At 42.7% G+C, this 132,963-nt stretch overlaps 2 protein-coding genes across 2 annotated transcripts; both read left to right on the top strand.

Moving 5' to 3' along the window:
- Nucleotides 1–13,374: 13,374 nt before the first annotated feature.
- LOC311134902 (F-actin-monooxygenase mical2b-like) lies at nucleotides 13,375–59,048 on the top strand. Its single transcript, XM_084168668.1, is given in 38 exon segments — nucleotides 13,375–13,654; nucleotides 19,008–19,215; nucleotides 20,246–20,362; nucleotides 21,474–21,575; nucleotides 23,114–23,269; nucleotides 23,848–23,948; nucleotides 25,218–25,475; nucleotides 26,021–26,136; nucleotides 26,460–26,586; nucleotides 27,666–27,756; nucleotides 28,524–28,671; nucleotides 29,457–29,656; nucleotides 30,436–30,539; nucleotides 30,855–30,926; nucleotides 31,055–31,180; nucleotides 32,572–32,691; nucleotides 32,975–33,229; nucleotides 33,561–33,677; nucleotides 34,162–34,296; nucleotides 34,399–34,500; nucleotides 34,596–34,672; nucleotides 34,674–34,686; nucleotides 34,929–35,021; nucleotides 35,158–35,250; nucleotides 35,850–36,036; nucleotides 36,143–36,219; nucleotides 36,364–36,445; nucleotides 40,374–40,479; nucleotides 40,579–40,649; nucleotides 41,374–41,439; nucleotides 47,222–47,328; nucleotides 47,441–48,224; nucleotides 52,379–52,449; nucleotides 54,433–54,528; nucleotides 55,051–55,147; nucleotides 58,182–58,287; nucleotides 58,380–58,453; nucleotides 58,676–59,048. Coding segments are annotated over 38 exon segments (5,304 nt in total). The 5' UTR covers nucleotides 13,375–13,390; the 3' UTR covers nucleotides 58,861–59,048.
- Nucleotides 59,049–61,580: 2,532 nt separating this feature from the next.
- On the top strand, nucleotides 61,581–79,249 carry LOC311134618 (alpha-parvin-like). The gene is made up of 12 exons (XM_084168353.1): nucleotides 61,581–61,877; nucleotides 67,976–68,065; nucleotides 68,177–68,350; nucleotides 68,529–68,669; nucleotides 73,262–73,377; nucleotides 73,617–73,675; nucleotides 74,533–74,552; nucleotides 74,717–74,778; nucleotides 76,202–76,270; nucleotides 76,364–76,465; nucleotides 77,507–77,579; nucleotides 78,207–79,249. Exons 1-12 carry the CDS (start codon nucleotides 61,739–61,741, stop codon nucleotides 78,281–78,283), a joined length of 1,122 nt encoding a protein of 373 aa, XP_084024479.1. The 5' UTR covers nucleotides 61,581–61,738; the 3' UTR covers nucleotides 78,284–79,249.
- Nucleotides 79,250–132,963: the final 53,714 nt, after the last annotated feature.

The raw sequence follows: 132,963 nt of genomic DNA on the forward strand, positions 1-132,963 counted from the left end.
CTGTTGCTGACAGGTGTATAGAATTGAGCACACATCCATGCAATCTCCATAGACAAACATTGGCAGTAGAATGGCCATGCTGAAGAGCTCAGTGACCTTCAGCGTGGCACCGTCATAGGATGCCACCTTTCCAACAAGTCAGTTCGTCAAATTTCTGCCCTGCTAGAGCTGCCCCGGTCAACTGTAAGTTCTGTTATTGTGAAGTGGAAACGTCTAGGAGCAACAACGGCTTGGCTGCTAAGTGGTAGGTCACAAAAGCTCACAGAACATGACCACCGAGTGCTGAAGCGAGTAGCGCATAAAAATAATTTGTCCTCGGTTGCAACACTCACTACCGAGTTCCAAACTGCCTCTGGAAGCAACATCAGCACAAAAACTGTTAGTCTGGAGCTTCATGAAATGGGTTTCCATGGCCGAGCAGCCACACACAAGCCTAAGTTCACCATGCGCAATGCCAAACGTCGGCTAGAGTTGTGTAAAGCTCGCCGCCTTTGGACTCTGGAGCAGTGGAAACGTGTTTTCTGGAGTGATCAATCACGCTTCACCATCTGGCAGTCCGACGGACGAATCTGGGTTTGGCGGATGCCAGGAAAACGCAACCTACCCCGATGCATAGTGCCAACTGTAAAGTTTGGTGGAGGAGGAATAATGGTCTGGAGCTGTTTTTCATGGTTCGGGCTAGGCACCTTAGTTCCAGTGAAGGGAAATCTTAACACTACAGCATACAATGACATTCTAGACGATTCTATGCTTCCAACTTTGTGGCAACAGTTTGGGGAAGGCCCTTTCCTGTTTCAGCATGACAATGCCCCCGTGCACAAAGCGAGGTCCATGCAGAAAGGGTTTGTCGAGATCGTGTGGAAGAACTTGACTGGCCTGCACAGAGCCCTGACCTCAACCCCATCAAACACCTTTGGGATGAATTGGAAAGCCGACTGCGAGCCAGGCCTATTCGCTCAACATCAGTGCCCGACCTCACTAATGCTCTTGTGGCTGAATAGAAGCAACTCCCGCAGCAATGTTCCAACATCTAGTGGAAAGCCTTCCCAGAAGAGTGGAGGCTGTTATAGCAGAAACGGGGGGACCAACTCCATATTAATGCCCATGATTTTGGAATGAGATGTTTAACGAGCAGATGTCCCCATACTTTTGGTCATGTAGTGTATGTCTGTCCTGTCTATTGACAATGGGGCGTTTGAGTGGTAAGGCGAATGCAACCGACTGTAGACAAAAGTCGAGGAGTGAAGTCGGGGGAGGTGCATCTGCGACAGCCCGAATGTCGAACACTAATGCGGTTTTCCAACAGCAAGGCTCAGATCAGTGTTGCCATTATTTATAAAATAAATCTTTATAATGACGAAATAAACATGGCTCCAACCCCCATGTCACATGTGATATTTGAGAGAGCCTCAAATATCACATTAATTTGTATATAGGCCTACATGCAGTTGGTGCCTGTTTAAGTCATCTCTTTGGTCACATTCTTGTGGGGTGGGTCAAACAAAAATACCCTAATGATTGGTTGACAATAGAGCCTTCCACCATGCAGGCGATGGCTGCAGGATGAAGTTGGTGAAGAGCAACTGCAGTCGATTGCAGTCAAAACTTCATGACCTTTGGTCGCGTGATTTCTGTGAACTTCATGCAGTCAGACATGTAGGCGCAAATTGGACATTTTTTTATAATGCAACACACTTTAAAAGGCATTGGTCAACGACTTTACAAAGAGATCCGCTCGAACGCGCCCAATGGCTTCACTGTTTGGTTGGAGCTGCCTTGGGCATCTGTTGGTCGTGTTCCCCTGCTCAGACGTTGCGTGCATCAACCAATGGTTGCGTGCCATGTCATCGACTGCGCTATCATTTAGACAAATGTTGTATTTTTCTAAACGTCATTGTTAAAAGACTGAAAACTCAACTGTGCAAAAAACGGTTTGTATCCCTTGGGAAGTCCCTTGGCAATTCTATAGTCTATATTGGAAAAAGTTGCTGACAGTTGGTCCCAGGATTCGTCTGGCAATAATACTGTGTTCATAACCAAGTGGGAAGGTGTTAATTCACAGTTGTGAAGTCATGAATACCAGTTGGAGGCATTCAAGTGCTTTGAACTAGTTGAGAAACACAGATTGGCTAATGGCCAACAAGCTGCATCAACCATTAACCAACTAAATGTACAGCTATCATGCTTGTAAACAAATTCTAGTGTTAAAAAAACATGTTAATAGATTGCTTTTTATAAATAGTGTTTTGTTGTTACATTTAACTGCCAAAAATGCTGTTATCGAGTTAATTTCCTTAGTAGGTGACGTCAGAGGTCAGCATATTGGAGAAGTCGAAGCTCAGTGATGATAGACGAGTTTCACACTAGTAATTACGAGTTGGAGGGGCGTTCAAGTGGTATTTCCCAGTCTTATGTCACCTTCCCATTTTGTTACGAATGCTGCATTAATTTACGCTCCACGTTTCTTCAAGGACAGCTTCCCATTGGACGCCATTACACTATAGTACAGCATTTTAAAGATTTGTAGGGCGTTATCAAATAGGCATTATCCACAGCTCCCGTTTCAAGGATACAATGTGAGTACATTTTGATAGTCAACAGACTGAGCTAGAAGTTGGATACCTTGACGTTAATTGCTCGGTGGAAACGTTGTAACGCCTGGAGAAAAGTTTATTCTGGATAAAACAAGGCGTCTTTATTGGGGCAGCTGTCATTTTGAAGTTAGTTTCAATTGACACACAGATGTAAGTGACTGACAGCCTGTTTCTCATTTGAGCGTGAATGTAGGCTACGACTGACCGAATAACTGGAATGTTATCTAAAATTCCGTAGTATTCTGGTGAGCTTTTAACACTAAACAAATTGGCTGTATATTCTATTCAATTTTAGCACGTTTTCGGTTCAACGTGTGCCACTAAAATATTTATACATTTCTTAGGAGATGCTATCGGGTTCTGAATACTGTATAATAGTGTTTGGTTAGTGTTTGGTTACATGGTCCCAGTTAAAAGATCATGCTCCATATTTTACAACCCTGCACTGTTGCAAAGTCAACAAGTGTATTATATGGTACATATCGGATTATTTGAGACAATGAAAGACAATGAACTATTCAAAAAGCCTGCAGTCATCAATTTGCTCTGAAAAACGTATTCAACATAGCGTACATGAGTTACTGTAGCCTATTATCAAGTTGATCACGCTGTAACCAAGGCTGTCTGTTTTGAGGGATGACTTTGGCTCTGTCTGATTTGAATACCAGTATGTGTTTGTTATGGAAATAGTGGATGGAAAGGCCTACCTCCCATCAACAGATCAGAAGTGAGTGGAGCAGGTGCTTCGGGTCCTGTGACCTGTCATAGAATTCAGATGGATTTAACAAACTACAGCTAAACTCTGTCAGAATGAAGTTAGTGGCTTTGTCCCTTGAGGAAAAAGTTTGTATCAAGCCATTTTGAGCCGTTTGTGTTTATTCATGTGAACACGCACATATTTTGCGAGGGTGTTCATTTTTGGGTGAGGGTTCATTTCAGTAATGTACAGGTAACTGCCAAAATAAAGGAAACACCAATTTAGTGTCTTAATAGGGTTTTGGGCCATCACGAACCAGAACCGCTTCAATGCACCTTGGCATAGATTCTGCAACTACTGGCGGGATGCGATACCATTCTTCCACGCGAAAATCCATAATTTGGTGTTTTGTTGATGTGGCGGAAAACGCTGTCTCAGGTGCAGCTCCAGTATCTCCCATATGTGTTCAATTGGGTTGAGATCTGGTGACTGAGACGGCCATGGCATACATCGCTGTTCATGCTCATCAAAACATTCAGTGACCACTCGTGCCCTGTGGATGGAGGCATTGTCATCCTATTGGGGCATAGCCATGGTAGCCAAAAATAATGGCCTGCCCAGCATTTTTGTACATGACTATAAGCATGATGGGATGTTAATTGCTTCATTAGCTCAGGAACCACACCTGTGTGGAAGCCCCTGCTTTCAGTATACTTTGTAACCCTCATTTACGCAGGTGTTTCCATTATTTTGGCAGTTACCTGTATATTGGACTTGTCTGAACTGAAAAGCCACTTTCAAAACATGCATTATGGCGTTCTGTAGACGACCACTAGAAAAACAAATGGCACAAGGAGCTTAAAGGTGCAATATGCAGAAATTGCTCTGCCATTTCCTGGATGCTAAAATTCAAATAGTTTGCCTAATTTCAGTTTGTGACAAAACAAGCAATGTGTAGAGAATCATTGTATCACTGCAGTGAAATTGTTTTTTCTGTGAACAGTGAAACTGTTTGAAGCTGGTGTACAAAACCAAAAGTAAGAAGCAAAAACAACGCTTAAGAACGTGAAGCATAGCACAAGTAGAACAGCGCTACCACTTAGACTTGCTTTCGATGTGAATGACAGATCTATAACTAACATTTCTATGTGCATTTGTTGGGTCGCCCAAAAAGTTGCATATTGGAGCTAGAAGTATGAGTGAAGGTGCTTAGACAAATCCCTACCAAAACGGTTATTTTCTTTGGACTATTGCCAACTTAAAGGTGTATTGGTCCTCCTGGTCAACTGATACATCTTTGCACTACTTTTTCAATTCTAGCCTCTATAAAATGAATGTCTGTGAAACAACATTATATGAATGTATTTGTCACATTCGGGTCAATATTTCCTGGGAACATAGCCATTTATTGAAACCTGGCTCTGCCTGTACCAGTATGCCCCATCTTGTTTACCAAGTCCCTGGCTGTAGTTCCTGTCAATGTGACTTTAATCCCCAGCCCTCTCAATGGCCAAAGCATTTTTCTATAAGGGCCTCAATCCCATTGTTACGGCCGAGATGTTAATCTTTTAGCTTTTGATGTGAGCTTTCCATAATAATATCTTCCTTGTTGCCCATGTAAAAAAAAGTTACCCAAGCTCTGTCACTACTTCCTGGAATAAGTCAGCGACTTATAAGGGCTGGGCCTGCGTATCAGCCCAGAGGCAGGACAAAAATACACCGGGAGCTAGTGGTGTCACTCTCGAACCGGATGGGTTTCTGTCAGATGATTGAGGCCAATCTATTCTCTGTGAAGGTTGACTGAGATGGAAGTATCCACACAGACAGAAGCATGTGAGCGGGAGACATACTTTTTCCTTTTATAGTATTATCACTGTGATTGCTTGTTTATTAGGTGACTTTTGTAGGATTGTATTTTACAAAGCACTGCATTGTGCTCTTATTAGTAAACAACAGTCAGTTAGTTAGTAGATAAGACCACTTGTTGTAAATGTCCCTGTATGGATTTTCCTCCAAACTCCAGATATGATTGGCTTCCACCCTGAGTCTATTCCCTTATCTACCTGCTCATATACAGTACTTGCTTAATGACAGCTGGGCTTGCAGTCTCTGTCATGTTCCTGGGGTTCGCAGTTGCTTTGGTCTATCATTGGTATGTATGAATACACTGCAGAGCTCTTTGATGTGGTTTTAATAATGCAATATATCTACTATTGAGGTAATTGATGGTGTTCAGTGTATATTTAATTATTTATATATTCCAGTTGCATATTGTGGTGTGATGAAGCTACAGTGATGGTGAAGTTTTGGAGTGTGTTCAATTAGACGAGAGTGATGAAAGGAAGAACTGTGCAGATACAAAGTTTGGTATCAGAATAAAACTGAGGGAGATTCTACTGTCATTCTGTTACCAAACTTTGCACCTGCACAGTTTTTCCAGTAAATGTCTTTCTTTAATTTACTGTGTAAATTGTTCAAAGTAGTCATTGTGCATAGTTGTATGGTTTATAAAACTTTGAAATCAATGTTTTTGTTTGGCATACATTTTAAATGGAAAAATCTGAGTCTCAGCCTAATTCCGTTACTGTGGAATTGCCATAATCTGACAGCAAGAATCACTTCCTGGATGTCTTTGCACTGTGCAGTAATTACAAGGATAATGGGTCCTTCTCTACCAGCCCTCGCACTATTTCTCCCTTCACATATACTTCCTTTTCCTCCCTGGTGGTTGGTACAGGCGCTTGCGAAAGTATTTTCCTATTTTGTTGCCTTACAACCTGATTGATTGAATTATTTTTTTGGGGGTTTGTATCATTTGATTTACACAACATGCCTACCACTTTGAAGATGCAAAATATTTTTTTTGTGAAACAAACAAGAAATAAGTAAAAATAACAGAACTTGAGCATGCATAACTATTCACCCCCCCCCCCCCCCCCTCCCAAAGTCAATACTTTGTAGAGCCGCCTTTTGCAGCAATTACAGCTGCAAGTCTCTTGGGGTATGTGTCTATAAGCTTGGCACATCTAGCCACTGGGATTCTGCCCATTCTTCAAGGCAAAACTGCTCCAGCTCCTTCAAGTTGGATGGGTTCTGCTGGTGTACAGCAATCTTTAAGTCATACCACAGATTCTCAATTGGATTGAGGTCTGGGCTTTGACTAGGCGATTCCAAGACATTTAAATGTTTTCCCTTAAACCACTCGAGTGTTGCTTTAGCAGTATGCTTAGGGTCATTGTCCTGCTGGAAGGTGAACCTCCGTCCCAGTCTCAAATCTCTGGAAGACTGAAACAGGTTTCCCTTAAGAATTTCCCTGTATTTTTGCCAGACATAGTGTTTTCCTTGATGGCCAAAAGCTCAATTTTAGTCTCATCTGACCAGAGTGCCTTCTTCCATATGTTTGGGGAGTCTCCCACATGCCTTTTGGCAAACACCAAATGTGTTAGCTTGTTTTTTTCTTTAAGCAATGGCTTTTTTCTGGCCACTTTTCCATAAAGCCCAGCTCTGTGGAGTGTACGGCTTAAAATGGTCCTATGGACAGATACTCCAATCTCCGCTGTGGAGCTTTGCAGCTCCTTCAGGGTTATCTTTGGTCTCTTTGTTGCCTCTCTGATTAATGCCCTCCTTGCCTGGTCCGTGAATGTGTGGTCGGCCCTCTCTTGGCAGGTTTGTTGTGGTGCCATATTCTTTCAATTTTTTAATAATGGATTTAATGGTGCTCTGTGGGATGTTCATGGTGCTCTGTGGGAACCCAACCCTGATCTGTACTTCTCCACAACATTGTCCCTGACCTGTTTGGAGAGCTCCTTTGTCTTCATGGTGCTGCTTGCTTAGTGGTGTTGCAGACTCTGGGGCCTTTCAGAACAGGTGTGTGTATATATACTGAGATCATGTGACACTTAGATTGCACACAGGTGGACTTTAACTAATTATGTGACTTCAGAAGGTAATTGGTTGCACCAGATCTGATTTTAGGGGCTTCATAGCAAAGGGGGTGAATACATATGCACGCACGCACCACTTTTCTGCAATTTTTTTGAATTTTTTCAAACAAGTATTTTTTTCATTTCACATCACCAATTTGGACTTTTGTGTATATCCATAACATGAAATCCAAATAAAAATCAATTTAAATTACATGTTTTAACGCAACAAAATAGGAAAAATGCCTTCAGCACCCATTAATGCTTTGCCTAATTGCTTGAATGTGTAAAAGTCAATTTTATGCTTGATCCAGAAATGGTCGGAGGCTCCATATGGATGGTGTGACGCAATTGCGATGCCATCGGAGGCCAAATAGGGCTCCGTATAGCTCCACATTGACATGTTTGGTTGATGGTAGGTGGGGGCGGGAGGTCCTATATAAACACAAACTCACTTCCTTCACAACAGCTCTGCTCTGTGAAGCGCAAGAAGTATAAATGCCCTGACTTCTGCAGAGGCCGTATCGCAAGTAAATGCTGTACGGCCACTGCAGATGTCAGATTGACCATGCAGAGTCTTTAAGCCAAGGGAATAGCAAGTATGTGACTGATGGATCGCTGGCTTCTTATAGCTTATCCTGCCAAGGATGGGTGTGGGTGATATCTGGTTTGATGTGCATAGATTTGGTCTCTAGATGGTCCTCCAGAGATGTCATTACGACCTGTGTGGTAATGGTATGACCTACATACCCCGGTCATTAAGGCTAACGTATGAAACCGTCCATTGGGCAGACAGACTGGAGTTCATGTCAAGCAGGACGTTTTCTATGATGTGGAATCTGTAGTAAATGCTAATAAATTAGGAGTGTGACCATGATTTATTTAATGTTGAATCTAAGTTTGAATGTTATTAATTTGATTTCATATATGACTGGAATGCTCTTTTTCAAGTTAGGTTATGTCCCTCTTCTGATTGGAGGAAAGGAAGACCACTGACCTGACTAATATATATTTCATAAATGGCCTTCTCTGTTTGTTCCTTCTCTTTCTCCATGACAAACTGTGCTGTCTTTCCTGCAGCCGGTCTGTATTTCACATCTCTTGACATTCCTCCAGGGGATGTTTCCTGCCTGGGAGGAAACTGAGTGTGCTGGAGTTAATTAGCGTCATATTAAAACCTGCATGTCACCAGCCAACCGCTTTGAATTCCCTTTCACCACATCACCTCTCTGACACGCCTAAACACTTAACGCTTAGTGTGAGACCTTTGGATTTTCCCCTCAGAAAACGAATGCGCAATGATCTAGACTGTATTATGAAATTCCCATTTCCTGTACTGTAAAGAGGTCAGTTTATACAGGCTGTTGTGGTCTAGGGAGAATTATCTGAGTCTCTTTGATTGGTGCTCAGAGCCAGTGAGCCATGTCTTTTGAAGTGTGTTTTTTGAGGTGTTCCTGGCTCGGTCTGTCTGGCCAGGCACTTGTCAGCTCTTCATTGATTGATAGACAGATATAACGCAACAATTTCATAGATTTTACTCAGTTACAGTTCATATAAGGAAATCAGTCAATTGAAATTAATTCATTAGGCCCTAATCTACGCATTTCACATGACTGGGAATACAGATATGCATCTGTTGGTCACAGAAACCTAAAAAAAAGGTAGGGGCATGGATCAGAAAACCAGTCAGTATCTGGTGTGACCACCATTTTCCTCATGCAGCGTAACAGAGTTGATCAGGCTGTTGATTGTGGAATGTTGTCCCACTCTTCTTCAATAGCTGTGCGAAGTTGCTGGAAATTGGCGGGAACTGGAACACGCTGTCGATCCAGAGCATGCAGGCCATGGAAGAACTGGGACATTTTCAGTTTCCAGGAATTGTGTACAGATCCTTGCGACATGTGGCCGTGCATTATCATGCTGAAACATGAGGTGATGGCGGCGGATAAATGGCACGACAATGGGCCTCAGGATCTCATCACGGTATCTCTGTGCGTTCAAATTAAAATGCAATTGTGTTCGTTGTCCGTAGTTTATGCCTGCCTTTACCATAATCCCACCGCCACCATGAGGCACTCTGTTCACAACGTTGACATCAGCAAACCGGTCACCCACACGACGCCATGCACGTGGTCTGTGGTTGTGAAGAGGGTTGGACATACTGACAAATTCTCTAAAATGACGTTGGAGGCGGCTTATGGTAGAGAAATTAACATTACAGTCTCTGGCAACAGCTCTGGTGGACATTCCTGCAGTCAGCAAATCAATTGCACACTCCCTCAAAACTTGAGACATCTGTGGCATTGTGTTGTGTGACACAACTGCACATTTTAGTGGCCTTTTGTCCCCAGCACAAGGTGCACCTGTGTAATTATCATGCTGTTTCATCAGTTTATTGATATGCCACAACTGTCAGGTGGATGGATTATCTCTTGGCAAAGGAGAAATGCTCACGAACAGGGATGTAAACTAATTTTGTGCAAATGAAACATTTCTTGGACCTTTTATTTCAGCTCATGAAACATGGGACCAACACTCTACATGTTGTGTTTTTATATATTTGTTCAGTGTGTGTGTGCCATTTTAGTCATGCGTGCATACATTTTAAGTAAGGGTTGTCCCGGGAATCGAACCCACTATCTTGGCGTTGCCAGCACTATGCTCTACCAACTGAGCTACAGAGGAGGGAGGACCACCTTCTTTGATTCCTGTCTCACACTGAGAAGGCACGACTTTCCCTGTCTCATGCTGTGCTGCTGGACAGACTGTTCTGTTCTCTTGACATTAACACTATGTGCTCCAGCACTCCCAGTCTACTACCACAGTACTCAGTCCGCTGGTCCTCTGTAGCTCAGCTGGTAGAGCACGGCGCTTGTAACGCCAAGGTAGTGGGTTCGATCCCCGGGACCACCCATACACAAAAAAATAATAATGTATGCACGCATGACTAAGTCGCTTTGGATAAAAGCGTCTGCTAAATGGCATATTATATAACTAATAAGAAGCTTACTTCTACAGTAAACTCATTTTGTAGCGGAAATGTATGCAAAAGCGCAAACTTTTTTTAAAATCTGAAATATTTAGCTTTGTCAATGACCCTTGAATCAAGCATCCAATTTAAACTCTTAAGTTGAGAAAAAATTAGTTATGTTTGAGGAAATGTCTTACAGTATATGAAATTAATGTGCTTTTGTGGGTTAAAAACCTATGGAGTCAGAATTACCTAAACCTTTATCAGTGATCAAGCACACTTCCTTAAAAGGTCTCTTATGCAAGAGCGTATGTTGAATTTTACAGCCTTACTTTTTATTGTACGCTGACAGAGTTTTCACGAACACAGACGTATAACCCTTTCTCTTGTTCCAAATTGCCCGTGGCTACTCCAAATCTCAGGTGAGGCAAACGATGATAACAGATTTTAAAAGCAGGATAATTTTTAGATCATTATGTCTAATGTTAAGTTATAGCCTGGCTGTTGTAAAAACCAACCCCTTTCTTGCTGTTGTAACCGATACCCATGTCTTGTCTGTGCTTTGACACACTGACATTATACTCCTTGGTTAGCTCGACCTGTATACCAGTGGAGGCTGCTGAGGGGAGGACAGCTCATAGTAATGGCTGGAATGGTATCAACCCCATTGAAACCACATGTTTGAAACTATTCTATTGACTCTATTCCAGTCATTACTATGAGCCGTCCTCCCCTCAGCAGCCTCCACTGCTGTATACTCTTTCCTTACCTTTCTGAAGGTACTGAACATGGACATGGCCGCTAACATGGTTGTTGTGTACCTAGCTGTTGGTTTTTTCTAGGTGTGATGAAAAAGAATTTTTTTCCCATCAAACTCCCGCCATGTTCTTGAGTTTGTAGAAGTATGTTATGTTTTGCATATTGTCCCTTCCTCTGAAATATCAGTCCTTAATTCTTTCTCCCATTTTTGCTTTAATATAAAAGGTTGAATCTCTTTTTACAGGCAATTGGGCCATGAGTGTGAAGACATTTTATTGGATGTGCCTTGTTTATATGCATTTCGAATTACATGACAGGCCCATTTTGGTTTTGCAGAAGGTGCAATATTTTCGCTTTTTCTAAATAATCCCTTATCTGTAAATATCTGAAAAAATCTAGATAAAAAAAAAAAAAAAAAAAAAAGTTCATACCATTCTTCTCCTTCAAATTCTGAAAACTTAAAGAGCTCCATCCTCTACAATAGTATAACATTCTGTCATGCCTCTCTTAGCCCATATTATAAATACTTGGTTTACATTTCGGGTCAAAAGCAAACCATTTCAACATTCTGACTTCCTTTTTCAGCTTGTTGTTTCCCAATCCTAAACCAAAGGTCTAGTGTGAATGTTAACTTCTCATTAGTCTTTATCCCCAGCTATAGACTGGCTCGGACAACCTTTAACGACAGCCTCTCATTCCATACAGCGCTGTATTGCGAGTCACCCCAATGCAAATGGGCTTACGTAGTATTCCCTATGATTGGGTAGTGCCATTCTCCCTTTGTTGAATAGTGTGTTCTATTAACAAAATCATTTGGACAGTGTTTAGAATATATGAATGACGGAGGCAGTTTTATTTACCCTACATTTCCCTTATGTGCGTGTCTAAATACAAGGATTTCAGTGGAAATATAAATGTCTTGTTCCAGTTTTTCCTACTCTACTTAAAACTGTTTCTACAAATAGAGGCAGATTGTGAGTGCGATATAATGCCGAACACTTCCTGTGCAATTTCCCACAGCGCTTAAAGCGGTTAAATATAGATTAGGCCGTGAACTCTCCCATACCACACTGACTCCCTGGAAGTGTTTGAGTTACTGTGTGTCTTTAACCCCCCCTAGAGGAAGCTAAGTTGAAATGTGAGAATTCCCAATCACAAGTCATGTAATTTAAATTGTATTTCTCTCTTGACTGAGCTGAAACGTCCCATGAGTGGTTAACTCAGGTCAGAAAGAAGAGCAGTGTATCTTGGAGCAGAGCGCATCTGACTTTCAATGCCAGAGCCTCTGCTAGATGAGATGTTGCAATCTGCCAAACGTGATTAGGTATGAGAGATGTGATACCCCCTCTGGTCCACTAAAAGCGGTGGAGAGACGAGAGCTACCATAGACTGGCAGGCCTCTGCCACGACGGCCAGACTTCTCACTTGTTTGGGTTGCACACTCCTGCAGTCTGCACATAGCCATTCAACTGATCCAAATATCAATGGGGATCCTGTTTCAGGCCTCATGGAAACTGCATTTTTCCCTACTTTAGTACTTTGATGGTTCCTTTAACACATCCAGGTTTCCATTCCAATTGACATGAAGGGTAGAGTCATTGTTGAGAGAACGTATTATACACTGAATAACAGATTTGATTTCCTTGGATACATCATGAGCACATGCTCCTACAATATGCTGCTTGAAATTGGTGGAATGCTTACTTGAAGCGGATCAATTACTGAATGATGGCTAGTTGAATGGCGTCGCTTGTCCTATTATTTGGGCTGCAGACGGAGGCAGTGAAGTGTGTGTGTGTGTGTGTATATATAGGGTACACGGGTGTTGGAATGTGGAAAGATCTCTCTTCTCATCCCTGGGACTTTTTGGTTTGTTTCAGAGCTGATGAACATCTCCAGCTATGCAAATTAGGGGTATTTATTATGTTTTATGCAACAGCATCCTCATGCTTTAAACAGGCCGTACTATTTCAACATCTTCTGTGTTTCCCTGTGACTACTCAGTGGAAATGTTGGTTCACACTTTGAGAATCTTCTCTCAAGGATGCATGTTGTATAGTGTCTTTTGAGAACATGCTACAGATATTCCATACATTTGTAATGTGATATATCCTTGTTTAGATTTTTTAAAAATGTCCAGTAACATAATCAAGCTGAAGGGTGCAAATTACTCTTGTGTTGAATTTTTAAGAAAAGTAATTTGTGATGTTCTGTTTTATTAAGAGTGCTATTTATTACCACGTAACATTATTACTTGGGAGACCATATCACAGAGAATGTCTAGGTTATTTTTGTCCATAGTCTGAGTGCAGAGTGATGCTGTAATAATAAAATAAAATGTTCCTTTCCAGAACACGCTGAGATGGCAGTCGTATAATAGTCTAACTAAGCCAGTGAGCGGCTGGGGACGGCGCGAGGGAGTGACGGACACTCTCCAAAACAGAAGATGTGTGAAACAGAGGATGAGAGGAGTGCCCAGGCCGGGCAGCTCTTTGAGAACTTTGTCCAGGCGTCCACGTGTAAGGGCACTATGCAGGCCTTTAGTATCTTATGCAGGCAGATGGATCTGGACCCGCTGGACTACAGGAACTTCTACAGCAACCTCAAAGCCACAGTCACCAACTGGAAGGCCAAGGCCCTCTGGACCAAACTGGATAAGAGAGCCGGCCACAAGGAGTACAAGAAAGCCAAAGCCTGTGAGGGCACTAGGGTAAGAAGTCAGCCAAGCTTTCACACAGTGGAGGCTGCTGAGGGGAGGACTCCTCATAATAATGTCTGGAATGGAACAAATGGAATGGCATCAAACATATGGAAACCATGTATTTGATACTATTCCTCTCCAGGCATTACCACGAGCCCGTCCTCCCCAACTAGTGGTCCTCTGTAGCTCAATTGGTAGAGCATGGCGCTTATAACGCCAGGGTAGTGGGTTCGATCCCCGGGACCACCCATACGTAAAAATGTATGCACACATGACTAAGTCGCTTTGGATAAAAGCGTCTGCTAAATGGCATATTATTATATTATTATTTAAGGTACCACCAACCTCCTGTGATTTCACAGTGACGCTGACTCAGGCGCCGCTCCAGAATCTCCCATAAGTGTTCAAATGTGGGGAGGGGTAAAAGTTACTAGGCAATCAGGATATACTGTATAATAAACCGTGTGTGGCGTCAATATTTGTGTGTTGGATTGTCAGTGTAGTATGTGTGTGGGTAGAGTCTAGTGAGCGTGCATAAAGACAGTGCAAGGGAGTCAGTGCAAAACTATTAAAATAAAGAAATCAATAATAAAGGGGGTCAATGTAAATGAGGGCATAGCCATGGTAGCCAAAATAATGGCCTGCCCAGCATTTTTATACATGACCCTAAGCATGATGGGATGTTAATTGCTTAATTAACTCTGGAACAACGCCTGTGTGAAAGCACCTGCTTTCAATATACTTTGTATCCTTCATTTACTCAAGTTTTTCCATTATTTTGGCAGTTACCTGTAGATATAAGGAAGAAGCCTTAAATGAACAAACCCTGTATTTGCCTTTGGGCAAACCTTCCACATTGGGATTGAATAGATGATGATCTCCATGCTAATATCCTATATCTGCTTAGGGATTGATGATTCATACCTGGTTGGTTTTGATTTATAACTTCCCTGTGTCAGATGTAGCAAAGACTCTGGTCAACGTCTGTGACGGAATAGGCTACTTTTTATTAAATTCTTCACAATGAATCAGACTACAGTTTTATCAAATCGAAGCCCTGTGACATCAATTCACATTCACTCAAAACTCTTAATAGTTTACAACTTGATAAGTGGTTTTTACTTTTATAAAATGTTGGTCAAAGATTTGTATTTGTATTTATAATGGATCACCATTAGCTGCTGCCTTGGCAGAATTAAGGCAGTTATACAAAAGAGGTTAAAGTACTATTTAATGATATGGTTTACAGTATGTAAAGTACTAGTTGTACAGTAGGTTCATAATGTGACTTCTCTTTCATGGTAATGTTATAATGCATGACATACTTTTGCTGTGTATCTCTTACACTGTCTTGAGATATGATATCCCTGTACACCCAGCTGGTAGATGCTTCTTATGGGAGCAATACGGAGAAATGAACAGCTACGTTGCACACGTCCACGGGATCATGTCAAACAAAGAAAGCATGATAAACCAATTATTTGACAGGGCAAAATCAGCAAATCTATCACAACGCAATGGATTTTGGTAGGAACAAAAAATATTTTTTCTGCTCATTTAGGTCTACCTTTTCTAGAATGTTTAGCATACTGTTTGCATGACTTAATAACTCTCAGAGGAAAATATTAGAGGTTCTAAGGGAAGGAGGCCAGAGTTAGATAGGCCTAGACGATGGTGAGCGACTCCGGGTGGCGCTTGTCTGGTAGCCAAATTCCATGGACAACTATTTTCTTGCCTCCCATTTTAAAGTGGGTTTGTGGCTTTGTTTTACGTTGCTGTAGTGACCGGAATAGTTTTGGTTCTTATGCAAGGGCTTGTTTATGTATCAAATGTATATTAGCATATCCTATTCATTCAGAATGGTTCACTATGTACACAGTGATCTTGTAATATGCACTCACATTCCATATGGACGACTCACTTGAGAATGTCAGTTTATTAATTGTTGTATTGAAATGTTGACCCTCCAGACCTTTGGAAAGCATCGCCTGGAATGTGTACTCATGTGTACTTTTCTATATTTAATAAATTCAACATACAGTGGGGAGAACAAGTATTTGATACACTGTCGAATTTGCAGGTTTTCCTACTTACAAAGCATGTAGAGGTCTGTAATTTGTATCATAGGTACTCTTCAACTGTGAGAGACGGAATCTAAAACAAAAATCCAGAAAATCACATTTGTATGATTTTTAAGTAATTAATTTGCATTTTATTGCATGACATAAGTATTTGATCACCTACCAACCAGTAAGAATTCCGGCTCTCACAGACCTGTTAGTTTTTCTTTAAGAAGCCCTCCTGTTCTCCACTCATTACCTGTATTAACTGCACCTGTTTGAACTCGTTACCTGTAGAAAAGACACCTGTCCACACACTCAATCAAACAGACTCCAACCTCTCCACAATGGCCAAGACCAGAGAGCTGTGTAAGGACATCAGGGATAAAATTGTAGACCTGCACAAGGCTGGGATGGGCTACAGGACAATAGGCAAGCAGCTTGGTGAGAAGGCAACAACTGTTGGCGCAATTATTAGAAAATTGAAGAAGTTCAAGATGACGGTCAATCACCCTCGGTCTGGGGTACCATGCAAGATCTCACCTCGTGGGGCATCAATGATCATGAGGAAGGTGAGGGATCAGCCCAGAACTACACGGCAGGACCTGGTCAATGACCTGAAGAGAGCTGGGACCACAGTCTCAAAGAAAACCATTAGTAACACACTACGCCGTCATGGATTAAAATCCTGCAGCGCACGCAAGGTCCCCCTGCTCAAGTCAGCGCATGTCCAGGCCCGTCTGAAGTTTGCCAATGACCATCTGGATGATCCAGAGGAGGAATGGGAGAAGGTCATGTGGTCTGATGAGATAAAAATAGAGCTTTTTGGTCTAAACTCCACTCGCCGTGTTTGGAGGAAGAAGAAGGATGAGTACAACCCCAAGAACACCATCCCAACTGTGAAGCATGGAGGTGGAAACATCATTCTTTGGGGATGCTTTTCTGCAAAGGGGACAGGACGACTGCACCGTATTGAGGGGAGGATGGATGGGGCCATGTATCGCGAGATCTTGGCCAACAACCTCCTTCCCTCAGTAAGAGCATTGAAGATGGGTCGTGGCTGGGTCTTCCAGCATGACAACGACCCGAAACACACAGCCGGGGCAACTAAGGAGTGGCTCCGTAAGAAGCATCTCAAGGTCCTGGAGTGGCCTAGCCAGTCTCCAGACCTGAACACAATAGAACATCTTTTGGAGGGAGCTGAAAGTCTGTATTGCCCAGCGACAACCCCGAAACCTGAAGGATCTGGAGAAGGTCTGTATGGAGGAGTGGGCCAAAATCCCTGCTGCAGTGTGTGCAAACCTGGTCAAGACCTACAGGAAACGTATGATCTCTGTAATTGCAAACAGGTTTCTGTACCAAATATTAAGTTCTGCTTTTCTGATGTATCAAATACTTATGTCATGCAATTAAATGCAAATTAATTACTTAAATCATACAATGTGATTTTCTGGATTTTTGTTTTAGATTCCGTCTCTCACAGTTGAAGTGTACCTATGATAAAAAATTACAGACCTCTACATGCTTTGTAAGTAGAAAAACCTGCAAAATCGGCAGTGTATCAAATACTTGTTCTCCCCACTGTATATCATCAAATATTGCAGCAGTATTAAGGGATCTTGAATTTCCTGTGTGTGTCCAGACATGCATGAACCTAGGCACCCATGAACCTCCTCACCAATGAACCAATCAGGGTTGGGTTTTGTGTCTGAAAGTGATGAAATATCACCATAGGTTTACATTGTACAGATGTTAACAAACCATGTTCATTGTGAAACTATGCCTAGTCTTTTGAGCAATCCCTCATCGGGGCATCGTGTCTGAACCTGAATGGCACTGGACACACCTCTGTTCTATATAAGCACCAGTTTCACAAAGCTGCAGTTAAGTCAAACAATACTTTTCAGTAAACAGTAAAACTGGACCAATAAGGAAACGTGTATTTTACAAGACCTTTAAAAACACAGCGGTCACACGTGGGTAAACAGCTGAGTGTTGGCCCTGCCGTACTTGCAGGACTGAACTCATCATCCTTATTGTTGCGTCCAGTAAAAGTGACTCAATCGTTTTTCACCCTTGGTTGACCTCTTTTGGTGCAATCTGTGTACGGTTAATGACAAGCTCTGGAAACAGTACACAACAACGTGAGCGCTGACTCAGGCATTCTCTAAGAATAGCCCAAAACCCACAGTTCAACACAGAGCCAAATAACACTATCATCTCCATATCCCAGTGACAATCATTCACCTTGTACAGAGCCACATTAAGACCAATTAATTCCTTTCATTCCAACAGTTCATTGTCTCCTTTGTTTGGTCTAAATGGGCTTCAATTCTATTGAATATGCTATGTATGCTGAGATTTTACAAGCTGTGTGTAGTTGAAATACCACAGGTCAAGTCTCTAGTAATAACAACCTCATGAATGGCACATACAGTATCGCTTGAGGACTTAGTTTGACTGGAATCAGCTGAACCCTTTTCAGCAACGCTGTTTGTCTGGTGAGACAAATCCCCATAATGCATAGCAGACATCCATGTCCAAGTGAGATCAGTGGAGTGAGATAAGCCCATTCAAACCCACCACACTCAAGCCCAGTAACCTTCAAATACCTGACTGTGTCCAACGCTCTGTATCAGATGTTTGAGTCACAAACCATACAACTCTATACACGATTTGTGCCATCATTCTTACCAAACTTTGAATCTGCACTGTTCTTCATGTAAATGTGTTTTGTGTAAGATTTCCAGTGGAAATTGTTAAAAGTTGTCCTTGTGCGTAGAGTTATATGGTCTATTTAACTTTGCAATCATTGGTTTTTGTTTGGCATACATTTTAAAGTGAAGAATCTGAGTCTCAGCATCATTCCGTTACCGTGGAGTTGCCCATATGACAGGCCGACAACTACGGCAGAGGATAAGGTAATCTCCTTGCTCTCTCTGTAATGCCTTCAGTGAACACAGAGGTCAGTGGCTCACTCCAGTGAATGACTGAAGTGGTTCTGTTTTATTGTAGGATATGAAACCTGATGCATTATGGGGCCCTATATGCTCTTATATTGCTATGTTCCCCTTTCAGTTCCCCTTATGAGGCCTTGTTTTAATGTTTGATGCTTTATACTAGAGGTTGCAATACAATATAACTAATGTAGAAGAGGTGATCGCCTTTGATGTAGCTAATCGCAGTTTTCTTAATTTCACCCCTGCAACATTTTGTTGATTATGTGAGATGTGTTTCCTGGTTGTTTAACTACAGATTGTATTGTACACTGATGATGACGAAGTGTGTCTCTCTCTCTCAAGTGTCTGATCATCGGAGGGGGGCCCTGTGGCTTGCGTACGGCCATTGAGCTGGCTCTGCTGGGGGCCAAGGTGGTTGTGATTGAGAAGAGGGACACCTTTTCCAGGAACAACGTGCTGCATCTGTGGCCCTACACCATCCACGACCTCAGGGGCCTCGGGGCCAAGAAGTTCTACGGCAAATTCTGTGCTGGAGCCATAGACCACATCAGTAAGTATTGTACTGCTAATGTCATTCTTATCTCATATGAAAGTATGTTAAGTAATGTTATTCTTCCTTGTTTTGATGTTCTGCTGGGGAAAACTGACTGAGGAAGTTGAATGTGGCTGAAAGATTTATCAGATGGTAACATTGTTACATGATCTCTTCCTATCAGTCACTACGTTCTTCAGTTGGATTTTTTAAAATATATCTGGCTTGCTCTGCTGAGAAATCTGACGATTGTGTGTGTAAGAGTGTTATATCTCCCTGCAACTGCCGTGCCTTAGATAACAACATGCAAAGTAGAGGAGCCCATAAATACAAATACTGTGTGTGTTTCAAAACCACTGATGCCACAAACAGGCCTTCTTGTGTCCTTTATCAGAACATTTGGCAACTGGGTGGTTTTTCCAGTGAAATGTCCAGCTTGTTCCTATGAGGCTTATTCTGTCCCCATGTGGAAGATGCTGCCTTTCCTGACCCTCTCTGCTTTAGCCTTTCCTGACCCTCTCTGCTTTAGGAACAGAGTCAGAAATACTCGCTGAGATGAACAATGCTTCTCAGATTAACCTATGAAGTTGAAAATAGATTTACCAGCTGCTAGCTAGCTACACCTATACCTCAGAATGGATTATCAGTCACGTGGCAGTTCACTAACCATGTATCTGGAAGCCTAGTAATGCCACAGGTTATTGGAGACTAAGTGTATGTAGTTGGATATGTGTTGTAAATTATAAACTGTGTGGTTCGTGCCCTGAATGCTGATTGGCTGACAGCTGTGGTATGTCAGACCGTATACCATGGGTATGAAAACCATTTATTTTTACTGCTCTAATTATGTTGGTAACCAGTTTATAATAGCAATAAGGCACCTCTGGGGTTTGTGGTATATGGCCAATATACCATGGCTAAGGGCTGTCTCCAGGCACTCCGCGTTGCGTCGTGCATATGAACAGCCCTTAGTCATAGTATATTGGCTATATACTACACCCCCTCTGGCCTTATTGCTTAATTATACCTGGTCTGTATGTGTCTGAAGGTATTCGCCAGCTCCAGCTCATGCTGCTGAAGGTCTCCCTCATCGTGGGGGTGGAGGTCCATGTCAACGTGGAGTTTGTCAAACTGCTAGAGCCACCGGAGAACCAGGAGAATGAAGGTGACTCTCTTTCGGTTCAGTTAGAAAATACAGCGTTTCCCACCTCTGGACATGAACCGGTCATGTTTTTCTGTCTTTCAGTCGCCACACTTTTCAATCCAACACAGTGGTATCAGGTCCAGCATCAGTCTGTGAAAGCATGGCACTAAACAGCTGTGTTTACAACACTGTTTGTTTCATGCTTGAATGTTTGTTAGAAATCTGCTTTTTACATTTCTGTTCATTTGTTGTTCATATTGAGTTCGTATGATTAGCACTATTGCTGATGTTTCATTGGTTGGCTGCACCAGGTCTTTCTCTGCCTCAAGCCCTGGTACTTGATCAAAATGACATCACACACCACAGATGGATTGGCTACTTCTCAATCTTGTGTTCTTGATTTAGAAACCCGTGGCCGCATAATTCAATTTACGAGTAGAGGCTGCCTCTAGGTCTGCAGTGAAGCGCATGTGCTTTGTAGGTCAGTGTTGCTTGCCTAATTTTTAGTTGATGCCAAAAACAAGCCCAATGTATATTTCCGAAGCTGTATTTCAAAGTCCCTCAGAGTACCTCAACTGCTGTAACTGCCCCACTTGATTTTGAACATTTAATTTGAACAAACCTCCTGTTTTCTTTACCCCAGTTAGTTTATCAAGTAGCATACGGTTGTCCCTAGACTGATAAAGATGGAAGACTAGCCTAAATGTAGGGTTGCAATGTGTCCTCTGCAGCAGTGACTGGGTTCTTCAGGGGGTACCTCAGGAGAAAGTGCTGTGGGCATGGTGTGTTTCTGTGAGACTGTGTGGCAGGAGTGTTGAGCTAATATGGAGAGGGTCTCTGTTTCTCTCTGCGTCATTGCCACTCACCACGCTGCATTGTGAAAGATTACAAACCCTCAGCAAGACTTCAGCTATTTATAGTTGGAGACAACTTAGCTATGTATTTAACAGTGCCTTCACATTAATCAAAAAGCACAATGTAGTGACTTGTCATCAATAACAAACATGTCTCAAATGCAACCTTAACAGTCATGGAAAATAGAAAATGTTTACAATATATTCCTTGCTGTATTGATATGGCTTGCCACTGTCTCTGAACGCTTGTCTAATACTGTATGTTGTCCTTTTCCCAGGGCCTGGATGGAGAGCTGAGATCAGACCAGCAAACCACCCCCTTGCTGACTTTGACTTTGACGTGGTGATCGGTGCAGATGGACGCAGAAACACGCTAGACGGTGAGAAGAACACATGATGGGGATGTTATTTGCTCTACACACTATGTTTGACTGTGTAAACATTGACAGTAGTCTGTAAGACCCTTGGGCATGGCTAAAGTTGCACACATGAACAATATGAGCCTTGTCTTGGAAACATTTTCAACTAAAGAAGGGGCAAAAATGACAGACTTTGGCCCTTAGCTTGCCAGTCATAAACACTTTATGGTCATAAAATACTTCAAATGTCAGTCATATCTTAAAGGGAAGGTCCAATAGAACTGCACACAAGGTGTTCCAGTATGTGAGAGGAAACATGCCTGAGGGAATAAGTTGTGCTGAGCTATTAACCTACATTTTTGTTTTATTTATTCGGTTATTACACAACTAATTGACCGACATTTAGTTAATATTTTTTCCTTAGCCCAATGCTCCGTTTCTCTAGAGAGGAATCCAATCATTCACAAGAGAAATCAAGAAGTATGTGGGACGCTGGGCTGAAGGGAGTTGTAGTTTTCATTAAGCAAATAATCAACCTAGTTCAACACAAACTTGGTAATTAACTACAATGACCATAATCCATTGTGCCTGTTTTTTCCATCTCAGCCAGAGATGGATACACTTTTTTACGCCTGCTACGTTAGGTTCGATACACACAGACCGCATGAGAGAGGAATGTACACAACGGGGAGAGCGCGGGATAGACAGTTCGTGAAAGTATGTCTTATATACTTTGAAGAACTAGTAAAATGATTGTCAGACAGCTCTGCAGCATACTTAGGCAGGTTAGCCTAGCTAAGTGGGATGACTGAAGACTGCACAGAGATAATATTGTCTGTCTGGCTGGCTGCTACTGCCTGAGCAGAGATGTGAAGATGACTTTAAGGAATGAAAAATAATAATAATCAAATGAAGTAATATAACTTAAATATCTTATTTCAATAGAAAAAAGGAAATTACTATGACGTCTACAGTATGTGGATCTGACAGACAATGGAATATTTTCAATGTTTTGAATGTTCACTATTTTTGGCTTTGGAATTTTCATTAAAAAGCTCTAAAATCATATTTTTTGGGGTTTTGTTAATCGAAAACCGGGATAATTTTTTGGGACTACTCGTCTTCATCTGCAGTTAATTCTAGATAGTGCAGGGAACCTTTGACCTGTGTCAGAGCACATTACCCGGAAGTCCGCCTGAGAAGATGAACAGCTTGTATACGGATGGAACCTGGTCATGTGACATGGGTGAAAGTCAATTACAGTATTGGCATCGGTCTTGAGTGTAGTCTGTACCTAAAAAGGAAAATAAATGGGTTAGTTGTCACCCAGACAAGAGTATTGCTCAGAAAAAGTTCAAATGTAGTATTTTATAATGCCCCTAATGCTTGTGTTGTTTTATATCATTATTTGAACCTTATCAGCCTGTAGTTCCTTATAACACTAAAATGATTACTCTGTGATAAGTCAATCTGACCCAGTTTAATCGGGTATAAAATGATTAACTTCCAAGATGTTCTGTGTCAGCAGAACAATAATGATGCTTTGCCGTGTACTGTAGGTTTCGGGAGGAAAGAGTTCCGGGGCAAGCTGGCCATCGCCATCACAGCCAACTTCGTCAACAGGAATACCACAGCCGAGGCCAAGGTGGAGGAGATCAGCGGAGTGGCCTTCATCTTCAACCAGAAGTTCTTCCTGGATCTCAAAGAGGAGACCGGTGGGCCATCTCACAAACCTGACCCCACACACACCTACTGTACCCCTCTCCAGGGCATTGACCTCTAGCCAGGTCTTAGATCGGTTTGTGCGATCTTGCCAACTCTTATGGTCATTGATGTGCGACCAGGCTAATTTACTTCGAGAATGCTGTTTCCCCTAGGTGTCATCACATCAGTCCAGTGGGAACCGCAATATGTTTTAATCAATGAAACCAGTGTGGCTCCTACGAAGAAGGGAGTGTTTATGCTGAAGTACGAGCCTGTCGGGTAGATAAGAAATGCTTTCCCATGTTAACACACCTTGGAGGATCTAGTGCTGCTGATTCTAGCAGCCTGCTTAGCTTTGTGAGGTTCAGCAGCGTGAAGACAGGCCGGAATCCCCTCCCCTCCAATCCCCTCTTAATGAAAGGGTCGTGTCCCATCACTCACATTTTTATAAGATACACACTGGATTTGGAACATGATCCACTGAGCCAGTCCCTACTGTACGACCGGTTCAACCAATATGGTTGTACGGTCAACCTAGTCAACATGACTGACATAAAGTTGTTTATGAAGCTTTGTGTTGTGGTTGCAGGGATTGATCTGGAGAACATTGTGTACTACAGAGACAACACACACTACTTTGTGATGACCGCAAAGAAGCAGAGTCTGCTGGACAAAGGAGTCATCATTCATGTGAGTGTTTGTTTTGCTATTTTGTGTTCTCTTCCCCAATATGCCACTCCCCACAGCGCAGATATTTACAGCTGTGCCATTGTGCCCCATCTGCCAGAGGGGTGCCAAATCTTAGCCCTGGCATTAAACTGAGAATAAAAACACAAGACAAGATTATATTGGAGTGGAGTGAGTGGGGAAAATATATTGGAGTGGAGTGAGTGGGGAAGATATATTGGAGTGGAGTGAGTGGGGAAAAAGTGTTGCTGGGTGAGAAGGAATCTGGGCCATCTGGCAGTGTGTGTGGACGTGTTTAACTATACGTCTGTGTCTCAGTCAGGGCACCAGTGATTACCGCCCCATTTCATTAGTATCCCCAGGGAGGCCCATCACTCACAAACCCAGCATGCTTCTCAACATCACACAGAGGGAGAGAGGCGCAGAGAGTTGGCAGCGGCCTCATTTACATGAGTCATAACGATGAGTACTCTGTCTCTCTGCAGGATGCAATGTCCTCAGAGGATTAGGGGAATGAGTGGGGTTATTATTACAACAGTACACATTGTATCAGGAAGAGGTCTATTAACACATACAGCCCTCCCTGGCTTCATTTCCATAAGAGATGTTTTGTAGTGGTCTCTGAAGGCTCGTTTCCATTTCATACTCTCCCTTAGTGAAGACCGAGTCCTCATCCCTCCTGCTCTAATTGTGACCTCCGTGTGTAGAGTCTCAAAACTCTAATTATAGCACTGCTGCCTTGACTTGTTGGATTTGTCAGCAAGCTCTTGAATTGCATCTTAATTCCGACAATACGTTTTGATCAAATAATGTTGGTGATTACGGTATGATTTGCCTGTGAGAGAGCAGATCCGTAAGAATAATGGGGTAGACGTGTAGCCCCTGTAATTGCTTACTCCCTGAGGTGAGACCTGTTCCTTTGATGTTTCAGCAGCTGGTTAAAATAAACTGCCTTGTACTGTATAGTGTTTCCAGTCCTGCTTATGTGTTCAGAAATGTTGAACAAAACGGTCTAGGGCTACTGTAAAGTATTTGGGGCCTGTTGTCACCCCCTCAGTCTGATCTCTACAGGATCAAGAGCGATTAGATACAGTAGGTCGGGCCCTGATGTTCTGCTGACCATGTGACCTGACCAGGAAAATCTTAAGCCCCAGTTATAGGCTACAACCATCTCTAGGGCTACAACTAGGGCCTGGTAGAGGTTGAGCTCTGATCCTTTCGGAGCAATACCACTGATTTCCCATCAACCCTCCCTGTTTCTTGGTCCTGCAGGATTATATTGAAACAGAGAAGCTGCTGGGCCGGGACAACGTGAACCAGGAGGCTCTTCTCTCCTACGCCCGCGAGGCGGCCGACTTTGGCACCAACTACCAGTTGCCTTCTCTGGACTACGCCATCAACCACTGCAGCCAGCCCGACGTGGCCATGTTCGACTTCACCTGCATGTACGCCTCGGAGAACGCAGCTCTGGTCAGGGAGAAGTACGGACACCAGCTACTGGTGTCTCTGGTGGGGGACAGTCTACTGGAGGTGAGGGAGGGGTTGACTTCATACTAGATGTTGTACTGTTATGGGTGAAATGTATACACACAACTAGGTTGTATTCATTTGGACGCAACGTAGAAAAATGTAGCAAACATTTGCAGCAGAAAACAAAGACAAGCATTTCTTATTGGACAACTTCAGGTTTTTCCTCCGTTTCAGTCCGTTTTTCATCTGTTTGGTGCTTTAATAAATATGGTGCAGGTATAGATCACTGTTAATTTCATTCCTCACTATAGTGCCAGTCGATATTCAAAGCTATGCCTCTCAAGTCACAAGAGCCAACAGTAGATGTGTTGTATGTAAAAGCAAATCCTGTTTCAACTTGTTTGAAGAAACAAATGTGGGAATGGAAGGCTCCTTTTTTTTGTGGGGATTGTTTGCCTTTGGGATGGTTACAGTAGATCAGATGAGCATGGTTTTCCCCACACATATTCCCTATAGGCAGATTAAGAACATTTCTAGTTTGCTTATTGTTGCTGAGCTACTAGTGTGTGTGTCCTGAATGTAGTGTATGAGTTATCTTTCTCTAGCCCTTCTGGCCCATGGGGACTGGCTGTGCTAGAGGGTTCCTGGCTGCCTTTGACACAGTGTGGATGGTGAGGGGCTGGGCGCAGGGCAAGACCCCCCTGGAGATCCTGGCAGAAAGGTACTACAGTAGGCTGAGGGGCGGGGTGTCACTAAAGTCATGTTTACGTCCTTACACAGACCTAATGTAAATGGGATGAGTTTCTATTGACACTTACTTAATCCAAAAGATGAGAAACTGGTTTCAGTAACTGAAAATAGCTGTCAGGTGTCTTCATTCAAATTAGGATTAGATCCATATTACAGGTTAGTAAATGTTTGGTTATCCTATTAGTGGAAGTTATGGGTATTTTGTGATGTTTACTGTTCCGCAGTATGACAGGTCATCTGTTGTTCGGCTTTTAACAGAAAATGAATGATTTTCATCTCCTGTTACGTTTGTAGGGAGAGTCTCTACAGGCTATTACCCCAAACAACGACAGAGAACATCTCAAAGAACTTTGAGCAGTACACCATCGACCCGGTGACACGGTACCCCAACCTCAACTCCAGCTGTGTCAAGCCACATCAGGTCTGTCTGAGATGGAGAGTACCTCACACTTTAAACAGGTTGTGTTGTTTTATTTAGAACAGTTGACATTAACATGCTTGACATGTATTGACATTTGCATGTTAATTAAGGATCGGACACTTTTTTTCAATTTTCGTCTAAAATGACATACCCAAATGTAACTGCCTGTAGCTCAGGACCTGAAGCAAGGATATGCATATTCTTGATACCATTTGAAAGGAAACACTTTGAAGTTTGTGGAAATGTGAAATTAATGTAGGAGAATATAACACATTAGATCTGGTAAAAGATAATACAAACAAAAAAAACATGCATTTTCCATCTTTGAAATGCAAGAGAAAGGCCACAATATAATATTGCAGTTTAGGTGCAATTTAGATTTTGGCCACTAGATGGCAGCAGTGTGTGTGCAAAGTTTCAGATTGATCCAGTGACGCATTGCAATATTGGACTATTTTGTATCAAGTCTGCCCAAATATGCAGAATTGGTCAATTGATACATTTTCAAGTACATAACTATAGAGAACATACATTTTGTATTACCATATCATTTTTGTAAGTTTACACACTCCCAGGAATTTCATACATGTTGGATCATTAGCTTATACACTATCTTTCACACATCTAGATGGCCGGGTGGGGTGGGTGTGGAGCCATAGACAGCAGGGGTTCAAACTGTAGAACCCAGTTCCTACATTTGAATATAAAAATGGATTTTATCAAACAAAACTATGCTACATTTTATCTCTGGGACCCTTAGGATGACAAAAGTACATTATTTGCCTTCAGAGGTGAATGTATCAAACCAGTTGCCATGACACGTTTTTTGTTGCTGTGCACTCTAAAACAATAGCATGGTATTTTTTCACTGTAATAGCTACTGTAAATTGGACAGTGCCGTTAGAATAAAAATAATTTAAGCTTTCTGCCCATATAAGACATTTCTATGTCCTGGAAAGTTTGCTGTTACTTACTTACAACAGTCATGCTAATCACATTAGCGCACGTTAGCTCAACCGTCCCATATACGGGACACCGATCCCGTAGAGATTAAAGAAACTCATCTCTCTCTCTCTCAGGTGTGTCACCTGTTCATAGACGGGCAGCAGGACTCCTGTCCTCTGGAACGACGTGGACCCACGCATAGATCTGTCAGTCTCTCCAGACGAGGTGAGTCTTCACAAACACAGACTGACCACAGTCTGAGACCTGTCATCTCAATGACTAACCCATGTCTGAGTCATCCTCTAATCATATCAGACCGGCTCAGACCCACGTAGGCCAGGACAGAAATTACGCCTGCAGTTCCACTCATCATAGATTGTTGACTTGAATGGAAATGTCTGTTCTACAGGTAGCCTAGCAGTTAAGAGCGTTGGGCCAGTAACCGAAAGGTTGCTGGTTCGAATCCCCGAGCTGACTGTGAACAATCTGTCGATGTGACCTTGAGCAAGGCACTTAATGCTAATTGCTCCTGTAAGTCGCTCTGGATAGGAGCGTCTTCTAAATGACTAAAATGTAATTGTATTTCTATGGCCCAGGAGCTGACCGTGAGGATCCGTCATTAGGGCTTAATGGCTCCTTGTGATGTTCTATTGGTACTCTGATATGTGGTTCTCCAATAAACTTGCATCAGCTGAGAGTTAATAAAAGGAACAAAAGCTTATCACAGTTACAGGCCGTCACACCCACTTTAAACAATGACTGCTGTCACATTACACGAAACGGGGTCAGACATGCCCAACAAAAGCGTGTGCTGGCCTACACTCCCCTTCCCTTACCTCCTACTCCCTTTACCTTGAAGAGGTGTTATTACACCACTGTGATGTCTAGAAACTCTAGCCAGTGTAGCCAGGTGTGTTTATCGTTCTCTGTGGGTTTATTTGGAGGATGTCAGTGATTGGCTGACTGATTGGTGGACCCCTCTTCTCCCACAGAGTCGGACATCCAGCCAAGCCGCCTCCTCACCTGGTGTCAGAAGCAGACTCGGGGGTATAGAGGCGTGGACGTCACCAACCTCACCTCCTCCTGGAAGAGTGGCCTGGCGCTCTGTGCTCTTATACACCGCATCCGGCCTGACCTCATGTGAGAGAACACACGTGTATATACATTGTACACACACACACACACACACACACACACAGTCGTGGTCTTATCACCACAATCAAAGCACACACTGATTATCATCTTGTCTGTGGCCATGCACTGCCTTTGGTTCTGTCACATGTTATGCTGTTGAAAATGTGAACAGTGACATTGAACACTTCTGTTAAACTTAAGGTGTGGGACTCCAGAGTTAAACACTGTGCTATATGTCCTGAACTTTGTAGGCAACAGCAAGGTTTCTCTAAGTAGAAAAATTAGAAATGGCCTAAACCACACAAAGGAAAGAGCATTTTGGTTTTCATATTGCACTCCAAATGTTTATAAAGCATTTGAACTTACAGTATTAGATACTGACGGCACTTATGAGGAGCTCCACGCCTTTAAATGTTTCCAGTTGACCTGTGGGTGTATTATCCCTTACGCGGTCTTCTCAAACCATCTTTGTGTGAGAGGGCAGCCGTGATGACATCATCCCTCTGGCTCTAGCTCCACATTCAGTAATTCCCCCCCGCCCATGTGATTCCACAGTTCGTTCTGAATTGAACCATTTTATGGAAAGGAAACATGTTTATAACAGTACTATGGGCTGTTGCTAAGGGCCTTAGATGTCACATTTCAGTTCCCCTTTCATCACTCTGTTGGTGTGGAACGATTTATCAAATGCATCATTAAACCAACATTCTCACTTCATCAGGGAAACAACTTTATTAAGATCTTATAGGATGTAAACCTGATGCCTCTTATCTTTCTATCTTTCTTTTTAGTGACTTTGACTGCCTGAATGAGGAGGACTCTGCCAAGAACAACCAACTGGCCTTTGACATAGCAGAGCGTGAGTTTGGGATCCAGCCCATGACCACGGGGAAGGAGATGGCTCTGGACCAGGACCCAGACAAGCTGATGATGGTGCTGTACATCTCCAAGGTTTACGAGATGTTCCGCAACTCACCTGCAGCCATCACTGGTAGGCTGCTGTTCTGGGTCATTCTCTCACGCCTCATCTGATGCCTTACACAGGACAAAACACTTCCAGAAGTAGCTACTGCACACACGGCCCCTGCTCAAGAGCGTCTACTTCCTGAAGCCCCAGAAATGTAAATGTCATGCACAATGGTGACATAATAGGACCCTGAATTCCGATATGTTACCTACCATACTTCCTATTGAAAATAATGTTGCTATAATGCCTACTATTCTCCATGAATTACTCCATAACTGTGGGGTTTTACTACTCCTAAGGTTTGCTATATCTCAGTTACATGCAGTATTCTGAAGGTTAGATTGAGGTAAGCTTCAATCCATAATGAGGATGGTGTGTGACTGAGCGGTTATGACTTTGCGTCTGTCATGGTAGGATAGGATTGCATGTTACACAAAAGCATGTAGGCCCCAGTTCAGGTCACCTCACCCTCATGGTAATAATAATGCCTCTATGATCTATAGCGCTACCTTTATAGAATACAGTAGGCATTATGGGATGTCATTCAACAAGAATAATGATTTGGCCAGATAATTGGTTAATGGGGGAACTAATGGGTAATGCCCTCACAATAGTCTGACACTTGATTAATCATATTGAACCCATTTCCAACTGTGGATACTGTAGTCTTTTGTTTGTGATTTTATTTTCACATTTCTCTAATATCTGGTTACCCTCTTGATTTGGCCTGACCTGGTTTGGCTGGTTGAATAATATCACGTATCAAAATGCCCATTACAACACGCTGCTATGCTTTGTTACAGGTACAAGGGAAACGGATGAGAACAATGAGGACTCTTCATCAGAGTCTGCAAACTCAGTTTACAACTTAATGAACCAAACACAGCCAAGAAAGAGGATCCCAAAGGTACCATGAGCTCTCCCTCCCCCTCTTCCTCACCCATCTGCAGGCTTTAAAAGGAAAGCATTGCAACAACAAAGGCCTCCATGTAAATCAGATTTAGCCTACGTAAAGTGTTTGTGTCAACATAGGTGCATGTTAACTTTGCAGATAAAAGCAATTCCTCCGTGCCAATAGGAGTAGATAAGGTATGTGAACGAGAGATAATCTAGATCTTCCAAGGCATACTTTCTTATCAATAACCCTCAGACTCCATAACCTTTGACTGGGACGTGAATGAGGTGAATAAATGGTGTATTTTGTACTACCTTTTCCTCACAGGAGGACAAGAAGCTGGAGGAAAAGGACCCAATGAGCAAAAGACGACGAAAGGGCAGCAACTACTTAGAGGAGGTGTGTTGGTAGCATCAAGTATATCTCTATCAGCAGTATGGTCTTAGACAGCACCATTTGAATGTCGATAAGGGACTGATCATTCATTTGTGTCTTCTCTTCCTCTCCATGGCTGGTTGTGTCTCCAGTTGTCCTGTCAGAGTGCCCCCCCTGCAGGCGAGGGCGGGGAGCAGAATAAGGTGCGCTCCATGGCCACCCAGCTGCTGGCCAAGATTGAGGAGAATGGGGCACCCGGCGGTGCCCTGCGCAAGAAGGTGAGCAGCTCCAGCTGTAGTGTACTCTGACCAGAGGGGTTAATGGTTATGGTCCCTGTACACTGTGCTGTGTAGAGACAGTGACTAATATCCCAGTAAGGCAGGTAATGTGGATGGTTGCGTACTGACTACTCGATGCGCTCAGTGCTGATGGTTACTGTAAGACTCTTCAGTTCTAGACTGTATGTTGGCCCAACATCATACTACCTTTTAAGACTGAATGTTCATGTTGTCTGTACGTTTCTTCTGATGGCTATCTGGTTTTAGAATCAATCTGTACCACTGTACGACTGCATGCCGGCAGTCTTTTCAAATGTTTGCCTGTCGTTTTATGAAATTGTATTTTTAGGCCATACACAGACCGGTCTTGTCTTATGTTGAAGGATGGTACTGTGTGCTACAATGTGGTATTGTATGTCTGTGTATTCAGTTCTGGGAGAGATTAGAAAAGGACATTCATTTCATAGACCTGTTTTTACATTAGGGGAGAGCCCACATGCCCTTGTATCCAATTCTGCAGCGTTGCTGCTACCATAATCCTGTTTGAATACAGCCCATTGTGTTGGAAGACTGGAAAATGGGACAAATCCTCCACTCCTCCTCCCACTGCCCTTGGGTACACTGAAACTCCTGAGTGGCGCAGCGGTCAAAGGCACTGCATCTCAGTGCTAGAGGCGTCATTACAGACCCCCTGGTTAGATTCCAGGCTGTATCACAATCCGGCCGTGATTGGGAGTCCCATACGGCGACGCACAATTGGCCCAGCGTTGTCCAGTTTTGGCCGGGGTAGGCCGTCATTGTAAAATAAGAAATTGTTCTTAACTGACTTGCCTAGTTAAAAAAAAAACATTAATATATATATATATATATACAGTTTGAGGACAAATTCTAATTAAACTTTTCCTCTTTCTCCTTCCTATGTTTTTGTGAGGGGTAGCTTATTGGTAATGGTCAAGAAAGCTATGAAGAGATTGAAGATTATTTATTGTATTGTTTTACTTCCTACAATAACATACTTCTAATATATGGACCACTACATTAGTCACACAGTAAGATGATCTACTGCTGTCTAAGAAGAGGGAGGCTGTCCCTGGATTATAGGATTATAGAAGGTTGTGCATTTGAAACCTTGATACAGAAGTGAATACAGTTTGATCTGCCTGTGAAGCCCTAGGAAAGGACTGAGTGGCTCTGTTAGCAGGGTATCTGTTCAAATACTCTAACTAAATGCCTTGAAATATCTGATTATGGTGTTGAATGCCATGGTTATGGAACACATACAGTGTAATGGATGGCAGCAGTGTGTGGTTTTGAATGGTAGTACAGAAACCAATCATTCTGTACTGCTCCTCTGTCCCTTCCTGCATTCTCTGTGTCTGCTGCTCTGTCAGTCTGATTGGGACTCTGATTCAAGCCGTCCTTCATCTCCTTCTCTGGATATGACGGAGAACCCTCGCTTCGCTAAGCCCAAGGAACAGCCCCCTCCTCCACCCACACGCCCCAAGTGGCAGGTACAGTCAAATCACCCAAGCTGTGTGTTGAGACCAGGAAGGGTCAGCCACTGCATCATAAACCAAGTAATGTAGTTTAAAAATCCCCCACACCCTAACCTATAGCCTATGATAACAAAATAATCAATGGTTAAAAATCACCATAGTCTAGGACAAGAGTCTTTGAAAAGACACCCCTTTTACTCGACTCACTGTAGACAGTGATGACCCTGGAGGTTCGCCCTCTACTGGCTGGAGGTCAGTTCTGCTTTACACATTGCCATGTGTGTATGTCTGCTTTCAGCCATCCATCTATATGCGACTCTTAGAAGAGCCTGCAGCTGTGGCGCAACCCACTCCCCTGTACGTACCCACAAGGTCCTGGAGTCCTCCACAGGATGATCAAACACATGCCTCTCCGCGCGCAGAGTTCGTGCAGCAGAGAGTGTGGATTCCACGCACCGAAACCCCAGACGATGTAGATTACCCAGAACACCCCTCTCCTGACCCGACAGGGATGGGCCAGCACATAGAGAAGCTGGGGGACAAGATGAACCAGGTGACATGAGCCTGTGGTCTGTATGGACAGCATGTTAGCTCCATTCACAGCCATGCACTCACAGTAAAACAATGTTTGTGTGGATAATGGATTCAAGCCCATTCAACATGGTAAATCCAATTCTGCCTTAGCCACAAAAGTCTAGCAGATGGCACAACACGCCAACAAAAACACCATTGTTCGAAAGGTACAAAATTGCTAAATGGTGTTTATACCCCACATCAATTTAAATGTGGATTATAACTGCTGTTCAGTATTTATAGTTTTTACTTGCCTATTTCCTGCAGTTTGACTTTCACACTTTTTTCCTTTACCTGTTGCTGTTCTTCAGACAAAAGTGCAAACCGTAACGACTAGGGAGTTTAACAGAATGAGTATAAAGGAGAGGGCTGTGCTCCTGCGTTCTATGTTCCCTGGGTCCAAGACTCCTCAAGTGAAAGAGTATAAGGTGAAAGTGTTGTACCACCCCTCGCCTGCCTGTCTAACCCCATCTAAGGAAATGAGGCACAGTAATGTTTGTCCTTGTACACGAGTTCTGTTTGACTGTCTCACCCTGTTTGGAATAATAAAATGTCACCAGTCAAACCTACTCACATTTACTGAGAGTGGAGCATGTTTTTGAAGTCTGGTAACAGCTTGATAATCCATTTTAAATGAATTTAGTGGCAGAGGTTGTTTTCTTGCAGCATGTCTGGTTTCCATGGTGTTGCGGTTCTGAGAATTCCAGGTCAGGTGACCTCCCTCTGCATGATGAACGTTGTCTGTGATACTAATGAGGGAATGTTGATATAAAGGATGAGCTGTTGAATTTTTCTCTGACCAATAGTTTTTCTCCGACTTATATTAAGCTTACATCAGTATCATGGTGGGATGTGAAGGGTTAGATGTCTTGGAGATTTCTCTCATTTCTGATGTGAACAATTTTTCTACAGCCAGATCTATCAACCTCTGCTCAAGACCCCTCTGCCTCTGTCCCTAAAAGCACTTCAATCCAACCTGTCCCTGAACCCTCTGCTCTTTCCTACTTCTCTTCTCTTACCCCAACATCTCCTGTGCACCATGACAAGGTAAGGACGGCTGCCGCTAGCAGCTCCTTGTTGTGCTCCTCAGTGACCATCCAGAACTCCCAAAATATCAGTTTACTCTGACCATGTTTGGATTGATTTTAGTGCAGTGGAAGTGCTGCATCAAGTAGACTCATTCAAAAGCCAATCGAACGTTCTGTGAGTTATCAAGCTGAACCATTCAAGCCTGACAATTCTACCGAACAGGTACCAGTAATTTGAAATGCATTGGAAGTGTAAGAATAGAGGAACGACTCAACTCACTGAGTCGGCTCACTCTGACATGTTGTTATTGATGTTAGTGCAATGGGAGTGCTGCATCAGGTAGACTCATTCAAAAGCCAATCAATCGATCTGAGAGTTATGAAGCTGCCCCCATAGTCCACCGAACAGGTATCAGTAAACTTGTAAGAATAGAAGAGACTTGTCAGCTCACTCTGACCATGTTTTATTTAGCTTTTAGTGCAATGGGAATGCTGAGACTAGTAGAATAATTTGATCTGAGAGTTATGAAGCTGAACCCTTAGTCTGCCCAACTGGAATCAGTACAAATGTGAAATATAAGAATAGACAACAGATTCTTAGTGTAAGTCTATTAAATCAGCTCTCTCTTACCATGTTCTTATTGGTTTTAGTGCAATGAGAGTGCTGCACCAAGTAGAATGATTCAAAAAACAATTGTTCGATCTGAAAGCTGTCCAGCTGAGCCCTCTAATCCTGCCAGACAGGTATCAGTAACAACTGCATATCTTTTCATTGCTGAGTAGAAATATAAATTTCTCTATTTTCCTTGATCCTTACTTTTTCCCTTTCTTTGTCTGCCTCTGCTGCTGCCTCCCTTGACCTCTGACTGGGTTCTGTTAGCGGACAGTTGGGAAGGTATCCTCTCGCATAGGTGCTAGGGCTGAAACTCTAGCCATCCTCTATGAAACTGACCACAGGCCTAATGCCTCGCCGGTAAGCACAGTGTGATTAACAATTGCCCAGTGGGAATATACATCACAAGACACACACAAACAAACAAACAAACAAACGAGGGCTCTATATCTATTACCAACCCAAGGTCTCTACTACGAACTTCAGGAGTGTTGGTAACCATCTAAACAACAACCAAGTCATGCCTACTGCTTCAGGATACTACATCTGTTACTAGTAGAAAAGAGGGACTGTGTACTGTAAAACATTCTGACCTGAATCTTACGGTGAATTCTCCAGTCATGAGCCATGGTGTTTTGTGTAAAGGCCTGACTTGTTCCTCATGGCCTTATTACTAATTTGGTTAGTAGGTTGTATTGTACTTGGTGTTGATGTTACTCTTCAGTCTGGGTGGTTCTCTGATGGCATGCTCACTAGTTTAATACCACTGCCTGCCTTAGCATCCACAGTAGGGTTACATGTTAACTTATTAGGTGGTCACACCACCACCTAATACTGTACACTGCTAGAATAAATAGTGTTCTATACAACCAAAAAGGGTTCATTAGCTCCCTAAGCTAACAGCTTGCCTATTATGTTCTCTCCCTAACCTGCTGCTGTTGTCTGCTGTCTCCTGACAGTGTGTTGGAAGGAAGGAGTTCCCTCAGAACCTGGGAGGCAGTGACATGTGTCACTTCTGCTCCAAGCGTGTGTACGTGATGGAGCGTCTCAGCGCTGAGGGCCACTTCTTCCACAGGGAGTGTTTCCGCTGTGACATCTGCAGCTCCACACTACGCCTGGGAGGACACGCCTACAACTCCCAACAGGGTATGATCCTGACACACCCATATACCAGTCTCTCTTCCACCTGGGGGCAGAAGCCGTTTGTGGATTTATTTGATATTTAGTATGAGATTTGATGTGTTTGTTACAGGCAAGTTTTATTGCAAGCTTCACTATTCTCAGCGCCAACCCAGCCTTCAAAATTCAAGCAAGTTCCAGAGGAGAACGGTAAACAGCTTTCAGTAACAAACATAAACTGTCATTTTTACTTAGGATGTATTGTTATGTTATTCATTATTTTTTATAAATGTTTTATTCATTAGTCACTGCTTAGTCTGATTTTATATATTATGTTGTGCCTATCACACACAGGAGGACCAGGGACATCTGACCTCTTTGCCGGACGGGAGTGACCCCTACTCGGCCACGGGCAGCCTGCAGAGCCAGCCCTCAGGTACCCTGAGTTCCTTCCTTAGGAGAAGCCTGCGCTGGCCTCTGCACGCTGGCCAATCAGTGTGTGAGACGCCCCGCCGGCTGGCCTGCTGGGTGCATGGGGCAGTCGGCCAGGTGGGGCTCCACCTCAGGGAACGCTTAGAGGACTATGGTTTCCTGTACGAGCTGCTGAGTCTGGGCCTGCCACTACTGAGCATGCTGCACGAGCTCCTGGGCCAGATTTACATGGAGGCTGAGCAGCCTGAGCCTCGGCCCCAAGGCCCACTGCACTGGGCCCAGCAGCGTCTAGGCCTCAGGGCCACCTAGAGTCATGGACTTAATGCTGTACTGTGCTCTCTGACGCAAGTCCCTGAGCTACAGCAGTCTGCACAATGTAGAATTCTTTATGCAGATTCAAAAAATATGTTCAATTTCAAAAGTCTTTCTTCTATTCTTTTTGATTTTACGACAATAAACAATCTTTATGTTCATAAAAGTATTATTCCAAGTGCGATGCATGGTCCTTAAAGGGATACTTTGGGATTTTGGCAATGAAGCCCTTTATCTACTTCCCCAGAGTCCGATGAACTCATGGATACCATTTTATGTCTCTGCATCCAGTATGAAGGAAGTTGGAGGTAGTTTTGCGAGCCAATGCTCCACTAGCGTTAGCGCAATGACTGGAAGGCTATGGTATCTACTAGCATGCTAGCAGTTACCATAGACTTCCAGTCATTGCGCTAGTTAGCAATTGCACTAAAGCTAGTTAGTAACCTCCTTCAAAATACAGATACATAAAAATGGTATCCATTAGTTCATCTGACTCTGGGGAAGTAGATAAAGGGCCAAAGTCCTGAAGTATCCCTTTAACATTGCAAAACGTCATGAATCCTTTCAATTGCTTGACATTTTTTATTTCAGTATTGCTTTTTTTTTTTGTAATCCAAAAAGGGTCTACTAAAAGCACTGTACTTGACTTGGTGGGACTGCGAAGGCTGTGTGTAGTGCCTGGTGTGCTTGTGTTGTGTGGAGTCTGTTGAATGGAGTCCTGCTCTTTCTTGAACTGCACTGCTATATTGCACCTGTGAGGCGTGCAATGGAAATGCCAAACAGTTATTTTTTTGCATTTCACAAGCATTTTTCTAAGAGCCTATATCGTTGCTATATTTTTATGTGTATATTTTTGTTTTAGAATTTGCTTTCACATTATTATTTTTATAGATTTGTCTAGTGCAGTTTAATGGGACACGTTTGATTTTAGATTAATCTGATTGTAACTCCCGTTGTAAAATATTAGATGGGTCTGGAAACACTGAGAGGATCCTCATGTTTACCTCTTACACCAGGTACTGTAGCAAATTCTTCCAAAGAAACATTGTTTTTCTTTGAAATATTTAGTTATAGTTCTTTGCTTTTGTGCTGCTTGGATCACAAGCCTTGGATTTGACGCACATTTCTGCAAATATTCGAATATGCAAATGATCACAGGAATGTTTGTGCTGAATCAATAGCTTGGTCCGGTAGTACAGTGTTATGACTTATTTTTCAAAAGGATTGCTAAGTGTTCCAGTGATCTTGTGTTGCAACAAAGTTTGTTCTTTTATTTGTGATTCTTAGTATTTTTGTCATGTTTTCCCTTCCATATTTCTCAAATTTCATTCACACACACACACACAACAATCGTCGTGATGGCCTGAATCGTTGTGGCAGGAAGGTGATGGCCTGCTTAGGTCACATGATCAATATTGTTGCTTTGCATTCGCTTCCACCATAGCTCTTCTTGACCACTCATTAACCATTCATGTTGAGAACGCGGCATGGGTCCTATGTATGGCAACGGGTTCATTCAGTTAGCCACACATTGTTTGTTAATTACGTCACTAGGTGTATGACACGCATGTTTCAAAAGCCTTTAATTCTTCCAAGCTAACCCACTAACAGACGTTCTGTTTTCTTTCTAACACACAATGTGTTGAAGGGCTGAATGTCTGAGTTTTTGGCATGCAGTTTCTTCAAGTCTTTTTGGCTGCCCCATCTGATAGTAACTTCCGTCTCCACGTCTATGTCCCCCTGTGATTCTCTGTTGCAGAAGGCGCTTACCACTCAGAAACCTTCTCAAGGGCTCTCATGTTCCTCCTAATACAAAGCTGAGCTCATTGCTCATGACAAGATCCTAGTTTCTTTGGGGCACAATTCTGCAAGTCGGCTCCAGAATATGTTGTACATTTTTAGTTGTGTTTATAAGATTTGGTCTGCTACCTTGTATTTTTCCACAGTGAATAAACTGTTTGATTAATTTATGCTATTTAAAGCTGTAAGTATAAATAAATCTATTTCATTACATAAGTTACTTGCTTCCTCCCTTTTTGAATATTTTTTAAAACAATTTAGCCAAATTTACCAACTATTATCGATTTTATTTTGAAGCTGTCAATGGTTGTCATATAGCATATCATAGTGGATCCATTGCAATTATGACATTCTCACAGCTTTCAAATTAACAGCAGAATGAACAACTTAAATGTTAGACTTTGCAAGAAAGAAGCCTTTTTGCACCAGCACCCTCACATTAATAACCCTGTCACAAGCATAACCTCTGTTTACAAAAAACTTGTTTGACTGGCACATTCCCACGCACTTAACAACACCTGAATTTCCCTGGACAGTGTCGCTCAGCCCTGTTCATTCCCCAGTCGGTCATGTGTTTTTTGGGGGAACTGAGTGACACTTTTCTAGGGAGCGGTTACTTTTATTTTATTTCCCCAAATAGCATACATTAGACCCAATGCAAAAGTGTCTCAACTATGAACTGAATTCAAATAATAGTAACAGACCATTACACGCATCCTTTCACTTTATGGGTTTCTCTTTCAGGGTCTTTCTCATCTTTCTATTTGGGTCATCCTTGGGTCATCTCTGGGTCAAAGTTTTTGTTTGTTTGTTATTCTGTATTGGAATCCTAACACAATGTGACATCAACAGTATTGTTTGGTAAATTGCCCTAAACTAATTTTTCGGAATCAGCACCTCAAGTACCGGGAGACCCATGGGGCGGCGCGCACAATTGGCCCAGCGTCGTCCAGGGTAGGGGAGGGATTTGGCCGGCAGGGGATGTAGCTCAGTTGGTAGAGCATGGCGTTTGCAACGCTAGGGTTGTGGTTTCGATAAAAATAATGTATGCACTAACTGTAAGTCGCTCTGGATAAGAGCGTCTGCTAAATGACTAAAATGTAAATGTAAATGAAGTAGGATGTTGTTTATGTATGTTGAAGCTGTGTTGCCTCGACAATTAGACACACCCCCACATCCATAGTATACTACACAACCTAACCAACCCATTCAGTTACTGATTCAGATACAGAGCATGCCACACACATATACGTAGATGTCTAGATAATGTTTGTATAGGTTTTTCCTTTTCTTTATGGTTATGAAGTGTACTTGAACTAAATGGAGGCACCTCTCAAAATAATCTATGAAACAATGTTATCAACATGGCTTCAGTTTGGTTCTGTGAGTAATCACTAGCATGAATGTTCCCTTTAATGTTTCATATCACATGGTTGGTGTTTCTTAAATGGTTTTTATATTATATTTTAACACAACACTTTTCCAAAGTCTCAATTTATACCTGTGTGTCTACAGATAAATAAATACAAAATATATATATATGAGAGAGATAAGACTGTTTATTGCATGCTGACTAGTGCAAATATATAAAGTAAGGTAACATTTTTGTACTGTTATTACCATAGCAGTAATGCAGCCTGGTTGTGTGTACTAGACAGTTAAAGCCAGACACATTTGCACATAGCAAGTGCAGTAGCTTTGTAACCATCCTAGCTGTCCTAGTTTGTTGGAGTGCACTTTCTCATAAATAGCAATAATAATAATAATAATATGGAACAATGTAGTATGTGAATTTAGCCTAATAAGATGTACATTTTCAGGACGTCACTACAGATACACAGGCCTGATGAATGGACTGTACACCCGCACGGTGCCTGAGGTGGCCAAGGACGCAGTGGACCTGGACATGCCTGACTCCAACAAGACGTGAGTCCACTACTACAGAACAACCCTCAATGTGTCCTTATTCACATATGGATATTTGCCGTTGCTTATTGTTTGTGTGTTGTCCATGTCTTTTTGCAGTGCTGACTCTAAGAAACGGGACCACTCAGATACATCTCTCAAACCACAAGATTCTGCACAGGAGAAGAAAGGTGTGACGTCTCTGACATTCACCCACATGAGAAACACATTAGCCTGATGATTTCCCCTAGCTTCAGCCATAGCTATTTCCCTATTCTCGCCGTCCTCAGCCTTGACCTTGTAGCAGCCTAACTTCTCTCCCAGCATCATTACAGGCATCAGTCTGGATATCTAGAGCATGTAGGAAATAATTCAGACTGTTTAGTGATTATAGCCCTGGTACTGTGGGATATAGACTTTGTTTATTAGGGTCTGAGTGAGTGTGTTAGTAGCAGCCCACCGTGCTCTGTTTCCCCGTGTGTGAGATCCCACTCCTCCAGTTAAGGCTCTGAAATCTGGGGGGGGCAGACAAAGCCATTCTCCCACATTAAGTGAATATTTGTCTTGGCATGGGGAGCGCTGAGCACTGTGACTGGCTTGAACATTCTGTTCGGCTGCACAGATAGGGCTGTCTATAGGCCACAGTTGTTCTGTTCCCCACGCTACATTTGCTGGGCTCAGTTGAAAGGTTTGCGACGCCACCCCATGGCTGAAATGGATCACCCTCAAACTCTGTAAAGAGACCTCTCATTCGCTTACATACTTTGTAAATGTAGAACTATACTGTAGCATAGTTTATCATTGTTGTTTGACAGACATCCAGTTAAAATGTGTTGCCACAGTAGTGTTGGCACAGATCAATACTGTATGTGTTGTTGTGATACAGGTTACTTATTACGCCCACTCTCCCTGCAGAACATTCCAGTACCAAGTCATCCCTCCCATCTGGGAACAGCAGATGGAAGAGGATGATCCGTGCTAGTGAGTAGGCTACCTCTGCTGTTGACAATCTGACATGATCCTTATATCAGTCCTATCTAGATCACCTCCTTTCCTTATCCTCCTACAGGCATAATTTCACCCCTTCTTATTCCCTGCTGTGGCGTTACTAGCTCTGATATGTGTTTTGTAGAAGTGTTAGAGAATTTTCACTGCAATGCATAGCGAGCTTTTGCAGCTGGGGCCTGTGGTTCTCTGGTAATGTACTTCAGGGCTTTAATTAATAATCCCAATGAGAAAAAATTACAGTTCACTGACTGATGGTGTTGAAGTCTTGCGTGAGAATCAGAGTTAAATGAAAGATTTAAAAGCTGAAGTGAGAACTCACACGCACTAGAGGGAGTTGGTGTTCTTTGGGAAAAATAGTTTTAATTTTTGTTTTGGTCTGGAGTTGTCTATAATTTGAATTAGATTAGTGTTTGGAAGAGGTTACTTTTCGGGATAGACCGCATTATAACTGTGCTCTCTTGCTGATAAAACGTAATGATTCTGGTTTCTTCAACTCTTTAGAACTGTAAAGATTTTGCATACGTTATTTGAACATTTCAGACATGATTGGTTATTCATGCGTAATGATCCTTATATGATACACAATGACAACACCGGTTGGTTATGAATGTAGCATATGTGTGTTAATGAGCACGTATCTGAGTAGTGTGTTAAGTCTGATCTACCTATTTCAGTTTAATCCACCAGAAAAGACAGAACAAATATTAAAACAAATATTATCGTTAAACTCAAATATACTAATTGATTAAAAATATATATACAGTGAGGGAAAAAAGTATTTGATCCCCTGCTGATTTTGTACGTTTGCCCACTGACAAAGAAATGATCAGTCTATAATTTTAATGGTAGGTTTATTTGAACAGTGAGAGACAGAATAACAACAGAAAAATCCAGAAAAACGCATGTCAAAAATGTTAAATTGATTTGCATTTTAATGAGGGAAATAAGTATTTGACCCCTCTCAATCAGAAAGATTTCTGGCTCCCAGGTGTCTTTTTATACAGGTAACGAGCTGAGATTAGGAGCACACTCTTAAAGGGAGTGCTCCTAATCTCAGCTTGTTACCTGTATAAAAGACACCTGTCCACAGAAGCAATCAATCAGATTCCAAACTCTCCACCATGGCCAAGACCAAAGAGCTCTCCAAGGATGTCAGGGACAAGATTGTAGACCTACACAAGGCTGGAATGGGCTACAAGACCATCGCCAAGCAGCTTGGTAAGAAGGTGACAACAGTTGGTGCGATTAATCGCAAATGGAAGAAACACGAAAGACCTGTCAATCTCCCTCAGCCTGGGGCTCCATGCAAGATCTCACCTCGTGGAGTTGCAATGATCATGAGAACGGTGAGGAATCAGCCCAGAACTACACGGGAGGATCTTGTCAATTATCTCAAGGCAGCTGGGACCATAGTCACCAAGAAAACAATTGGTAACACATTACGCTGTGAAGGACTGAAATCCTGCAGTGCCCGCAAGGTCCCCCTGCTCAAGAAAGCACATATACAGGGCCGTCTGAAGTTTGCCAATGAACATCTGAATGATTCAGAGGAGAACTGGGTGAAAGTGTTGTGGTCAGATGAGACCAAAATGGAGCTCTTTGGCATCAACTCAACTCGCCGTGTTTGGAGGAGGAGGAATGCTGCCTATGACCCCAAGAACACCATCCCCACCGTCAAACATGGAGGTGGAAACATTATGCTTTGGGGGTGTTTTTCTGCTAAGGGGACAGGACAACTTCACTGCATCAAAGGCACGATGGACGGGGCCATGTACCGTCAAATCTTGGGTGAGAACCTCCTTCCCTCAGTCAGGGCATTGAAAATGGGTCGTGGATGGGTATTCCAGCATGACAATGACCCAAAACACACGGCCAAGGCAACAAAGGAGTGGCTCAAGAAGAAGCACATTAAGGTCCTGGAGTGGCCTAGCCAGTCTCCAGACCTTAATCCCATAGAAAATCTGTGGAGGGAGCTGAAGGTTTGAGTTGCCAAACGTCAGCCTCGAAACCTTAATGACTTGGAGAAGATCTGCAAAGAGGAGTGAATCCCTCCTGAGATGTGTGCAAACCTGTTGGCCAACTACAAGAAATGTCTGACCTCTGTGATTGCCAACAAGGGTTTTGCCACCAAGTACTAAGTTTTTTCTGTTTTTTTTTGTTGTTATTCTGTCTCTCACTGCTCAAATAAACCTACCATTAAAATTATAGACTGATCATGTCTTTGTCAGTGGGCAGACGTACAAAATCAGCAGGGGATCAAATACCTTTTTCCCTCACTGTATCTTTGGAAAAAATGTTTAAAAACGGTATAGTCTTTTTAAATAGGACTGGTGGAGTTACAGTACATTCGGAAAGTATTCAGACCCCTTGACTTTTTCCACATTTTGTTAGGTTACAGCCTTATTCTAAAATTGATTAAAAAAAAATATTCTCATCAATCTACACACAATATCTGAAATATCACATAAGTATTCAAACCCTTTACTCAGTACTTTGTTGAAACACCGTTTGCTAGCGATCACTTGAGTCTTGGGTATGACCTACAAGTTTGGCACACCTGTATTTGAGGAGTTTCTACCATTCTTCTCTGCAGATCCTCTCAGCTCTGTCAGGTTGGATGGGGAGCGTCGCTGCATAGCTATTTTCAGGTCTCGATCGGGTTGAAGTCCGGGCTCTGGCTGGGCCACTCAAGGACATTCAGAGACTTCTCCCGAAGCCACTCCTGCATTGTCTTGGCTGTGTGCTTAGGGTCGTTGTCCTGTTGGAAGGTGAACCTTCGCCCCAGTCTGAGGACCTGAGCGCTCTGGAGCAGGTTTACATCAAGGATCACTCTGTACTTTGCTCTGTTAATCTTTCCCTCGATCCTGACTAGTCTCCCAGTCCCTGCCGCTGAAAAACATCCCCACAGCATGATGCTGCCACCACCATGCTTCACCGTAGGGATGGTGCCAGGTTTCCTCCAGATGTGACCCTTGGTATTCAGGCCAAAGAGTTCAATCTTGGTTTCATCAGACCAGAGAATCTTGTTTCTCATGGCACCTAAAGGACTCTCAGACCTTTTGGCAAACTCTAAGCAGGCTTTCATGTGCCTTTTACTGAGAAGTGGCTTCTGTCTGGCCACTCTACCATGAAGGCTTGATTGGTGGAGTGCTGCAGAGATGGTTGTCCTTCTGGAAGGTTCTCCCATCTCCATAGAGGAACTCTGGAGCTCTGTCAGAGTGACCATCGGGTTCTTGGTCACCTCCCTGACCAAGGCCCGTCTCCCCCGATTGCTTAGTTTGGCCGGGCGGCCAGCTCTAGGAAGAGTCTTGGTGGTTCCAAACTTCTTCCATTTAAGAATGGTGGCCACTGTGTTCTTGGGGACCTTCAATGCTGCAGAAATGTTTCGGTAGCCTTCCACAGATCTGTGTCTTGACACAATCCTGTCTCTGAGCTCTACGGACAATTCCTTCGACCTCATGGCTTGGTTTTTGCTCTTACATGCACTGTCAACTGTGGGACCTTTTATATAGACGGGTGTGCCTTTCCAAATCCTGTCCAATCAAGTTTAAGAATCATCTCAAGGATGATCAATGGAAACAGGATGCACCTGACCTCGATTTTTAGTCTCATAGCAAAGGGTCTGAATATTTATGTAAATAAGGTATTTCTGTTTTATATATGTAATAAATGTGAAAAAATTATATAAACCTATTTTCGCTTTGTCATTATGGGGTGTTGTGTGTAGATTGATGAGGAAAAAAATTACAATTTAATCAATTTCAGAATAAGGCTGTAACGTAACAAAATGTGGAAAAAGTGAAGTGAAAATAACAAGATAACATTTACATTTTAGTCATTTAGCAGACGCTCTTATCCAGAGCGACTTACAGTGCATACATTTTTTTCATACTGGCCCCCCGTGGGAATCGAACCCACAACCCTGGCGTTGCAAACGCCATGCTCTACAGTACCAGTCAAAAGTTTGGACACCTACTCATTCCAGGGTTTTTCTTTATTTTTACTATTTTCTACATTGTAGAATAATAGTGAAGACATCAAGACTATGAAATAACACATATGGAATCATGTAGTAACCAAAAAAGTCTTAAACAAATCCAAATATATTTTATATTTGAGATTCTTCAAATAGCCACCCTTTGCCTTGATGACAGCTTTGCACACTCTTGGCATTCTCTCAACCAGCTTCACCTGGAATGCTTTTCCAACAGTCTTGAAGGAGTTCCCACATATGCTGAGCACTTGTTGGCTGCTTTTCCTTCACTCTACGGTCCGACTCATCCCAAACCATCTCAATTGGGTAGAGGTCGGGGGATTGTGGATGCCAGGTCATCTGATGCAGCACTCAATCACTCTCCTTCTTGGTCAAATAGCCCTTACACAGCCTGGAGGTGTGTTGGGTCATTGTCCTGTTGAAAAACAAATGGTAGTCCCACTAAGCCCAAACCAGATGGGATGGCGGATCGCTGTAGAATGCTGTGGTGGCCATTCTGGTTAAGTGTGCCTTGAATTCTAAATAAATCAGACAGTGTCACCAGCAAAGAACCCCACACTATAACACCTCCTCCTCCATGCTTTACGGTGGGAAATACACATGCGGAGATCATCCGTTCACCCACACCGCGTCTCACAAGGACATGGTGGTTGGAACCAAACATTTCCAATTTGGACTCCAGACCAAAGGACACATTTCCACCGGTCTAATGTCCATTGCTCGTGTTTCTTGGCCCAAGCAGGTCTCTTCTTCTTACTGGTGTCCTTTAGTAGTAGTTTATTTGCAGCAATTCGACCATGAAGGCCTGATTCACACAGTCTCCTCTGAACAGTTGATGTTGAGATGTGTCTGTTACTTGAACTCTGTGAAGCATTTATTTGGGCTGCAATTTCTGAGGCTGGTAACTCTAATGAACTTATCCTCTGCAGCAGAGGCAACTCTGGGTCTTCCTTTCCTGTGGCGGTCCTCATGAGAGCCAGTTTCATCATAGCCCTTGATGGTTTTTGCGACTGCACTTGAAGAAACTTTCAAAGTTCTTGAAATGTTCCGTATTGACTGACCTTCATGTCTTAAAGTAATGATGGACTGTTGTTTCTCTTTGCTTATTTGAGCTGTTATGGCCATAATATGGACTTGGTCTTTTACCAAATAGGGCTATCTTCTGTATACCCCCCTACCTTGTCACAGCACAACTGATTGGCTCAAACGCATTAAGAAGGAAAGAAATTCCACAAATTAACTTTTAAGAAGGCACACCTGTTAATTGAAATGCATTCCAGGTGACTATCTCATGAAGCTAGTTGACAGAATGCCAAGAGTGTGCAAAGCTGTCAAGGCAAAAGGTGACTTTTCCTGCAGCATTGAAGGTCCCCAATAACACAGTGGCCTCCATCATTCTTAAATGGAAGAAGTTTGGAACCAACCGAGACTCTTGGTTACTGCATGATTCCATACGTGTTATTTCATAGTTTTGATGTCTTCACTATTATTCTACAATGTAAAAAAAGACAACAAATAAAGAAAAACCCTTGAATGAGTAGGTGTGTCCATATATATATATACACACACATACTACCAGTCAAAAGTTTGGACATGTATTTTTTTACATTGTAGAATAATATACATTTGGTGGATTGGATATGATGCAGACAATTACATTGATGGAAGCCACAATCTGTCTGCAATATTAAAGTCTGACCTACAGTAGCTGCATGAGCTCTGATCAATGCATGTTGTCTGTGTTGTACTCTACTCCTTCAGCTCTCCCTCTCATCCTGGTGAGGCACTTCCCTCGTGAAAAAGCTGCAGAAAAAGAGGAGCCCACCATTGAAGAGGCCAACTCTGATTTTGAGGAGATTGAACCACCGGTAAAACACAATATTCATACAGATACTCAACCATTTAATGTGGTATAGAAACGTTTCGCATATTAACATTATTGCAACTGAGAAATAAAACAGGACTTTTGAATTTGTTCAGCAGGTCTCCCATGATGGTCCTAAACCACCTGCAGATTCTCAGAATCAGAATCCATCAATGGGTAAAGAAGAGTGCCCTGTCACAAAAGTGCCCCAGCTGGAGGAAGCAGTCGGCCGTAAGAAGAGGCTGACCCTGTCCCTGTCTGAGAGAGAGAAACTCCTGGACTGGAACCTGGCTACTCCAGAGGAGGCCCGAGGCCCTGGAGGAGGAGATCCTTCCAGACACCCCAAACCTGGGGACCAGATCCCCCCTAAGGACCTATTGCCTCAGGTAGAGCAAGAAGCAGAACCAGTCCCAACTCAGCCCCAGCCGGCACCGTCCGCATTCCAGGTGTGGGCCAATGCTTTCAGGAGGTCTTTTGGAGTATCAGGGACAACAACAGACTCCAACACTGTTGTCACCAGGAGGAACAACAACGGTCCCACCAAGCCTAGGCCTCTGTCTGACGGAGCCTTCAGCTTTAGCTCCCTGTTTGGGGATACCACCCAAAGCCAGGAGGCCAAACCAGTGGAAGTGGGGCAGAAGAGCCAGCCGACCCCACACCCACTCAAGGCCTCCGTGGGAGACAGACCCTCAGACCTGCCTACGCTACTGGAGCAGGTGTCCCTAGGCAGCAACAAGTCTGTAGGATCCTTCACCACAGACGACATAGCCTCACTGCCGCCCAGGAAGCTCAACTTCTTCTCCTCCCTGAGGCTGAAGAAGCGAGGGGGACCGGAGAGCGTGGGAGTGGGGGGTCAGGAGAAGGACATCAGGACCATCCTGTCCAACATCAGGAACAAAGGTCAGGACTCAAGGGAGGATGTGATGAGTTATGTTATATGCTTCTACTCCCTTGTCATCCTTGAATTTCACATGGGGCTAATAAATGCTACAATGCTATTAATATAGTACATGCTATAAATGAGAAGATTACAATAGTAGCCTATACTTAGTGTTTAATGTAAAAAAATTAATATATATATATTTAACCTTTATTTAACTAGGCAAGTCAGTTAAGAACAAATTCTTATTTACAATGACGGCCTCCCAAAAGGCAAAAGGCCTCCTGTGGGGATGGGGGCTGGGATAAAAAAATATATATCTATATAGGACCAAATACACATCACAAGAGAGACAACACTACATAAAGAGAGATCTAAGGCAACAACACAGCATGGCAGCAACACACGACAACACAGCATGGCAGCAACACACGACACAGCATGGCAGCAACACACGACAACACAGCATGGCAGCAACACACGACAACACAGCATGGCAGCAACACACGACAACACAGCAAGGTAGCAACCCAACATGAAAACAAGATGGTAGCAACACGTGGCAGCAGCACAACATGGTAGCAGCACAAGACATGGTACAAACATTATTGGGCACAGACAACAGCACAAAGGGCAAGAAGGTAGAGACAACAATACATCACGCGAAGCAGCCACAACCGTCAGTATGAGTCTCCATGATTGAGTCTTTGAATGAAGAGATGGAGCTAAAACTGTCCAGTTTGTGTGTTTTTTGCAGCTCATTCCAGTCGCTAGCTGCAGCGAACTCTAAAGAGGAGTGACCCAGGGATGTGTGTGCTTTGGGGACCTTTAACAGAATGTGACTGGCAGAACGAGTGTTGTATGTGGAGGATGAGGGCTGCAGTAGGTATCTCAGATAGGGGGGAGTGAGGCCTAAGCAGGTTTTATAAATAAGCATCAACCAGTGGGTCTTGCGACGAGTATACAGAGATGACCAGTTTATAGAGGAGTATAGAGTGCAGTGATGTGTCCTATAAGGAGCATTGGTGGCAAATCTGATGGCCGAATGGTAAAGAACATCTAGCTGCTCGAGAGCACCCTTACCTGCCGATCTATAAATTACGTCTCCGTAATCTAGCATGGGTAGGATGGTCATCTGAATCATGGTTAGTTTGGCAGCTGGGGTGAAAGAGGAGCGATTACTATAGAGGAAACCAAGTCTAGATGGGGTGAAAGAGGAGCGATTACAATAGAGGAAACCAAGTCTAGATGGGGTGAAAGAGGAGCGATTACAATAGAGGAAACCAAGTCTAGATTTAACATTTACATTTAAGTCATTTAGCAGACACTCTTATCCAGAGCGACTTACAAATTGGTGCATTCAACTTAGGATAGCCAGTGGGACAACCACCCTATTTTATTTTTTTATGGGGGGCCTGCAGCTTTGATATGTGCTGAGAGAAGGACAGTGTACTGTCTAGCCATACTCCCAAGCACTTGTATGAGGTTACTACCTCAAGCTCTAAACCCTCAGAAGTAGTAATCACACCAGTGGGGAGAGGGGCATTCTTCTTACCAAACCACATGACCTTTGTTTTGGAGGTGTTCAGAACAAGGTTAAGGGCAGAGAAAGCTTGTTGGACACTAAGAAAGCTTTGTTGTAGAGTGTTTATCACAAAATCCGGGGCGGGGCCAGCTGAGTATAAGACTATCTTCTGCATATAAATGGATGAGAGAGCTTCCTACTACCTGAGCTATATTGTTGATGTAAATTGAGAAGAGCGTGGGGCCTAGGATCGAGCCTTGGGGTACTCCCTTGGTGACAGGCAGTGGCTGAGATAGCATATGTTCTGACTTTATACACTGCACTCTTTGAGAGGGGTAGTTAGCAAACCAGGCCAAAGACCCCTCAGAGACACCAATACTCCTTAGCCGGCCGACAAGGATGGAATGGTCTACCGTATCAAAAGCTTTGGCCAAGTCAATAAAAATAGCAGCACAACATTGCTTAGAATCAAGGGCAATGGTGACATCATTTAGGACCTTTAAAGTTGCAGTGACACATCCATAACCTGAGCGGAAACCAGATTGCATACCAGAGAGAGTACTATAGACATCAAGAAAGCCAGTCAGCTGAATATTGACAAGTTTTTCCAACACTTTTGATAAACAGGGCAAAATAACAGCTTGATAACAGCTTGATCTCCCCCTTTAAATAAAGGACGCACCGTGGCTGCCTTCCAAGCAATGGGAACCTCCCCAGAGAGGAGAGACAGGTTAAAAAGGTCAGAGACAGGCTTGGCGATGATAGGGGCTGCAACCTTAAAGAAGAAAGGGTCTAAACCATCTGATCCAGATGTTTTTTTTGGTGTCAAGTTTAAGGAGCTCCTTTAGCACCTCGGACTCTGTGACCGCCTGCAGGGAGAAACTTTGTAGCGGGACAGGGGGAAAAGAGGGAGGAGCATCGTGGCTAGTCGCATTAGAAGGGGTGGGAGATGAGGAAATGTTGGACGGGCAAGGAGGCATGGCTGAGTCAAATAGGAATCTTGACTTAATGAAGTGGTGATTAAAGAGCTCAGCCATGTGCTCTTTGTCAGTAACAACCACATCATCAACATGAAGGGAAATGGGTAGCTGTGAGGAGGAGGGTTTATTCTCTAGGTCTTTGACCAGGTCTTTGACTCATTTGCCTGAGTATGCGTGTGCCGAGCCTTTCGCCAAATGGAATTCTTGAGGTGGAGTAACTCTGCCAGATCACGGTCGAACCAGGGGCTGAACCTGTTTTTTAATTCTCATTTTCTTTCTGGGGGCATGTTTGTTAACAATACCACTGAAAATATCAAAAAAGAAAGTGTAACAGTGTTGCTTCCGTCCCTCTCCTCGCCCCTACCTGGGCTTGAACCAGGGACCCTCTGCACACATCGACAACAGTCACCCTCGAAGCACCGTTACCTGTCTCACAAAAGCCGCGGCTTTTTACTTCAAGGTCTCAGAGCGAGTGACGTCACCGATTGAAACGCTACTAGCGCGCACCACTAACTAGCTAGCCATTTCACACCGGTTGCTCATTAAAGTTTTTTAGCAAGCGTCTATGACAAATCAGGACAGGTCGTTTCACTGAGTAGACATTACGAACACAGGCTGTAAAACAGTGATCACTAAGGTCATTACAGAAAACACCAGTCTGATACCTATCAGGATTATTTGTGAGGATAACATCAAGGAGAGTAGCCTTTTCTGGGTGTTTGGAGTCGTACCTTGTGGGATTGGTAATAATCTAAGAAAGATTTAGGGAGTCCTATTGCTTTAGGACTTGGTCAGGTGGTTTAAGCATGTCCCAGTTTAGGTCACCTAGCAGGACAAATTCAGACTTGGTGTAAGGGGCCAGGAGAGAGCTTAGGGCATTTAGGGTACAGGCCAGTGCTGATGGTGGACGATAACACCCAGCAACAGTCAACAAAGAGCTATTTGAAAGGTTTTATGCTTAAAACCAGCAAATCAAATTGTTTGGGGACAGACTTGGTGGAGACAACTGAGCACTGAAGGTGTTCCTTGGTAAAGATTGCTACTCCACCACCTTTGGAAGATCTGTCTTGCCGAAAAAGGTTATAACCAGAAACACTCTTTCTTAACCACGTCTCAGTAATGACCAACACATCTGAATTGGAGCTGTGAACCCACACTTTCAATTGATCAATTTGAGGTAATACGCTTCTTGTGTAGCCAGCAGAAATCAGTGAAGCAGATATCAGAGCACAAGTCAGAATTGGGGCTAGCAACAGTAGATGGGCCAGGGTGTACATGCACATTTCCAGATATCATCAGCAGTAATACAATCAGGGCACGGCAGAGGACAGGGAGAGCTCTGCAGTGTTGATTTTTTTAATGACATTTGAATGTGCATCAGAGGGCAACAAGATAATATTGTACAGCAATTTCATCAGGTAACATGAATACAAAGCCGGCGAGATGTGGTTAGAATAGGATGGGAGTCCCAAGTGACCGTGTAACCAATAAAGAGTCAGAGTCCCGAGTGTGGGAACAAACAGTCTGTTCCACGGGCGGGTAAACAAGCAAGATAATAGTCAACAATGCAGGAGTAAATAACGTAGTTGAAGTGAATATACAAGTACTTTCTACAGTTTAAGACCGCTGCTTCAGTCTAATGTCCTCATGTTCCCTCATCTATACACAGCCTCAAGCAAACAGCAGAAGGATGAGTCGGACTCCTCAAGTGACGATGAGCACGTCCCAGCCAAACAGAAGGTAAGGGCCTTGTTCCAAAAGGCTTACATGCATCTTTCCTTCCTACCTTTCTCTGAAGTAATCACTGATCATGACATTAAAAGTTTTTTATTAGGTATATTACAATTTCTATCCAATAGCAATGTGTTTCCATGTGCAATGTTTTGACTTCTGTGTTGAAACATGTCTCCTATGTCCTGATGTTTGTATGACATTTTTCTGTTTTGTACATAATGTTTCCATGTCTAGATGTATTCTTTATACAACGGGTGGGTCTAATCCTGAATGCTGATTGGTAAAACCACATTCCAGCCGGTGTCTATTGCACAAGTTACCACCGGCTAAATCTATGATGTTAAAATGCTTATTTACTCTGTTCCATCTGACTGCGCAATCCACTGTCTCATCAGCCCAGCCAGGCAAAACTTTATCTCCACTATAAAAAGCAATTAGACATTATCTCACATTCCTTTTAGATTAACATTTAGTTTTCAACAGCGGAGATTTGTATAAACCTTGCCGTCTATCTCTGACATTTGCAACATTGTTTCAATATTCAAATTCGATCTCAAGCTGTCCCATAGTAATGAACGTGTCGGGATTAGACAGACAGGCAGGCAGCGTTTCTCAGCCAGTCGAAATCATGAATCAGCTGGCATCATTTTTATTTTAATGGATATATATATATATGTATGTGTGCTCTTTCGTCAGGACATTGTTGTTCAGAGGAACTAGCCAACACAGCTAACACAATCACTTCAAACTGAAACTGGAAAGACCGCAAACTAGCTGCACTTCGTTTTGTTTGACCTTTTTTCAATTGATATTTCTTTGTGTATATATATATACACAAAGAAATATCAATTGAAAAAAGGTCAAACAAAACGAAGTGCAGCTAGTTTGCGGTCTTTCCAGTTTCAGTTTGAAGTGATTGTGTTAGCTGTGTTGGCTAGTTCCTCTGAACAACAATGTCCTGACGAAAGAGCACATGTTCTATGACAGGTGAAATCGCGCCTCATTAGCTCATTGTTATGGATGTATCCAAATAAATGTCTCTAGAAAACAGCTTATGCAAATGCAGCTACTTTGCTGTTATTCTGGCTGCACTTTTTGACGTGACTGTAAATTAGCCGTAGTTGGCTAGCTAGCAAGCAAGGGATAAGCACGTTGCCAGCCAGTATGGCAATGGAACATTTAGAACGAACGACTGGGTTGCGTCCATAGATACAGAACAAAAAGACTGAACAACTGGGTCGCGTCTCTAGCAACTGAACCGATAGAACGAATGAAACATAATAAATAAAAATAAATAACGGGTGAAAGCAATGCAGTGGAAAGCTTACCTACACCAATCCATGTCAAGTCAGATCAGTGATTAAAAGCAGCTCTCCTCAAGGCGGAGGATACAGAAGAGGCATGAAGAGACCGGTCAGGACCCGAGAACAGATAATCCATACTCCATTAGAGAGGGATTACTGGGAAGGCTGAAGAAGCACATCATGACCTGCTCATATCACCTTACATATGGGGAGGAAATCCCACTCTGGTGTTGTAATAGGTCTTGGCCATGGCTTCACAGCATACCACACACATACCACCCTCTTATTTTGAGCACCGTTTTGCAACTCTCTGTTAGGAACTGCCTTGTTTACTTAACAGAATTACTACATTTTTAGTCATTTAGCAGACGCGACTTACAGTTAGTGAGTGCATACATTAAATATATATCTTTTTTTTTCATACTGGCCCCACGTGGGAATCAAACCCACAACCCTGGCGTTGCAAACGCCACGCTCTACCAACTGAGCTACATCCCTGCCACTTTCTAACCATCTCTGCTACTTCCGTCAGGTCAGGATCAAGTGCAGGTCAAGCGCATGACTGATAAGATACTCTATTAGATTGATATCCCCAGACCCCTAATAGTTGAGACTAAGATCAGAGGGGTTTAACTCTGCTGTGAGGTAACAGTTGTGTGACACTGTCTTGTTGGTCTGTGTTTAGTTCCATGGGAGCTCGGAGAGACAGAGGAGGAGACGGGAGAAGACTGTGATTCAACAGGCCAAGAGAGAGCAGCTGAAGAGGCTCCACAGAGCCCAGGTACTATAGAGCACATAGACAACAGAACAGCACTACCACACAGAGGCCTTCCGTGTTCATTTTCCATTCATTTACATGTTTTATATTTAAGCAATAAGACCAGAGGGGGTGTGGTATATGGCCAATATACCACGGCTAAGGGCTGTTCTTAGGCACGACGCAACGCGGAGTGCCTGGATACAGCCCTTAGCCGAGGTACAGTATATTGGCCATATACCACAAACCCCTGAGGTGCCTTATTGCTATTATAAACTGGTTACCAACAGAATTAGAGCAGTAAAAATAAATGTTTTGTCATACACGTGGTATACGGTCTGATATACCACGGCTGTCAGCCAATCAGCATTCAGGGCTCGAACCACCCAGTTTATAATTAGGTTTCTCTCATACATTTGAATCACTAATGATCTCTTCAACAAATATATTTGATTTGTTGGGATGATGAATGGGATATAAATATTGTGTGTTGAGCCATTGTGAGCTTGCCTTGGTTGAATCTGACCTGGTGTTTATTGTATGAAGGTCATCCAAAGGCAGCTGGAGGAAGTGGGGGAGAAGCAGAGAGACCTGGAGGAGAGAGGGGTGACCATTGAGAAGGTCCTTCGGGGCGAAGCCCATGGTAAGCCACACAGTCCCAACAGCATGTACTGTACCTTTGGAGAGCACTGTACGTTTGTCATCCCATGCTGTGTGGATTGATTCCAGCTGCACTGCGTATGAGTGACACAAGTGTATCCATTTGGTTGACGTAGCTTTATGACTCTGGGCCAGAGCATTTTATAAATGTATGACAATGGAATGGAAGGGTTAGAATCAGAATGTTCAGTAACTGAGTGTTGTCATGTCCTTGCATCAGAGAGGCCTTAACTCTGAAGGTAACATGCAAATACATGGCAAAGAGAGCGGAGAAAGGTACGGTTTGTAATGGAACTATCTTAGTTTGACCTCAGCCAAGAACATATAGTTGAGACATGGAAACACTGGATTCAGAATGACCTATGCTCAGGAATAGTTGTCCTGTTTCTGTGAGGTTTGATAGAGGCAATGCTTTTCTAATAATTATTTCAATTTCCTTATCTATAGTAGGCCTATACAGTCAGTACTACTCTGATGCCTTTGCTAGGAAAATACATAATAAAAACGATACCAAATTATAGTCATTTGCATTCAACCAAAAATAACAATTTTAAGTTGAAATTGTTTAAAAATCACTGCGGTGGCAATTGGCCTTGTGAAGAGAGGGAGGATGGGGGAAATCAAATTGTATTTGCCACATGCGCCGAATACAACAGGTGTAGACATTACAGTGTAATGCTTACTTACAAGCCGTTAACCAACAATGCAGTAAAAAAAAAAGCTAATAATTAAAGAGCAGCAGTAAAATAAAATAACAGTAGGGAGGTTATATACAGGGGGTACCGGTACAGAGTCAATGTGCGGGGGCACCGGTTAGTCGAGGTAATTGAGGTAATATGAGAGAAAAAAAATTATGCACTCACTAACTGTAAGTCGCTCTGGATAAGAGCGTCTGCTAAATGACTAAAATGTAAATATGTACATGTGGGTAGAGTTAAAGTGACTATGCATAAATAATAAACAGAGTAGCAGCAGTGTAAAAGAGGGGGTTGGTGTGGGGGGGCAATGCAAATAGTCTGGGTAGCCATGATTAGCTGTTCAGGAGTCTTATGGCTTGGGGGTAGAAGCTGTTAAGAAGCCTTTTGGACCTAGACTTGGCGCTCCGGTACCGCTTGCCATGCGGTAGCAGAGAGAACAGTCTTTGACTAGGGTGGCTGGAGTCTTTGATAATGTTTAGGGCCTTCCTCTGACACCGCCTGGTATAGAGGTCCTGGATGGCAGGAAGCTTGGCCCCAGTGATTTACTGGGCCGTACACACTACCCTCTGTAGTGCGTACGGCCCATTAGCCTTGCACATGGTGATATACAAGTTAGCCATTAAAGACAGCTATTTTAGAATGAAAAATTGTAATTCCTGCTAGTCTTTTAAAAAGTAATGTTTTCATACTGGTAATCATATTCCTCAAAGTCAATTATATTTTGCCAGAATTGTAAATTAGAAATGTGTTTGTTGCTTCTGCACTCTTCAGAGAAAGAATGATTTGAGAGTTTAAGCATAATTAGCTGTTACTTTTATTACAATTAAATTTAAATTACAGCACATAAAAAGCACACAAACTTAGCCCTGAGTAATGCAATTGTTTCATCCAAGTTTGTCCTTCTATTGTTAAATGGAAAGCACATCTGTGTAAAGACCTTTCTGAATTCCATGTTTTGTTCAATAGTCAGGCTCAATGTTAAAAGCCTCCACAGAGACGGAGTGTCTCTTGTCTAAGTACCAGTGAGTACAGTGAATGGCCTTGCAAATTCTGATTCAAAAACTACAGGGAGAGTGTCTCTTGTGATGCGGGCCTGAAGGGCAGCGGCAGCAGTGGCGACCATTGTGCCTGTTTACATGGCTTTGTTTGGATAACTGAATTAAGGCAGAGGGTGAAGGTCTCATAGCTCAATGGGCTCTTTGTTAATTTATATTATTCACAGACTCCGACTGGATAGCAAGAGGGTAGGAGTAGGTGTCAGACAATGACCTGAGTGTATGTGCTTGGCAAGATTCTAAGTATGAAAAAATGAACGCAATGCTTTTAGGCTTTTTTATGGCAGTCTCCCTTTATTTGTCATTGTTCAATCAATGGATGTTTGCAGGGGTATTCGAAGGCCAGTCATTTAGCTGACGCTCTTATCAAGAGCGACTTACAGTTAGTGAGTGCATGCATTTTCATACTGGCCCCCCGTGGGAAACGAACCCATAACCCTGGCGTTGCAAGCGCCATGCTCTACCAACTGAGCTACAGGGTTCACAGTGCTGTACAGTATACGGCAAAGGGAGAGAAAATGTTTCCTCAACTGTCTGACAATGAAGGCCGAGTATAATGGTTCAGAAGATATAGCAACGAATTAGAAGCATTAGGAGCCGTCATTCAATCAAACACACTCTACGAATGGGTCTGTTTCAGTGTAGCTGTAGTCCGTGTTAGTATCTGTGACATAAAACACATAGCTAGCTCCAGATCCAGAGTCTCCCACTAACGAAAGCAATTAGACTGCCCTCTTTTTACCATAGTTTAAATGACTCACTAGCAGGGAGAATGTCTAAATAAATACCTTTAGCCTGTTGTCCGCAGGTTACACTGTCATGTTATTACATTTTTCAAAGTTAACTTTTGAAGCTCTATTATAAAGTGTTTTATGAAGTCTAAAGTCAGTATTTACGTGAGTGTCTCAGTTGCAACAGGCCAGGGGTTACAGGACCATTACCTGTGTGGTCCTCTGTAGCTCAGCTGGTAGAGCACGGCGCTTGTAACGCCAAGGTAGTGGGTTCGATCCCCGGGACCACCCATACACAAAAAATGTATGCACGCATGACTGTAAGTCGCTTTGGATAAAAGCGTCTGCTAAATGGCATATTATTATTATTATTATTATTATTATTATTACTACTATGGCCATCTACTGTATAACCTTGTGACAGGGTGCTTATTAATCGACCTTGGACGTAATGAGGAATGAAGAAACAGGATGATCAAACTTCTATATTATCTGGGGTAGCTGATTGTGACCTTGCTCTCTCCCTCTATCAGACAAAGGTGATGGTCTCTCTGATGAGCACGAGCTCCTTCAAATGTGGTTCAAGCTGGTCCTGGAGAAGAACAAACTGGCACGCTACGAGGAAGAGCTAGTCATATTGTAAGTAGGAAAAGATGAGGCACAGTGCATTCTCAGACACAGACCATCTTATGGAGTGAAGCGTGTTTGAAATGGGTTGTTTTGTCTGTTAGTGCTCAGGAACTCGAGCTGGAGGACAGACAGAGTCAACTACAGACAGATCTACGATGCAGGATGTCCATAGATGGTATGGGTCATACACTGTGTAATTGTAGGGTAGTACTGTGCAACTCGAGTATAGTTACAAATCCTGCACTTACAACTGTTGCAATACGTTTGCAGCCCTTTATCCGTGGAACTTTTTGAGACTGTGTTCTAAATGACCATGTCCTACTTTGTCCATCTGTCTGTCTTCATACCCCCCTCCTCTACCATTCTACAATCTCTCCTCCTCCATGGCCCTTTGCAGACTCCAGGAAGAGCTCCAGTGAGCTGGCGGAGGAGCAGCAGATGCTGACAGAGATCATGAAGGTGGTGGAGAGGAGAGACACTCTGGTCAGCCTGCTGGAGGAGCAGCGGGTGCAGGAGAGGGCTGAGGACAGAGACCTGGAGAGCCTGGTGCTGTCTAGGGGCTACCAATTCCACTGGACCTGAGGAGGAGCAGCCCTCTGGGGCAAGGAAAAGGATAACAGTACCATGCAGCTCTACGGGTAGAGGAGATAAGTGACCACTACTAGTGACTACACTACTGGATTTGGCCACAAGTGGCATGATGAACTTTCGAATATGTACAGTGGGGAAAAAAAGTATTTAGTCAGCCACCAATTGTGCAAGTTCTCCCACTTAAAAATATGAGAGGCCTGTAATTTTCATCATAGGTACATGTCAACTATGACAGACAAAATGAGAAAAAATTATCCAGAAAATCACATTGTAGGATTTTTAATGAATTTATTTGCAAATTATGGTGGAAAATAAGTATTTGGTCAATAACAAAAGTTTATCAATACTTTGTTATATACCCTTTGTTGGCAATGACACAGGTCAAACGTTTTCTGTAAGTCTTCACAAGGTTTTCACACACTGTTGCTGGTATTTTGGCCCATTCCTCCATGCAGATCTCCTCTAGAGCAGTGATGTTTTGGGGTTGTCGCTGGGCAACACGGACTTTCAACTCCCTCCAAAGATTTTCTATGGGGTTGAGATCTGGAGACTGGCTAGGCCACTCCAGGACCTTGAAATGCTTCTTATGCGGTGTGTTTGGGATCATTGTCATGCTGAAAGACCCAGCCATGTTTCATCTTCAATGCCCTTGCTGATGGAAGGAGGTTTTCACTCAAAATCTCACGATACATGGCCCCATTCATTCTTTCCTTTACACGGATCAGTCGTCCTGGTCCCTTTGCAGAAAAACAGCCCCAAAGCATGATGTTTCCACCCCCATGCTTCACAGTAGGTATGGTGTTCTTTGGATGCAACTCAGCATTCTTAGTCCTCCAAACACGACGAGTTGAGTTTTTACCAAAAAGTTATATTTTGGTTTCATCTGACCATATGACATTCTCCCAATCCTCTTCTGGATCATCCAAATGCACTCTAGCAAACTTCAGACGGGCCTGGACATGTACTGGCTTAAGCAGGGGGACACGTCTGGCACTGCAGGATTTGAGTCCCTGGCGGCGTAGTGTGTTACTGATGGTAGGCTTTGTTACTTTGGTCCCAGCTCTCTGCAGGTCATTCACTAGGTCCCCCCGTGTGGTTCTGGGATTTTTGCTCACCGTTCTTGTGATCATTTTGACCCCACGGGGTGAGATCTTGCGTGGAGCCCCAGATCGAGGGAGATTATCAGTGGTCTTGTATGTCTTCCATTTCCTAATAATTGCTCCCACAGTTGATTTCTTCAAACCAAGCTGCTTACCTATTGCAGATTCAGTCTTCCCAGCCTGGTGCAGGTCTACAATTGTGTTTCTGGTGTCCTTTGACAGCTCTTTGGTCTTGGCCATAGTGGAGTTTGGAGTGTGACTGTTTGAGGTTGTGGACAGGTGTCTTTTATACTGATAACAAGTTCAAACAGGTGCCATTAATACAGGTAACGAGTGGAGGACAGAGGAGCCTCTTAAAGAAGAAGTTACAGGTCTGTGAGAGCCAGAAATCTTGCTTGTTTGTAGGTGACCAAATACTTATTTTCCACCATAATTTGCAAATAAATTCATAAAAAATCCTACAATGTGATTTTCTGGATTTTTTCTCTCTCAATTTGTCTGTCATAGTTGACGTGTACCTATGATGAACATTACAGGCCTCTCTCATCTTTTTAAGTGGGAGAACTTGCACAATTGGTGGCTGACTAAATACTTTTCCCCCCCACTGTATATAGGTTTTACTTGTCAATTCCTACTTGAGGATCACATCTCTTATGGACATGAGGGTTGTACATCCAGTGTCTGTATGCCTAGTCTCTCTTGACAGCCTTCTGAGATTACTGTATGCCTAACCAAGAACACCTCAGAATGTATGCCGCCGTATGAATGGAATAAATGAAATATATTATTATTACAAATATATATAGATATACTTTGTCAGTTGCACTGGAAAGCACTTATAAACACTACTTCATCCTATCAAATATGTTTTCCCTCTCAAAGCAAAATGTGTCTTATATGTGTAGGTGTCTATTGTAGGTCTCTACTGTAGGGTCTCTACTTTTCATGTTGTGTTGTTGCTGTTGTGTTGAGGAGCACTGGAAAAACTACTGTATGTTGTATAACTTAATCTGCACTATACCAAGTAGCTTAATCAACCAATACACCAAGTTGAGACAGTGTCAGTGAAGGTAATGGGTGTCCATGTTTATAATTTTCCACAGGACTTTTTAGTATTATTCCTGCATGTTGTCTGTTGCCTACTACTCAGTACTGACCACAACCAACATGATTGTATTCACTTTTATGAGTCCTCTTTGCCCAACTTTTTTCATGTAAATTATGATTGTATCTGTTGGTTCAATTTATTTAGTTTGATAAGAGTTTAGGGGTCTCTGCTGAGCACAATAAATGATGTATTAAATCCTAAACTGACAGACTGATCTGTTGCTGTTTATTTTTAATCTGTAAAAATACGATTTATTTCATAAAGATGTTTATGAATTGAAGTGTATTTGGTCATGATTTATGGATATTACATAATATTGAGAGATCTCATATGGTGGCATTAGAAAAAAGGCTATAACAATGTCTATCCATCCTTACTGATACTACCAGAAAAATGTATTTGTCAATGCATGCAGGGGCAAACTATGTGCTACAAAGTAATCAGCCATTAGGGTTTTATTTACGCAATATAGGGAAGGGAACTAGATCTGTGATCAAGGAAATGAGTCGAGGCTGGACGAATGTTTGGAATTCCGTTTCCGTTATAGGGACTGGGAGTGAACATTGATTCGAACAGAACGTGACTTAAATCAATGTAATTCAGAGATCTACTTAACGTGTAATTTTTGGTTGTACCTTTTGAGCTTTGGCTAAATTGGATCATGGCTTCTTCGCCGGAAAAGTCGCCGTCCTCTCCCAAATCGCCGTCGACTCCGAAATCTCCCTCTTCCAGAAAAAAAGATGACTCGTTCCTGGGAAAACTTGGAGGAACTTTAGTAAGAAGAAAGAAAGCAAAAGAAGGTAAAGTTCAGATCAAAACAATACTGTCAAAAACATGTATAAACTTCACTTGCGAGCAGTTGTGTGTGTAAACTAAACGGCAAAGGACATGAAGAAAATGTTTATTTTATGGCCCATTTGAACTTGCTAGCAACAGCAATGTTTCACAACCCAATCTATTGTCTACTCAGTTTGATTCTGTCAATTCATTACTGGTAAAGCTAAAACGAATTCGCCTGCACGCTTTCCCCACTGCACATTCATTGACGATATCAGAATGGAGTAGCCTCGGGGCTTATCTAGGCTACATAATAAATAGGCTTGTCTGTAAACTAGCCAATACACTCAAATAATGTCTTGTATTTCAACTTTCTTGTATTGTGTTGACCTGCAGGGCAGCCCGGGGGTGCATACAGTGCAGCGCCTAGTAGAGCTACTAGAGTACTACATTACTAGAGTACTTACTACAGTAGGGCTATTTATTATAGCTGCAGGCTATGATTGCCATGTAGGGAACACTACTGCTGCAACCTGGACTTAGAGGTAGATCTAACATAGTAAACGAAAATCTGGGACACTGAAATTAGTATGATATTTTACGTTTGGTATGGTATGTATTAATTTGTGGATGTCCATCCATTTCGTATGATTTGTTATTAATTACAATTGGTTATGATATGTTACGAATTGCAACTTGTACAATATGTTAAGAATTTGTAATATGTATGATATGTTACGAATTGCAATTTGTTGTGGCTAACATTAGCTAGGTGGCTAATGCTAACGTTAGCTAGGTGGCAAAAGTTAGCTGGCTTAGGGCAGTGTTCTACACTGTTTTTCCACTGGTGCTACCAACTTTTTTCCCCCGTTGGTAGCACCAGCACATGATTTTGTCGCACCAATTTTATATATATATATATATTTGTATTTATTTATTAATAATGACCTGGCCTGTGTCCCATAATGTGTCTGCATTCCATACAGAACCAGGCTAATAATGACTAGCCATCTTTTACATCAGCATGCCCTTGTGTTCTTACATTGATTTGGATAGATTTACTGTAACAGCAAAGAAAGTATATTAAAATAAAGTGCAAAATGTATTTATTGCAAATTTCAAAGTGCCATATGTACTTTTATGAGGGCAGAAAATAAAAAACGATACTTGATACCAAAATGATACCACGGCCCCAAAAAAATAAAGTTGGGGGAAGGACTGATTTCCTCTAGTTTTGTGTAGTTACCGTTTAATTCAGGTGAGCATCAGTCAGACCGTTTTGTTTGGCTAGCGGTGTTTCTGTAGCGCACTTGTGATGGAGTTTTCAAAGCAAATGGCCACAGGATTGATTCAAATAATCATGATTCTGCCAGGTAGGCATAGGCTACTTCGTAGTTACCTTTGAATTGCCTTTCCATCTACCCAAAAACGGTTAGGCTACAGTGGGGAAAAAAAGTATTTAGTCAGCCACCAATTGTGCAAGTTCTCCCACTTAAAAAGATGAGAGAGGCCTGTAATTTTCATCATAGGTACACGTCAACTATGACAGACAAAATGAGGAAAAAAAATCCAGAAAATCACATTGCAGGATTTTTAATGAATTTATTTGCAAATTATGGTGGAAAATAAGTATTTGGTCAATAACAAAAGTTTCTCAATACTTTGTTATATACCCTTTGTTGGCAATGACACAGGTCAAACATTTTCTGTAAGTCTTCACAAGGTTTTCACACACTGTTGCTGGTATTTTGGCCCATTCCTCCATGCAGATCTCCTCTAGAGCAGTGATGTTTTGGGGCTATCGCTGGGCAACACGGACTTTCAACTCCCTCCAAAGATTTTCTATGGGGTTGAGATCTGGAGACTCCAGGACCTTGAAATGCTTCTTACGAAGCCACTCCTTCGTTGCCCGGGCGGTGTGTTTGGGATCATTGTCATGCTGAAAGACCCAGCCACGTTTCATCTTCAATGCCCTTGCTGATGGAAGGAGGTTTTCACTCAAAATCTCACGATACATGGCCCCATTCATTCTTTCCTTTACACGGATCAGTCGTCCTGGTCCCTTTGCAGAAAAACAGCCCCAAAGTATGATGTTTTCATTCCCATGCTTCACAGTAGGTATGGTGTTCTTTGGATGCAACTCAGCATTCTTTGTCCTCCAAACACGACGAGTTGAGTTTTTACCAAAAAGTTATATTTTGGTTTCATCTGACCATATGACATTCTCCCAATCCTCTTCTGGATGCACTCTAGCAAACTTCAGACGGGCCTGGACATGTACTGGCTTAAGCAGGGGGACACGTCTAGCACTGCAGGATTTGAGTCCCTGGCGGCGTAGTGTGTTACTGATGGTAGGCTTTGTTACTTTGGTCCCAGCTCTCTGCAGGTCATTCACTAGGTCCCCCCGTGTGTTTCTGGGATTTTTGCTCACCGTTCTTGTGATCATTTTGACCCCACGGGGTGAGATCTTGCGTGGAGCCCCAGATCGAGGGAGATTATCAGTGGTCTTGTATGTCTTCCATTTCCTAATAATTGCTCCCACAGTTGATTTCTTCAAACCAAGCTGCTTACCTATTGCAGATTCAGTCTTCCCAGCCTGGTGCAGGTCTACAATTTTGTTTCTGGTGTCCTTTGACAGCTCTTTGGTCTTGGCCATAGTGGAGTTTGGAGTGTGACTGTTTGAGGTTGTGGGCAGGTGTCTTTTATACTGATAACAAGTTCAAACCGGTGCCATTAATACAGGTAACGAGTGGAGGACAGAGGAGCCTCTTAAAGAAGAAGTTACAGGTCTGTGAGAGCCAGAAATCTTGCTTGTTTGTAGGTGACCAAATACTTATTTTCCACCATAATTTGCAAATAAATTCATAAAAAATCCTACAATGTGATTTTCTGGATTTTCTTTTCTCAATTTGTCTGTCATAGTTGACGTGTACCTATGATGAAAATTACAGGCCTCTCTCATCTTTTTAAGTGGGAGATCTTGCACAATTGGTGGCTGACTAAATACTTTTTTCCCCCACTGTATCATTAGCATCGCTAATGGCTACACAAAGTGGTACACATATAGGCCCTACGCGCACCACACACAGCGGGGCTTGACATTCAGGTAAACTTGGCAATGGCACACTAGGCCAGTGCCAACTGAAAGCTACTGACCCAAATGGAAAAATGTACTGGCCCGGGTCAAGATCTGACAGAAAAGTGAATGATGCGTGTATAATTTCAATACCAGGTGATTTTATCTTTCATTTGGGGGCTGAGCAAGTAGCCTATACAGGGTTCATACAGACATTGCCAAGTTAAGTTAAAATCGGGTTCCTTTTGTAATGGAACGCTTTATGTTGAAGCCAACATTCGACGTTGTCTTGCTCATAATAACCGCACATGGTTTTACCTGCGACAAGCGCAACAGAGTAGTGCAACACCCTTCAATAGAGATGGCGGCAAACAAACAAAAGTGCCTCATCATAACTGATCAGAAATGATATCATGGAATAATTAAGATTACGGTTAGGTTAAACAGTTAGGGAAAGGGTAAGCTAACATGCAAAGTACCTCAATAGTAGTAAGTATCTGCAAAGTTGCTATAGTTGTCCGTGATGAGATTCGAACACGCAACCTTTGGGTTGCTAGACGTTTGCGTTATTTGCCCGACCAATCACCCTCCTTTCGTTTTTACATTAAGTAACCTTCTGTCTTATGTAACCATACAAAAAGTAACATATCATACTAATTTGAGGGTCACGGATTTCCATTTAGTATGTTACGTCTAGTCTATGAGACCAGGCTGCTACTTCAGAGCAATTACTCAGGAATGAGGCAAGAGCTAACACAACTCCAGGAGCATCTGTACTGCCAATACATGTCCTTTATTTCACTGTTACAGCATTTCCAAACCTATAAATGAATGAGTTGCTCCATCCATTGTTTTTCCACACGTTTATCATTAAATGAATTAAAGCCTTTTGCACGTTAAGTGGAAATGTTCCCTCTTGATTTGTCCTGTTCCAAGAGTGCACTTGTGTTATAATTGGTTTGTGTAAATCAGGGGTCACAGGGCTGAGTGGCTGACACAGTTACAGCTGAGCCCCATCCTATCTCTCCCTCTAACACGCACACAGAGGAGCACAGTGGCCAGGATGTCTGCAGTGTGTTCCTGGTGATTTGATGGAAAGCCTCTTTGGACACATGTGGCAGCAGTATATTTAATTTGAAAAACTCTGACGTTTACGATGGGGACGAAGAGAGGGGGCACAGCCACGGCCTTGAACAAGCCCATTGATTGGACCTTGCCGAGAGAGGGAGGAATAGATGGAGAGTGTTATAGACAGGACAGTGGACACTGAACGGGCTTGAGGAGACGAGTCAGTAAAGAGAAGATGCTGGGAACTCAGAGGAGAGATGGGCTGTGGAGCACTCTGCCCACCAGGTAGGACAGCCTGTTACTATTCACCTACCCTCCGCCGGAGCATGAGGAGAGGAAGGAGAAACACTGTGGCTGTGTCTCAATAATCTAAAGGGGCATCTTTTGCTGGTTTCCGTTCCTCCATTAACACACGGATGACGTTGCAGGATAGCTGAAAGCAATATGGTGGATACCTACTAGGTATTGGTTTTCACCCATCCAGCTCCTTCATATCAGTACATATGAAGGAAGGAGATGAGGAAAGGAGACCCAGTGTCTCTGTAGCAGGTCTTGGCTAGGATTAGCAGCCCACCTTGCAGCATCACATGCTCTGTGCAAATCACCACTGGTCAAGAGGACATTGTGTGTGGAGACAGTGTAAAGGGGTGGTAGAAAGGGCAGTGATAATACCTCTTATTGTGTAGACACACGCTAATGCAGGCAATTTTCAGTCATACAATTATATCTGAGAGAAGGGATGCGTCGTGCTGTCAGGACACAGGAGGATATGGTGCTCAATGGCGGTCTTCAAAAGGGCTGCTGATGGTGTTGATTAAGAGGATGTCATCCTCACTGGGAAGGAAGGCTGAGAAATCCAGCACAGGATGTTCACACCATTACAGGTGTCACTGACACTGTCTGACACACAGCAGTATGTTGAAATGCATGGCAGGGCAGGGGTTGATGGGAAACCAGGAAGTTCTGTGTAATAAATAGGCTAATAACAGATCTCTCGAGCCAGACTGCTTACTTCCACAATCTTTGAATGCCTATAGGCTTACGTTGCTCCAAGGTCGGGGATATCCAAGACTAACAGATGGGGAAATTATATTGTCTTGATTAACTGAGAACAGTGTCAGATCAGATAAGTAGATTCAGGAACGGTGACACAGAAAGCTGAGCTGGTGCAGTGAGCTAAGGAAAAAAACACAATAAGAATCATCCCCTTTAGAACATCTCTCCTCTGTTGTGAGAAATAACCTTGGGAGGACAAGCGTATGTGGCTGGAGGAGGCCCAGTAAGTAGTAGACTGAGGAAATGCCTGTCTGGAGGACAGAAGAAGGGCTTTTCCTAGACTTAAGATAAAATTGCAGTGTTTTTCCCATTTGCAGGTGAGGGAAAGTCCATATTCCTTGAGGAAAGACAGAGAAACCAGTGGGTGAAACCACTTACAGAAAGAACCACTACACCTCAATAACATACCGTATTCGACATGATAAAGCAAGCAAAGCCCAATTCTGCTCCTGTGTTAATGCTAGGCTATTTGGACCAAATGGCTGTGGGAGTAGTTAGCTAGTGTATTAGTGGTGTGGGAACACTATTGCAGTGCTATCATGTTCTGTTAGGAAGCACTTCAGAGAGGATGGTGCCAATTTTGAAATCCTTATCCCAGTAGTTGGGAACCCACATGTCCCCCGCCTTAACAACATCCTCTCATTGTCCCCCTGACCTTCACACTTATTTCTGGTGGATTGGTCATACTGGCAGAATTCTCACTGACACTAAAATAAGAGCAAAAAGAAACATGTAGTAGTAGTCTAAATTGTATAAAGCCTTTTTCGTAGAATCATCACAGGTTGTAAGTGGCTTACTGTTTGTACCGCCTCCTTTGCTATGTGAATTTATAGCTATTGCACTGAAAGGTGGAGGTTTGAGAGGGTGCATTGTGAGTGATGTGGTGTGGTCTCTCTCCCATCTCTCCCTCCTTCCCTACAGTGTCTGAGCTCCAGGAGGAAGGAATGAACGCCATCAACCTGCCCCTGAGCCCCACCCAATATGAACTGGACCCAGAGGACACCATGCTAGGTAAGTACAGCACAGTACAGTACACCATCTATCCCAATCTGAGAGCCCTGGTCATAAATTATGAAATGTCTTGACACTGGCTATACCCAACCGTTCTTTCTGTTTCTACAGAGGAGAATGAGGTCCGCACCATGGTTGACCCCAACTCCAAGAACGATAGCAAACTACAGGAACTCCAGAAGGTGCTGATCGACTGGATCAATGATGTGTTGGTAGGAGAGAGGATCATCGTGAAGGACCTGGCTGAGGATCTATACGACGGGCAGGTTCTGCAGAAACTCTTCGGTGAGGAACAAGTCCCTTATTGGTTCTCCATCAAACTTAAAGGAACACTAATTCCACTCTACTACCAATCACCTTCTCCCTCTCGCCTTTCTCTCTTTGACAGGAATGCCTGTATTTATGCTAAAGAAGACCACTGACCAAATTAATGAATGCTGTTGTCTTTATATGCGTGTCTCAGAGAAGCTGGAGGGTGAGAAACTGAACGTGGCTGAGGTGACCCAGTCAGAGATCGCCCAGAAGCAGAAGCTGCAGACAGTTCTGGAGAGGATCAACGACTCCATCAAGATCTCCGCCAGGAGCATCAAATGGAACGTGGACTGTAAGTAGAGGCTGAGAACTACACTGAACAAAAATATAAACGCAACATGTAAAGTGTTGGTCCCATGTTTCATGAGCTGAAATAAAATATCCCTGAAATTTTCCATACGGACAAAAAGCTTATTTCTCTCAAATGTTCTACACAAATTTGTTTACATCCCTGTTAGTGAGCATTTCTCCTTTGCCAAGATAATCCATCCACCTGACAGGTGTGGCATATCAAGAAGCTGATTAAACAGCATGAGCATTACACAGGTGCACCTTGTGCTGGGGACAAAAAAAAGGCCACTCAAAAATGTGCAGTTTTGTCACACAACACAATGCCACAGATGTCTCAAGTTTTGAGGGAGTGTGCAATTGGCATACTCACTGCAGGAATGTCCACCAGAGTTGCCAGAGAATTGAATGTTCATTTCTCTACCATAAGCCGCCTCCAACGTCATTTTATGAGATGCAGAGATGTGTCGCGCTGCATGAGGCAAATGGTAGTCACCAGATACTGACCCTTCAAATTGCTGGAATCGACTATATATTTTTAAGAGCTCAGTGACTTTCAACGTGACACCGTCATAGGATGGCACCTTTCCAGCAAGTCAGTCAAATTTCTGCCCTGCTAGAGCTGCCCCGGTCAACTGTAAGTGCTGTTATTGTGAAGTGGAAACGTCTAGGCGTGACAATGACATTATAGACGATTCTGTGCTTCCAACTTTGTGGTAACAGTTTGGGGAAAGCCCTTTCCTGTTTCAACATGCCAATGCTCCTATGCACAAAGCGAGGTCCATACAGAAATGGTTTATTGAGATCGGTGTGGAAGAGTTTGACTGGCCTGCACAGAGACCTGACCTAAACCCCATCGAACACCTTTGGGATGAATTGGAATGCCGACTACGAGCCAGACCTAATCGCCCAACATAAGTGGCTGACCTCACTAATGCTCTTGTAGCTGAATGGAAGAAAGTCCCCGCAGCAATGTTCCAACATCTAGTGGAAAGCCTTCCCAGAAGAGTGGAGGCTGTTATAGCTGCAAAGGGGGGACCAACTCCATATTAATGCCCATGATTTTGGAATGAGATGTTCGACAAGCAGGTGTCCACATCCTTTTGGTCATGTAGTGTATCTGTGACCAACAGATGCATATCTGTATTCCCAGTCATGTGAAATCCATAGATGAGGGCCTAATACATTTATTTAAATTGACAGATTTCCTTATATGAACTGTAACTCAGTAAAATCTTTGAAATTGTTGTGTTTGTTTTTGTTCAGTGTATGTCGTATTCATTAGAGCACACAGTAGCAAAACGTTTTGCAAGGGGAAATTTAAAATCAGTGTTTTTATTGGACAGGTTCAGCTAGTCCCTCCATGTTTCAGTCGGTTTTCCTCTGTTTGGTGCTAATGAATGCAGCCCTGGAGAGACAGACTAAGTGGTCAGACAGATGGACTACGCGGGTGATGTTCAGCTAGTTAGGACTCCATACTTTCCTCACTGGTGATTGAGTTTTCTCTGCTTCCCTTTGCTTTCACTCTAATGAGGAGGAGTGTCTGTCTGTACATTTCAGTGAAGCACTTTAGCTTTGCCTTGATGTCTCTATTTTATGAAATGATTTTATTAGGGCTGTGATGATACCAGTATCTTAATATTTTTCCCATGACAAAAATTAAAACACGAAGCAGAACCAACTCTTTGGTCCTTTTAAAAACCTGCTGTATGTAAAATATTGTGTGCTATAGCTTGGAAAATAAATACATGTGACTGGATGACAACATAATAATGTTTGTTTCTAGCATTAGGGCTGTTTCCCTAAAGAAGTTAAATCCGCTTTGTGTTTTGTTTCTTTGCCACGATACTAACGAGTATCGCGATACTGTTATCATCCCAGCCCTAGAATACATGGGTGATGTTTCAAGTTTTAATGTCACATAGACAAGTACAGTGAAAAGCCTTTATTGCCAGCTCTAACCCCAACAATGCAGTAATCAATAACAATGTAATACTAAAAATAACAAGGTAGAACAAAAACACACAAGATATAAAAATAAGAAAAACACAAATTAAGTAAGCATACTATATACAGGGTCAGTTCCAGTACCATATTTACAATGTGCAGGGATACTGGATCGATATTCAGCTAGTAAAGAGTCCATACTTGTGTCACTGGTCATTGAGTTCTCTGCTTCCCATTGAGCTTTCACTCTAATGAAGAGGAATGTCTGTCTGTCTACATTTCAGTGAAGCACTTTAGTTTTGCCTTGATGTCTCTATTTTATAAAAGCTTTTTAACCAGAAGATGGTAATAGCACTCAGAAATTGTTTTAGCAACATGTTTGTATGAGAAAATGAGAGGGATAAACTGATGAGTGAAGTAGTCAAGGAAATATACAGTGCCTTCAGAAAGTATTCATACCCCTTAACTTATTCCACATTTTGTTGTCTTACAGCCTGAATTCAAAATGGATTAAATATATTTATCTCACTCATCTACACACAATACCCAATAATGACAGTGACCACAGAATCTTTTGCCTTATGCTCCAAGTCTTTCACGTGCCTTTTTTTGCAAACTCCAGGCGTGCTGTCATGTGACTTCTTCTCAGGAGTGGCTTCCGTCTGGCCACTCTCCAATAAAGCCCAGATTGGTGAAGTGCTGTAGAGACTGTTGTCCTTCTGGCAGGTTCTCCCATCTCAAGGCAGAGTATTTTATTTCCCAGTGATGGAGACCACTGTGCTCTTGCAAACTTTCAACACTCAAGAAATTGTTTTATACCCTTCCCCAGATACACTAAATGACCAAAAGTATGTGGACACCAGCTCGTCAAACATTTCATTCCAAAATCATGGACATTAATATGGAGTTGATCCCCCCATTTGTTGCAATAACAGCCTCCACTATTCTGGGAAGGCTTTCCACTAGATGTTGGAACATTGCTGCGGGGACTTCCATTCAGCATTAGTGAGGTTGGGCGAGTAGGCCTGGCTCGCAGTCGGCGTTCCAATTAATCCCAAAGGTGTTCGATGGGGTTGAGGTCAGGGCTCTGTGCAGGCCAGTCAAGTTCTTCCACACCGATCTCGACAAACCATTTCTGTATGGACCTCGCTTTGTGCACAGGGGCATTGTCATGCTGAAACAGGAAAGGGCCTTCCCAAACTGTTGCCACAAAGTTGGAAGCACAGAATCGTTTAGCATTTCGTTGTATGCTGTAGCGTTAAGATCTCCCTTCACTGGAACTAAGGGGCCTAGCCCGAACCAGCCCCAGACCATTATTCCTCCTCCACTAAACTTTACAGTTGGCACTATGCATTCAGGTAGGTAGCATTCTCCTGGCAACCGCCAAACCCAGATTTGTCTGTTGGATTGCCAGATGGTGAAGCGTGATTCATCACTCCAGAGAACGCGTTTCCACTGCTCCAGAGTCCAATGGCGCAAGCTTTACACCACTCCAGCCGACGCTTGGCATTGCGCATGGTGATCTTAGGCTTGTGTGCGGCTGCTCGGCCATGGAAACCCATTTCATGAAGCTCCCGACGAACAGTTCTTGTGCTGACGTTGCTTCCAGAGGCAGTTTGGAACTCAGTAGTGAGTGTTGCAGCCGAGGACAGACTCATGCCCTGTCAACTGTGGGACCTTATATAGACCGGTATATTTATTTCTAAATCATGTCCAAACAATTTAATTGGCCACAGGTGGACTCCAAGTTGTAGTGACATCTCAAGGATGATCAAAGGAAATTGGATGCACCTGAGCTCAATTTGGAGTGTCATAGCAAAGAGGTGTGAATACTTGTGTAAATAAGAAATGTATGCATTTCATTTTCAATACATTTGCAAAGATTTCTGAAAACATGTTTTCACTTTGTCATTATAGGTGTTGTGTGTAGGGAAAGTGGATAGATACCTAGTCAGTTGTACAACTGAATGCATTCAACCTAAATGTGTCTTCCGCATTTAACCCAACCCCTCTGAATCAGAGAGGTGCGGTGGTCTGCTTTAATCGACATCATCGGCGCCCGGGGAGCAGTTGTTGTTGGGGGTTAACTGGTTAATATTTATTCAAACCAACAACCTTTCGGTTACTGGCCCAACGCTCTTAACCGCTAGGCTACCTCTAGAAAAAAATCTATTTAATCCATTTTGACTTCAGGCTCTAACACAACAAAATGTGGAATAAGTCAAGGGGTATGAATACTTTCTGAAGGCACTGTACATATTCATCAAGGTAAGAGGTTTGTTTTGAAAGGAGCATGAATGCATGAAATGACTACATCAAAAAGAGAAACACTTGTATGACATGTTGGAGTCTTTGATAAAAATGTACTGCAGACTTTTGTCACCCAAGTGCTAACCGAATCGATGCAATTGTTCACTGCTTTCAACCTCTTCTTTTAAGCTGGGGAAAAACACTTAAGGGGGATGTAACACACTCCTCTGTTCTGATCCACTTAGCCTGAGAGGATCAAACAGATATCAGAGGGCTTTTAGATACCTCTCCTTTAATTTAGCATTGTAGTAGGGAGAAATCAAAGCCTTGTTTACTTGATTGTTCTTTCAATCATTCAAAGCTAAAGCAAATCCCCTTTTCTGTCTGTCTCTTGTCCAGCTGTCCATGCTAAGAGTATAGTGGCCATTCTTCACCTGTTGGTGGCGCTGTCTCAGTACTTCAGAGCACCAATCAGACTTCCTGACCACGTGTCCATCCAAGTAGTGGTGGTTCAGGTACTGTACATCATCTTATTTGGCTTGAGATATAGTACACATGGATGACATTTGAAATAGCCTAAGTATCTGAAGTCGTATGCATATTAGTTACACGTTAAAATAACTTTGCTATACATGCTTATAAATGTGTTGAATAATAATGAAATACTCCTACTCTTTAAATACAATTATTGTCCCCTTTAATGCAAGGCAGATTCTCCTTTTTCATTTGCCATTTTATCTTTCTTTTTTCTCAGAAAAGGGAGGGAATTCTTCAGTCCCGCCAGATCCAGGAGGAGATCACAGGCAATACAGAGTATGTCAGCTCTCAGATCATCTCTTTTCTCATTGAGAGAACTCTCACTCCTCACTCAGTCTGTTATGTCAGAAATAGAGAGAGGTTTACCTTAGTACACCACATGATATCATTGTCCCTCCCAAAAACACAATGCAATCTTATTTCCAATATTTAGTATGTATAGATTTTCCTCTCTCAAATGCAATCCCTCCTGCAGCCTTTATGAAAGGCTATTTTCTGAAATAACTGCATTCTATTATAAGTGTTCAAGCACAATTATTTCGCCAGCATCTATGAACACAGTAGACCATTGTATGGACAGGGAAGTGTGGTTCCTTGCCAGTGTAGCACAGCCCCAGCTGAGGTTGGAGCGGTCCAGCAAGCCCAGAGCAGCTGGGGAGATAAGTGGGCGAGCAGAGCGCTCATATTATAGTCATGGTCACAGGGTTGTTATCATACGACCTGGACCGCTGCCCAGCCCTGCCACTGTCATTAGAGATTACACCATGAAGAGAAGGAGTGCTGTGTGTGTGTGTGTGTGTGTGTGTGTCCAAGCCATCCCTTGTTGGCCTCCTTTGTGTGATAGCTGTAGGGATGTTGCAGCAGCCCCTCGACCCAACATGCCTGGCTCCTCTGACAATGCCACAATGGACACATCCATTTTGTTAAATGTTCACTAAAGTGAACCTATTATGTACTCCATCAACATTACTGTATTCACCACCAACATTCCTCTTTATCTGGTTGAGATAAACGTATCAATAGGAGTTGTAGAATAGAAGTATGCTGATATAGAAATGTAATTGAATTCTTTGCAACCTGTCCTTGCAGACCAAATGTAGGTTTATAACTAGTTCACTTCTCATTTCCCTCAGGGCTTTATCTGGGAGACATGGTACGTGTTCACTGTTTATTCTCTACTGATGCATTTTCTCATGAGTCACAGTGAACAATATACATTTTTTGTCTTCATAGCACAGTTTTCAGTACTTGTCATTGACAACCTTGACCTTTTTTTACATTGTATTAACGGTATTACTGTTCTCTCCGTCCATTAAGAGCGAGATGCTTTCGACACCCTGTTTGACCATGCTCCAGACAAGCTCAATGTGGTGAAAAAGGTACTGTGTGTTATTTGTTAAAACTGTAGCAGTGTTTTATTGTACTTTTGCTATTGTTTTGGCTGTACTCCAGCACATGTTACAATGACTATGAGGTTAAAGCGCAGACGGTCAGCTTTGATTTGAGGGTATTTTCATCCATATCTGGTGAACAGTTTAGAAATTACAGCACATGTTGTGGTCCTCTGTAGCTCAGCTGGTAGAGCACGGCGCTTTTAACGCCAAGGTGGTGGGTTCGATCCCCGGGACCACCCATACACAAAAAAAATGTATGCACGCATGACTGTAAGTCGCTTTGGATAAAAGCGTCTGCGAAATGGCATATTATATTATTATATTATAATTATTATTATATTATATTATTATTATATTATTATTATTATATTATTGTACATAGTCCCCCCATTTTAGGGATCCAAAAGTATTTGGACAAATTCAAGTAGTCAAGTGTTGTATTTGGTCCCATATTTCTAGCATGCAATGACTACATCAAGCTTGTGACTAAAACTTGTTGGATGCATTTGCAGTTTGTTTTGATTGTGTTTTAGATTATTTAGAACAGAAATTAATGGTAAAAACTCAAAACCTCCAAAATACATTATTTACCATTCATTTCTATTGGGCACAAAATAATTTGAAACACAACCAAAACAAACTGCAAATGCATCCAACAAGTTTGTAGAGTCGCACATTAAGAATATGGGACCAAATACAAAACGTTTGAATAATTTAAAGGTCCAATGCAGCCGTTTTTATCTCCATATCAAATAATTTCTGGGTAACAATTAAGTACCTTACTGTGATTGTTTTAAATTAAAATAGTCAAAAAGAAACAAAAAATAACTTCTTAGCGAAGACCAGTTTTTCAAGCAATAATTTTGCTTGGACTGTCTGGGAGTGGTCTGAGTAGGGAGGGGGAAATTGAAAATGTGCTGTTATTGGCAGAGAGGTTTGGAACTCTCTTTCTTATTGGTCTATTAACTAATTTACCATATGGTGATGTCACCATGGAAGACCAAATCTCCATCCCAACAAAACAGGCTGAAATGTCTGTCTTTTCAAACAGCTCTTACACTAAATGGACATTATCATAATTTTCAAAATGTCACAGTATTATTCCAACCTCCTAGTCTGGAAATATATATAAAACAAAGGAAAATCACATTTTACACGTATAATTGAATTTGTCCAAATACTTTTGGTTCTCTAAAATTGGGGGACTAGGTACAAAAAGTGCTCTAATTTCTAAACGGTTCTCCCGATATGGATGAAAATACCCTCAATTTAAAGCTGACAGTCTGCACTTTAAGATCATAGTATTGTACCATTTTCAAATCCAAAGTGCTGGAGAACAGAGCCAAAACAACAACAAATGTGTCACTGTCCAAATACTTTACACTGTAAATGGCTGCTGTTTCCACAGACTCTCATCACCTTTGTGAACAAACACTTGAACAAGCTCAATCTGGAGGTGGCTGAATTGGACACACAGGTACAGTATATGAACTATAATTATCTAACCAGAATCATACCTCAACTTGTATATTGATATGAATAACCATGTTTTGGGTTTTTTCATCTGTAGTTTGCTGACGGTGTGTACCTGGTTCTGCTGATGGGACTGCTGGAGGGCTACTTTGTTCCGCTCTATCATTTCTTCCTGACACCTGAGAACTTTGACCAAAAGGTATGTTAACATTTTCTCTCCATTTTGCCAAATTGTATATTTTCTGTGTGTGGTGCACTTGACAGTGAACACACTAGTTTAATACATTTCCAGCAAATTATGATTTTATGGCCCTAATTGTTGAAAAATCAATTGGAATAAAACATAATTCAATCATTTGCATCATTCTGTTAAATTCAAGAGTTAAAATCCTTCAAAATTATTTGTATTTATCATGTAGATTATTCCAAACTGTCCAACAGACAATGTGCAACCCAAAGCCTCTTGATAGCTATTCTTAGCAGGCTTTCTAAAGGGACGCCCTGTCAGACCTGAGCCTGGGTCCTCTCCTGCAGGCTGTGCTGTGCCAAGCAGAGTGGGCACCCACCCACAAGTAGCATCTGTAATCTGCTCCTGCACAGGAAATCAATAAGTGGCCAGGAGATTAGCACTAATGCAGGGAGAGGGAGGGGAGCAGGGACAAGGGGTCCTTTCAGGGACAGCTGCTATATAGGAGTGCCCGCTATGCGCCTGAAGGAATCCTCCAATGGTTGGTCTTGCTTGATTTCTACACCACCCTCTCTCTGTCCTGCTCCCTTTCTCCCTCTCCCACCCTCTCTCTCTCTAGCTCTGTCTCAAGCTCTCTCTTGCTCTCACTCGCTCAAGCTTTGGCTACTAATTACCCTCTCCATATTTCCTAAATCTCCTTAAACTCCTAGCTGATCTGTTCTAAGAATTACCAGGCGCTGTACTGACACTCAGTACCACACTTTTACATGAACCAACTCAACCAAACAACAACCACATTCTGACTGAAACACCTCCTCCTTCCTCTAGTGTTTTAGCTGGTGCAGAGGGAGTGTTTGTCCAGCTGGAAAGGGGTTATGGGTTTATTGAGCTGATGTTTACACACCGAGGAACATGTGGTAGGGGAACTGTAATGACCTGTGTGAATTGTATGTGTTGTGTGTTGGTTGGAGAGCTGTTTCCTCAAACTGTAGCCTACCTTTGCGTGGCTCTTGTGTTGTGTAATGTTGCTGTCATTGTGTTTCTGTCATGCAGGTGCACAACGTCTCCTTCTCCTTTGAGCTGATGCAAGACGGAGGTCTGGAGAGACCCAGACCCAGGCCTGAAGGTATGTGTTCTCCTTTAGGATGCCATTTATAGTTGCTATGGACAATTATGTTTAGTTTAAATGTTTTTCTTCCTTTTCTGAGGCTGAACATTTAGTGCAAAACCATATGGAGCAATAGATATAACTCCTGATAATTCAATGTGTCAGTGTTTTAATTGTATCGGTCTCTAAATAAATTATTTGTTTATGAGAATTCCGTCAGGCACTAAGCCCTGACGGCAGTATTCTCACATAAAGCCAAACTTCTTCCAGACTTGGTTATATGCTCTTTCACTCTACCAATCCATTCAGTGAATCTCAAATGTCACACTATGTTTAAGTAGAAGCATTACACGCCAAGCCCCTTTGTGGATGGATTTCTTTTTGGGTTCTGTGTGTGTGTGTACTTAATGTATTTTTTCATTTGTTTTTAGTATTATTTAGTAGTGTGTCTATGAATGCGTGTTGAAACACATTCATGTTCAGTGTACTATTTAATTGGCAGTGTGATTGTCATTTCTGAATCGGAATGCTTTTCTCAGGGTCAAAACACTTCCTTTATGCCATATCCTGCTGGATTTCTATTCAAAAATATGTTTTTAGAGATGGCTGTCTGTATGTGTTTATTCATATGTTCTTTTTTCCCAGATATCGTGAACTGTGACCTCAAGTCAACGCTGAGGGTGCTGTATAACCTGTTCACCAGGTACAGAAATGTGGACTGAATATGTGGTGTTGGGGGCAGTAATTTTACGGGGAAACATTCAATTGCAATTTTCACAATTGCATGCTTCAAGGGAAGCCATTTAATTATGCCAAGAGCATTACGAACCAAGACATTAAGCATTTATATTATGAAACAACAATTTAGCAATACCAAATATTGTATGTGCCATAATAATAACTATAAATTGTATGTGCCATTTTATACTTGTCTGCAATTTTCAAACTACACTAAATATATATATACTTTTGTTCATAAATGAATGCATATCAGTAAGTAAAAACAGTCATTGTGTGATTGGTATAATATTGGTATTTTTATTGATGATAATTCCTATTTTTTATTCTTTAAAATGTAATCTTTCAAAAGGTTGATGTTGTGATTAAATTGTTTTCATTCACTTAGCCCTTTTCTACTTTCATAACTTGTTTCCACTGGGCGCCTATGTCGTGGATGTCCATTAAGGCAGCCCCCCGCACCTCTCTGATTCAGAGGTGTTGGGTTAAATGAGGAAGACACATTTCAGTTGAATGCATTCAACTGACTAGGCATCCCCCTTTCCCTTTCCTTTCTAATCATTGATAAGTGCCTTAATTTAAACATACTGTATGCCATTACTAGGAAGACACCACTTAAAGTGCTGTGACTGTGATTTGAATGTTATTTTACTTAGTCTCAACTGTTTTTCATGCATCATATATGATAAATGTTTTAATAACTAAATGAAATTCCTAAATGTTGAAATGTTAAAACACTAATGTTATAAACTGATGCTATCCTTTTGCAGCTGTCTAGAGGTGTGAAAATCTGTCAAAGACACAGTGCAAACACTGTGTGTTTGAAATTATATACACTACAAGCCATATACACTGTATTTTAATTACTGTAGGTACATTAATAGAGGTAATTTATCCATAGTTCGTATTACTCATCTGTTAATCCTGAAATAAAACAATAAATCTGTGGATATTGTGCTGATTGAATGTTATTCCATTATTGTGATGTTACCATAGGTCTTAAACTCTCCTTTCCCTCTTCAGAACAGCATATGATATTTTGGAAAGCTGAGGTTTGATTAGAACAGTGTTTGTAGCGGGTCTCAGCCTTCTGGAAAATGTCCTGTTATATATTTCTACAATAGAGCTGAGTGACCTCTACAATACTATTAAAGATTGGTAGCAGGTGGTCACTGGTTGAGAAACAACAGGAAAACAAGGTTCTGTATTTTGTCATTTGAAGGTTACCCGGTGTACCAATATATTAGGTCATGTGCCTGTTAGCTATATGATATTTGGATGTCACTGTAAGAAGAGAATACAGCTGTGCTTTATTTTGCAGTTTTCACGATATATTTGAGTACACTACCACCCAATAGAGAGAAAAGACCAGAAAAGAACACCAGAGTAATTGACTGCTCTTGTAAAGATGTCTTGACTCCTGGATGCTAGTGTTTTCCCCATTAGAGGTCAATTACCCCTCCCTCTCCACATCCCTCTCTCCCTTTATTCCTTCATTACCTATCCTCACAGCAGAGCTAGTGTTTGTGCATCTGCCTCTCACACCTCACCTTTAGAAACAAGCAGCAGGCATTAGAATGTAGAGAGCACAGGAGAGGAGAGCTAAGGGACCATTGGCAGAGATGTGAAGAAAATAATTTGATACCATGGGCCCCCTTTTATTTGCATGTGAGGATTGATAATGTATATTTTTGGACATGGCTAAACACATGTAGGCTAAACACGCTAACGAAATAGACACACAATGTCTGCTTTCGCTATGGGTCATGTGACCTGGCTTCCCTCGCTCTCCAAGTGTTGGGATTTTCACATGCTGCTAAGAAACCAGGGCCAACATCAAAGGCAGGGGCATTCACCCATAACATTACAGGCAGCCCTGTGGACTATAAATCAGAGAGATGATTGGTGCACAAACATATCCATGTATTTATGTGTAACGTGACATCAACCTCTTCAAATGTCCCATTGAAAAGGCCTGCTGCTAACCTGTTTTCCTGTAACACAATCCCTGAGAAGAACCACAGTCATCCAATGAATGTGCATACCCTTCATTCATCAGACCATTTGTAATACATGAATGTGCAGAGTGAATGTGACTCCATCTAAGTTATAGAAACAGAGAGTGGGTTATTTGATCAGTTTAACACAATTAACGTGAAGTCTTGCTTAGTCCACACTGAGCTTTAAATGTCGTAAAATCCTAAACCTGCTTGCATTGACAACTGTCATATTTATGTCTCCTCAGATGGCCTTCTGGTATAATGACAGTGTAATAATGAAAGCAAGTGAATTTATGTTGCCTGGAAGAAATGAGAAATTAAATTATTCTCAATCACTGTAGGGCTCAAATGAAATTTACTGTCCCAGAGGCTCAATTGTCAATGACCTGAAAGCATTTGAATGCTCAAGCATAGCCGCATCCCTTCCTGTCATTCTATTTACCTCCATCAACACTGCTTTCCTCTGACCACAAGAGGGCGACTGCTCACATGCTGAGATCTAATTTACCAGCTCTTCTCTCTATGACAAATTATGTAAAAATCAAGTAGCCACTTTATAATACTGCAGCCATGGGACTGTCACTGGCCAAGGCAGAGAAGAGGAAATGAAGACAGAGCACCATAACATGTTTATTATACAACAGCATATATCAAGTTCTCCATGTGTTTCATCCCCCTAACCAGATGTTATATTAAGTATTTAATTCCCATGATCTATCTGTTCTTCTCTAAAAATGGCTTAGTGGAGGTCACATTTAACCCCTGACCTCAGGGTGAGGGGGGTCAACCTAAGTCAGCAAAAACATTAACCATCAACAGGTTACACACTTATGCTGGACAGGCAAGGGTCTCTGTGCTTGAATATGACACTTTTTAATAATGTTTCTGTGAAAATGTCTCTGCTTGTGCATTTATATTGGCAATGCAGCACATTATCCTCTGTGTGTGTGTGACAGGCGTATGTGTATCACTGTGAGTGATTTAAGAAATTGCCTCTACACTGGCTTCCTGTTAAGGCTAGGGCTGATTTCAAGATTTTACTGCTAACCTACAAAGCATTACATGGACTTGCTCCTACCTATCTCTCCAATTTGGTCCTGCCGTACATACCTACACGTACACTACGGTCACAAGATGCAGGCCTCCTTACTGTTCCTGGAGGCAGGACTTTCCTATAGAGCTTTATTTTTATGGAATGGTCTGCCGATCCATGTGAGGGACGCAGACTCGGTCTCAACCTTTAAGATTTTACTGAAGACTCATCTCTTCAGTAGGTCCTATGATTGAGTGTAGTCTGGCCCAGAGGTGCGAAGGTGAACGGCAAGGCACTGGAGTGACGAACCACCCTTGCTGTCTCTGCCTGGCCGGCTCCCCTCTCTCCACTGGGATTCTCTGTCTTTGACTCTATTACGGGGGCTGAGTCACTGGCTTGCTAGTGCTCTCCCATGCCATCCCTAGGTGGGGTGCATTATATCGCGGCAGAATTTTTTCGCTATACTCGACTTGAGTGGGTTGATCTTCCTGTCCGGTTTTGCGCCCCCTCAGGCTCGTGTGGTGGACTATACTCGGCCTTGTCTCAGGGTAGTATGTTGGTGGTCTGTTGATATTCCTCTAGTGGTGTGGGGGCTGTGTTTTGGTAAAGTGGGTGGAGTTATATCCTGCCTGGCTGGCACTGTCTGGGGGTATCGTCGGAGTGTCCGTCCGTCCCTCAGTCTCCAGTATCTATGCTGCAATAGTCTACAGTATGTGCTGGGGGGCTAGGGTCAGTCTGTCCTATCTGGTGTCCTGTGTGATCTTAAGTATGCTCCCTCTAATTCTTCCACATCTCTCTTGCTTACTCTCTCTCCCCTTCCGGAGGACCTGAGCCCTAGGACCATACCTCAGGACTACCTGGCTTGACGACTCCTGGCTGTCTCCGTCCCCAGTCCACCTGGTCGTGCTGCTGATCCAGTTTCTGCTGTTCTGCCTGCAGCTATGGAACCCTGACCTGTTCACCGGACGTGAAACCTTCTCCTGGACCTGCTGTTTCGACCCTCTCTCTCCCTCGCCCTCTCTCTACCTGAGGTGCTGACCTGTTGCACCCTCTATAACCACTATGATTATTATTTGACCCTGCTGGTCATCTATGAACGTTTAAACATCTTGAAGAATGATCTTAATTGCCATGCACCTTTATAATCTCCACCGGCACAGCCGGAAGAGGACTGGCCTCCCCTAAGAGCCCGGTTCCTCTCTAGGTTTCTTCCTAGGTTCCTACCTTTCTAGGGAGTTTTTCCTAGACACGATGCTTCTACAACTGCATTGCTTGCTCTTTGGGGTTTTAGGCTGGGTTTCTGTATAAGCACTTTGTGACATCTGCTGATGTATAAAGGGCTTTATAAATAAATGTGATTGATTGAGTAGTTTGCTTTTACACATGTAAGCAAACAAGTGGTTGTAAAAACACACCCTGTCCATTTATGACCTTACAGCCTTTTGCAATGGTCAAAACCATGCTTTGGTCAGCAGGTCAGTGGTTGGCTCAGCTGTAGGTACAGTTCCACATGATGCAGGAGGGAAGATTATAGTGACACAAACAGACATGCCATGATAATAACAATGCAGGTGCATTGCTAGGCAACTTGAAAATCAGCTTGGACAGGAACTTCTGCTACATAAATGCCAACAGCCAGGTTTTCTTTTTACAAAATATGTTTGGAAAGACATTTATCTTATTGATAATATATTGTCAACCAACAATCTTATTAGTTGGTGGAACATTCTTGGAATCTATGTGTTGTTGTTTTTTCTAAACAGAAAAATCAAAGAGAAAGTATATATATATATATTTTATCGTTTCTTTGAATGGAGTTTGGGTGCAGTACTGTTGTTTTGTAAAAATAAAAAAGTACAGTCCCTCCCACCCGTATGGCTCAGTAACTTCAGAGTTTATGATGACGCAACACGCGCCCCGCCCCGCAAACTCCATCTTTGCGTTCATTTCATTCCTGCTCTCATTCCGCGCATACTTCGCATCTCTGTAGATGCGCGGTAAATTTTACACACTTTAGCCGGCTGGTCTGAAGAAAAAAATCCTTGGCAGTTCTGAAAAAAACATCTCAGCCCTTACAGCAAAACCGAAATACAGCGAAAATTGTTACAATTAACAATAATAGAGGTGTTTAAGGTAAGTTTGCTACTACTTTTTACTTAAAAGTTATTGTGGTGCGTTTGTATGGTAGGCTACTGGAAAATCAAAGTAGTCAGATTTAATTGGAAAATAAATATTGATGGTTGAATATACTATATCACAAATATGTATCTAATACAATTAAGTCACTTGTGAAATAAATTGTAGAAACTATGCCGGCGTGCCATATTGGCTGGCTGGAGCCTACGTCGGAGAGCAGTGCCTTTCACTTTGTCCATAGACGTCGTCCGACATTGCATGAACATCTTTTACATTTTTTACATTTTTCCTGAAGAAAATGTTGGCTGTTGCCACGGCCCAACAGTGTATCCTCCTACAAGTATTGTAGAACACATATCGTTTACTTTACATGCGTCTAAGTTATTATGTTTGTGTTTTTCCCCGTACAGGCAGGGAGTTGCCGTCAGGGATATTTTGCTTTCCCAGCGCAACAAAGCATACAAGTCAGAAGGACTTGTTGCATCCTCGGGTTTTCATTTGGCCCTTTGATAACTGTAAGTAGCACACACATTTATTCTTCAATATACAATTTCGTTGATATATATATTTTGTATCCGTATCAGTAACTTATTGCGTGTGAAATTATTGTTGGGTATGATATTTACCACCGAAGGACTTTCCCTTAAAAGTTAGTTTTACATTTCCCATATAAATAAACATGTTTTCATTATTTTAACTATCTGGTGTATTATGTGTGAAGGAGAAAGTTTTTATACAGAGCAGCCTTTGTTAATGATTCACTTGTGTAATACTGCACCTTACCCTCCTGTGATTTCATGAATCTGGGCAAGAAACGAGATGCTTGAACATCATCTTATAACTGAAAATCTTTTTGTAATTTGGTTTATCAGTGCTGTGATTAAATTAAATACTGCATTAATCACCATTCTCTCATCAGAGAAAATATGCCTGCAATTAATCCATGAGCCCATGGATTAGAAGTTTGTTTTGATCATGCTTAATCAAATGTTAATAGCCTGCTTTCTGATGTTACATTTTAAGACTTATTTTGACACAATGTGAAACATCTAATCTCATTAAGATAATTCAGAGATATCTTTAGTGAAATACTGACTTGAATCTAATGTCAAGTGTTCAGGTTTACGGGTCTTGATTTGTTTCCTGGATTATGTGTTATGAAACAGTTTTTCAATCAGACCATTGGGATGTCAGTAAAGTTAATGTGATTATCACTTTCTGAAAAGTAGACTTTTATATTAGTTATTACATTTTTAAAATAAAGCTTGAAATAAATATTTTGTCTAGCCAAGAGGGACATCAAAGATCAAACCTCTTTTGAAATCAGAGGAGTGGTGGCAGGTGCAAAACTTACTAGTTACTTCTGGGAGTAGAGGACTGTGTGAAACAATGGACGAGGGGAGGAAGGAATGGAAAAGGGGTATTTGATTGTCTTTGCTGTGTTTAGGCTGTGAGTGGATGGAGCTGTTGAATCACCATGGGCAAACTGTCCTATTCTCCAGTCCGTTGACATCTGGTTTTAGTACTTCATGCACCTGTAGAGGGGAAAAAATGCAAATCCAGACATTTGCACTTACCTCTCCGCGCAGTGGAAATGGGGACTAACGACTATTTGTTTGGCTGCCTCACTGTCAGCCTATTGTTATACCAGCAACAGGCGGGAGTGGCTGAGGCACCATATGGCTCCTGTGTGCCTAGTCAGTGCTATCTGTGCATTTAGCTTATCAATGGCATTACAATATGGTTGATTTGAGTCGCCAGCTATTTTCTCCTTGTTATTGCGTCGTTGTACAGGGAAAAGCGGAAAGTCTCCACAGCCTTAGAAACAGGGCCGGCAAATGCAGGGGCTTACCGGGGCTGAAGCCCAAGAGGGAGCAAAAAAATACATAAGGAAATATATACAGTATATATTATATATGTAATGTGTATATATAATTTCTTCTTTATGCAACCGCCAACCACAGGAGGATTCAGGAGTCCGCTCTCAATGAGGTGTAGACAGCCTGCTGCTGCCGCTCTGCTAATCGTCAGATGGGGGGAGGAGAGGAGGTAGGGGGTACACGTTGGTAAATGGGGGGGCCCTGCCTTGATTGGATAACTGATTAATAAAACAATTTTTAAAAACTGCATAGTAAATAAATGTGACTGGTCAATTGTGTGTCAAGGGCTGGGCCCAAGAGGCAAAACATATTAAAAAAATATCCAACAGCAGGAGCCCATTCTCAATGTTCAAAATACACCAGAGAGCATAATTTTGCCACAGAGGATCAATAGTTTCTAAAAAAATAACTGTGGATTACATTTGATCACAAGCACATACAAGTAGTCCCCTGTAGCGCAGTTGGTAGAGCATGGCGCTTGCAACGCCAGGGTTGTGGGTTCGTTTCCCACGGGGGGCCAGTATGAAAACATGTATGCACTCACTAACTGTAAGTCGCTCTGGATAAGAGTGTCTGCTAAATGACTAAAATGTAAATACCAAAATACAGGAAACACCAACATAGTATCTTAAAAGGGTTTTTGGCCACCAAGACCTGCCAGAACAGCTTCAATGCTCCTTGGCATAGATTCTACAAGTGGACCTAAACCATGCAAGGAAAATGCACCCCACACCATAACATATTATTTGTATCCCTCATTTACTCAAGTGTTTCTTTATTTAGGCAGTTACCAGTTGGTTGCCTACAGTCGGGAAGGCCCCACGGTGCCAAATATACAGCTTTTTGCAGTAGTGGCCATAGACATGTAATCCATAGAAGGGAACCTCTTACCCTGGCAATTTGACTATTAAACTCATGGGTACACTAGCAATGGCTGCCAGTTCTGACTTGAATGGGAACTGCCATATATGGATTATATTTCTATGGTTGGGCCTGTCTGTTTGCCTTTTGCAAATTTCAAAATACAATCGCGGGAAAAACGTACCGTAAGCAAATGCCTACTGAAAAGAAGAAAAATATGTCTGTTGAACCAATATAAAAGAAAATATCAACAATTCCCAATTTTTGGTGAATAGCTGCGCTGTTTTTCAAAGTAGCTCATCTTGAGATAGGCTATTGCCAATAGGAGCGCATCAGCCATCACCATGAGTAGTAGCCTATGGCTTAATCTTCATCATTAGGTGAGTCAGTGTGCCACTGGAAGTTTTATTTAGTATCCTACTGTAGCCTATAATATACACTGAGTATACCCCCCCGAATGGCACACACACACAATCCATGTCTTAATTGTCTGAAGGTATAAAAGTCCTTCTTTAACCTGGATCCTCCCCTTCATCTACACTGAGTTGAAGTGGATTTAACAAGTGACATCAATAAGGGATCATAGCTTTCACCTGGATTCACCTGGTCAGTCTGTCATGGAAAGAGCAGGTGGTCTTAATGTATTCAATATGTGTGTGTGTGTGGACACCTGTTCATCTAACATCTTGTTCCAAAATCATGGGCATTAATAGGGAGTTGGTCCCCCCTTTGCTGCTATAAAAGCCTCCACTCTTCTGGGAAGGCTTTCCACTAGAGGTTGGAACATTACTGTGGGGACTTTCTTCCATTCAGTCACAAGTGCATTAGTGAGGTCGGGCACTGATGTTGGGTGGTTAGGCCTGTTTCGCGGTCAGCGTTCCAATTCATCCCAAAGGTGTTCGATGGGGTTGAGGTCAGAGCTCTGTGCAGGCCAGTCAAGTTCTCCCACACCGATCTCTACAAACCATTTCTGTATGGACCTCGCTTTGTGCATGGGGGCATTGTCATGGCGAAAGGGCCTTCCCCAAACTGTTGTCACAAAATTGGAAGCACAGAATCGTCTAGAATGTAATTGTATGCTGTAGCGTTAAGATTTCCCTTCACTGGAACTAAGGAGCCTGAACCATGACAAACAGCCCAGACTATTATTCCTCCTCCACCAAACTTTACAGTTGGCACTATGCATTGGGGCAGGTAGCGTTCTCCTGGCATCTGCCAAACCCAGATTCGTCCGTCGGACTGCCAGATGGTGAAGCATGATTCATCACTCCAGAGAACGCGTTTCCACTGCTCAAGATTCCAATGGTGGCGAGCTTTACACCACTGCAACCGCCGCTTGGAATTGTGCATGGTGATCTTAGGCTTGTGTGCTGCTGCTCGGCCATGGTAACCCATTTCATGAAGCTCCTGATGAACAGTTCTTGTGCTGACGTTGCTTCCAGAGGCAGTTTGGAACTCGGTAGTGAGTGTTGCAACCGAGGACAGACTATTTTTACGCACTTCAGCACTCGGCAGTCCCGTTCTGTGAGCTTGTGTGGCCTACCACTTCGCGGCTGAGCCGTTGTTGCTCCTAGACGTTTCCACTTCAAAATAACAGCACTTACAGTTGACCGGAGCAGCTCTAGCAGGGCTGAAAATCCTATGACGGTGCCACGTTGAAAGTCACTGAGCTCTTCATTAAGGCCATTCTAGTGCCAATGTTTGTCTATGGATGACTGTGTGCTCGATTTTATACACCTGTCAGCAACAGGTGTGGCTGAAATAGCAGAATCCACTAATTTGAAGGGGTGTCTACATACTTTTTTGAGTGCATGTACACTACCGTTCAAAAGTTTGTGGTCACTTAGAAATGTCCTTGTTTTCGAAAGAAAAGCCCTTTTTTTTTTGTCCATTTAAAATAACAAAATTCATCAGAAATACAGTGTAGACATTGTTAATGTTGTAAATGGCTATTGTAGCTGGAAACGGCTAATTTTTAATGGAATATCTACATAGGCGTACAGAGGCCCATTATCAGCAACCATCAGTCCTGTGTTCCGATGGCACGTTGTGTTTGCTAATCCAAGTTTATCATTTTAAAAGGCTAATTGATCATTAGAAAACCCTTTTGCAATTATGTTAGCACAGCTGAAAACTGTTGTGCTGATTTAAAGAAGCAATACAACTGGCCTTCTTGAGACTAGTTGAGTATCTGGAGCATCAGCAATTGTGGGTTCGATTACAGAATCAAAATGGCCAGAAACAAATAACTTTCTTCTGAAACTCATCAGTCTATTCTTGTTCTGAGAAATGAAGGCTATTCCATGCGAGAAATTGCCAAAAAACTGAAGATCTAGTACAACGCTGTGTACTACTCCCTTCACAGAACAGCACAAACTGGCTCTAACCAGAATAGAAAGAGGAGTGGGAGGCCCCGGTGCACAACTGAGCAAGAGGACAAATACATTAGTGTCTAGTTTGAGAAACAGATGCGTCACAGGTCCTCAACTGGCAGCTTCATTAAATAGTACCCGCAAAACACCAGTCTCAACGTCAACAGTGAAGAGGCGACTCCAGGATGCTGACCTTCTAGACAGAGTTGCAAAGAAAAAGCCATATCTCAGACTGGCCAATAAAAAGAAAAGATTAAGATGGGCAAAAGAACACAGATTCTGGACAGAGGAAGATTGGGAAAAAGTGTTATTGACAAACTAATCGAAGTTTGAGGTGTCCGGATCACAAAGAAGAACATTTGTGAGACGCAGACCAAATGAAAAGATGCTAGGAGGAGTGCTTGATGCCATCTGTCAAGCATGGTGGAGGCAATGTGGCGGTCTGGGGGTGCTTTGGTGGTGGTAAAGTGGGAGATTTGTACAGGGTAAAAGGGATCTTGAAGAAGGAAGGCTATCACTCCATTTTGCAACTCCATGCCATACCCTATGGACGGCGCTTCATTGGAGCCAATTTCCTCTTACAACACCTATCTCAACCCTATTGAGCTGTTGTGGGAGCAGCTTGACCGTATGGTACGTAAGAAGTGCCCATCAAGCCAATCCAACTTGTGGGAGGTGCTTCAGGAAGCGTGAAATCTCTTCAGATTACCTTGACAACTAGAATGCCAAAGGTCTGCAAGGGTGCAAATGGAGGATTCTTTGACGAAAGCAAAGTTTGAAGGACACAATTATTATTTATATTAAAAATCATTATTTCTAACCTTGTCAATGACTACATTTCCTATGCATTTTGCTGTATTTCTGTCTGTAATAAAGCCCTTTTGTGGCGAAAAACTCATTCTGATTGGCTGGGCCTGGCTCTCCAGTGGGTGGGCCTATGCCCAACCATGGCTGCACCCCTGCCCAGTCGTGTGAAATAAATAGATTAGGCCCTAATGAATTTATTTTTTGTTTGGATACTCCCGAGTGGCGCAGTGGTCTAAGGGTCTAAGGCTGTGCCACTAGAGATCCTGGTTCGAGTCCAGGCTCTGTCGCAGCCGGCCGCGACCGGGAGACCCATGGGCGGCGCACAATTGGTCCAGCGTCGTCCAAGGTAGGGGAGGGTTTGGCCGGCAGGGATGTGGGTTCGTTTCCCACGGGGGGCCAGTATATAAATATAAATTTAAATTAAAAATTAAAAAACATGTATGCATTCACTAACTGTAAGTCGCTCTGGATAAGAGCGTCTGCTAAATGACTAAAATGTAATGTAAATGTTTGAATTCAAGACCAGATTGATCTCAGTTTGTATGTGTCTGGTAGCCACTCATTTCAGTCAATTGTGTGGTATTAAAAAAGATTCAGCTAATGTGTTCTATCATGTAAATGACGTAGAATTGCATGAAATGTTTTTTTTTTTAAAGGCACCTTTTCTTCTGGACCCTGCTAAAAACGGCTCTGCTCAACTCTTGCCTATGCCACATCGCAAATGTTATTATGGCTTTATTATAAAGGTCCTTTTTCTTCAACAGTAAATGTACTGTAATTAAGGAGTCAGGCTTAATTCTTTGTAAAATACCTGGACTTAATTCCCCAAAACTAAATGTATTTTAAGGACCATTGGTCTCGTCACCATGTTATGAAATCAACAGGTGATTCACCTCATGAGTGGGGGAATGATGCACTGCTGTGTGAAACAAGAATCTTTCACGATTTCATCTGATTGCAAATGGGCATCCCTCTACTATTCTAAAGACTTAGTCTTAAATGGCCATTTTAAACACTATTAGAAGACATGGAAACTAAATTAGGTGTCAGTGTTAACGATGTATCATTCGGTACCTCTGTCCTTTCCCCGTCTTATTCTCAGAGTAGTGAAAATGGATGCTGAGATGGAGTGCCTGAGAGAAATAGGTCTCATTTCTCTGGCCTGATAAGATGCCTTGTTATCTTATACTTACAGGAAATAAAATGTGTGACGGCCACAGAGGAAGGCTGTATTTTGGGAGGGAGAGCCAATTCAACAGAAAGTAAATGGAGTGTAAAAGAGAAGAAAGAAAATTCATATTTAATGACATTTGGGAGCGGGTTTGTTAGAGCAATAATGCGTGGTGTGCTGGGCTTGTGTGTCGCAGTGCTGGGGCAGGGGCATGGGGGCAGGCTTTGTTTGGAGAGCAGGGGTACAATGGGCGTCCTCCGGGGACCTGACTGCAGGAGGGCCGGCCACTCTGCCTGACTGTTCCCCGGGCCTCCCTCCGTGCCCTGAGGTAAACCCTGTGTCACAAAGGGAGAGTTTCAGCAAGGTCTGATGCACTGCACTTTTAGCCCGACAAGGTAGATACCACCTAAAAATGTACAGCTGGCACTCAGCCAGTGACGTCATGGCTGTGCATCTGCTCCAGCGCTAGCTGCAGCCGCAGGGAACCTCTGCCTGCCAACTTCTTCTGGCTGCACTTTGGCCCTGTCCAGCAACCCTGAGAACACTGTAACTGTAGAGTTAGGACACACAAAACCACAGGGTTAGAAGGGTAAGGACAGACGGGGGTGCTTTCATTATCCCTTCTCATCAGTATCAACAGCCCTCACAACAAAAATCCATCTACAGTGTATTCAGACCCCTTGACTTTTCCCACATTTTGTTACGTTACAGCCTTATTCTAAAATGGATTGAATTGTTGTTTTTTTTGCTCATCAATCTACACACAATACCCCATAATGACTAAGCAAAAACAGGTTTTTAGAAAAAACAGAAATATCACATTTACGTACAGTTGAAGTCGGAAGTTTACATACACCTTAGCCAAATTCATTTAAACTCAGTTTTTCACAATTCCCGACATTTAATCCTAGTACAAATTCCCTGTTTTAGGTCAGTTAGAATCACCACTTTATTTTAAGAATGTTAAATATCAGAATAATAGTAGAGAGATTTTATTTCAGCTTTTATTTCTTTCATCACATTCCCAGTGGGTCAGAAGTTTACATACACTCAATTAGTATTCGGTAGCATTGCCTTTAAATTGTTTAACTTGGGTCAAATGTTTCGGGTAGCCTTCCACAAGCTTCCCCCAATAAGTTGGGTGAATTTTGGCCCATTCCTCCTGAAAGCGCTGGTGTAACTGAGTTAGGTTTGTAGGCCTCCTTGCTCACACACGCGGTTTCAGTTCTACCCACACATTTTCTATAGGATTGAGGTCAGGGCTTTGTGATGACCACTTCAATACCTTGACTTTGTTGTCCTTAAGCCATTTTGCCACAACTTTGGAAGTATGCTTGGGGTCATTGTCCATTTGGAAGACCCATTTACGACCAAGCTTTAACTTCCTGACTGATGTCTTGAGATGTTGCTTCAATATATCCACATAATTTTCCTTCCTCATGATGCCATCTATTTTGTGAAGTGCACCAGTCCCTCCTGCAGCAAAGCACCCCCACAGCATGATGCTGCCACCCCTGTGCTTCACAGTTGGGATGGTGTTCTTCGGCTTGCAAGCAACCCCCTTTTTCCTCCAAACATAACGATGGTCATTATGGCCAAACAGTTCTATTTTTGTTTCATCAGACCAGAGGACATTTCTCCAAAAAGTATGATCTTTGTCCCCATGTGCAGTTGCAAACCGTAGTCTGGATTTTCTATGGTGGTTTTGGAGCAGTGGCTTCTTCCTTGCTGAGCGGCCTTTCAGGTTATGTCGATATAGGACTAGTTTTACTGTGGATATAGATGCTTTTGTACTTGTTTCCTCCAGCATCTTCACAAGGTCCTTTGCTGCTGTTCTGGGATTGATTTGCACTTTTCACACCAAAGTATGTTAATCTCTAGGAGACAGAACGCGTCTCCTTCCTGAGCAGTCAACTGTGGGACCTTATATAGACAGGTGTGTGCCTTTCCAAATCATGTCCAATCAATTGAATTGACCACAGGTGGACTCCAATCAAGTTGTAGAAACATCTCAAGGATGATCAATGGAAACAGGATGCACCTGAGCTCAATTTCGAGTCTCATAGCAAAGGGTCTGAATACTTATGTAAATAAGTTATTTCTGTTTTTTATTTGTAATAAATTTGCAAACATTTATAAAAACCTGTTTTCACTTTGTCATTATGGGGTATTGTGTGTAGATTGATAAGGGGAAAAGTTAATTTAATCAATTTTTTAGTAAGGCTAAAAGCCCACGACCGATGTGTCATGAAAGCAATATGCTACCCATCCGTCATTACATGAGTCAGAGTATGAAGCTAAAACAAACATCAGAGTTCTTGGCCTGTGCTTAAACAGGAAATCCAGGCTCCAATTACTTCCTTTCCCTGGACTGAGTACAGTACAGTAGTAGTGACAGCAGACCTTAGTGCTGCCTTTGACACCATCGATCACCACATTCTTTTGGAGAGACTGGAAACCCAAATTGGTCTACACGGACAAGTTCTGGCCTGGTTTAGATCCTACCTGTCGGAAAGATATCAGTTTGTCTCTGTGAATGGTCTGTCCTCCGACAAATCAACTGTACATTTCGGTGTTCCTCAAGGTTCCGTTTTAGGACCACTATTGTTTTCACTATATATTTTACCTCTTGGGGATGTTATTCGAAAACATAATGTTAACTTTCACTGCTATGCGGATGACACACAGCTGTACATTTCAATGAAGCATGGTGAAGCCCCAAAATTGCCCTCGCTAGAAGCCTGTGTTTCAGACATAAGGAAGTGGATGGCTGAAAACTTTTTACTTTTAAACTCGGACAAAACAGAGATGCTTGTTCTAGGTCCCAAGAAACAAAGAGATCTTCTGTTAAATCTGACAATTCATCTTGATGGTTGTAAAGTCGTCTCAAATAAAACTGTGAAGGACCTAGGCGTTACTCTTGACCCTGATCTCTCTTTTGACGAACATATCAAGACTGTTTCAAGGACAGCTTTTTTCCATCTACGTAACATTGCAAAAATCAGAAATTTTCTGTCCAAAAATGATGCAGAAAAATTAATCCATGCATTTGTTACTTCTAGGTTAGACTACTGCAATGCTCTATTTTCCGGCTACCCGGATAAAGCACTAAATAAACTTCAGTTAGTGCTAAATACGGCTGCTAGAATCCTGACTAGAACCAAGAAATTTGATCATATTACTCCAGTGCTAGCTTCCCTACACTGGCTTCCTGTTAAGGCAAGGGCTGATTTCAAGGTTTTACTGTTAACCTATAAAGCGTTACATGGGCTTGCTCCTACCTATCTTTCCGAGTTGGTCCTGCCGTACATACCAATACGTACGCTACGGTCACAAGACGCAGGCCTCCTAATTGTCCCTAGAATTTCTAAGCAAACAGCGGGAGGCAGGGCTTTCTCCTATAGATCTCCATTTTTATGGAACAGTCTGCCTACCCATGTGAGAGACGCAGACTCAGTCTCAACCTTTAAGTCTTTACTGAAGACTTATCTCTTCAGTAGGTCATATGATTGAGTGTAGTCTGGCCCAGGAGTGTGAAGGTGAACGGAAAGGCTGGAGCAACGAACAGCCCTTGCTGTCTCTGCCAGGCCGGTTCCCCTCTCCACTGGGGTTCTCTGCCTCTAACCCTGTTGCAGGGGCTGAGTCACTGGCTTGCTGGTGCTCTTTCATGCCGTCCCTGGGAGGGGTGCGTCACTTGAGTGGGTTGAGTTACTGACGTGATCTTCCTGTCTGGGTTGGCGCCCCCCCTTGGTTTGTGCTGTGGTGGAGACCTCTGTGGGCTATACTCGGCCTTGTCTCAGGATTGTAAGTTGGTGGTTGGGGATATCCCTCTAGTGGTGCGGGGGCTGTGCTTTGGCGGAGTGGGTGGGGTTATATCCTTCCTGTTTGGCCCTGTCCGGGGGTTTCTTCGGATGGGGCCACAGTGTCTCCGGACCGCTCCTGTCTCAGCCTCCAGTATTTATGCTGCAGTAGTTTATGTGTCGGGGGGCTGGGGTTAGTTGGTTATACCTGGAGTACTTCTCCTGTCTTATCCAGTGTCCTGTGTGAATTTAAGTATGCTCTCTCTAATTCTCTCGTTCTCTCTTTCTCTCTGAGAACCTGAGCCCTAGGACCATACGTCAGGACTACCGGGCATGATGACACCTTGCTGTCCCCAGTCCGCCTGGCCTTGCTGCTATTCCAGTTTCAACTGTTCTGCCTGCGGCTACGAAACCCCTACCTGTCCCAGACCTGCTGTTTTCAACTCTTAATGATCGGCTATGAAAAGCCAACTGAGAGACCTGAGCCCTAGGACCATACGTCGGGACTACCGGCCGTGGTGACTCCTTGCTGTCCCCAGTCCGCCTGGCCTTGCTGCTATTCCAGTTTAAACTGTTCTGCCTGCGGTTATGGAACCCCTACCTGTCCCAGACCTGCTGTTTTCAAACTCTTAATGATCGGCTATGAAAAGCCAACTGAGATTTATTCCTGATTATTATTTGACCATGCTTGTCACTTATGAACATTTTTGAACATCTTGGCATGGTTCTGTTATAATCTCCACCCGGCACAGCCAGAAGAGGACTGGCCACCCCTCATAGACTGGTTCCTCTCTAGGTTTCTTCCTAGGTTTTCGCCTTTCTAGGGAGTTTTTCCTAGCCACCGTGCTTCTACACCTGCATTACTAGCTGTTTGGGGTTTTAGGCTGGGTTTCTGTACAGCACTTCGAGATATTAGCTGATGTAAGAAGGGCTATATAAAATAAAATAAAATTGATTGATTGTACTGCTTATACCACAAGTAAAGAAAAATACCTTATTATAGCAGATACATTGAGGACAATTGTTGGCTCCTGCAATGGTATTTTGCATTTGGCACATGCTACTACTTTACTGTACTGCAACGTTGGTTCAGTACCAACAGTTATGATACACAGGAATATGGTATCAGACTATATCATTGGATATCTAAGCTCTTTTGACATTTACTTTACAAGAGGGCAGATGTAGTCTATAAAGAAAAGATGCCCCCATCACTCTAGGTTGCACTTCTTTTAGTAAATAAAAGGTGTCTTTTGACTATTTGAATATATTGGGTTTGTACATTTCATTAGGTGGAGCTGAAAGGGCCTATTTGTTGCGTCCTGAGCACCATGTCGGTTATCGAGTGGCGCAGTGGTCTAAGGCACTGTATCGCAGTGCTAGCTGTGCCACTAGAGATCCTGGTTCGAGTCCAGGCTCTGTCGCAGCCGGCCGCGACCGGGAGACCCATGGGCGGCGCACAATTGGTCCAGCGTCGTCCAAGGTAGGGGAGGGTTTGGCCGGCAGGGATGTGGGTTCGTTTCCCACGGGGGCCAGTAAAAATAAAAAGACATGTATGCATCCACTAACTGTAAGTTGCTCTGGATAAGAGCGTCTGCTAAATGACTAAAATGTAAATGTAAATCTAACGGAGGTTGTATCAGTGTTTAGCCCAGGGACACACAGGGTTCACAGCCCTCTTTTGAAACCATGTGCTCCTAACTGCGGAGTGTCAAGGAAGGCTCATACTCAAACACTCAGCAGGTTCACACTTCTTGGATCATGTTGATATTACTCCAACCTCCAGGTCTGTCTTTCCTGGTAGCGCCTATTCAATAAAATGTGTTTATAAACAGGGGTGCACATAACATTTTCAGTGAGTTACTCAGGTGAGTTCCAGCAGATGGTGTCTGGTACTCACCCCATATGTAGCGGGGTCTTAATAAGTGCAGTCTTCCTCACTGTCCTCTTCAGTGTCGCCCCCACTGTCCTCTGCTTCAGCTTCCTGCATGGTGGATGATGAAGATGCTGCAGATGCACCTCCCTGTCCTTGGTTTAGCCTCCGATTAGCACAGGTCAACAGCAGGCTTTGGGTCAAATGTCTCTGTGGTCTGCTTTGACAGGTGAATGTGCATCAGGGCTGAGAGACGAGCACGTGACAGACGAGATCTGTACTTCTAAAGGCAGTGTAAGAGACAGCTTAACCACCTTGTTGATGTTGGAGTAAGCATCAGGGTTACTTGTATTTACTATTTGGACCAAGTCATACACAGAAGAGGCTCCCAAGCGTTTTCCTGCCTGCTTTAAGCGCATCCATTCTGTCACAATGGTATCTTTGTCAAGTTGCAAGGGGGCCTCATATTTCTTGAGAATGCTGTAAACTGTTGTGTTTCCAAAACAGTGGAGGTCTTGCATTTCCTGAGGCCATGTTGAAGGATCAAATACTAAGAAATGATCACATGACTTGAGGGAGTCATATCTGATTTCAAACTCTTCAATTAACCCCCTGAGTAAGTCTGTCTCTGTCAGCATCAGCATTGGAAACAGTGTGTGCCCTGTGGCTTTTACCATCAAGCAGAAGTGTGAACTGTCCAATGGCCACCATGAGTTCATCCTTACATTCTCCAATGGTCAGCTTTTCCTTCTGAAACCTAATGGATGTGGTCTTCAAAATGTTGCAAATGTCAAGCATGTTTGACAGAAAGCACTGAAAACGCTCTGTGCAGACATGCTGCAAGTCACTGTTATCACTCGTAACCAGTTGCATTTTAATGGCTGGCAATAGTCTTGATATTTTTAACAGTGTTTCATGCCTCCATGCAGACCATCTGATATTATGAAACGTACACAGTTTCACAAAGGAGATCCCATTTTCTTCACATAGCTTATTCAGTGCAGCAGTTTTTTTTGCTCCACCTTTTTGTAAATAAAACTGCAGCAGCTTGACCACAGAGCGATTAAATGTCTCACAGTAAGGAACGTTGCGATCAGCTGATTTCGCGCAAATCTCCAGTGTGTGTGCGGTGCACAGAATGTGCACAAGGGAGTCTCCAACCACAGCAAGTTGCCGGAGTTTTGGCACAACGCCGTTGTAGATACCTACGTTGACAGCAGCCCCGTCTGTGCACACAGCGACCAACTTTGTTGTCCAGTCATCCAAGTCTGTGTCCTGGAAAAGTCTCACAAGTCCGTCTGTTATAGCCTGCGCGGTTCGGTCAGCACCCAATTCAATCAGTCCAATAAAGTCCGAAGTAAACTCTCCGTTGCTGGACACAGACACAATGTAAACGATTTCCTGCTCAGTTTTTGTGATGTCCTCAGATCCATCAAAAAGCAGCCCCCAAAATTCAGCAGACTGAAACCTGGCTCGTAACTCCCCGCTGATGGTGTGAGCGATGCTCTGCATGATCCTTGTGCCCCTTCACGTGAATGATATGCACCTCCGACATTTACTCCTAGCCGCTTCAGTAAAGGAACATCCTCACAATAGGAAGACATGGGACGTGCGTGTTTAGCTTTATGGAAGGCGAGGAGAAAAATATTAAACAGAGCTTGCCGCTGTTCTTCATTCAGCTTGTCTCGCCATCTGGCAAGTGGGCGACTGGACATTTCTTCTCCGCTAGCTTAGCAATGGCTTGCGCCACATTCGTGTGCTCCTTGCTCTTTTCATGTTTGTCAAATAAAGGATGGTTGAAATTCTTTGAGCCTATATAAAATGCACCTGTTTTGTCTGCTAGATGTGGATTTGAGCGGCAAACGCTCATCGTTAGCTTCAAGCCACTGCACATCTTGGAGCCTCTTTTCCGAAAAAAGTATTTTCTTCCGCTCTGGCTCCAGTTGGCGTTTCTTTGTAGGTGGCGAAATGCCAAAGAAGCTGCTTAATGTCTGTTGCTTTTTGGACATCCCTGACAGTAGTTAACAAGCAACATGTCATGTGTAAGGTTAGATGAGAAGATCGGTCAAGTACGCAAAGGCGCGTAGTAACACAAGTGGCATTACGCATTCCTGATTTTTGTCGCGCTTGCGTACCTGCGTACCAGTTATGTGCACCCCTGTTTATAAAGCCCTATTGTTGAGGGAGAGCGAGTGACGCCCCAGGAAGATGAAGCCTAATAGAGGGCTTTGACTCAGCGATATAGCTGTCTGAAGAAGAATAGGAGTTGTGCTTTATATGAAACCCAGCAGTACCACAATACCTCCAGACACCCCCAGACCCAACTCAGCTGGAATGCCCCCGTCCAATGACCCAACTAGCAATTTTGATCAGTCCGACGTGATCCTGATAGTGCACAGAAAAAAGGGGTCAGGACTTTTAAATATGTCTGGATTAGAGTATTGATAGGCCTGAAAATTCTTGTTCAGTTTCTGCCATCAAAATAGTGTCATCAGCATATAGGAGGATACTTAGCACTTCATCGTCATATCTACAGTGCCTTCAGAAAGTATTCACGCCACTTTTTCCACATATTATTGTTACAAAGTGGGATTCAAATGGATTTAATTGTAAATTTTGTCAATACATTTACATTTTAGTCATTTAGCAGACACTCTTATCCAGAGCGACTTACAGTTAGTGAGTGCATACATTATTTTATTTTTTATTTTTTTCATACTGGCCCCCCATGGGAATCGAACCCACAACCCTGGCGTTGCAAACGCCATGCTTTACCAACTAAGCTACATCCCTGCCGGCCATTCCCTCCCCTACCCTGGGCCAATTGTGCGCCGCCCCATGGGTCTCCCGGTCGCGGCCGGCTACGACAGAGCCTGGATTCAAACCAGGTTCTCTAGTGGCACAGCTAGCACTGCAATGCAGTGCCTTAGACCACTGAGCCACTCGGGAGATCAATACAAAATACTCATGTCAAAGTGAAAGAAATTCTAACATAAAAAAATAATATATATATAACACTAATATATCTTGATTAGATAAGAATTCACCCCCTGAGTCAATACATGTTAGAATCACCTTTGGCAGCGATTACAGCTGTAAGTCTTTCTGGGTAAGTCTCTAAGAGCTTTCCACACCTGGATTGTGCAACATTTGCCCATTATTCTGTTCAAAATTATTCAAGCTTTATCATATTGGTTGTTGATCATTGCTAGACAACCATTTTCATGTCTTGTCATAGATTTTCAAGCAGGAACATTCACTGTCTTCTTGGTAAGCAACTCCAGTGTAGATTTGGCCTTTTTTTAGGTTATATTCCTGCTGAAAGGTGAATGAATCTCCCAGTGTCTGGTGGAAAGCAGACTGTACCAGATTTTGCCTGTACTTAGCTCCATTCTGTTTCTTTTTTATCCTGAAAAAATCCCCAGTCCTTAACAATTACAAGCATATACCCATAACATGATGCAGCCACCACTATGCTTGAAAATATGGGAAGTGGTACTCAGTAATGTGTTGTATGGATTTGCCCCAAACACAACACTTTGTATTCAGGACAAAAAGTGAATTTCTTTGCCAAATATTTTGCAGTATTGCTTTAGTGCCTTGTTGCAAACAAGGATGTATGTTCAGGATATTTTTTTATTCTGTACAGGCTTCCTTCTTTTCACTCTGTCAATTAGGTTAGTATTGTGGAGTAACTACAATGTTGTTGAGCCATCCTCAGTTTTCTCCTATCACAGCCATTAAACTCTTAACTTTTTTCAAAACTGTTTTAATGTCACCATTGGCCTCATGGTGAAATCCCTGAGCGGTTTCCTTCCTCTCCAGCAACTGAGTTAGGAAGGACACCTGTGTCTTTGTAGTGACTGGGTGTATTGATACGCCATCCAAAGTGTAATTAATAACTTCACCATGATCAAAGGGATATTCAGTGTCTGCTTAAAAAAATTAAATAATCCCATCTACCAATAGGTGCCCTTTGCGAGGCATTGGAAAACCTCCCAGGTCTTTGTGGTAGAATCTGTGTTTGAAATTCACTGCTCGACTGAGGGACCTTACAGATAATTGTATGTGTGGGGTACAGAGATGAGGTAGTCATTCAAAAATCGTGTTAAACACCTATTATTGCACACAGAGTCCATGCAACTTATTATGTCTTGTTAAGCAAATTTTTAGTCCTGAACTTATTTAGGCTTGCCATAACAAAGGGGTTCAATACTTATTGACTCAAGACATTTCAGCTTTTCATTTTTAATAAATGTATTTTTTTTATTTTTTACATAATTCCACTTTATGGGGTATTGTGTGCAGGCCAGTGACAAATCAATTCAAGCTGTAACACAACAATATGTGGAAAAACTCAAGGGTTGTGAATACTTTCTGAAGGCACTGTAACTCTAATGAATTACAAAAATAACAGAATGGCACATTTTGAGTTTAAATCTATGTGCTTTGAATGTCACCAGTGCATATGGTTTTCACATTCCGTATTTCTGCTAAAAGTTGTATTTTGAAATAGTGCTCAAGAGGTCATTTTTAAGAGATGTTTGGCAAGGATCAGCAACTTCGAAACTGCAGAACCTATATCGTGTCAAATCAGCCTCTAAAGTCCAGGATGAGTGCCGCGAGCAGAGGATGAGTGCCGTGAGCACACAGACCAGTCAAGAGTGCAGCAATTTGGTCGAGAGAGCAGAGGATGTGTCCCACGAATGGACAGGCCAAACTTTAGAGCTTGCAAGTGTGCATTTGGGCGAGCAGAACATCATTGCCGCAGATAAAAAAAAAAATATATATATAGAACCTAAGCAAAGAAACATGGTTAAAATGTGTAAAAAGCATCAAATTGTCTTTGTCAAGCTTTCACTCTCAATTTCTCAAGTAGATCTCTCCTATGTCTTGACATCTTTTGGGTTTAAATTTATCTTTTTTCTGGTCGTCACTAGTTGCCACAAAATCATAAACCCCACCTATTTCTACAATTTATCTTCTTAAAATGTGATTTTAAAGTTAACCTTAACCTTAACCCTAACCACACTAACCTTATGCCTAACCTTTAATTTAAGACCAAAAAGCAAATTTGTGTTCTCTTTAATTTTTATTTTGGTTTTGTGGCTGTGGTTTTCTCGATTTGGATTTCAGGCTGGTGGGAGGCGGGCTTAGAGGCAGGTACATGTCTAGAAACGTTAGACTGGTCACTTTCACTGGAGTGATGGACAAACTAACAAATGCTTGCCCTTGGCCAGTCCAGTGTTGTCGTGTGATTGGTTGAGTCTTGGGTGCATGACTTCAAACCGATGCGCTTCAGAGCCGTCTGTTTAGCTTGCTAGCCGGCTTGAACAGTAAGCACCGAACAACTTGGGAAACCCAGCTTCAACTTGATACATAAACAAAGTAATTGGGAAGGAAATTAAAGGGCTATGCTATACCTTGAGTTGAGTGGAATCTACTTGCTAAAGTTAGCTAGCTAGCTAATTACTTGTTAGCCAGCAACGTTAGTCTGTAAGACGAAAAGCAGACAATTGGCTCTAGCTAAGTAACACCATAGTCCATCACTAGCTAATTGTTTTTCTTCACCTTTCCACAAAGTGTCTTATGTGTTTTCTTGATATGAGGGAGTTAACCCCAATGTATCAAAGAATAGGTGGAGTATGGGCATAATTTGGCTGATCTAAGAAGTTAATTCATCATACACTAGGTCCTGGCCATAATTTAATATAGCTAAATATAATGACTCCATTGTTGAGAATAACATGTGGGTACACACATAATAATGGCATAACGATGATGACGTTGAAAGAAAGGAAGGACTTGTGGGTAGGAAGCATGAGTTTTTACTCACCAGTGTGGTCAAAAACGTAGTAACTTTGTTTTAGTCACAATCTGGTTACCTAGAAGTACAAACATAGTTATGTTTTTGGGTTATTAAATATGTATTAACTTATTTCTGGATACCTTCTAAACTACCCACAATGCACTATTTCTCAACGTCATATGGAGGATCTACTCTGTGCTACCGAGTTCATATACTAGCTCAAGCTGGCTAAGGTTAGCCGCACCTCATGCGCCGCACATACTTTGTGGCTGTGTTATCTAGTGGGAACCCGATAGCACGGCAGGCTCTGGTACCTTCAAACCTGCTTGCTCTAAATGTGTAGTAACTCGTCTGTTCTCCTTTTTGTTTTGTCAACTTTTCGGCATGTTCTCTGTGAAGTAGGCTACGGGAGTTTTGTAACTTTTTCCACCTTGGCTTAGTGCTAGCTGACTGACATACGGAATCAAAACTATTTGGGATTGTTCTTGCTATATAGCTATTGGATTTCCCTGACTCTCCCTCGGCCCGGTGAAGCGCCCGTCTCCCCCTCGCTTTGGTAGCTAACTCAGCCTGCACTCTTTTAAAAGTTTTACCATCGGATGGGTCCCAGCCATTAATCTGTCTCTGCTCTCTCTTTGCTTTTGATCTGCGGTTTTGTGTTAGTTGTGTTCTAGCTGGACTCCAGTAGTTGGGCTCTAGCTTGCGACCATAACCGTGGTGGTTGGCTAGGCTAATAGCTAGTTGTCTAAATAGCTAACGTTAGCTGGCTGGCTAAGATAACGGCATATAGCTAGCATTCTTTGATATTTGGTTAGATGGCGTTATGTATTTCCAAAACTTTGGTTTACTTCAATGTAGCTGTAAGCTAGCAATTGGCTGACTCATTCAGTGCTAACGTAACATTAGCAGGCAAGTAGGGCTAACATTAGCAGGCTAGTTGGCTAACAACCTTGCAAGTTGATTTGTAACAAATTAATTAAGTATTTGCTTGTAAATTGGCTAAAAATGTAATTGAAACCAGTAGTCATGAGTGCAAACTATTTTGTTTAATTTGAAGTTGTACAGTACCAGTCAAAAGTTTGGACACACTCATTCCAGGGTTTTTCTTTATTTTTACTATTTTCTACATTGTAGAAAATTGTGAAGACATCAAAACTATGAAATAACACATGGAATCATGTAGTAACCAAAAAAGTGTTAAACAAATCAAAATATATTTTATATTTGAGATTCTTCAAAGTAGCCACCCTTTGCCTTGATGACAGCTTTGCACACTCTTGGCATTCTCTCAACCAGCTTCATGGGGTAGTCACCTGGAATGCATTTCAATTAACAGGTGTGCCTTGTTAAAAGTTAATTTGTGGTATTTCTTTCCTTCTTAATGCGTTTGAGCCAATCAGTTGTGTTGTGACAAGGTAGGGGTGGTATACAGAAGATATCCCTATTTGGTAAAAGACCAAGTCCATATTATGGCAAGAACAGCTCAAATAAGCAAAGAGAAACGACAGTCCATCATTACTTTAAGACATGAAGGTCAGTCAATCCGGAAAATTACAAGAACTTTGAAAGTTTCTTCAAGTGCAGTCGCAAAAACCATCAAGCGCTATGATGAAACTGGCTCTCATGAGGACCGCCACAGGAAAGGAAGACCCAGAGTTACCTCTGCTGCAGAGGATAAGTTAGTTACCAGCCTCAGAAATTGCAGCCCAAATAAATGCTTCAACGAGTTCAAGTAACAGACACATCTCAACATCAACTGTTCAGAGGGGACTGTGTGAATCAGGCCTTCATGGTCGAATTGCTGCAAAGAAACCACTACTAAAGGACACTATTAAGAAGAAGAGACCTGCTTGGGCCAAGAAACACGAGCAATGGACATTAGACCAATGGAAATCTGTCCTTTTGGTCTGATGAGTCCAAATTTGAGATTTTTGGTTCCAACCACCGTGTCTTTGTGAGATGCAGAGTAGGTGAACGGATGATCTCCGCATGTGTGGTTCCCACTGTGAAGCATGGAGGAGGAGTTGTGATGGTGTGGGGGTGCTTTGCTGGTGACACTGTCTGATTTATTTAGAATTCAAGGCACACTTAACCAGCATGGCTACCACAGCATTCTGCAGCGATACGCCATCCCATCTGGTTTGCGCTTAGTGGGACTATCATTTGTTTTTCAACAGGACAATGACCCAACACACCTCCAGGCTGTGTAAGGGCTATTTGACCAAGAAGGAGAGTGATGGCGTGCTGCATCAGATGACCTGGCCTCAACAATCCCCCAACCTCAACCCAGTTGAGATGGTTTGGGATGAGTCGGACCGCAGAGTGAAGGAAAATCAGCCAACAAGTGCTCAGCATATGTGGGAACTTCTTCAAGACTGTTGGAAAGCATTCCAGGTGAAGCTGGTTGAGAGAATGCCAAGAGTGTGCAAAGCTGTCATCAAGGCAAAGGGTGGCTACTTTGAAGAATCTAAAATCTATTTATTTGTTTAACACTTTTTTTGGTTGCTACATGATTCCATATGTGTTATTTCATAGTTTTGATGTCTTCACTATTATTCTACAATGTAGAAAATAGTAAAAATAAAGAAAAACCCTTGAATGAGTAGGTGTCCAAACTTTTGACTGGTATTTGAAGTTATTTCTGTTTGAGTTTACATAATAGGGAATTGCTGGCTTGCTGGTTCCTTTTCTGACATGACTTCGGCATTCTTCGGTTTTATGTATAACTCCAAAAATAGAAAAGTGAGAACTTTGTATTGGGACTTTTGATGCGTATACTAATGCAAATCCATATGTTACATGTGGTTACGTTTATGCTACCTACCCTTGAAGAGAGAGTGCAGGAATTGAGATGAAGAATCCAATATTTAGGGTCTTTTTTTATCCCAAGGGCACACACACAGGATTTTGAATTAAATGGAGACACGATGGGGAGAACCTGCTACATTTAACAGTACATAACCAGTGCCAAATAATAGAATGTAAACTAGAATTAACCAGCTATACTCATGGTACACACAGCATTCAAAGGAAGACTGATTACAAAGCAACGCCATTCATTCACCAAACATTTAACTAAGGAAAACAGATTTGTTTTATAGTAATTTTCTGATTGGGAGCTACCATTGTCTATCAAATTATGGGGTAAAATTATTTCAATTTGGCATTGGAAGTTTTAATTGATTACAGGCAGTAATACAGGAGTCAAATCGCATAGGGCGTTTCATCAGATGTTATCAGCAAGCCAGAGCTATCTGTGGAAAGAGCACAAGTAGAACAAAGATATATGTGCAAACAGATAACAAATGTATCATTCAACATAAGATTCCACCTAAAACAATGACATGAGCTCTGTCCCAATTCATCTCAGCTCAACTCCTCACCTCCTCGAGGTCTGAGGGGTGGAACCTTGGGTCCTCTCCTCCGATGGGGTTTTAGGAGGCACAGAAAAGGATGCAAGAAATCGAGAAAATATCAAATGGCACAGAGCTGTTGCATGTTTGCCTCAATATGGGACTGGGCAGAGGTGTACAATCTATGCCATTCATCAGTATTATTGAGCCATAAGAGACCTTCCTTAGACCTTTAGTTAAGAAACACATAAATGAGCATACAAGTATGTTTAAGGATGTTTAAGCAGTCATACATGACTGTTGTGAGTGCAGTGCCATACCGTTACCTCCCTGGTGCAGCAGAGCTGACACGCTAAAGATGAAGTTATGGCAGATGTCTGTGGAGGGGGTCTTGACCACACTCTGGCTGTTCTCCAGACAGTGGTAACGCTGAAACGTGTCCCAGGCACAGATGGCGGCCACGTCGCCTCCCTCAGAACCAGTAAAGATTTCCAGGCTCTTACAGTGTAGCATCAACACAATCTATAGAGAGGACAGAAAGATACAGAAGATGGAATTAGATTTAGTATGGAGTCAAAGGGCTGAATCCTAACTTAAAATCCTTGTAGCTAGAATTTTTATGCACGTGTCATCAATGCATGATTTACGCAAAAGTCTCTGTTGTGTCTAGGTGTGTGTGTGGGAATGCGAACTAACTGTGTCGATGAGTGTACGGGGACTGGATATCACTGAGTGCAGAACAGAGGGGCAATCTCAGTCCATCCCTGCCTCTAAACACTGGTCTGGTGAGCACCACCACAGGTTGTTTGTAGCACATTAATTGGGGAGGATGGGCTCGTGGTAATGGCTGGAGCGGAATAGGTGGAATGGTATCAAATACATCAAACACATGGTTTCCATGCGTTTGATTCCATTCCAATCGTTCTGTTCCAGCCATTATTGTGAGCCGTTCTCCCCTCAGCAGCCTCCACTGAGCACCACCTATCTGAGGAGATGAGAGAGCGAGAGGGATGTCACAAAACACTGCACTAAATCACACACAAGAAAAGTGTGTGAAAAACAGAACACAGGCCTGTAATACAGGGTGTTTACATACTCAGAGTAGACTCATATACACAACGTATATCCTACACTATACACACACCTGCATATACAGACCCATTACTCACTCTTTCACGCGCAACAAACATACACAGAGAGCGAGACTAGGTGTGTGTTTACCGTGATCCAGGGTGGAGGAATATCATATGATTGTCATCATCAGGCATGGTGTTGGCACAGCGACTATCTGATGAGCTCACACTGGGACGCATCACTGTCATCAACACTGCCTCCCATTGGGCCGGTAACTATGCCAACACAACAGGTACATAGACATTGGAGTTTGATACCCCTGGTCAGGATTCCACTGTGGAAGGTGGAGGGATACATATGTGCTGAGTTGTGTAAGGCTCAAGATGAGTTAGGGAACACCATGATCCCAAAAGCCTAAGAAGAAAGTTACGTCAAGGTCAAAGGTGACTCACAGGTCCAAATTTGGCGTCCTCTACCTCATAGGTTTAGTGGTCCAGGGCGATGAAATAGAAACCTGACCTGACTCCACCTTGTCAGACTCCATCTTCTCTACGAACACACTGACCTGTCTCCTGAGAACAACTGCAGTGAGAGAGAGTAATAAAATGATGTCAGGAAATGGCACTGACAGAGTTCAATTGGAGTTGAAAAGTTTGTAAATCTTAGTGATGCATTCAAGGTAACAGTCCATTTAAAGACTGCTGCTGTATCAAGAGGCAACTATGGATAATAATTTAGCCAAATAAGTGATAAAATGTACCAATCCACGCCACTCATCAGTCAGTATGGCTCAGTGTTGAACAGCCTGCAATCATTTCATGTGGAGCGTTATCCTATAGGTTTTCACTTAATTCCTTACCTAACCTACATGTGCACATTCAACCATCCTCTGTATAGAACCATCTTTCTAACCAAATAGACAGACAGCAGTTGGTCAAAGTCAATAACATGTCATCCTCTCTACGTGACAAATGTCCTAATAACTATTTCTCCATACAGCATCAAACTCAGTACCACTAATGATTAAGTTATGGGGGTGATTGATAGAAGTCATGGTTACCTGCAGGAAGTCCCCAGAGTGCTGTGCATAAAGGAGAGCCAAGGTACTTGGAACAGAGTGGACTCCTGTACAGTGGGGGAAAAAAGTATTTAGTCAGCCACCAATTGTGCAAGTTCTCCCACTTAAAAAGATGAGAGAGGCCTGTAATTTTCATCATAGGTACACGTCAACTATGACAGACAAAATGAGAGAAAAAAATCCAGAAAATCACATTGTAGGATTTTTAATGAATTTATTTGCAAATTATGGTGGAAAATAAGTATTTGGTCACCTACAAACAAGCAAGATTTCTGGCTCTCACAGACCTGTAACTTCTTCTTTAAGAGGCTCCTCTGTCCTCCACTCGTTACCTGTATTAATGGCACCTGTTTGAACTTGTTATCAGGATAAAAGACAACTGTCCACAACCTCAAACAGTCACACTCCAAACTCCACTATGGCCAAGACCAAAGAGCTGTCAAAGGACACCAGAAACAAAATTGTAGACCTGCACCAGGCTGGGAAGACTGAATCTGCAATAGGTAAGCAGCTTGGTTTGAAGAAATCAACTGTGGGAGCAATTATTAGGAAATGGAAGACATACAAGACCACTGATAATCTCCCTCGATCTGGGGCTCCACGCAAGATCTCACCCCGTGGAGTCAAAATGATCACAAGAACGGTGAGCAAAAATCCCAGAACCACACGGGGGGACCTAGTGAATGACCTGCAGAGAGCTGGGACCAAAGTAACAAAGCCTACCATCAGTAACACACTACTCCGCCAGGGACTCAAATCCTGCAGTGCCAGACGTGTCCCCCTGCTTAAGCCAGTACATGTCCAGGCCCGTCTGAAGTTTGCTAGAGTGCATTTGGATGATCCAGAAGAGGATTGGGAGAATGTCATATGGTCAGATGAAACCAAAATATAACTTTTTGGTAAAAACTCAACTCGTCGTGTTTGGAGGACTAAGAATGCTGAGTTGCATCCAAAGAACACCATACCTACTGTGAAGCATGGGGGTGGAAATGATCCCAAACACACCGCCCGGGCAATGAAGGAGTGGCTTCGTAAGAAGCATTTCAAGGTCCTGGAGTGGCCTAGCCGGTCTCCAGATCTCAACCCCATAGAAAATCTTTGGAGGGAGTTGAAAGTCTGTGTTGCCCAGTGACAGCCACAAAACGTCACTGCTCTAGAGGAGATCTGCATGGAGGAATGGGCCAAAATACCAGCAACAGTGTGTGAAAACCTTGTGAAGACTTACAGAAAACGTTTGACCTGTGACCTTGCCAACAAAGGGTATATAACAAAGTATTGAGAAACTTTTGTTATTGACCAAATACTTATTTTCCACCATATTTTGCAAATTAATTCATAAAAAATCCTACAATGTGATTTTCTGGAGATTTTTTTTTCTCAATTTGTCTGTCATAGTTGACGTGTACCTATGATGAAAATTACAGGCCTCTCATCTTTTTAAGTGGGAGAACTTGCACAATTGGTGGCTGACTAAATACTTTTTTCCCCCACTGTATATCCCATCTGTCAGCTAAGCAGAGAACAACTTCCCCACCACATAGTGAAAGTGGGCCTGCATGGGGATGGAGAGAGAGAGAGATGGTTAGAGGTCATTGTCTTCTATTGTAACTCCACATAAACTGTCACAGTAAAAGCTATCAAATCTGTATTTCAAATATTAAAGTATGCAGTTAGTGGTTTACAATATTGGCTATTTAGTGTGGAGTTTGATCTCTCTTGGCTCCCCCTCACCCCATCTCAATTAAGGGCCTCTTCCCCAGTGAGGGCCTTCGCTGTCTGTTCTCACCCTGCCTCTCCCTCCTCCGCCACTCCCTCCCAGTCATGTTGGTCTTCCAAGTCCACCCTCTCTACTAACCCCTTGATAACTTAGCTAGCTAAACCAAAGATACTGGTAACTTTTGTGGTTAAACGTTAGCTAGCTTACCAGCTAGCTGCTAGCTTGCCTAATCAATAGCTTGCTTTAATAACAGAAGAACATATAACTACCTCCTTCAATTTCAATATTGAAATCATAGTTGGTTAGGTTCTCTACCGAAAAACTATTGAGCCTTTTTATCGTCCCTACTTCACCATCATCACCTTGCCTTTCTCCATCAAAAGCCGGGTTCCACTAGATAACATTTGGCTGTATCGTAAAAATTCAATTTTCACCTCTAATAAAATGATGGTAACAGATTGCAGTTGCGAGAGCAATGTTTTTTGGGTGTGAGGCGAAATCCATGTGGGGATGCGGTGTATTTGTGAGAGCGCAGTAACTTCTGAGTCTTGACATGTATCTCCATAAAACAAAACATCTCTGCTCTCAAAATACTTTGCGTGCGGCAATAATGTTCTGCTCGCTCAAAGTCACACTTGAAACTCAAGTTTGATTTGCTCGCCCCCGCTGCCTGTGCGCTTGCTGGACGCATTCTTAGCTCACCCCACCACGTTCGGTGCTCTCGACTGGTCTGTGCGTTCTCGCAAGACCCATCCTCTGCGCTCTCGACTCATAGGTGGTTGGCCGAAAAGCCGAGGGAGGAGCTGATTTTTGCACAACTGAAGAATTTCTCCACAAACTGTCAGAAACCATCTCATGGAAGCTCATCTGCGTGCTTGTCGTCCTGACTGCAGTTTGGCGTCGTAACCAAATTCTTCAGTCGGCAAATGCTCACCTTCGATGGCCACTGGCACGTTGGAGAAGTGTGCTCTTCATGGATGAATCCCGGTTTCATCTGTACCGGGCAGATGACAGACAAGCATGTATGGCATCGTGGGCGAGCAGTTTGCAGATGTCAACGTTGTGACATCAGACTTTTTCTACCATTGGGGTGCCAGGACAGAGACGAGCTTTGACTGGGCTGAGCGGGAGCGGATGTTTCTATAACTAAATAGTTAGATTACAAATAAATAAAGACTTTACCTGATAGCAGTTTGTTGGATGGAGATCTCTCTTGAGATGTCACCAGCTGCCTACTACCTTAGATACGGATAACGTGATTGGCAGACGTGATCAACAGAGACAGTACCAAGGATAGTACACAAGTTTTGATTCGTTTACAGTTTAGTACTCTGCGTCATTTGCCTGTCCAGCTAGCGAACATAAAAGTATTTTGAAAAGATGTACATGAGTTGACATTGCCAACAAACGGAAATGTGTTCAGAATAAATAAATATACACAATATGTAAAAACCAGCTCCTCCCTCGACAGAGATCGATCATCTCAAAAGCTAAAGTGGATAGCTTGCTACGGCCCCACCACCTATCAGTGTTTGCTTGATCAATGATGTTTAATCTTACTCGAAAGCACCATCTTGCACGCAATGGACATTATATGCTGATTTGACGCCATAAACGTGCACTTTCTATACTATATAGACATCTAAACGTCTTACCTGCTTGTGATCTTGTAGGAAGTATTTCATATTTCACCTCTTCTTTCACTCTCTATTTTAGCTGTCGTCCTTCTCTTCGTTATTGAATGACATGAGTTGCACATTTTCAAATGCGTCTATTTAATGATACCTTGTTGAAGTAGGCAAATACATCACAATGCAGGGCATCCCAACTACGGAGGTAAACTTTTGTGTTCCCTTTCTCTTCCATATAGGCCTAAACGCATAATGCAATGCTTTAGCGCAGCCAGTGCACATGGGAGATTCGCTCCCCCACTTCTCAGAATGGTGCTCATTTAATAAAGTTTAGATGAATCAATGTCTTGCAAGATCACTTAATGATTAGCCTAATTAGCATTCTACATAACGTCCTAGTTGTTGCATCTTTAGATCTCTTCTCTTTCAAAATTTTTAACATATTTATTTCCCTCTCTGTCATATAAACCCCTGGCATGTGGTGCACATTAGAATGGTGTTTTCCCGCTACCTGCATTGCTGCATTTATAATTTGAAGAAATAATAGTTTAGCAACATTTTTAAGCTAAATGTTTTGATCTGATCCATCAGTCTCGTTGTGTTTTAAAGATTTATATAGGCTATGCTGTAGCAAGTTTACCTGTCACAGGAAAAAAGTTACCAGATGATACATGCACAGTGCACTGTGCTCCAGCCATAGCCTACTGTGATGCACAATCTTTTCCCCACATGGGACCAACGATATGCTTTGGGAACACCCCCGCGCTCTGTGGTGATTGGCTCGTGATTTGCTAGTGTTATAGGAGATCAAACTGACTAGACCATCAGATTCTCCGGGAGAATTTCAACCAATGCACTCCCCACTGGGCACAGATGTCATTTCAATGTCTATTCCATGTTGGTTCAACGTAATTGCATTCAATAAAAAAATTACAAAAGATAATCACATATAAGCGACAGTACTTAACTCTTCCGACTCGTCCAGGCATACATTTACCTTTTAAGCAACCAAATGTCGCTTAAAGCTGGACATTGCATAAAATAGTTTGGAATTCTCTGACAGAACCTTAACTGTTCAGAATAAACACTGTGTACAAAACATTAGGAACACCTTCCTAATATTGAGTTGCACCCCCTTTTCTCTCAGAACAGCCTCAATTGTCTCAAGGCTTAAAAATCCTTCTTTAACCTGTCTCCTCCCCATCATCTACATTGATTTGATTAAGGGATCATAGCTTTCACCTGGATTCACCTGGTCAGTCTGTCATAGAAAGAGCAGGTGTTTTGTACACTCAATGTACAGTACTATAGTATTGCTGTTGACTACTCTCCATAGTTCAGAGACAAGCCTCACTTGAACCAGTCCAATGGGAATCTTCACTGGCTGGCAGTTGGACAACAAACAAAAGTTTCCAGAGGGTTGTGTTTCACCTCCATGTCATTAGCACGTGGGTGGGATGAGATGACACTGCTGGAAGGGAGACAAACAGCAAACGCTCTCCTCTCCTCCTCATGTAGTGAAGTAGCCTGGTACTGTAGCTGTCTGACTGGGCCTGAATGCTGAAAGAGTTAGTATGCTGCCAGGTTAGCTTGGGTTTACTGATCACTCTGCCTTCAGAGCCCGATAGCTGGACATTGTCAACAGTTCAGAACTGTAGACGGAACTACAGACGTGCTCACACTATCCATGTATGTGTCGTAAGTGGATCAACTATGGCTGGTTTATAACTGAATCTTATTTTCCCTCAACAAAATGTTCTGTTTTTACATAATTCTTTCACAAACAATTCATACATTTAAGTTGTTGCCTGGAAACAGCAATATGTTTTTGCTTTAATGCAGTCAAAATTGATTTCCCATTTGTGTGTTGGGTTTGTTTTTGAAGGAAATGCAGCACCCTAGTGTTTTGTATCATGGTGTAGCAATAAGTAAGAACATTGGAATTGTTCTGAGTGGTTTGCTACTACAGATTTCAAATAATATTGTATGATGAACGAAAATAATTCGATTTTTGTATACACCCATTTCAATTATTAGAATGAAATGATTCAGCACTGCGTGTGATTGTCGGAAAATACAATATGAACATTTTTGAATCAATCTTTACATTGAATATTTAACACAACATGAAGACAGAGTTTCTATTTGATGTTCTTGTTCCCAGTTTTCCAGCATACAATAAATGTATCTGAAAGTCTCGCTGTAGTAATCTGTATTGACTGAACTTGAACTGAATGACTCATCGTGGTTAGAATTCAATTTAGCTCTAGATAGACATCAGACTCTAAAAAGAAATTCACTTCAATTGATTCGTCTTTAGAGTGATCTGCATTATGACGGTGAGCCTCTCCTTGTACTATGTTATAACATGCAGGGTCATAACTCCAGCCCTTTCTAAACCCTTGAAGGCACATGTTCATACATCTCCCTCTCTTTATGTGACTAATAAGAGCATTTCCATGGTGTGCAGTCAGGGGAGGTTGTGGTATGTAGTAATCTGCTCAGATTTAGGGAACTGTTGAATGGACTGACTTTTTGATTTCCTCCTCTCACAGCCAGTGATAATTAGCCAGTGTGTTTTGTGTTCATTAAAAACCTCAGAACATCAAATCAAATTTCATTTGTCAAATACACATAAGCAGATGTTATTGCGGGTGTAGCGAAATGCTTGTGTTTCTAGCTCCAACAGTGCAGTGTATCTAACACCTTCACCTCCTCTCTGTAGGCTGTCTCATCATGGTTGGTAATCAGGCCTACTACTGTTGTGTCGTCTGCAAACTTGATGATTGAGTTGGAGGCGTGCGTGGCCACGCAGTCATGGGTGAACAGGGAGTACAGGAAGGGGCTGAGCACGCACCCTTGTGGGGCCCCTGTGTTGAGGAGCAACGAAGTCCAGGACCCAGTTGCACATGGTGGGGTTCAGACCCAGGGCCCCAAGCTTAATGATGAGCTTGGACGGTACTATGGTGTTGAATGCTGAGATATAGTCAATGAACAGCATTCTTACATAGAGTGGGGAAAAAAAGTATTTAGTCAGCCACCAATTGTGCAAGTTCTCCCACTTAAAAAGATGAGAGAGGCCTGTAATTTTCATCATAGGTACACGTCAACTATGACAGACAAAATGAGAAAGAAAAATCCAGAAAATCACATTGTAGGATTTTTAATGAATTTATTTGCAAATTATGGTGGAAAATAAGTATTTGGTCACCTACAAACAAGCAAGATTTCTGGCTCTCACAGACCTGTAACTTCTTCTTTCAGAGGCTCCTCTGTCCTCCACTCGTTACCTGTATTAATGGCACCTGTTTGAACTTGTTATCAGTATAAAAGACACCTGTCCACAACCTCAAACAGTCACACTCCAAACTCTACTATGGCCAAGACCAAAGAGCTGTCAAAGGACACCAGAAACAAAATTGTAGACCTGCACCAGGCTGGGAAGACTGAATCTGCAATAGGTAAGCAGCTTGGTTTGAAGAAATCAACTGTGGGAGCAATTATTAGGAAATGGAAGACATACAAGACCATTGATAATCTCCCTCGATCTGGGGCTCCACGCAAGATCTCACCCCGTGGGGTCAAAATGATCACAAGAACGGTGAGCAAAAATCCCAGAACCACACGGGGGGGACCTAGTGAATGACCTGCAGAGAGCTGGGACCAAAGTAACAAAGCCTACCATCAGTAACACACTACGCCGCCAGGGACTCAAATCCTGCAGTGCCAGACGTGTCCCCCTGCTTAAGCCAGTACATGTCCAGGCCTGTCTGAAGTTTGCTAGAGTGCATTTGGATGATCCAGAAGAGGATTGGGAGAATGTCATATGGTCAGATGAAACCAAAATATAACTTTTTAGTCAACTCAACTCGTCGTGTTTGGAGGACAAAGAATGCTGAGTTGCATCCAAAGAACACCATACCTACTGTGAAGCATGGGGGTGGAAACATCATGCTTTGGGGCTGTTTTTCTGCAAAGGGACCAGGACGACTGATCCGTGTAAAGGAAAGAATGAATGGGGCCATGTATCGTGAGATTTTGAGTGAAAACCTCCTTCCATCAGCAAGGGCATTGAAGATGAAACGTGGCTGGGTCATTCAGCATGACAATGATACCAAACACACCGCCCGGGCAACAAAGGAGTGGCTTCGTAAGAAGCATTTCAAGGTCCTGGAGTGGCCTAGCCAGTCTCCAGATCTCAACCCCATAGAAAATCTTTGGAGGGAGCTGAAAGTCCGTGTTGCCCAGCGACAGCATGGAGGAATGGGCCAAAATACCAGCAACAGTGTGTGAAAACCTTGTGAAGACTTACAGAAATCGTTTGACCTGTGTCATTGCCAACAAAGGGTATATAACAAAGTATTGAGAAACTTTTGTTATTGACCAAATACTTATTTTCCACCATAATTTGCAAATAAATTCATTAAAAATCCTACAATGTGATTTTCTGGATTTTTTTCTCTCATTTTGTCTGTCATAGTTGACGTGTACCTATGATGAAAATTACAGGCCTCTCATCTTTTTAAGTGGGAGAACTTGCACAATTGGTGGCTGACTAAATACTTCTTTTCCCCACTGTAGGTGTTCCTCTTGTCCAGATGGGATAGGGCAGTGCGATGGCAATTGCATCGTCTGTGGATCTATTGGGGCGGTAAGCAAATTGAAGTGGGTCTAGGGTGTCAGGTAAGGTATGATCCTTAACTAGCCTCTCAAAGCACTTAATGATGACAGAAGTGAGTGCTACGGGGTGAGTCAATTTAGTTCAGTTACCTTTGCTTTCTTGGGTACAGGAACAATGGTGGACATCTTGAAGCAAGTTGGGACAGCAGACAGGATAAGGAGAGATTGAATATGTCCGTAAACACGCCAGCCAGCTGGTCTGCGCATGCTCTGAGGACGCGGCTAGGGATGCCGTCTGGGCCGGCAGCCTTGCGAGAGTTAACACGCTTAAATGTCTTACTCACGTCGGCCACAGAGAAGGAGAGCCCACAGTCCTTGGTAGCGGACCGCGTCTGTGGCACTGTGTTATCCTCAAAGCGGGCGAAGAAGGTGTTTTATCTTGTCCAGAAGCGTCTGTGAATAGCCTGGGTCTCTCTTATTAAGAAGTGTTGCAACAGTCCTCTGCCACATCAATGACCTTGTTACTGCTGTCTTGTTACTGCTTTCTTACAGGACAGAGCCACCTGGTTAGGACTGTGGGGTTGGTTAGTGGTGTTGCGGCAGAAGCCGAGAGCTGCAGGGTGGTGTTGTCATTTATCATGTCATTTGGAGCTGTGAATGGACTGGAGCGTCATCCTGCTGTGCTCACTGAGAACCAGTCTCTTCTGGCAATGAGGACGTCTCTCTCTGTCAGATGTTGGAAGATATGGTGGAAGAAGGAGGGCACACTCATGTCAGTCAGACATTAAATTACCACTTTTTATAGGATTAGGTCCCACATCTTGCTATGAATGTATGTAGTGTTACTCAAATTACATCAAATCCAGTGCAATCCACAGAATTTGGTGAGGCAGAAGTCAGCATTTCAGAAATATTCCGGCTTCTGCATTCTCTCCTCTCCATTTCTCCAATTATGAAGACGACAAAGGATGTGTACATGTTAATGGCATAGTAGGGCAGTAAATAGACCCATTCAGGTGGAGGGATATTGAAATAATGGCATTGTGCTGAGGCCTCTCCAGAGAGATAAAGGATCCGTGACTCACTTAGCCCAATGCTGTAATGGCACACTGAACAAGATGGGCACACTCTTTCACTGATGCATCATGCTATTGAAATGCAAAGATATATCTGACAGAGAAAAGCATGAAAGAAGGGATGTCAGGTCATTCCTAATTGAATTTCCAGTTTTATGTTAGACGCATAAACTAATAGCGGTGCATAAGTGATTCATGTTATCAGTAGAAATGGACTGAATAGCAGGGGATAAAAGCTTGCTTGTAATATGTTGGAAAAGATCTAAGAACATCCTTTGTTTGTAGCCTCTTGTAGATAATTAACCCTTTTGTATTAAATCTCTACTTATTCATACACGTATGTCTCATTTCATAATTACAAAATGCAAAATTGTATCATGAATAGCTTTGTCAGTGGTGTTCTCAGAAATATGTACAGGCTTTGTAACTGCCATATTTGTGTGCTTATATGGCTACAAAAAATGTTGTTGTTGTAAGCCCTATTTCTTTATGGAGTCCAACTCCTGTTCAATGGGCATGTTAATAGAGAAACATCCCGCTATACATCTCTCTCTCGCTCTGTAGGTTTCAGGCATGGCCATGTCCATTTAGTAATGTTGTGTTGAAGTGTTTTCCCACTGCCCCTGATGGGAACAGCTTCCCAGAAATTGCAGACGATTGGATGCCATGGAGGAAGTGTTTTGTGTTTTGGCTTCACTTTAGATGGATGCAGCTTCCAAGAGAGAGAACATCTCAGTGAGGACCACACTGCTGCTTGTGTTTACTGTTACAGCGGTAACATGATCAACCCCCTAGCAACACAACCCCCTGCTGATGCAAACGCTCATACATATCGTTTCATTACATACAACACACTGTCTGGCGGCCTCCCTATTTCCCTGCACATATACCGAGGTAGCCTCAGAAGAGCTGGCATTAGAGCAGGCAAGGGAGAGAATGACAGAGAGAGATGGCTGCCCTGTGTGGATGTATGCCCCCTGTTTCTGTGGAATCGCATTCATGCCATGGCGTTTGTTTGGAAGGCTGTCCCTGTCCCTGCCTGGAGGATGAAGTGCAATGTAAGTATAACCACAGTATATTGCTGTATGAATAATCTCCCTCTCCCATCTGCCACTGGGGCCTCGGACAAGCAGTCCCACTCCAGCATCTAGCTCGGCCAATTTGCACCAATCACAACATTCTGGCTCCCCTTGCCCCCTCCTCCCTCCCTCCTCCCCTGCATTAGTACAGAATCATTGGAGCAGAAAGACTGTTTGAGCTGAGACATTGCCCCGCATTGTGTACCATCGCAACATAACAGAGCAACCATGTCCAAACACAGACCCAAATTAGTAAATCCAGAATCTCTACTTATTATTTAGTTTATTCTCATTGGAATAACTCAAGCATTTATACACTCTTCTACTATGATATTGAAAACTCAACAAAAATGTTAACATTGAGAAACGTATCATCAGACTTATTATAAAAACTTGCCCTCTTGTTGCTCATAAAAAGCATAGTTGGTGTATGCTATAAAGCCTCTTACCAATTTGATAAAATGGGGCTTAAGTATTGCTTCCAGATTCCTCTTTAATTTTGAAGCAGGTTTAAATAATTGAGAAATGGGAATGGGGGGACGTGACTACTCTCATAGGATTCTGCTCTTTGCAAATCCAACACCACAATGCTAATCTGGAGGGATTTACTTATTACAGAAAACATCCCTGTGTCACACGCTAATTCTCATTTAGCATGAGTACTAAACGCATATGTTACTCATATGTTATACAAAACACAATTATTTTTATGGTTTAGAATGAACAACATAGGCATTCATCTTTGTGTGTGTCTAAATGTCTATATGTTGAACTTTGGTGGGCTGTGAATATGGTGTATGGTTGCCACAACATATGTACAGTACAGTATGTACCACATATGTGTGTGGCTGTGCCACAGGAAAGAGCTTAATATTTTATCACATTCGGTGAGGTAAGCCTCTTTCTACTTCCTAGAGAGATGGGTTCTGGGAAAGACACTTGTGGGAGTGTGGAGGAAAACCTCAGCTCCACAGATATCCTGCTGGGCAGTGGGAGTATGGTAGCTAGGCATCTCCAAAACACTTCTGAGTGTCACTGTTGTCCTTTCCATAAATATATCTGCCGACAGATTCTGAAATGGCAAAGAGACCCTTTTAGTAAACATTATTCTTTGTTTACCTTATTGAATCCACCCCAACTATCTCTGCCATTTACTCCTCAAATCATGCTACTATGTCAAACTAACTAAAGGAGAAGGTATTTTACATGATTCATTCATCATTTGAATTACTCCTTTCTCCCATCTGATAACCCCCATTTATCAGCTGTTAGTGATTACTCAGTTCATAATTCTGTCGGTGAGATAAATAAAAGACCACTCATTTAGTGGTTGGAATGGAACATTTTCCATCCCCACCAATAGCACGAGTTAGTTGTGCCGTGTCAGCACTCGGCACACAAAAAACGAATTCAGTCAAAGCTACGCCTACTCTGTGGGAGATTATTTACCAGCAGCCCCCACCCCTATCAATCACACGCACACACACACGCATGTGCACACACACACACAGATCCTCTAGTGTACTGACATTCTAGAGGAAACATGTTACTGCAATAGTCGCTCTTTACCACAAAGCGTGCTCCATGAATAGGATTTTGTTTGAGAATTAGGCATTGCTGCTCGGCAACTGGATGAGAATGAGGGGAGGGGGCAGCTGTGTGGCCATCTCCAGAAAGCCATGGGGACTAAAGTACACTCTATACAAAACATGACAGCTTTTTCCATGACATAGACTGACCAGGTGAATCCGGGTGAAATCTATGATCCCTTATTGATGTCACTTATTACATCTACTTCAATCTGTGTCGATGAAGGCGATGAGACAGGTTAAAGAAGGATTTTTAGGCCTTGAGACAATTAAGACATGGATTGTGTATGTGTCATTCAGAGGGTGAATGGGCAAGACAAACGATTTAAGTGCCTTTGAATGGGGTATGGTAGTAGGTGCCAGGCGCACCGGTTTGAGTGTGTCAAGAACTGCAACACTGCTGGGTTTTTCACGCTCAACAGTTTCCTGTGTGTATCAAGAATGGTCCACCACCCAAAGGACATCCAGCCAACTTGACACAACTGTGGGAAGCATTGGAGTCAACATGTGCCAGCATCCCTATGGAACACTTTCGACACTTTGTAGAGTCCATGCCCTGTCGAATTGAGGCTGTTCTGAGGGCAAAAGGGGTTGCAACTCAATATTAGGAAGGTGTTCCTAATATTTTGTATCCTCTGTACACGTCGGGGTGGATGCCGTGTATGATTGTTTCAAAACTTTCAAACTAGGAAGTAACTATATTCAGACGTGAAAGTGACATTGATGCCATTTTAAATAGGACATTGTGAATATTTGACCAACCGGCTCGATTCGGTCTTATGTAGCAAAATTTGAAATTGTGTTTTTTACATTGGATAAAAGTAGAGACTCAGAGCTAGAAAATGGTATATCATACAATACAGTTGAGGAACAATGGGAAAGTAATTCTGCTTTGAAAGTTGATAAACTTGTAACCTCCCTTTTGAGAAAATGGCCTTTGAATGTTTTGGTACCTACTGGAGAGCTCTTCTTTGTCTACACCCATTCAGCATTGTTCATGCCCTCTTAAGCTTTAGCCCCACCCATCTCTTTAAGGATTCACATGTGAGGCTATGTAGTAAACACACAAAGATTTCAAGACTAAAGGCTGGTTTATACTACGTGTGTGTTCGTACATTTTATCTGGAGTACCAGAGTGTGCTCTGGGCGTTCGTAAACTCAGAGCGTTGTCAGATTGTCCATTCGTAAATTCTGAGCGTTTCGCTCTCGGAGCGTTCAGAGCGCACACTGGACGCTCTGGCCGAGGAGTAGGGTTGATCCGAGCGTTCTGACCTAACAACAGCAGTCCAGCACCCAAGCTAACTGGGTAACTTTGGCTTGCTACTTCCAGGCACAAATGAGAGAACAGCTCACTGACCATTTAACTCGCCCTAGCAGAGCTGGTTAGGCTGTTTTTATGTTATCCAGAGCGTTGGTGACTGCAACTGTGCTGCTGGCAACAATTTAATTAAGCATTTTTGCCAACACCGGCCATATTCAACGGGTGTTGAGCGTTCGTAAATTTGTCAGTTATTCTGCGCTCTGGCACACTCAGACGAGAGTGCTCTGAAATCTGAGTAGCTAGATAGCCAGAGCAAATTTACCAGCTACGTCTATCGACAGTTGTTGCAGTGACATCATGAACATTCTATTGAAATAGTTACTTGCATAGTGGAGTCTTTTGTTTAGACATCTAGCTAGCTAAACAATGAACCATAATCCCAACTCATAATGTTACTACCCTGCATGAATCTGCAGGTAGCTAACCAACCAGGTTCAATGTTAGCTAGCTAACATTAGGCTATAACTAGCAATGCAAATGGCTCTGAGATACGAATACTATTACTACACAGATCATACATGTAACGTTAGCTAGCTAGCTAACAGTACACTTTAACTTGAAATGAAAACGACTTTCTGACAAAATTAGAAACGTGTAATATCTGAAAATGTAGCTAGTTAGACTATCTTACTCATATACATGGATGGACGCTTCTCCCTCTGTCACGGATGCCGTGGTTGCCCTTAGTTTGAAGATGTAATCCGGAGACAGGTGTTTTATACAACACCTTACTTTGAAGATGTAATCCGGAGACAGGTGTTTTATACAACACGTTACTTTGAAGATGTAATCCGGAGACAGGTGTTTTATACAACAGTCTTCTGTGTGTCCTCTTTTCGACTCTGTCTGCATATTTGCAATCAAACGCCAGAATTTTCTCCATCTCCTTAGCTATCATACTCTAATTCCACTGATTTCAAAACTCGGTCCTCCAGAAAGTGCAGAGCAACATTTATGCAGTTCTACTTCGTGAAATCGTTTAAAAAAAGCCACGTTAGAAAGGATTACCTACACATACTGACCAGTTCATGTTATAGACAGAAGCGGGCTACATGGCAGACCAATCCGAACTCATCTCTCGACATGTCCAGCCCACTCATTATCTCAGCCAATCATGGCTAGCGGGAAGGTTGCTGTCTTTTTCCATGGCTAAACCAACTAGGCTCCTAATTTAACAATTGTATTCGTATTTACAGATGGCATACAACTTTGTTATTAAGGCACATTAAAGTTCACGTTCCAGAAGGCATTTCTGCCAAAAAACGCATTTTGATAAAATAAAATAAAATTTACGTTCAAATGGCGCTCCTGTGAAGTAGTGACGCGCGTCATACGCCTAGTTTCCTGAAACGAGTCACATATAGACTTGTATTTCTGGAGCTCCATGAAGCCTTTGTACAGCGATCTCCCTATATGAACCCCAGCCAGATGAACCCCAGCCAGATTAAAGAGCTTGGTTGACAACCCTGACAGACTGCCTTTGAGTAGTGACTGACTCTGATAGTGGTTTCCAAGTAGATGGCAGCTGGTGTGGATTAATGTTTCCCAAGGCCTCTCTTCTATTAGCTCGGCTTGTGCCATCCTTCCACCATTTTCTTTTATAGCCTTTTTATTGTATATGCGTGTTTTTTGGGATTAGATCCTATTATTCTCTCACCAGGTGTACACAGCATTAAAGATCCATCCCGCTATACACAGTAATGTTAAACTGAGGAGAAATGTTGATTGGAATAATCCCCATGCTTATTAAATGGCGATTACACTCATTTTTCATCAATGCTCATTAAGAAATACTAGCGGACATGACTGAAGGCAAACGAGTTGTCTTGGGGGTGTGGTTTAATGTGGGTGTTTCTTGGGTTTGTCTTTGTCATTCAATCACAACAAACAAGTGAAGTAGTGAGTACAGCGAGGTAAGCTAAGCTAGTTTTGCTATGGAGAGAATAAAGTTTTGAAGTTGAGGACTTCTCCCCTCCTGACTGACTTACCATCTCAAGATGGTCAGCTAACTCAGTTCTATGTGTAGGCTAAAGCCTGCGCTGACCTTGTGTTTAGCCAAGCTGACAGCAGCTTGCTAGCATAGCTTGGTGATGGCTGCAGCTGGCTATCCAATCTAGCTGATATTTATCTGTCAAATCAGTTATGGCAAGCTAGCAAGAGCCAGTGTCTGGAATGTGTTTCATAGGACACTTGTTCTACAACGCCTTGCTACGAATATAGCTTGCAAATTAGTTTCAATGTTTCATCTCGTCATATTAATACATGTTACTGTGGAAACGATATCAACTACTGTGAGTTGAATGCCTGCAGTCTTCAGACAGCTCAGCTGTCCTACAAGACAATATTCTATAACTGGCTAGTTTTGTCTCGTCTCTCCTTATGTCCACTGTTAGATCTTTCTCAGGAGACAAATCCTAGAACTAATGTCCCTACAGGTGTAGGCTACATGTGGACATTGCACAAATATTGCCCAGCTTGAGTGTAGATAGCTATATCAACAAAAAAGGTATGTTACAAAGACAACACATGTTCTGCTTTAAATATCATATTGATGTGCTTATAAAGACAGTATGCCTACACGTTACCTAACAAATCAAAATCAGTTGTGTGTAGAGTATAACTTCAGCTGTCTTGTCAGAACTAGAATTGCATTTATATTTATATGGTCTATTTGCCCAAATCTAAGGATTTGTCTGGCTAACACACTGACATGCACAGCTGTCTGGGTGAGGTTTTGTCTTCAAGTCTCCAGTGGGTGATGAAGTCCCTTCCATCTATGTAATATATTACAGGTTATGGACATGTACAGTCAGGTGGCAGGTGGGATGGAGTTCTTGACACTCCATCTTGGATATTACATAGTTTGCCTCTTGGTCCAGCAGGCAGAGTTCAATAACTCCAGGCAGATGTGAGATGCAGGAGGATGGCTCTTCTTGTACTGAGTAGCCTACAGAGTAATATGAGAAGAACATCATTGCTGAACTTATGTACATATTCAAAACTTTCAAGTGTAACCGTTCCTTGTAGAATAAACCATCCTTCACACAATACTGTAGAAGCAGTGTTCTGTAGCTAATATAACAAAGTGCAAATATTACACTTGTTTCCTCTTTTGTCATTCACAGCCAATGCAGATCCTGTATGGTGTCCCATATACCAGGGTTGTGAATACTTTCTGAAGTGTGTGTGTGTGTGTGTTGGGATGTCAGTGTGAGTGTGCGAATGGGGGGCACCTCCTTACAACGTACAAGACACAAACACACAGCACTGATTACATTATCAATGGTGGTTATGTCCTCCATTACTCTGAAACGGGACTGGTGTCTGGCCACTGCCTCCTTATCTGGTGATCTGTCGTCAATGTTTTTGCCCTAGAAAATACACAATGTTGTTGCTTGTTGGCATCTTCTTTGGGGTTAGCTGAAGCCCTCAAATGCTAGCTAGCTACTTTGCTTTACTATTTAGCAGGGTTCTTACAGTAGCTAGCCAGTTTGAGTTAAAACATTATTGAAAGCAAACTGGCAACATGCATCAAACATGTCGTCAGGTTTGCTTGATTATGAGCTAGCTAGCGTTAGCTAGCAGGGATCAAACCTGTCTTCAGGTGCAATGTTAGCCATGTAAATGTTCCTCTCACATTACACGTTAGGGAGAGGCTATGTATTTAGCTAGTTAGCTACATCACAGTATCATAGCCTAGTATCATAGCGGCCTAGCTAGCTATAAACAAAACTTAGCTACTTACCAACAACACACTAGTCAACTCCCTAGTGGTGCAGTGGTCTAAGGCACTGCATCGCAGTGCTAGCTGTGCCACTAGAGATCCTGGTTCGATTCCAGGCTCTGTCGTAGCCGGCCGCGACCGGGAGACCCATGGGGCGGCGCACAATTGGCCCAGCGTCGTCCAGGGTAGGGGAGGGAATGGCCGGCAGGGATGTAACTCAGTTGGTAGTGCATGGCGTTTGCAACGCCAGGGTTGTGGGTTCGATTCCCACGGGCGGCCAGTATGAAAAAAAAAAAATGAAAAAAAAAAAAAAAATGTATGCACGCACTAACTGTAAGTCGCTCTGGATAAGAGCATCTGCTAAATGACTAAAATCTAATTCTAGTCTCAGGTTTGACGGTTGACAGCCCAAGTAGAAGCTAGTCGGAGGAAATCAATAGCCTGGCCATCTGCCCAAGATTGTTGAACCATCTTTATGAAAGCCCATTTTCAATAGAGTAGCTAATTCCCGAACAAGGGCAAGTACTAACCACATGTCTTGTCTCAGGAAGACGTTCCAGTGGGCGAGTTTGTTTTGCGTGACCCGGTGCCCTAGGTAGGTGGGGTTTGCAAATGTTTCACCATTCCATTGGACCTCCTAAGGAGACGTTTCCACCGAGCCATGCAAAGCGAACTCGCCCAAAGTGAGTGAGATCACGGTGCCACCACGTGTTAATAGGCAAAAGGGGGCATGAATTGTTGACATAATTGTAATCCAAACCCTCAAGTAAGTCATGACGCAGTCACTTACCAAACTCCGTTTTGGACAAGACTGACTTTGCGACCAACATTTTCCTATTTACACTTTGTAGTAAATTTTGACACTAGAATAAATGTTTATGACTCATATCGATGCCACATAGCCAGTTTTCAAAAGGAAATGTTGGTTTTCAAGGGAAGTTGACCTTTAAGTCTTGGCAACAGTTTGAATGTTCTCAAACTTAGCACTTGTGTAAATGTGATATTTCCGTTTTTTATTTTTAATACATTTGCAAAAATTTCTAAAACCTGTTTTTGCTTTGTCCTTATTGGGTATTGTGTGTAGATTGATGAGGGGAAAAAGCAATTTAATCCATTTTGGAATAAAGCTGTAACGTAACAAAATGTGGAAAAAGTCAAGGGGTTTGAATACCTTCCGAATGCATTGATTGGTAGGTTACACTATATTTAGATACTTCAAATACTACCTGAGAGACCTTTGCTATTTGTCTCCGTACTCAATAAATGGTGAAACACTATTTGTGATGGTGTTCTTTGTTCGAATGTATATGCATGAAACGTATATATTATGGAAAACATGTCTCACACTCAGTCATAGTTACTAGAATAATTTTGGCACCGTGAACTTTTATAAGGTTAGTAGGAAAGTTAATCATTTAAATCACCTTAATATACTCACATTCACTGAACATTTTTGTATTTGAAACACAAACATTCATTTCCCAACTGCTTTTTCTATAATCTACAGGCTCTTTATCATTCTCCATACCTTATATTCCAATGCATCCATCTGGTTTAGAAATCAAACTCTGTTTATCTTATTGCACATTGAACAACTGTTTTTAGAGAACATTGTATTGAAAGATATGCTACAGTATAAGTGTAGGCTATGCCAGATGTATAGGCTAATATCAGTGGTGGGAAAAGGTACTCAATTGTCATACTTGAGTAAAAGTAAAGATGCCTTAATAGAAAATGACTCAAGTCACCCAGTAAAATACTACTTGAGTAAAAGTCTAAAAGTATTTGGTTTAAAAAATACTTATATATCAAAAGTAAATGGAATTGCTAAAATATACTTAAGTATCAAAAGTAAAAGTATGAATAATTTCAATTTCCTTTTATATTAAGCAAACCTGACGGCACCATTTTTGAAATTGTATTTACGGATAGCCAGGGGCACACTAGAACACTCAGACATAATTTACAAACGAAGCATTTGTGTTTAGTGAGTCCGCCAGATCAGAGGCAGTAGGGATGACCAGGGATGTTCTCTTGATAACTGCGTGAATTGGACCATTTTCCTGTCCAAATGTAACGAGTACTTTTGGGTGTCAGGGAAAATGTATGGAGTAAAAAGTACATTATTTTCTTTAGGAATATAGTGAAGTAAAAGTTGGGAAAAATACAGTGGGGGGGGGGGGGGGGTTAGGGTTAGGTCGTTGGTCAATACACGGTAAATGAAATATAAAATAGTCTATAAATAAAGATAAAATAGTTCATAAACTAATTCAACTACATTTACAGTAATGGAAAAAAGTATTTGATCCCCTGCTGATTTTGTACGTTTGCCCACTGACAAAGACATGATCAGTCTATAATTTTAATGGTAGGTTTATTTGAACAGTGAGAGACAGAATAACAACAACAAAATCCAGAAAAACGCATGTCAAAAATGTTATAAATTGATTTGGATTTTAATGAGGAAAATAAGTATTTGACCCCTCTGCAAAACATGACTTAGTACTTGGTGGCAAAACCCTTGTTGGCAATCAGAGGTCAGACGTTTATTGTAGTTGGCCACCAGGTTTGCACACATCTCAGGAGGGATTTTGTTCCACTCCTCTTTGCAGAACTTCTCCAAGTCATTAAGGTTTTGAGGCTGACATTTGGCAACTCGAACCTTCAGCTCCCTCCACAGATTTTCTATGGGATTAAGGTCTGGAGACTGGCTAGGCCAATCCAGGACCTTAATGTGCTTCTTCTTGAGCCACTCCTTTGTTGCCTTGGCCGTGTGTTTTGGGTCATTGTCATGCTGGAATACCCATCCACGACCCATTTTCAATGCCCTGGCTGAGGGAAGGAGGTTCTGACCCAAGATATTACGGTACATGGCCCCATCCATCGTCCCTTTGATGCAGTGAAGTTGTCCTGTCCCCTTAGCAGAAAAACACCCCCAAAGCATAATGTTTCCACCTCCATGTTTGACGGTGGGGATAGTGTTCTTGGGGTCATAGGCAGCATTCCTCCTCCTCCAAACACGCCGAGTTGAGTTGATGCCAAAGAGCTCCATTTTGGTCTCATCTGACCACCACTTTCACCCAGTTCTCCTCTGAATCATTCAGATGTTCATTGGCAAACTTCAGACGGCCCTGTATATGTGCTTTCTTGAGCAGGGGGACCTTGCGGGCGCTGCAGGATTTCAGTCCTTCACGGCGTAGTGTGTTACCAATTGTTTTCTTGGTGACTATGGTCCCAGCTGCCTTGAGATCATTGACAAGATCCTCCTGTGTAGTTCTGGGCTGATTCCTCACTGTTCTCATGATCATTGCAACTCCATGAGGTGAGATCTTGCAGGCCGAGGGAGATTGACAGTTATTTTGTGTTTCTTCCATTTGCGAATAATCACACCAACTGTTGTCACCTTCTCACCAAGCTGCTTGGCGATGGTCTTGTAGCCCATTCCAGCCTTGTGTAGGTCTACAATCTTGTCCCTGACATCCTTGGAGAGCTCTTTGGTCTTGGCCATGGTGGAGAGTTTGGAATCTGATTGATTGATTGCTTCTGTGGACAGGTGTCTTTTATACAGGTAACAAGCTGAGATTAGGAGCACTCCCTTTAAGAGTGTGCTCCTAATCTCAGCTCGTTACCTGTATAAAAGACACCTGGGAGCCAGAAATCTTTCTGATTGAGAGGGGGTCAAATACTTATTTCCCTCATTTAAAATGCAAATCAATTTATAACATTTTTGACATGCGTTTTTCTGGATTTTTTTGTTGTTATTCTGTCTCTCACTGTTCAAATAAATCTACCATTAAAATTATAGACTGATCATTTCTTTGTCAGTGGGCAAACGTACAAAATCAGCAGGGGATCAAATACTTTTGTCCCTCACTGTATAAATAGTAAAGTACACATACCCCCAAAAAACTACTTAAAGTATTTTTACTTAAGTACTTTACACCACTCGGCTAATATGTATATGCAGCTGTTGTTTTTCAACCTCCATTCTAGCATACATTACACACACCTTACTATCTACATGATTTATTTGGGTTTCTATTCAAAGTATATGATTTCATGTTTCTTTAAGCCTGCAGCTATTTTCATGAAATTAGACATAATCATGCCAAAACATGATTCAAAAATTGAATTCACTGACAGAGATAGGTAATGAAACACAAATTGACATTTACAGTAGCTGCCTAGGCTAGTCAAACTGTAACATTGGCTAGCTTTCAATACATTGGCTAAATGGTAAACAGAGTTACTGTACCTCTTCATTTGATCAAGACAATTCATATTGCATGCTGCATATTTCAAGTGCACTCAAACAGATATTTATATTATTTCAGTCTTTGGGAGCTGGCTATATCTGTTCCTCTTCATCAGACAGCAGCTCATGTTTTCACAAGAGGCTGTGTTTACATCGTAGATAGAAGCAGGCAGTTGGCTGCCTTCATCACGAGGGGTATGTACGGGGGTTCTGATTTGGTTCCAAGTTTAGCAGTACGGCAAATTTGCCTGAGCCGACAGTGTTGAAATACCCTTTGTATGAGAAAATGTGCAAGAATTGAAGGTGTCAACAAATGTTATAGTCATCATAAGAATGTTTTACTGTCATATACAAAAAATGTGCTCCTACCTCGACGGGGATCGATCAACTTCACGTTTTTCGGCTTCGGCCCACCACCTATCGTTGTCTCTCTCGTGTTCGCTTCCTTCCCCCTGCACTGCTGCGGTTGCCCAGGCCAGAGTGAGCCAGGCCTGCGCTTCGCTGCTCTGTTCTGCGCTCTGTGGTGGTGCTGGAGGCAGCTGGTTTACACAAATGATGTATACGGTGCCTTAAAGTATTCATACCCCTTATTTCATACCCCCATATTCCACATTTTGTTGTTACAGCCTGAAATATATTCCAAAAAAAGTATCTCACCCATCTACACACAGTACCCCATAATAACAAAGTGAAAACATGTTTTTAGAAATGTTTGCAAATTTATTGAAAACGAAATACAGAAATATCTCAGTTATGTAAGTATTCACACCCCCTGAGTCAGTACTTTGTAGAAGCATCTTTGGCAGCGATTACAGCTGTGAGTCTTTCTGGGTAAATGTAAGAGCTTTCCACACCTGGATTGTGCAACATTTGCCCATGTATTATTTTTTAAATTCTTCAAGCGCTGTCAAAATCGTTGTTGATCATTGCTAGACCACCATTTTCAAGTCTTACCATAGATTTTCAAGTAGATGAGAGGATGAGCGACAAGGCCAACAAGGGCATGGACGGGGACCCCGAGGGGGTGTGGAGCCCCGACATTGAGCAGAGTTTCCAGGAGGCGCTGGCCATTGGAAAACCTCCCTGGTCTTTGTGGTTGAATCGATGTTTGAAAATCATTGCTCGACTGAGGGACCTAACATATAATTGTATGTGTAGGGTACAGAGATGAGGTAGTCATTCAAAAATCATGTTAAGCACTATTATTGCACATATAGTGAGTCTGTGCGACTTATAATGTGACTTGTTAAGCACAGTTTTACTCCTGAACTTATTTAGGCTTGCCATAACAAAGGGGTCAAATACTTATTGACTCAAGACATTTCAGCTTTTCATTTTTAATTAATTTGTTTAAAAAAATCTAAAAATATAATTCCACTTTGACATCATGGAGTATTGTGTCTAGGCATGTGACACAAAATCTCAATTGAATCCATTTTAAATTCAAGCTGTAACACAATAAAATGTGGAAAAAGTCAAGGGGTGTGAATACTTTCTGAAGGCACTGTAAACCCTGGATTGCTGATGCCATGTATTGGCCATTGAGGCTTTGAAGCCTCCGGTCGGCCATATTGGCACTCCCCAGTAGGAGCAGTCCTCCATAGGAATGAATGGAATTCTACAGTATTCAAATGAAATGTTTCAAGGAAAAAATTACATGTATTTGTTTTGTTGTAGTTGGGACAGTAACATTGATAATCTCTAAAAAATTATACTTTAAGGAAAATGTTTTTATTTTTTACTTTTATGTTTAGCTCACATAATATAATTTAAAAGTATGCATTAAGGTATCTGTAATATAATACGTGTAGCAAAAAGGAAAGTAGACAATAAATGCATTTCTATAGTTTGCGAGAAAAAAAATGACAACGGTGGGGGAGTGCCAAGATGGAGGCACGGTGAACTCTATCAGTCAACTAGTGTAAATATAAATCATTGGTTTACATTCTGCTCTGACTGTCTGTCTGTTCCGCTGCTCCTCTCCATGTTCTCCCCCTAGTGTGCTCAGAGCCTGGGCTTGGACGAGCGCACCGCCACAATGGACCATAGCAGCTGGAGCGGAAGCGAGAGCCCTGCAGACGACATGGAGAGGATGAGCGACGAGGCCGACAAGGGCATGGACGGGGACCCCGAGGGGGTGTGGAGCCCCGACATCGAGCAGAGCTTCCAGGAGGCGCTTGCCATCTACCCCCCCTGTGGGCGCAGAAAGATCATCCTCTCAGACGAGGGAAAGATGTATGGTGAGTAGGTTACAAGGAAGGAGGAAGAGAAGAACTCCAACAAAGGCTGTCAGAACTGGGCTATTGTTCACAGAAGTGGAGAATGTGGGAGCTATATTTAGTTAGAATTATTAGAAGGAACACATACTGTACAGTGTTTTTGGAAGTTAGTGAGAGTGTGAAAGTGCTGTGAGTTAGAGACGTGACCAGTGAGTCTCTGCTGGAGGCCTTGAGTGCTACAGGAGGGAGGCAGGGGTTTAGAACTGAAGCTAGTGTGAACCATTAGTGGGGAGCAGATGGTCGTGCGTCTGCCACCAGCTGCGCCGTACTCTCTGCCCCCTCCCCCTTCCCCTGTTTTTCACACACACTCTCCCTCTCTGTCTGCTCTCATGTAACCTCGTCCCCGGGCTATTTCGCACAGCGCATATAAGCCTAGGTTCTATATCGTGGAGCTCCGCCCCATAGAGGAGCTCTGCTCCTATTGGTTTACCCAGCTACCTAGGCAGCGAACAGCCTGAGACAAAATTATGCACACACCTGCAGCCAATAGGAGTACAGGTGTCCCTATAAGAGGGGATGCTTCCCCTCAATCAGCCTCCCTTTATCTTCAGGGACTGGACTGGACTGAAGAAGCCGATAAGAAGACAAAGACTCAGGACGAAGAAAACGCTGTCGATTTTCCAGATCATCGACGTTGTCCTAAAATGAGCACACCAGGAGATTTTCCACCCCCAAAAGCTATTTTCAGAGCTCAATGTCGCTGTTCCTCTATGGCGGCTGCTGACCCCCACGACTTATGTTTTGTGTGTCTTGGGTCTCAGCACGCCAGAGATAGCCTCATAGATCCCCCACTATGCGCCAGCTGCGCCCTCCTTTCATTGAAAGAGAGGAGCAGTGGTGGGCATTTTTCAGGGGGGATATTCCTCTTGAGGATGTGCTATCAGTGTTAGCCTCAGCTTCTGAGGCATCCTCTGAGGGCGCTGACTCAGGGGATGACAGGGATATTGGGGAAGAAATGGATATTCCAGCGGAACAATCAATTCCTCTGATCCATGATTTTAAGACCCCATTTCCATTGGAAAGGGCAAGGTCTTTTTCATCCCTGGGCGATGATGATGCGGGCTCTGAGAATTCAGCAGCCACATCATACGCCACAGCCTCTCTGCGCTCTGACTTTCCAGGGCTCATCGAGAGGGCTGCCGAGCGCCTGCAGATTAAGTTGCCCCCCATTCCCTCCAACCCGGAAGTGGATATGATGGAGGGCGGTCCTTATTCCAGGCCCAGGAGGGCGGCGGAGCCTATGGCACCGACCATGCCCTCGCTTGGTAAGTATGTGGAGGGCTCATGGGAGGCACCTTTTAACAGCGCGTTCGCCGGCTAAGGCGTACCTCCCATTCAACAGAGTGGAAGGCAGACAGCAGGGCTTTTCAAGGGGAATCCCCAGGCTAGAGAGCGCCCTGGCTGCATATCTCGTGCCGGGTTCGAGTCCCTGGCCCTCGTCCAAGAAAGCCGTTCTACCCACACAGAAGGACCGACTCACAGCACAGCTGGTTGAGAAGTCCTTCGTGTTGGGAGCCCAGGCCGTAGCAGCGGCGAATAATATTGCCCTCCTAGCAGCCTCTCTGTCCCGCCTAACAACAGGTAAGTCTGAGCTCACTGGGGAGGAAGTGGAAGAGGCGTCCAGAATTTCTGGCGCTATTCTCCACTTTACGCAGGCATCAGCTGTGTGTGCGGGGAGGTCCATGGCCACTTCGGTGGTGGTGGAACGACACCTTTGGCTGTCTATGACAGCAATGAAAGAGACAGACTGAGCCGCGTTACTGAACACCCCCATCTCTGACGACGGCCTGTTTGGGGTCGCCTTCAAGGATACGACGGAGCGTTTTATGAGGCTTGACGAGGAGAGGAAGCAGCTGGCCAGACACCTGCCATTGGCAGGAAGACTCGGCCCTGCACTGAAACGACCGTCAAGCTCCACCGCCTCAAGAAGACAGGGGTCTACAGCGAGGCGTCGTGCCCGGCGCCATGCAGCGGGCCCCGCCCCTCCTGTGGAGCCAGAGGTCCCGACCGTGCAGTTGACAAGAGGTCGTCAGAGCGCATTCTTGGAAGCACCCGAGGGGTGGCCAGAAGAGACGGCGCCAATGACGTGGTGAGGGGGCGAGAATGGGAGACGGCGCAGTGGCTGG

This window comes from Coregonus lavaretus (assembly GCF_964263955.1).
Source record: "Coregonus lavaretus genome assembly, chromosome: 9".
In the NCBI taxonomy this organism is placed as follows: domain Eukaryota; kingdom Metazoa; phylum Chordata; class Actinopteri; order Salmoniformes; family Salmonidae; genus Coregonus; species Coregonus lavaretus.

Excerpts from the sequence above, each read along its gene's own strand:
- LOC311134618 (XM_084168353.1), top strand. The coding sequence starts at position 61,739 with ATGGCTTCTTCGCCGGAAAAGTCGCCGTCCTCTCCCAAATCGCCGTCG. Across the intron at positions 68,066-68,176 it reads CCCAGAGGACACCATGCTAG|AGGAGAATGAGGTCCGCACC; the intron begins GTAAGTACAGCA and ends CTGTTTCTACAG. Across the intron at positions 76,271-76,363 it reads TGGCTGAATTGGACACACAG|TTTGCTGACGGTGTGTACCT; the intron begins GTACAGTATATG and ends TTTCATCTGTAG.